The sequence below is a fragment of the Lepus europaeus genome, chromosome 6, assembly GCF_033115175.1.
Source record: "Lepus europaeus isolate LE1 chromosome 6, mLepTim1.pri, whole genome shotgun sequence".
In the NCBI taxonomy this organism is placed as follows: domain Eukaryota; kingdom Metazoa; phylum Chordata; class Mammalia; order Lagomorpha; family Leporidae; genus Lepus; species Lepus europaeus.
In genome coordinates, this window is record NC_084832.1 from 114,482,210 (window position 1) to 114,626,388 (window position 144,179).

General features: G+C 40.1%; 1 protein-coding gene across 8 annotated transcripts; it reads right to left on the reverse strand.

The window, feature by feature from the left end:
• Positions 1–15,425: 15,425 nt before the first annotated feature.
• Positions 15,426–107,304, reverse strand: C2CD5 (C2 calcium dependent domain containing 5). 8 transcript variants are annotated; one of them, XM_062194933.1, is made up of 28 exons: positions 107,115–107,304; positions 106,861–106,979; positions 98,809–98,895; positions 94,002–94,173; positions 89,995–90,090; positions 88,909–89,064; positions 86,908–87,106; positions 83,193–83,344; positions 79,587–79,778; positions 77,931–78,016; positions 72,036–72,144; positions 55,551–55,665; positions 52,532–52,627; positions 49,823–50,014; positions 46,683–46,869; positions 45,417–45,581; positions 42,696–42,836; positions 40,286–40,349; positions 39,509–39,570; positions 39,210–39,308; positions 38,639–38,728; positions 37,392–37,479; positions 36,303–36,389; positions 27,010–27,060; positions 26,026–26,127; positions 24,609–24,799; positions 21,896–22,042; positions 15,426–16,585 (listed from the first exon to the last, which is right to left on the reverse strand). In XM_062194933.1, exons 2-28 carry the CDS (start codon positions 106,948–106,950, stop codon positions 16,454–16,456), a joined length of 3,348 nt encoding a protein of 1,115 aa, XP_062050917.1. In that variant the 5' UTR covers positions 106,951–106,979; positions 107,115–107,304; the 3' UTR covers positions 15,426–16,453. The 8 variants fall into 8 exon arrangements, with proteins under 8 accessions (XP_062050917.1, XP_062050913.1, XP_062050912.1 ...); XM_062194929.1 differs by lacking the exon at positions 79,587–79,778 and having other exon boundaries at positions 26,026–26,097; positions 107,115–107,303; XM_062194928.1 differs by lacking the exon at positions 79,587–79,778 and having other exon boundaries at positions 107,115–107,303.
• Between the last annotated feature and the right edge of the window lie 36,875 nt (positions 107,305–144,179).

Sequence of the window (144,179 nt, forward strand, 5' to 3'; positions counted from 1 at the left end):
AGGACACAAAGACTTGACAGTGATTTATTCAAATTTTTAAAATTATTTACTCAGTTTCTATAACATCATTTTTGCACCTTTAGGATGTACAATTTTTTACATGTTGACACTGGTGAAGTTGGGGTGAGTCTTCCTTCCCAGCCGCTGTCTGCCAAGAATCCCCTCCCATAAGCAGCAGCATCCAAACTTAAAGGATGAACAGCACCACGCGGACAGACATTTCCAAGAAAGTAATGGAATAATTTTTTAAGAAATGCAGCTTTGCCAACATTCTTGACAACACAGACAATGAGACTGTGAAAAATAGTGTATGTTGGCAACTTTTCATTGAAAACTAATGATGAAGAGTTGTACTCTGAGTGAGAAGCTATTTCAGGAACAGTTTAACTGAATCTATTTTGTTTCTCTTTTCATTTTCAAAGTATATGATATATATATATATATATATATATATATATATATGGAAAACCTATAGTCTTTCTAAATAAACTTAAAACAGAACTGTTCAATAAATTAAACTTAAAAAATCCAAAGTGACAAAAAATCATCAACCCATAGATTAATTTGTGGTGATTTTCATTTCTTACATACCTAAAATAGTGGTGTATTATACAGCTGGTGTCATCTTGAATTCGATGAAATGAAAAATCACCAGTGGTTCTTTATATGCTGGGTATTCAGCAATGCAAAAGGATAGATAACATCTCTGAAGTTTAAACTCTAGGAGGCAAATCAAAAGAAATTGAGAAGAAAAATACAAGTAGTGAGTGGTAAGTACTATGTAGAGACTTAAAATTCGGTGATGTCAAAGATAGTGACAGGGTAGCTTCCTTGGATGCTCAAGGGTCTCACTGTGGAGATGATGGCTTTGAGCTAGAGAAGTGGTCACAATCAATGAGTGGAAGAGCCAGAAGCAGGAGTCTCCATAGCACTGGTTTTCCTGCCAACAAACAAAACCAACAAAAAATACAAGAGCAAAACCAAAAAACCTGAGGACTGTGCCAACACCTGTTTACTGTTTCCTGTTTCCCCTGTGCAAAGACTCTCATGTCAAAGCTGATGTGGACTCCAGAGGAGACTACTGCTTCATCTCTTCATCTTAAGTGGAAATCAAGCTCTCAGAGGTGGTGGTACCTCATGCAACAAAACACATTCATAAGTGACATAGGTGGAGGCTGGCACCATGGTGCAGTAGGTTAATCCTCTGCCTGCAGCGCCGGCATCCTATATGGGCGCTGGTAGTCCCGGCTGCTCTACTTCCAATCCAGCTCTCTGCTATGGCCTGGGAAAGCAGTAGAAGATAGCCCAGGTCCTTGGGCCCCCGCACCCACATGGGAGACCAGGAAGAAGCACCTGGCTCCTGGCTTTGGATAGGCGCAGATCTGGCCGTTGCAGCCATCTGGGGAGTGAACCAACGGAAGGAAGATCTTTCTCTCTGTCTCTCCCTCTCACTGTCTGTAACACTAAGTCTCAAATAAAATAAATTTTAAAAAAGTGACATAGGTGAATGAGTGCTGAAAATTCTCACAAAATGCCAAACAAACAAAAAGCACAAGCAAAAAACCAGCAAGTTTTCACATCAACTTTCTTACTCTCCAAAACTTTTGCCAAAGCTTTAAATAATTAGGCAAAACCAATGTGAGAATTGAAGAGATTATTAGTTTGGAGTTGAGGCCAAGGGATGATTGACTTCATGGGCATTTTATTTTTTCCAGGTTGGTCATAGTTTAAATAGCAGAGATTTAGGCCGGCGCCATGGCTTAACAGGCTAATCCTCCGCCTTGCGGCGCCAGCACACCGGGTTCTAGTACTGGTTGGGGCGCTGGACTCTATCCCGGTTGCCCCTCTTCCAGGCCAGCTCTCTGCTATGGCCCGGGAAGGCAGTGGAGGATGGCCCAAGTCCTTGGGCCCTGCACCCGCATGGGAGACCAGGAGAAGCACCTGGCTCCTGCCTTCGGATCAGCGAGATGAGCCGGCCGCAGCGGCCATTGGAGGGTGAACCAACAGCAAAGGAAGACCTTTCTCTCTGTCTCTCTCTCTCACTATCCACTCTGCCTGTCAAAAAAAAAAGCAGAGATTTAAAACCAGGTGGTTGGAGCAAGCGTTGAGCTTAGTGGCTGAGATGCTGGTTAAGATGCCTGTGCCCCCCATGCGAGTACCTGGATCCAACTCTCAGCTCCAGCTCCTGACTCCAGCTTCCTGCTAACGTGTATGCTGGGCGGCAGCAGTGCTGGCCACTGATCCCTTCCCTCCACCTAGGAGATCTGGACTGACTTCTCGACTCAGCCTTGCCCCCAGCCAGCCCAGCCCAGCTGCTGTGGGCAATTGGGGAGTGAATCAGAATATGGTAAAGCCTGTTCCTGTGCACTCCCTTTCTCTATGCCTCTCAAACAGATACATTTTAAGAAATTGCGGTGCCAGCGCACCGGGTTCTAGTGCCGGTTGGGGCGCCGGATTCTGTCCTGGTTGCCCCTCTTCCAGGCCAGCTCTCTGCTGTGGCCAGGGAGGGCAGTGGAGGATGGCCCAAGTGCTTGGGCCCTGCACCCCATGGGAGACCAGGAGAAGCACCTGGCTCCCGGCTTCGGACCAGCGTGGTGCGCCGGCTGCGGCATGCTGGCCACAGCGGCCATTGGAGGGTGAACCAACGGAAAAGGAAGACCTTTCTCTCTGTCTCTCTCTCACTGTCCACTCTGCCTATCAAAACAAAACAAAACAAAACAAAACAAACAAACAAAAAAAAGAAATTTGAACTAAGATGCTTACGAGGTGATGAATACAAAGGTTCTTGATCAGTGACTTTAGTTTTTAAATATCAGGTTAAGATTTTAAAACAAACCAACAAAAGAAATGATACATTCTAAAAGATTCTAAAACACTGGGAGCAAAGAATGTAAGATATTACAACATACACATACAGTAATGCCTACTATAGATTAGAACTCAAACAGCATAATCTTAAAATGCTGACACCTGAGCATGAAGAGAATTATCTGGTTTTTACATTAAAAGCTTTATGTTTAAAAGTCTATCTTAGACCTTAATAATATTTTAATTTGCTTTTTAAATTTATTAACTTTTATTTATTTCCAAGGCAGAGACAGAGAGCTTCCATCTACTCATTCCCTCCCCAAATGCCTCCAACACCCAGGGCTGGCTCAGATGAAGCTAGCAGCCAGGAACACCACCAAGGTATCCCATGCAGGTGGCAGGAACCACGTACCTGAGCCATCTTCTGCTGCCCCTGGCCTTCCCTCTCACCCTCCCACCCCCTGCACTGACGTGCATCAGCAAGATGCACACTTCCAGACACTCTGATGTGGAATGCAGACATCCCAAGTGATAATTTAACACGGCACTGCAGGGTCTGCCCCTTAATTATTTTTGTTTTTTTTTTTTTTAAAAGCTCTCATTCATTTTATTTGAAATAAATATTTACTGCCTATTTACTACAAGGCAATTTCTGTGCTGGTAATGGTTGAACTCTATTATATCACCATCAGCTGAAGCAATACATAAAAAATAACTGTAAACAGCTTATTAATAGTTTAATACATAACATCTAAGGGCTAAAATGGTGCCTATGCCCATTTTGTTGAGTATGAAAGCAAACTGTTCTCTAGCTGGGACCCATTAAGTGGAGGTCCCTTAGTTGCACAACTCTGGAACCTGACAAGAATAAGCGGGAAAGGCCCTCATGGAAAATACCCAAGGGGGCGAATAGCAATCAACTCACTGAGCCCCATTTGTCCTTCCGGCCATGAAAAGTGATGGTTCAGCTTTGATTTCCATCATTATAACCGCTTCAGAAAATGAAGTGTGTGTGCCAAGGTGTGGCAGAAAACCCACAGCCCAGTAAGTGTTTCTAATATCTGCGCTGGGAGTCCGTCATGGATGAGTGCTTTATTTCCAAGTGGAGGATTATGGCACTGACCAATTTAAATTCAGAAGAGATCCAGCAAACATAACTGAGTGTGGCCAGGCAAAAACAGAAACAATTTTCCCTCAATTTCAGAAAGTGAGAAAGGGATAGGAGTGGCATCTGTAAATAGGCCAGTTTCTCTAAATAAGCCCAGCAAATACCACGCAAGGCAGACAAGAATAATGAAAGTAGGTTACTCTGCTATTAAAAAGTGTGTGTGTGTGTGTGTGTCTGTCTGTCTGTCTGTCTTCTGGAGTGTGGGATAATTTCTTTCATCCTTACGCCAGAATGAATCTATTCTGTTCCCTCAACGTAATCTCTGGCAGTTTCTTTGAAAACATTATGTGTGAAGATAAAATATTATGTGTGACTGACTACAAAATAAGAAGAAGAGCAAAACTATTTTTTAGCCATTACAGATGCGAGGTCATTATTCATTCTAAGCTTTATCTGTCCTCTTCTTGAGGGAGCTAATCAATTCCCTTAAACAATCTAAAATAATTAATTTCCTGTCTAGAGCACGTTACTGCTAAGAGCATCAAGTTTTCCAATTAACCATTTATACTTGAACCTACTTCAAAAGCTATCCTAAAGAAAGCACTGTATTAATGCACCAGAGGAGAGTCTTCAAACACAGTGTGTCTACTTCTACTGTGGTGGTAAGCTTTTCATGAATTGCTATAATTAAATCGCATAGATAAGAGTTAAGTCTGTGAAACATAACAGAATGATTCTATTGCTTAACAAAGAAATATTCTGAATTATTTACCAGATATACTATAAAAACACAATAAATGAATGTAGAGTTAAATCAATACTTTGGAAATGTTTCTGGTTATTTATAATTATTAACTGTCTAGAAATTTTATAATTTTTTAATTATCAAATATTTTCAAATATATTATATATATTTATTTTGGAACTCATAAAGACATTGTGATATAGGATCCTGATTATTTTTCTCATTTGGCTAAAGCCAAATTGTCATATTATAGCATTTAAGCCTTTAAAACAAGTTCTTCTTTTATTTTTTTATTTTTTAAAAGATTGTATCCATTTATTAGAGAGGCAGAGCCACAGATATAGAAAGAGGTCTTCCATCCATTGGTTACCTTCCCAGATTGCCAAAACTGCTGGAGCTGAGCCGATTCAGAGCCAGGAGCTTCTTCTGGGTCTCCCATACAAGTGCAGGGACCCAAGCACTTGGGCCATCTTCCACTGCTTTCCCAGGCCATTAGCAGGGAGCTGGACTGGAAGAGGAGCATATGGATGCTGGTACTGCAGGCAGAAGCTTAGCCTACCATGCCACAGCACTGGCCCAACATTTTTATATACAAACAGAACCTAAGTAAAATTAGCTTATAGAAATAGGTTCTTAGATGCTCTTACATGTACACTCACCCCTCTAAGAAATTGATAGCTCTCTAAGTAATTGACAAAAATATTGTTAAGGATATAGAAAACTTAAGAATATAATCAATGAATGTGATTTTATAGATACACGATTTTTGGATGAGAGGAAGCGAGATGATAGCGAGACAGATGGTCTTGCATGCCACAAATAAACAGTGCATTTTATTTCCAAGCACATCTGAAACAGTTACACAAATTGAACAAGCAAGCAACTGGGGAATTTTCAGTAATTTTTAAAGAATTTGTCATTTACATCACAGTAATTTATCACCGTGCAACTTAATCTGAAAACAGCAAGGTGAATAAAATAAGTATACATTTGGGAAGTAGAAACATACTTCTAAATAGTTCATGGATAAATTTAAAAATCACAATGGCAGTTGTACATATTCAGAGTTCAAAGAAAATAAAAGCACTGCATAAAACTTGGGGGATTCCACAAGGGTAATTGCAAGGGGAGTTTATAACTTCAGATACATTTATTAAAAACTAAGGAAAACTGAAAATAAATAAACTGAACACTCACCCCAGGAAGTTAGAACCAAAAATACTGATATAGCCTAAGGGAAAAAAAGATGATGAAAAAATTAAAAATAATAATAAATTTTGATTGAAATCATTTAGGGAATATTCTCTAACCATAAAGTAGTTTATTTTAAGTATGAAGTACTGTAATATTATTTGAAGGTAGACTTTGATAAATTAAAAAGCCTAAAGAAGCCATTAAAATTTTCTTACGAAGAAGCATAACCTATTTTCCAATAGTGAAGATAAAATGAACTCAGAAAAAAATATGCAGTTGACCTAAAAGCAGATAGAAAACAAGGGCAAAAAGAAACTAATAATATATAGAATACATAGAAAACAATTAGCAAGATGGTAGCTCTTAATAATCCTATCAATAATTGCATTAAAATAAATGGCATAAATACCCACCTACAAAAGAAAGATTGATAGGTTAGAAAAACGTAACAAACCAGCTATATGCAGTCTCAAATTTATATATAAAGAAATAGATTAAAGAAGAAAGATGAGAAAAGATCAGTTACTCCAACACTAATTTAAAAAACAAAAAACTAAGTGGCAATACTAATTTCAGCCAAGGTAGCCTTCAGAAAAAGCATTATTACCAGGAATAAAAAGGGACACTGATACGGTAAGAGGTTCCACTCACCAAGAAGGTATCTTAATCCCAGATGCATGTGAATCTAACAAGTGGAGCAGGTAGCCTTTTGGCACAGCAGTGGACCTCCCACCTGTGACAGCCACACGCAGTATCAGAGCGCAGGGTTCCAGTCCAAACTCGGCTTCTGACTCCAGCTGCCCGCTCATGTGCAGCCTGGGCGGCAGTAGGTGATGGCTGAGTTGGATTCTCGCCACTCCAGCAGGAGACACAGACTGAGTTCTGGGCTCCTGGTCTCAGCCTGGTGCAGCCCCAACCTGCTGCAGGCATTTGGGAAGTAAACCAGCAGATGGGAGGTTTCAGTCTTTCTGTTTCTTTGCTTTTCAAACAACATTGAAAAAATAAAGTAAAATTATTTTTAAAAATGTCCTCCAAAGACAACTGTATTAACTCACTTCTTTTATGACTATAATGAAATACCAGAGGCAGCCTAACTTCATTTTAAAAAGAGCTTTATTTAGTTCACAGGTTTGGGGGCCTGAAAGTCCAAACAGCATCTTGCCGGCTCTGTCAAGGGCCCCTGGCAGAAAATGGGAGCACACGTGTGTGCAAGAAAGAGGTCATATCCTGAAAACAGAACCCAGAGAAACGAGTCCACAAATTCCTTCTAGGGCCACGCCTCCAGTGACCTAAGGACCTCCTACCGCTTAAGGGTTCCACACCATGTCCCAAATTCACCACCTATGGCTCAAGCTCCCAACACATAAACCTTGGAAGAAAAACCACATCCAAACCATCACAACAGCGTTAAAGAAAATGCAGACAAGCCACGGAATCAAAGGAAGAAAACATTTGCAAAATACACACACACACACACATTTATTCTTGTAGGGGCTGGCATTGTGGTACAGCAGGTTAAGTTGCCACCTGTGACACCAGCATCTCCTATGAACTTTGGTTTGAGTCCTGGCTGCTCCACTTCTGATCCAGCTCCCCACTAATGTGCCTGGGAAAGCAATGAAAAATGGCCCAAGTGGTTGCACCCCTGCCACCTATATGGGAGACCTGAATGGGGTTCAGAGTTCCTGGCTTCAGCCTCGCCCAGCCCTGGCCATTGCAGTCACTTGGGGAGTGAACCAGTGGATGGAAGATCTCTCTGGCTCTCTCTTTATCTCTCTCTCTCTCTCTCTGTAACTCTGCCTTCTGGATAAATTATCCTAAAAAACAAAACAAAACAAAAACAAACAAACAAAACAAACTTTACCCAGAATATATAAGGAACTCTCACAACTCAACTGAAACATAACTCAATATACAAAACAAAAATGGGCAAGAGAATTGAATGGCTACTTCACCAAACAAAAAATATGGATAGCAAATGAGCCCAAGAAAAATACTCATGACATTATTACTTCCTGGCAAAATGAAGCTAAAATCACAATGAGACGGATCGCTCTACCAGAAGAAATAAAACTGAGAATAGTGAAGGTAAGTGAGGATGCAAAACACGAGAACTTCCAGACACTGGTAATGCAGATACCAAATAGCCCAGCTACTTTGGACAACCGCTTGGAAGTTTCCCATCAAGCTACACATATACTTACCACATGACACAGCAAGCCCACCCTCGGGTGTTGATCCTGGAGAAACAGAACTCATGCTCACACAAAGCCTGTATGTGAGTATAGAGTATAGAATGTTATTCATATTCTCCAAACAATGGAAACAGCATAATGTAAAGCAACCGGTGAAAGGCTAACAGATATGGGTGTATCCATAAAATGTAACATCTGACAGGAAAAAAAAAATGAACTGCTAAAATATGCAAGAGTATGGATGATTCTCCAGTGTGTTTGTGCTAAATGAAACAAGCAGCACTCAAAAGGCTATACTCTGAACAATCCCATTTGTATAACAATCTTGAAAAAGTTAAACTATAGGAACAGAAAACAGACCAGTAGGAGATAAGGCCGAGGAGATGGTAGAGGTGATTATTACCAAGGGAATGAAGGAACTTTTTAGAGTGATAGAAATGTCCCATGGATTGATATAAATCTGTAGGTGTTTTTTCAAAATTCATAGAATTATACATACAACAGAGGTAATTTTTAATGGAAACTATACGGTATACCACAACAAATTTTGAATTTGTAGTGAGAAGGATTTGTAGAAACAGAAGTCAAAACACATACTTAAGAGATCAACAAGTTTTGCTCTATCATAACCTTTATAGAAATGGAATTATGCCTTAAAAGATTACATTTAATGAAGGGTAATAGCAAGCTCTTTGGCTGTTGAAAGTCATCTTGGCCTTGCTAAGCTCCCTTAGGCAGAAGGGTGAGTGGCACCCTCTGACACGGCTTCCTTTGGAGGGTAAAGGTAAGCGCCACCTCCCCAGAAGCACTTGAGGCTATGGCAGATTCCATAGTCACGACAGGGAGTCCCTGGTGCTTCCTGGCCCACCCTGAGGCAGCTGTGAATGAAAACTATGAGAAGACAGCCTGTGTAGGGAGGACATAAGGCTACAGCCCAAGAACCCTGGAAACCTGGGTAGGAGGCTTGGCGTCACCACTGCAGGGCAGCTGCATCTTCTCAGCGACACCAAGTGACAATGAGAAGCAAGTGCATCAGTGCGCCCAGGAGGTTCTCTCCCTGCACAGCATGGCTGTGGAAGCTGAGCTCTGGGGTTTACTTTGAATACCTGGACAATTCCAGAAACGGAGACAAGTTTAAAAGGGAAGATTCTGACTTCTGCTGTTTAGTCATTACGGGTGTGTGTGTGTGTGTGTGTGTGTGATATTCCTATAAGAATTTGCATTCGTTTTCTATTGCTGCTCCAAATTACAACATTGGTGCTTCAAACAACACACATTTACCTTTTGTCTCAGTAGCTCAGAACTACCATGGGTGTAAGCAAGCTGCGGTCAAGTCATTGGTGGGCCTGTCTTCCTTTCTGGAGGCTCCAAGGGACAATTCATTTCCTTGCTCATGTGAGTTGTGAGCAGATTTCAGTTCCTTGTGTAGAGCTGAGACCACTGTTTCCTTTCTGGCTGTCATCTAAAGGTTCTCCCTGGTCTAGAGGCCACCAACATTTTTTGGCTTGTAGCTCCCTTCTTCCTTCCTCAAAGACAGCAAGGTCAGGTTGAGTGTGGCTCACACAGAATCTGACTGCCTCTTCTGCCCTCCCTTCTACATTGAAGGTTTTGTGATGCCAGGACCCTTCAAGAAAAACCAGGATACTTGTCCCATCTCGAGGTCCTTAACCTTTAGCACATTGGCAAAGGTTCCTTGTTCCTGTCATGTAGCAACTTCACAAGGGAGGATACCTGGACAGCTTAGGGAGCATATTCTTCTGCCTATCGGATATTCTGAGGGTTTTTCACATTTGAAAGTCTCTTATTTTACCCAACGAATGAATTTATCTAAAATGATGTGTGCTGACACAGAATTCTTACTTCAAAGAACAGAAGTACCACTTCTCTATTTTTACATTTTTTAGTATTTAAAGCAGTCTTTATTGAAGAGGATGTGGAGAAAAGGAAGTGCTGGTACACTGTTGGTGGAAATGTAAATTAGCATAGGCATTATGGAAAACAGTATAGATGTCCCTCAAAAAATTATAAGTAGAACTACCATGTGATCCAGCAATCCAGCTTCTGGATATATACCCAAAGGATTTGAAGTCAGTACTGACATGTTCATTACAACATTATTCACAATAGTCAAGATACACAATCAACCTGGGTGTCTACCAACAAATGAATGAAGAAAGAAAACGTGGTATATATACATAATGGAATACCATTCATTCTTTAAAAAGGAAGCCTGTCACTTGCAACAACATGGATGAACCTGGAGGACATTATGTTAAGTGAAATAAACTGGGCACAGGAAGACAAATTGCACACCATCTCCCTTATACGTTGAAGCTGAGCAAAGCTTGGCTCATAGAAATAGTAGAATTAGTAGAAACAGAGTAATAGAGTTATGAGGGACGGGGTTGGGGGCTGGGGAATGAGTAGTTAGGGAGATGCTGGTCCAAGGATAAGAATTTCAATTACAGAAATTCAAGAAACCTATGGTTCAACATGGTGACTACAATTAGTAACAACATATTATATTTTTTATTTAATGCTTATTTATTTTTTAAAATTATTTGAAAAGCAGACTAGCAGAGAAAGAGCTGGAGAGACAGAGACAGAGACACGGAGAGAGATCTTCGATTTGCTGGTTTCCTTTCCAGATGGCCACACAGCCAGGCTGCACCAAGCTGAAGCCAGGAGCCAGGAGCTCCATCCGGGTCTCCAACATGCGTGGCAGGGTCCCAGTATTTGAGCCATCATCTACTGCCTCCAGTAAGAAACTGGATCAGAAGCAGCAAGAGTGGAAGTGGAATTCCATTCGAAGCTCTCCAATATGGGATATGCTATAACACCTGCCCCTGTATTGCATTCTTAAAAATTGCTAAAAGGGTTGATTTTAACAGGTATCACCAGAAAAAAAATGCTAGTTAATGCACACAATTTAGCCCATTCTACAATATATACATGCTTCAAAACAATGTCGTATACCTTAAATATGTATTTATCACTTAACATTCTCCCCAAAATTTATGATTTAAAATATACACATATATTTACAGTCTGTAGCATGCCTTGGCTTTCCTACCAGAGAAAAGCCATCTTTTTTTTTTTTTTGAATAGCATTTACCTAGTTATTCCTAACATTTTTTTCAGCCTAATCCCTTATTCGCTCCCAGGTCAATGAAGCAATTTCAATAAACTTCCTGAAGTACTATGCTTATTTTCTTGAGGAAAAGGTGAGCCCTGGGGCCAGTGCTGTGTAGACTATCCCTCTGCTTGCAGTGCTGGCATCCCATATGGGCACCACCAGTTCATGTCCTGGCTGCTCAACTCCCAATTCAGCTCTCTGCCATGGCCTGGGAAAACAGTAGAAGATGGCCCAAGTGCTTGGCCTCCTGCACCCACATTGGAGACCAGGGGAAGCTCCTGGCTCCTGGCTTCAGATTGGCTCAGCTCTGGCTGTTGCAGCCATTTGGAGAGTGAACCAGTGAGGATGAAGGATATGAGGTATGCAGTAAATGCCAGATGGAAGACCTCTGTTTGCCCCTCTCATCTGTAACTCTGCCTCTCAAATAAATAAATAAATTCTAGGAAAAAAAAAAAAAAAAGGAAGCACTTTTATCAGATTCTCAGAGTGACCTCTTGTGGCTCAGCAGGTTAAATCACTTCGTGGGATGCCTACACCCATATCAGAATGCCTGGTTCAAGTCCTGGCTCTTCCACTTCCAATCCAGCTTCCTGCGAATGCACCTGGGAGGCAGCAGGTGGGCAGCCTAGGTACTTGGGCCTGACATCCACATAAGAGACTTGGATGTGGTTCCTGGTTCCTGGCTTCGCACAGAGTGATTAACCTACACCATCTAGGTTTGTGTAAATATACTTCATGATGTTCACACAACAAAGAAACTGACTGACTACACAATTCTCAGAACATGCCGTCAATGAACTGCTTCCACACATACACTTCAAGCTTCCACAATTACGCACTGGGTTCTGTGTGACTAGGAAGCACAATGAGAAGGGTACGGTCTTTGAGTCTGCTAGGTTTCTGACTCAAGCAAAAATTCACTAAGTGATAATGTCATTTCTCACACTTGATCTTAGCCAGCTGAGAAGCAAAGTCATTTCTCAAACTAAAAAACAGTGAATGATAACAATCTCGCCAGGCATTCGCTGGGATGAGAGCAATTCAGGACGTGTTAAATTTGATGAACTTGCAACGTAACTAAGGTGATAAGATCATCTTGACCAAGGGAATCTAAAAAGGAAAGGATAGTCACATTATCCATATAAAATTAACGGTCTGGATATGACCAAAGCTGTGATAGACTGCATGGACAGATAACAAAAGTAAAATGTGTCTCACAGATGGCACATATATATCAACAAGAAAAAGTCAACCCCATGGAAAAGAAATGTCAACTTTCACAGAAAACTGCAAACTCCAGTGCAAAACTGCTGTATTCATACTAGCCAAAAATATTGTCCATGCATGGATGCATCTCAAGGCATGATGTTAAGTGAAAGTTGCCAAGTGCAGGATCCCATTTACATGGGAGGGGCAGCAGACTGATTACAAAGTGGCAATAGGGGATGTCTTGGTGATGGGAATGTTCTGTATCTTGGCTCCATGACTGCATCTGTCAAAATCATGTACTAAAACACATGCACTTTAACAAATGTAAATTAACTTCAGTGGTAGATTTTTAAAAAATACTTAAGGATACATGCTAGGTTATTATTAATACAGATTGTGTGGGATATGATGGGCAAGGAGATAAAGCCAGGAAAAGGTAAAAAATAGTCATATTTAAAAATTCTATCTGTTAATTGAAAATGAATCTTGATGAAGGATGGGATGGGAGAGGGAGTGGGAGATGGGATGGTGGCGGGTGAGATGGAGATTATGGGTGAAAGCTGCTATAATTCAAAAGTTGTATCTTGGAAATTTATAGTTATTAAATAAAAGTTGAAAAATAAATAAAAAATAAAAATTGTATCTGTAATCCCATTTACACATTTATGAAAGTCAATGTATATACATTAAAAAATCTTTTGCGCTACCCAACACTGCAATCTAATACTTGTAGCCATGGCACACTCTCATTCAGGGGCAGAGAAGAGCATGGGAGCCAGAACAGTGTATGAAAGCCAGACGTAAGGGGTTACGGGAGTGAGAGACAGAGGGAGAGAGACAGTGAGTTGAACAAATCGAGCCAATCAATGCTTAAATTGCACAGTTTACCTTTGGAGCAGTCATGGAGAATGAAGAACATGAAGTGTGCAGTAAATACCAGAACTCACCCGAGAATTTCCAAAACAGTAGGTCCCAGCACATCCATTTCAGATCATGTTGCAGTGGAAATCCACAGCGAACAGCAGCTCCTGGGGCACAGGGAGCATCATTAGCCTCTCTGGAACGAACCAGTCTTGCCATGCACTGACAGTGCTTTCCACGCTGTGCACGTGCAAATGCCCATGTGAGCTGCAAGGTAGAAGGCCTGAGTAGTCAAGGAAACAGAACTCAAACTGGGTATCTGTTGAGTATACACATTGTTCATGCTAAAGTGGAGGTATGTCCACTCAGCTTGTCTTACGAGTTAAGTATCTGCAATAACATATGTATAAGGACACAGCATAAAACGGGCACATAATCAGTGATAGCTATCTTACTGTTCCTTTGCCTAGACAGGACTCGAACACAGCAGATAGCCATAACAAAAAATAGCTGTTGAAGAGACAAATGGTCGAACAAAATCATGAATAGTCAATTCTACTGAACTGTTCCTCTGACTGAACTTAAGCATCATCTCCTTCAAGAAGCTACTTTCATTGCTAGCTGTATTTTCTCATTTAATATAGGTCTTGGAGCCAGACTGCCCGTGTCTGAATCTTAGTTCTACTTTTGTGTCTTTGGACAACTCACACACTCTATTCAGCTTTCTCAAATATAAAATGGTGCTCAACAGTAGGGTTTCTATAAAGATTATAAGGGCTAATACAAGAACATATTTATTAGATTGGCTGGGGCCGGCGCTGTGGCTCAGCAGGTTAACACCCTGGCCTGAAGTGCCGGCATCCCATATGGATGCCGGTTCTAGTCCCGGCTGCTCCTCTTCTGATCCAGCTCTCTGCTATGGATTGGGATAGCATAAGATGGCCCAAGTCCTTGGGCCCCTGCACCTGCATGGGAGACCAGGAAGAAGCTCCTGGCTCCTGGCTTCAGATGGGTGCTGTTTCGGCTGTTGTGGCCAATTGGGGAGTGAACCATCGGATGGAAGACCTCTCTCACTCTCTCTCTCTGCCTCTCTGCTCTCTGTGTAACTCTTTCAAATAAATAAATAAATCTTTAAAAAAAAAAAAAAAAAAAGACTGGCTGACACACAGCAACCACTCAATAAATATCAGCAACTGTTAAAATGCTGCATATGACATTTTGCAAATTATTTGCTTGTGCAGCCATTGAATGGTAAATTCTACAACAGCAAGAGCTTATGTTTGTTTTGTTCACTGCCTAAAACTGTGCCCTGCAAAGTGGTAGCATCTTACTACCTAAAAACAAGAAAGTGACCCAATGCCATACATACCCAAAATTAAGACCAACCTTCCGCTGGTTGCGGCACCACACGGTGAGGATCTCTTCTCCATACGTGCAGTCCTGACATCCAAGGGCCCGCTGTGGTCAGTGCAGACCTTGGGACTCTAGAAAGCAGCTAGCCATGGTGCACTGCCAACAATGGCCTTATCAAGGTCAACAGCAGGCCCTGGAGATGACTAAGCCACACATGATGCTTATGGGCAAGGAGCGGTTTGCAGGAGTAGACAGCCGTGTCTGTGTGAAGAGTGGTGACTGCGTGGCTCAGATTTTAGATACCCATCAGTCCATATCCACAGCCCTAGCGGCTAGCTAGTACCAGAAACATGTGGACGAGGCTTCCAAAAAGGAGGTCAAAGACATCCATGCCCAGTGTGACCAGACCCGTGCTAGTAGCTGACCCATGTCCCTGGAAATCCAAAGTTTGGAGTCCCTAGTGCCTCTGCTCCCTACCAGAAATTCTACCGCTAAGCCTATCACTAGGACCAGGATTCATCTTTAAAATAAACAATAGTTGTGCGATTTTAAGGCTTGTTCTGCCCAACCCCCAAGAAAACCCAAACAAAATTAAGACAAGCGCCTTACACACGGGTTCAGGTGGAAAATCTCTGAATAAACTAATAAATCAAGGAGGCAAAACAAAAACAAAAAACACTTTCAGTATATTTTTATAAAGTTTTTATTTAAAAAATAAAATTATAAACAAAATACAGAAAAATATTGACACCTGTGATAACAAGAAAATGACTCTTAATATTCAGGGCAATTTGTTGTCCCGGGGGAAAAAAATCATGAGTTTTATAAAGAAATTTTATTGTGCAAAGGAGGAATGTAATATTTAAAGTTCATTTACAACAGGCATTTGGCATTGACAGAGAAAGTATTTCTATGTGTACATTCAACACTTGCAGCATATTTACATTCAAGTTACGTTTCCAAATCCTATGCCAAATACAATCTAACCACTGAAAAACTCTAAGGTCTTAGTAAAATTCTGTTCAATTAGGGAGGAGTTTAATACAATTTTATTAGAAAATAATTTTATGGTCCTACTGTATTTTTACTACTTCAAGAAAACTCACTGATATTTTCTTCCCAGTTTAAGCCTAGCCTCTTCTAGACAGATTAAATATCAACTCAAGTGTCACCAGTACGACATTCTATTTCTTCCTCTTTCTTTACGGAGATTATTATAACTTTGAATGAAAAGACACCAACTCCGATAAATTACTGAGAACCTTAGGGATGTAAGCTGTAGAATTTTAGCTTCTTTTTAAAAAATGATTTAAGCACTTTCCTTTTTCAGTTGTTAGCAAATTCCTCATCAAAATAAAACACATAGGAAACTCACATGGTGGTTTTCCGAAAACTTTTTTCTGCTGTTCCCACACATTTCTGAACAGACCATTTCTTCATCAGCAACTTTTGAATTTCTTAGTTTTTCCAAAATATACTAGGATCACTCTTTTTTCCTGATAATCTTTCCATTTTAGCTTTTAAATTATGGTTTTATTAAAATCAGAATAAATTACCCATAACTTACAACATCTTTGCTACAGTTCTCTTGTAACTCTATCTTAACTTAAGGAAAGGTCAGGATTCCATGGGCCTGTCTGAACTAGGCAAAAAGGAAAAGTCAGGATTAGGAAATTCTCATGCCTCCAAGAGATTCCAGACAAATCACATCTATTCAATAAGTATCCCTTCTTTCTTATTTACCTCAAATTAAATTCAATTTAAAAAATTCTATAAAGCTAACGAACGACAAAGCAATGGAGACAGATGAATTTCATTCAGCTGAGCTCTCTTTCTAATTCTCTTCAGGTTGTAACTTCTCCTCCAGTACATAATGGCTGGCAGTTGGCAGTGGGTTGCTGAGATGGTACCACTTCTAAGTCAGATTCACGAACAAAAACCACTGCATCACCACTTACATTTATGAGACACTGTGCCTGCAGAACAACCAACAAGACAACAAGACGGGTTCAGTTATACTCCACGCTGTGTTCCTAGCTCTGCTACACAAGGGATAGTGCTGTACAGCTGAGAAAACATAGGCTTACAAATCATTAGGAAAAGAAAGACAACCCAATAAAAAAACAAACAGGATGCACTTATGGGAAAGGAAACTCAAAAAGCCCCAAAAGGTCATACAAAAAAATATTAAAGGGCACTAGTAATCAGAGATATGTACATTAAAATGACATTAAGAGACAGACCACATTTTATATATATATTGGCAAAAAAAAGCAAAGAAGTTGTAAAGCACTGACAAAGACACAGGACAAGAGCAACAGCTTAACTGCTGCGGAAAGTACAACCACACTGGAAAGCAATTTGGCAATATCACATGAAGCAAAGGAAGTACACATTCTGTGATCCATATACACAGGAATTTATCTATGGAGGGACTTCAAAAGATTCACAGGAAAACAGAATTAAAAGATAAAAAGATTTTTATTTCTCAACATCAGTGCCATCAAGGTCACGAGAGTTTTGTAAACATGACACCAGTTATTTTGTCCATCCCCAAAGAGCTTAGCATTCCGGGAATTTAACCCTATCAATGCAGTCTTTTTTATATTCTAAGCTGGAGAAAATTAAGCATCACTTATTTTTTAATGTTAGGAAACAAAATGTCAGAAGGAGCCAAATCAGATCTATAAGGTTTGGTACCCATAAGCAGAAAGCTTGTTCTATTTTAATTTTTCAATCAAAACTGTGTAAGCTGAACTGAGAGTCCTATGATCATGTAAATTCCAAAGTATGGATTAATTAGAATTCCTTAATTAGTTAACCACTGATGAACAGTTAGATTGCTTCCAATGAGTGTTATGCTAATACAAACAGTACCATAAGAACAATAAAAAACAGGCACTTAGCATAAATTTGTGTATCAACAGGGAAAACTCCTTATAATAGAATTGTTAGGTCAAATCATATATCTTAGAAAATTTTGCCAAAGTTCCCTTACATTGAAATTCTCTTGCAAATTATTTATATAATTAATATATAAATGGTTTCATATTGTTTGTATCCTCTTACAAATTGCTTTCATTAATTCATGACATGTTTGAGATTCGTCCATGCTGACAGAACTTTAGACCACTCATTTTCACTTCCGTATAGTATTTCAGACATGAATATTCCACAATCTAGTTCCACTTCTCTCTTCATGGGCATTTAGGTTGTTTCAACATTTTTCTATTATAAACAAGTTGCAGTGAAAAGTCATGGGTTAATACTTCTTTAATATGTGTCTCAGATTTCTCTAAGGGACACATACACACACACAAATGAAGGGTATTCAAAAGGTCCATGGAAAATGTGTATTATAAAAAACTACTCACAGATTTCAAAAATTTTTTGCACCAAAATAAGCTTATATTTTGATTCTACTCCTCCATGAGCTTTTTGAAGTCCCCTCCTACAGCTCACCACCTGAAATGATGCATGCACATAAGCAGTGATACGGAGCCGACGATTATTATGTGGCCATGGAGGTAGAGGGCCAATAGAATTCTGAACCGAAGAAATGGGGGTCCTGGTCTAGCTTTCCTATTTACAGCCTTGTAATGTACATGAAAACTCTGTAAGCCTGTTTTCTCACTTACAAAGACAGCGTTAATATCAACACCTTATAAAGTGCTAGAAAAGAGAAAAATCATAGGTCATTTGGAAAACTAACCAATTTAATGCACTTGCACTATAATGTATGTAGACTGGGAGAGGAAGGAGCGAGGGTTGAGCCTGAAGAAGAAGGAAAAGGCCAAGTTGTGAAGAATTAATATGACATATTAAGAAGCTTAAATTTTATCCTGTAAGAATCCATTAAGTACCAACTTTTAGAGCACTTACTGTCAATCAGGCATAAGCACATCACATTTACTAACTCATGCCCGATTGTATTGCCCAGGCTATAGATGAGCAAACTGAGGCAGAGAGGTAGGTTGATTTCAAGGCACTTGTCAAAACGCTAATTAACTTTATAAACAGAAACTATATAAACCTAATACCATGAAAACCCTAAAATACAAATCTTTTTTTAAAAAAGATTTTATTTATTTATTTGAGAGGTGGAGTTACAGACAGTGAGAGGGAAAGACAGAGAGAAAAGTCTTCCATCTGCTGGTTCACTCCCAAAATGGCCACAATGGCCAGATCTAAGCCTATCCGAAGCAGGAACCAGGAGCTTCTTCTGGGTCTCCCAAGAAAGGGCCATCTTCTGCTGCTTTCCCAGGCCACAGCAGAGAGCTGGATCAAAACTGGAGCAGCCAGGACTGTGGAACCAATATGGGACATCAGCACCATAGGCGGAGGATTAACCTACTGCACCACAGCGCTGGCCCCCTAAAATACAAATCTTAATCTCAAATACAAAATAATTAAGCAAAAAGGAACTGTTTAATAAGACTACAAAAATTCTATTATGCAAAATAAAATTAGTACAAATAAGAACAAGATGATTCCAAGATGATTTCTTTGTGATCAGATTATATCAAATTGTTTACAGCAAACAATGGTGATGGGGATGTGCTTTCGCTGGATTCCATCTACATCCACTTTCAAACACCTGTATCCAGGCACTACTTAGCCTCTCAATTTTCCTGCTTCCTCTTTGACTATTTCTTTCTGGCTCTTTCTTCTCCTCCAAGTACCCTTTATGCTAACTCTACACAATTTTCTTGGCTGCATACATATCAATAAGCTGGTCCTAAATCTACAACTTAAGCCTAGAAATCTCTCGGAACTCTACATATGCCCCAGTTGCCTACTTGCAATCCTCCCAGATGTTTCCCTAACTTGCCCTTGCCATCGCCAGTTTATCAGAGGGCTGTCTTCTAGTTTTGTGAACTCATTATTTTTCTTCAATATCTAATAAAGAAGTACAACAGGCCCCGAATAACAACAATGTCCAAACTATCAAGGAAGACTGAAAGGACTTTATAAATGAAGTACCATTATGATAAAAAGATTAAACCTATTAATTATAGGGACCAGCTGGTTCAGGTCCTGGCTGTACTGCTGCTGACCCAGGTTCCTGCCAAATTACATGGGAAGGCAGTGGATGATTTCCCAAGTACTTGGGTCCCAGCCACCCATGTGGGAGACCCAGATAGAGTTCCTGCAGACATTTGGGGAGTGAATTAGTGGAAAGAAGGTAACTCTCTCTCTGTCCCTCCCTCTGCCACTGTCTTTCAAACAAATAAATAAATAAATAATCTTTTAAAAAATGATAATAAAGCTAAAACCATTTTTAATTTCTATAATAATGAACTTTTTATGACAGCACCTGTCACTGTAAGATAATCTTATCAATGAAAAATCAAGGTACTAAGAATTCAAAAGATTTGTCTTTGTTTAGATTTATCTAGACTCCCTTTATATAAATAAAAAATTAAAAATTTAAGGGCTAGTGCTGTGGGTTAGTAGGTTAAGCATCCGCCTGCAGCACCAGCATCTCAGATGGGTGCCACTTCCAATCCAGCTCCCTGCTGATGGCCTGGGAAAGTAGTGTAAGATGGCCCAAATGCTTGGATCCCTGCACCCATGTTGAAGACTCTGAGGAAGCTCCTGGTTCCTGGCTTCAGATCGGCCCAGCTGCAGCCATTTCAACCATCTGGGGAGTGAACCAGCAGATCAAAAACCTCTCTCTGTCTGTAACTCTGCCTCTCAAGTAAATAAATAAAATCTTTAAAAAAGTTAATAATTTAAAATATTAAAAGTTATACAATTATCTAGAAATAAAACGGGAACAAATATATACACACATATGAGGGTAGTTAAAAAATTCATGGAGAAAAGGAATTAAAAAATAACATTTAGGCCAGCGCCGCAGCTCAATAGGTTAATCATACACCTGCGGTGCCAGCACACCGGGTTCTAGTCCCAGCTGGGGCGCTGGATTCTGTCCCAGTTGCCCCTCTTTCAGGCCAGCCCTCTGCTATGGCCCGGGAGTGCACTGGAAGATGGCCCAAGTGCTTGGGCCCTGCACCCGCATGGGAGACCAGGAGAAGCACCTGGCTCCTGCCTTCAGATCAGCGCGATGCTGATGGTGAACCAACGGAAAAGGAAGACCTTTCTCTCTGTCTTTCTCACTGTCCACTCTGCCTGTCAAAAAATTTAAAAATAATAATAATAACATTTATTCTGGTGCAAAAAATTCTTTGAAATCCATACATAATTTTCTATAATGTACATTTTCATGAACTTTCTGAAGATCCCCTCATACATACATATACATCCAAGTATTCCTTGTTATTCCAGCACAAATAGCAGTAATGAAGCTATACCATGGCTTCCTGAGCTTTCTGTCTGTCAAGAATACTGATCCCCTCTCCTCTTAGGGCAGCCCCCTGGCCCAGAAACCCAGGGCCACTTACTACCAGTCACAAACACCTTCATCTATTTCCCACAGAGGGCTACAGCATTAGTATGATTTTGCTGTGCAGCAAGAAGAGCAGGCTGGAAAGCACAGCTGTTCTGCTAGCAGATCTATAGTTCTTTAAAATCTTTAAAAAATATATATATAAACGCTATGATCTTAAAATGGACAAATGTATTCCACAATTTAAGCTAACAGGGTGCCTTTTATCCCCCATGAACAGAATTAAACTGCTTAGTATTAACGGGCTGCAGCACAGCTGCTAGAATCAGACTGTGTTGTTAACTTTTCAGCTCTTCACGTTTAGCTTTTATGTATACCAAACACCCACTGAGAAAATGGTGCAAACAGTGGCTCGGGAGCAGAAGTCCCAAAAGTGATTAAGGACAGTAACTAGGGGCAGGTATTTGGACCAGCAATCAAGACACCACGTAAGAGGCCCATATCCCACACTGGAGCACCTGGATTTGATTCGCAGCTCCAGCTCCTGATTCCAGCTACCTGCTTGCAGACCCCCCTGCCATTCACAAGGAAGAGCCTGGGTTGAGTTCTCAGATCCCAGTTTCAGTCATGGTCCTTGTGGGCATTTGGAGAGTGTACCAGCAGGTGGAAGCATTCTCTCCTCCCACCCCCAGCTTTGTTTCAAATAAATAAATAATTTTAAAAATAAAGAATACTAAAACAAGTCACCAGAGATGTGAAAACAACATCTGAGCTATATACGACCATGGGTATTCATAAATTCATTAAAATACATTTTAAGCATCTGGAATCAAAGATCTCTGAAAGGTAATTCCCTTTCGCAGAGGCAGGGGTGGTAGGCGGTCGTGGGTGCAATTCTCAGGTTCCTGTGATCAGACGTTCCACTGTATCTCACCTGGTTTTTATTTGGATTCTCCATGAAAACACACTGCTTCATTATGTAGGACACAACAGCATTGCCTCCTAAGGCTGCGACGTGAGCTCTCACCATTGCAAACACCTCCGCAATAAAGGCATGGAGAAATCCACTGACTCCTCCTTCCTAGGTAACAACGCAAAAGGAACTCATATTATATGTGGGTATACGGGAATGTACACAAACTATCAAAGCATATACATATATGTTAATATATTAAAACAGCACAAGGTGTTTTAGTATAATGAATAAAATAATTTAACTTCCCTGCATAGTGGAGATTTAACTCATGAATGAACAAACAAACCTTACTCAACAGCACAGGGATTTACTAACTTAACAAAAGATGAAACCAAAGTTGAGATAATTTGTCACGTGCCCAACACTAGAGACAATCACACAGCTAGTGGGTAAATGGCAGAGCAAGCATTCAAACTATGCCTCTATGTTCAACATCTCCTTCTGTCAAACTCAGTTTAAGAAGCTGAAAAAAAAGCAACTGTGACTGGAACATGGCTAAGACTGGGAGACAGGCGGAGCAGCTGTTCACGTCTTCATCAGTGTGCTGGAATGACGATGAGCATGATTTAACAGAAGGAGATGCAATTCTAATGGCAGAGTAGCTATACAAGGTTAATTTTTAAAAGATTAACTGTGAAGACAACAACTCATCAGGTAAGGAACACTTCTGGGACATCATGTCACACAGTTAATATTTAAAAATCTATGTTGAAGGGCTAGCGCTGGCATACAGTGGGTTAAGCCATGGTCTGTGAGGCAGGCATCCCATAGGGGCACTGGGTCAGGCCCCAGCTGCTCCACTTCTGGTCCAGCTCCCTGCTCATGGCCTGGGAATGTAGCAAAAGATGGCCCACATACTTGGGCCCCTGCACCTACATGGGAGACCCAGATGAAGTTCCTTACTCCAAGCTTCGGCCTGACCCAGCCTTGACCACTGAGGCCATTTGAGGAGTTAGCAGGTGGAGGATCTCTTGGACTGCCCATCTCTCTCTGTAGCTATGCCTTTCAAATAAATAAAAATTTTTTTGAAAAGTCTATGTTGAAGGGCAATCTTTGAAAGAATATGTTATGGTATGGGAGATTAAGAAGCAGAAAACAAATACAACTTCTGAATTCAAATAGCACAATGCCCATGTACTGTTAAGAACAACTAGAAAGGGCTAAGTCACAATCTATATCAGCTTCTAGCACCAAACCTTCATCAAATTTAAATGGACTTAGAAGTGTTATCTATTTTAATTCTTCACTAAAGGATTTTTTAAGAATATGTTAAGATATTCTTCAACTCAACATAATTACAATATGATTAGCAAATCTATTTCTCTTAAAAGAAACATTCATTTAATGTGTTAGATAACCTCAGAAGCCTCTGCTCATTTACATCCAAGTGCCCCATGTTTCTTGTGTGCCAGGCAATGTGCTGGGTGTAGGGTAAGAGCGGGATATAGACAGAGCACGCAGGCTGTTCCCAGAGAGGCAGGAACACTTCTGGTGAGATGACAGGGAAAAGTGCAACCAAGGAACTTTGACACACTTTTTAAAAATACACATGGCTGCTAACATGAAACATGGGTTTTGTGCCTCCATAATTTATTTATTTATTTTTTTTTTTTGTTTTGTTTTGTTTTGACAGGCAGAGTGGACAGTGAGAGAGAGAGAGACAGGGAGAAAGGTCTTCCTTTTCAGTTGGTTCACCCTCCAATGACCGCGGCGGCTAGCGTGCTGCGGCCTGCGTATCATGTTGATCCGAAGCCAGGAGCCAGGTGCCTCTTCTGGTCTCCCATGCGGGTGCAGAGCGCAAGTACCTGGGCCATCCTCCACCACACTCCCAGGCCACAACAGAGAGCTGGCCTGGGACAGAATCCGGCGCCCCGACCGGGACTAGAACCCGGTGTGATGGCGCCACAGGCGAAGGGTTAGCCTATTGAGCCACCGCGCCAGCCAACCTCCATAATTTAGAAATTTCCGTATTCACAATATTAATTTGCTCAGCAGCCCTAAACTAAAGCCAGTATAATTTCCATTTTTCTGGAGTCTAAATTCATGTTACAAAAGAATACAGGTAGACTAGTTCTAGACTTTAACCACATCAAGTAAAATTTCAAGCTACTCTTCTTTAAAAAACAAATGAAAATTTAATGATATTCATTGTGAAGTAATAATTTGAAGAAATGGATTCTCACATACTGCTGGAAAGTCTGAAAATGAGCAGTCTCATTCTTAGAGCAAAGAAACAATAGGTTTAAATGATATAAAATATCTATACAGATGTATATCTGAAATAGAGTTCTCTAATATTTCTAAATGTGATCCCTTAAAAACTGCTACTGAAATATATCTCAGGCAAATAACTACTGTGAAAATTAAGCTGCTCCTTTACAGCTATTTTAAACTTCTAATCAAATAGATTTATGTATTTATTTACTATGTAATAAAAATCTAAAATTTCCAATAATTAATGAGTTTAAACTTAACATGACTTGTGATAATACCAGCTGTGAAATGAAGCTTGGTAATTCTAGTCTAGAATCAATTGGGGCAGGTTATTGAAATAGAAGTAAATTAAGTAAAATGTAAACATATATGCTATTTTGGAAAGAAAAAAAGCACAATTTTAAACTAAACTTTTAATCAGAAAAAAATGGAAAAAAAATAATTTCTATAAAATTACCTCACGAAGAGAAGTGGTTTCCCGAATAAAAAACATGTTAATTATCCCAAGATACTTAGTTATTTTTGCTCCAGGAATGAAAGAAAGCGGTGTCATCTTAACAACCCCAACTGTGGAGTTAGCACAAGGTGGAGCAGAACGATTCCGGAAATTTCCTTCTCCCATTGGACTTGCTTTTTCAACCGTCACAGCTAAAATTGGAGAAAAAAAACGTTAAGATACTGGTAACGTGATTATTCCCTAAGGTTTCCAAGTAAGTGGTGACAACATTCAGCTGTCTGTGAAGCTAAGCCATGTCATGAAAGAAAAGAAATTATCATGCACTACATGCAATTAAAAAAGGAAAAGAAAGAAAAATACAAGAGGAAATGCTGGAATGGAATTCTTTTGGAAGAAAAATGGCATTCCTGCAAAAGAAAATGTTGATGCAGTAAAGCTATACACACAATGAAAGGTTATAAAGTGTAGAAAAAGCAGAAGAGCATTAAAATTATCTGCTGTAGAAACAAATTATTACAAGGAGAGTGTGAAAGTTGTTATTTCCCAGTACAGCTGGTTTTTTTTTTTTCCATCTTTTTCAGGTGACTTCATCATTGTCAACTTGTAGATAAACCTTGTTAACTAGGTGTAATGTATCTCTTTTTCAAACCTTTTTGACTAAACCCAATCAGAACTTAAAGAACTTAATAAATGACTGGCTGTCCAAAAGTTGATTATAAAGTTACAGGTAATAATAGCTAGCACTATTAATGCCTATAAGCCAGACATATGTATAACTAATCCTTAGAATATCCCCATTTCACATATGAGGAGACTGAGGCTCAGAGATATTAAACAGTTTGCCCAAGGTCACACAGCTATTAAAATGGCTTCTAAGATTCAAACCAGATCTGGCTGGTTCCATGCTCTGTGTTCTTTCCTGAAAGTGCGCAGTTCCCTCCTTTAAACGTATATAAACTCTTGCACTCAAATAGAGCTAACTCAAAATCTACCAAAACACCCAGGGTCCAGATAAAGAACACACAGGTCATGATCCTGATTCTAACAGTAAGAGTTACCTACTTTTTCTCCAGAAATACTCTTTTAGCCAACTCTGGGGATCACACTCAGTAAACTGAGAGATGCCATAAAGTAAGTAGAACCTTGGGTCCTGGAAAAGTAGCTCTTCAATAAGACATATATTTATATACTTCGGAAAAAGCAAAATTTTAAAAACACATTTCTATTGTTAAAAATAGCAAACCTAAAGACCCTTCAATAGTGTTTCCTAAGTGATCTTAGGAGTCGGCAGCTTTCACACTCCAAGACATGATTGATTGGCAATGTTATTACTGGGCAGTAAAGTCTAGCCTTCACCACTGGGAAATCAGGGACACGCTTCTCAGATCATCATAACGTGGTAGAAACATCCGCCTACTTGTCTTAATTGATCCGCGCCTTATGGTCTGAGCTTTCAGTTTAATGAGCTCTATCCAGCTGCTGCATCTGTCTGCAAAGGAACTGTAATCAACTGACGTTGCTGAAAACACAGACAGAAAACAAAAGAAAAAACAAAGAAAAAATATGGATGCCGTCTCTTATTCGTCATAACAGTCCTTCTGATGATGGCAACTTAACTGTAACTTAGAAAAAGAATGGTCCTTTCCAAGTCAGACAAGAGATAGGCAAGAGTCAAGCTTTAGACACCGATTTGTCCAAAACCAAGTTCTCAGTTAACTGGCTGAGCCTTTTTGGTAATGTCACGTTTGTGTGGTCTCTTGGGGACAGAGTCAGTGGGGTTTAACATAAATATCACGAAAAGACCACATATTGTATTTTAACTTTATTTCCCATTCTTTTAATTAACAATACTAGAGCTGTTTCTAGTTTAGCACTTGAATTTATAATCCAACCTTACAGAATAATTCCCTCCCCTACTTGACCCTACTATCAAAACTAAAAACAGGAATCAAATGTTGAAGAATACATGAAAAAAAAATCACTACTTGACTTATCTTTCATTAAAATATCTTCTTTCCACCATCATTAACAGGAAGCCAAAGGGTCATTTTTGTCAGCATTCTATCTCTATGCCTGATTTTTGGCAATAAAATATTTGGTAAAGTGGGATGGAAGGGGCAGGTGTGAACCCGGTTAGTTCCCCTATTAAACAGAGTAACTTATAACTCATACTACTAGAAAGCAAAAAAAAAAAAAAAAGTATTACAAAACTAAAATTTTTAGAAACTGGGCAACTAAATTAAAATGTTAAAAAAATTTTAAAAACACATCTTAACTATAATAAAGTCACATTGTGCTATCTAGTCCATTTCCAGTGGATTTCTTCCATATGTAATTTTATGCACCACTGAACTAGAATTTCACACCTTTGGTGACTATTTGCTTAATTCAACAAACTCACCTCTCTGTGCAGCTGGTATACCTGAGTTAGAACTTGCACTCTCCAGGTGTTCTAATAAAGCAATATGAACAACATTAGCTTGAATGCTAAGTACAAGCCAGCATCTCTTCTTTGTTGTCTGTTAATACCTTCTACAAACCAGAAGAATAGGAGGAAATCTTTATGGCTTCCTTATAAAAGCAAACCAAATAGAAGTATTTAGGTTTAAAACATGCTTTCTATTGACACATGAAAACTAGCTCACTTAATACCATGCTAAGGACTAATTATTGTAACACAGAAAGCCTTTCAGAAGTCTTATTGTTACAGAAAATACAAACACATTAACAAGTGTTAGTACAGTGAAAGCTGGATGTGCGAAGACTGCACTTTTAAAAAAGGGTGAAATGTGTTGGAAAGATTATCTAAGATGAAACATGGAAGGAGGGCGGTTGGTAAGATTAGAAATGAGACAGGGCGATGACCTATGCTCCATAGACCAAAGGATGCTTCTCAGACCTAACCGTTCTTACCACAACCACCTCCTGCAAGGACTTCACTATCAACAGCTCCCTCTGCTGGTCACTACAGAGACTGATCCCCAAAGAAACAGCTTACCTCAGGAAATTTCCCCTGATATTTTATGTATATTACAGATGTTTAAGGTATTATACAAATTTAAACAGCACTAAAGTCCAATCTATTATCAATGCTTATGCTCTACCCACACGAGCATATGTGAATTTTTTTTTAAGATTTATTTATTTGAAAGAGATAGAAAGCGACAGACAGAAAAACAGAACTCTTTCACCCACTGGTTCACTTCTCAGATGACCACAACAGCTAGTACTGGCTCAGCCAAAGCCAGGATCCACAAGCTTCATCTGGGTCTCTCACATGGAAGGCAGTGAACCAAAAACTTGAGCCATCTTTCGCTGTTTTTCCTAAGTTATTAACAGGGAGCTGGATCCAAAGTGGAGCAGCTGGGAAATCAATCACATGAACAGGTGCCTGTATGGGATGCTGGCATCACAGGCCAAGGTTTAACTCGCTACACCACAAAGCCAGCCCCAGCATATATGAATTTTTGTTTCAAACAATTTTGCAACTTGAAGTATAGCATTGCCATGAAAAACACTTTGAATAATTTGGGTTTTATTTTTTCCCTTATAAACTAAATAAGCATATTTTTTCAGCTTTAATATTTAATGAGTTGACACTCTGATAACAGTCAAATAAGATGACTTTCATTACCTGTGTCTGCCAAGCCATGTGGAGAGGGAAACTGACCTAGTTTAAAAGCAATTAAGGGGGAAAAAAGCATATTGATAACAAGAAAAAATGTGGCAAGGATTCTTCCTCCCTCAGTTACACATTTGCCAATGCTTCTACAGTGTGAAATTTCTCTAAGTGATCTGTCATAACCCATGACCCATGTGTCACTTACTTTGAATGTTTATCCCCTCCAAAATTTAACTTCGATTATAATAGGTCCAAACTTTTAAAAAAGATTTACTGATTTTAATTGAAAGGCAGAGAAACACACATACACAAGGAGAGAAGGGAAAGGAAGAGATATCTTCCACACAGGTTCACTCCCCTCAATGCCCACAACAGGTCAAGGCTAGGCCAAAGCCAGGAGCCAGAAACTTCATCTGCGGCCAGTTGGGGAGTGAATCAGCAGATGGAAGACTTTTCTCTCTCTCTCTCTGCCTCTGTGTAACTCTGACTTTCAAATAAATAAATAAATCTTTTTTAAAAAAGTCCTATCATCTTTTAAAAACTATTAAAGGGGTCAGCGGTATGACACTGAGGGTAAAGCTGCTACCTGTAGAGCTGGCATCCCATATGGAAGCCAGTTTGCATTCTAGCTGCTCCACTTCTGATCCAGTTCCCTACTAATACACCTGAGAAAGCAGCAGCAGACGGTCCAAGTGCTTGGGCCCCTGCACCCACGTGGGAGAACCAAAGAAGCCCCTGGCTCTTGGCTCAGCCAGGCCCAGCCCTGGTTGGTGTGGCCAACTGGGGAGTGAACTCTGTTTCTCTATCTCTGTGTGTAATTCTGCCTTTCAAATAAATAAATCTTAAAAAAATTAGTTTATTAAATTTTACTTTGCTAAAATGTTTCGTCTACAAGTTAAAGTGCCCACACTGGCTGCCGGGGCTCAATAGGCTAATCCTCAGCCTGCAGCACCGGCACCCTGGGTTCTAGTCCCAGTTGGGGCGCCGGATTCTGTCCTGGTTGCTCCTCTTCCAGTCCAGCTCTCTGCTGTGGCCCGGGAGTACAGTGGAGGATGGCCCAAGTGCTTGGGCCCTGCACCCGCATGGGAGACCAGGAGATGCACCTGGCTCCTGGCTTTGGATCAATGTGGTGCGCCGGCCACAGAGGCCATTGGGGGGTGAACCAATGGCAAAGGAAGACCTTTCTCCCTGTCTCTCTCTCTCACTGTCCACTCTGCCTGTCAAAATAAATAAATAAATAAAGTGCCCACATTTCACACTGGGTGCCTGGATTCAAGCTCTGTCTTCACTCTCAACGCCAGCTTCCTGCTAATACACATCCTAGGAAACAGCAGTAATGGCTCAAGCAGTTGGGTCCCTGCCATACACATGGGAGACCTACACTGAGTTCTTGGCTCCCAACTTCATGCTGGTTCAGTCCTAGTTACTGTGGACATTTTGGGAGCAAGCCAGCAGATGCAAGTTCTCTCCTTCCTGTCTTTCTCTAAGTCTCTCAAATTAAAAAAAAAAAAAAAAAAAAAAAAAAAAAACTAAAACTGGAAAAGTTCCTACAAATGCAGAAAAGATTCTGATTTTAAGATACATGCAATCTAGAATAAAATCTATGCTATACATTTCCCATTTAAATATCCTCGGTTTTAAGTTATTATGATTCAGATAGGAATTTATGGTCCTTTGAGTATTTCCATCATTCTATAACGCATTGATTAATGCCTTATCACTATAAAATCTGGTTCAACAACTAAATCAGGCAAATGGTATATCTAAACATTTAGCATAAACCTCACCCACAATGTGGTATTCAAATATGATAGACTGGTAGAGACTGTCATATTATAGTTACAAATTATTAAGGCACAGATAAAGATGCAAATAGCTTCACTTGGATAGTTTACACAGGAAAATTCAGCTGAAATACCTACCTAAGAATGTGCATATACTAGATGACAAAGACAGAAATCAGTTGATTTCTATTTTGGTCACTAACGTTTTCAACCACAGGTGCACAATGTCCTAAACCACGTGTCTTTCCTTCTTCAACCCTCTTCTTATATTTTCCTGCTCATCACTCATCTTTCATGGCTTCTCCTCCAGATAACCCACGCTTCCTATCAGTTATCCAATTACTCTGCTTTTCTCTCCTTTTCCTTTTGGCTCTGGACTTCACTGTCCTCATGCTGACTTGAAGAGCAAGAGGTAAAGATTCCTTATTCCGACTTCTCCATCAACTCTCCTTCCTCTCTTCCCATGTCTTGGAAGAATTCTCCCACATTTTTTTCTTTAGTTTCTATTTTCGTCATTTCTCCACCTTCAGCATCTCCCTCTTTTCAGGACCTGCTATTGATTGTTTTGGTCACCAAGTAACACAGAGAACTTGAGTGTTTTGTCTTTTTTTTTTTTTTTTAAATTGTGGTTATCACTTGTTCACAGTGCCAAAATAGTATTTTTAAAAACACAGAAACAGACATGCCACGAACTGTTAATATATAAGGACGTTTTTAGTTAGTAGAAAGAATTCCATATAGTTATAAGCATTCAGAATGTCATTAGTTTGCAAGAAAAATAAAAGCTGACTTTTGTAGGTTTTTAGTTGTACATTTCTAACTGCTAGTTTAAAATCATGTCAGACAAGTCACTAAACTGAACCAATTAGGTTATCTTTTAAAATCAAATCTGTTTTGGGGAGGGCCTTGTGGTACAGTGGGTTAAGCCTCCACTTGGCACAACTACATCCCATATCATAATAGTGTTTGGAATCCTGGTGTTCCACTTCCAACCCAACTTCCTACTTACGCATCCTGGCAAGCAGCAGGATGGCTCAAGTACCTGGGCCCTTGTTATCTACATGGGAGATGCACACAGAGTTCTAAGCTCTTTCCTTTGCCCTAGCCCAGATGGCTGTTCCAAGAACTGAGGGAGTGAACCAGCAGTTAGATCACTCTACCTTTCAAGTACATGAAAATAAATAACATTTTTTTTTTAAAAGAAAGAACTGTACATTAAAAAAAATCATATCTGAGGCTGGCAGTGTGGCATAATGAGTTAAGTCATCTCCTTTGATGCCAGCATCCCATACAGCCACTGGTTCAAGTCTTAACTGCTCCGTTTCTAACCTAGCTTCCTGCTAATGGCCTGGGAAAGCAAAGGAAGACGGCCCAAGTGCTTGGACCACTGCTTCTCACATGGGAGATGTGGATGCAGTTCCAGGATTCTGGCTTCAGCCTGGCCCAGTCGTAGTCATTGCGGTCCTTTGGGGAGTGAACCAGCAGGTGGATCCTATCTCTCTGTAATTATGCCTTTCAAATAAATCTGGTCTAACGAAAGTAACTCTTATTACAGCCTGAAATAAAAATAAAGGGAAAAAACTCTCTCATAGTGATACTTCCTTATGAAGTATAATGCCTTCTGGACGTAAACCACCTTGTTTTCCTTCCTATTGAAAGGCAGATTTTAACCTTTGCTTGCTACATTAGTTAGCAACTGGTGCAATAAAAACTCCTCCCCCCAGTACTGGTTTATGCCTGGGGATATGAGAAAATAACCCCTACTATAAAACTGAATCAAAGCAGGAAATAAGGTCAGTAAGTATCAAAAAACTTTCTTCTATACAATTTTAGTCCGCATTATATAAAAACTAAAATTGGCCTGATTAAACCCTTTTAGAACTATTATCCTATGATAGATTAAATTTATAATATACTTGGAAAAAATTTAAAGTAGTATATGATTCACACACACTTGTCTAAGTTCTTGAGCTCTAAAATATGATTTAGGTTTTCAGAAATTTATCTGAAGTAGTATATGAACTATTTACAAAAATTACGTGCATGAAATTTTTGAGACAATTGCAGCCCATGTGAAACTCATACTGTTTTTTACCCCGAACACCTTTAGCCAGAGTCCTGCCTTTCCTGTATTGGCTTTTGCTCCTTTTTTTGACTTAGGTCATTTTAGTCTCTTGAAAACCATTTCAGAGAACAAATGTAGATATTAGATGAGAAAAAAAAAACATTATGAAAGTCGTGTAAAAATTGTTAAAGCCATCTTTTTTTCTTCATAACAGCCTCAAATGAACACAAATCATTTATGCTGATACAAAATCTCTTTGTTCCTCATAGTATGCGTGGGGGAATTCTGATGCCCTTCACATGACAATATCCTTTAGGACATTATCTAAGCTCAGCACTCTTGAGTATTTCAAATCAGAAAAATCAAGATAACTATCAAGGTAACACTAAATCAACCATGAACTTAAGACATACTTTGAATGATTGTGTTACCTTGAAAAATAAAACCAAATACAATAAATGAAGGAAGGAAAAAAAGTCGAACGAGGATGGACAATTCAGGCCCAGGCTTACTCTATGCAGTGGATAAGGATATATTTAATTAGAGCACCATTTGTTTACAAGACATTAACTCATTTTCAGTAATACTAAATTATAATGAAAGGTTTATCTACAAGTGAAAAGATGGAAGTGTTAATAAACATACTGTGTGTAATTTTTTCAAACTACTCTCCCTGTCAACATAAAAAGAACTGAAAAATTTTAATAAATCCCTCCACTGGTGATAAGAACATGAAATACAAAACAGAATTCAAGGTTACTGGAATTATAAAAATGAAAAAACTCTTAGAAATTTAGCTGAACAAATTAGTAAAACTATAAAACCTACGCATTTATTGATCAGTATTTGCAGCCAACTCCTATGGCTGCACTTGAGAAGGCAGACAAATCGGAGCATTTATTCCTAACTCTCTTTCCTTCTCTCTCTCACTTACTTCCCATAAATTGCCACAATTCACTTTTTTCCAGACATTTCTAGTCTCTATTCAAAGCTTTCGGTCATTTTATTTCACCCAATTACTCTATTCATGTTGTAAGACCCTATAATTACATTTTTTAGACTTTTTAAAAAATAATCTTACCCTCATATATTTCAAAATGCTTTGAAATAACTTTTAAAGATATAGTTAGCCCAAGTCCTCCTGAAAAGACTCAAGGAAGCAAAGACAATAAATAAGCATGCGACATAAACCACAATTTACAAATTAACCAACTATTCATAAGAAGATATAGTTACGCTTTTAGTGTTTAGTGATGATTTCAAAATGTAATATTTTAAGGAAAGCAGATACGTTCTGCAATTAAGCTCTTGGTACAAAAAATTTTACATGTATTAGTAACAGATGTAATGATACTGAGAATTATGATAATGAAAATGATGATGGTAAAGGTGGCACGATCTGACTCAGTGGTTTTCAACCCTTTTGAAATCCTTTCTTCAAATAAAATCTACAAGACCACTACATAGAAGCCACTTGAATGAAAACGGCTCTGTGTCAGAGGCAGGGGACTCGGATACATGTCCTCACACTCCCTCCCCTCACACTCTCTCCCTCTCCCCCACCTCTAAAATACTCCCACATCTTTGAGGAATGGAGTTCAGAATGTACTGGCTGTCTTAAATAATAATATTTAAACTAATGCACATGTATATTTCTTAAATAATGACACATGTATGAAAATATGCATATTATTGTATTCACATCTTTCCATATCATGTATGGTTCTTAGTTATTCATGGATAATAGGACTGATCTGTATCATATATGTGAGTGGTTGTGTTGAAAGCACTGAGACCAATTTGAATTTCATTAAGTCCAAAAATTTCTAAGTAAGCATTTGCATGAAAAGATTGTGCGGGAGGATGTAGCAAAGGGGAGCTGTTTCGGGGCCAGCATTGTGGCACAGAGGGTAAAACCGATTCCTGAGGAGCTGGCATCCCATATGGGCGCCAGTTCATATCCCAGCTGCTCCACTTCTGTTACAGGTCCCTGCTAATGGCCCGGGAAAAGCAGTGGTGGATGGCTCTGCCAACCATGTGGAAAACCCAGATGAAACTCCTGGCTCCTGACTTCAGCTTGCCTAGTTGTGGCCATCTGGGGAGTGAACATGTAAATGGAAGACCTCTCTCTCTCTCTGTTTCACTGTAACTCCGGCTTTCAAAAAACAAAATAAATAAATATTAAAAAAAAAAAAATAGAATGTAGTGGCTGAACTGATTAGAATATATACCTGAAAACAATTTAATTACAGAAGCTCAGTGTGAACTTGGCACTAGTTTAGCTTTTACTTTTTTAATAATATGAACATGTTAATAATTGAAGGATCATTAACTATGAAAACACCAAGGAATCACAGAGGATCTGAGGCTTAAAGAGTGTGAAGCAGTTAGTACAAGTTCTCACACATTCAGAGCAAACTTGAGAAGAAAACCCAGGTCTGGTGCTTTTTTAGGCCACATCATATCGCTTCTCGGCCTTCTGGCTAAGATCAAGTGTAGGCCACATCATGCCCATTTCTGTGCTCCCTAAAAGTACATAATACTTTAGGTGCTGTTCAAATATTATTTATTCTACTCAATTTTTTTTTTTTTGTTATTCAGCTCACCAAGTATTAGCACACACAAAATATATTGAGGACAACATAAGTACCAGTTACAATTAACTTTGAAAACACATTGCAAGTGCTACTGCAGAAGCTGTTATCAAAATAGGTAAGGCAAACTTATCAGAGTGTAAATCTAATCTTCTCCACAATTTAGTAAGTATTAATAAATAACATGATTTAATCTAAAAGAAATCCCTAGTCCTAGGGATTAGCAATTTTTGTTGATTGGGTTTCTGGCGGTTTTGTTTTGTTTTCAGCCCTCTCTGCAGAGCAAGGATAAAAGAAGGAAGTCATCTGGAAGTGACACGAACAAATCTAAGTTTCTGTATAAAGCAGGTGTTTATTAAAAAAAAAAAAATCACTTGCTATCTAGTGAGTTCAAGGAAGATTCTTGACAATTCTGTTTTCTGTTCTGGAAACCATATTTAATTAATGAATCTGAACCCAGATTATATTATAAATATGATCTTTTCTCTCTCTTCTACCAAGGAGGTTGAGGTATATTGAAATTCCAGAGTTCTAAATTAGAATTTTAGATAATGACAAAAAGTAAAGAGCACCAGAGTCACAAAGTTAAGAAAATCAGAATATGAAAGCAGTGTATCTTTTCATCTTCAAAATATGAGACAAGATCTATTTATCTTCCCAGTTAGGCCTTGCACTGACTTAACTAAGATTTGACTGGGATATATGCAAAATGATTAAGAAACCATTCTGTATTATATGCAATCTGCTATCAGATAAAATTTACAATAGAAATCACGAATTCATTTCATTTATAAAATACAAAAATAGAGTGGCTGATTTAAGTAAAAAACATATCATTTCCCAGAATAAAATATTTAGGAAAAATTAAACTACATTTATCAAGTATGTTCTTTTAATGTTATAAAATAATGTACAATAATTTGAAACTTTTCATAGTAAGAAATTACACTGAAATTAGAAGGGAAATGGAAAAAAGCCTATCATTTTTCTATAAAAATTATACAGATCAAAATAGGTATTTCGATAAAAGATATATCAGATATATTTAGATAATAGGTATATTTTGATAATACATTTGCGGATATAAAAGGACCAATAATTTTGCATGTGAAAATATGATAGTGTCTTTCAAATACGTGACAATATTCTTTAATGAGAGCCAAGACACACAAAAGGTAACTCATCCCTTTCTCACCTACACTCTCCCTACCTAAAATCTCTCCACATGTTTTCTGAAAAAAAACAAGCATTCTGTTGTCTATGAAAATTCACAAGTTTTTGTAAAGGTTTGAGTGTTGTAGAGAAAAATTTTATCAAATATAATGTACATGCCAAACATATGAATACTATGTGTGAATAGTTATTTTGGGAAATTCAAATCTTTGAAAATGAAACTTCAGTACATTTGAAGTATGAGAATGGAATAGCCTCAAATCTTAATAACTTACAATGAAATTAACTGAGAAGTTAAGAGGGGCATTACTATCTCCCCTTTATGAACATGGAGAAAGATATGCTGGGGAATGAAGGATAAATCTTCACCTCAAGACTAAGTGAGACTGCCTATAAATGAGAAGGCAAAGGGCCGGAGACTCGCATTTGTGTCTGCATCTGCTTTACTTAACCAACCTTTAGATGGTGGAAAAGGATGAGAAGGAAGTGAATCTGAACAGAGTTCCAATGGAAACTGTAGAAGTTCTTCATTATCTGTGGAGGCTTGAGAGGCAAAAAAAAAAAAAAACACTGGTTAATCACTGAAGACTTAGTATTAATTTTTCAAAAATTAAGAATCTATGACAACGTATTTACTATGTACATGAATATGCATTTTGCTTTCACAACCCTTGACCTAATTTGTCCTGGTTAATTTCTCCTTAGCTTCTTCCAAGGAGACACTACCCGAATGATTTTAAGAGTGGTGCTATCTTCTCTGCTAGGAACTACTGTGAGATTTTAAAAGACTGATATCTGCAAATCATTTAACTCAGTACCTTGCAAATAATAAGTCTTCAAAAATAATTTTCCTACACTTTATATTTTACTAGTTTCTACAATACTTAAAATCAATTCTTATCTATCGTCTTTGATAAATATGTGAACACATAATCATTTAATATGTCTACATAATATTAACTCAACATTCAAATCTCATCAATGTCATATAGAATATAATCAACTTTTAAAAAGTTTAGAATAATTACAAATATTTAGTAAATCATTCAAAAGATTTAAAAGAGTATGATATTCCCTCCCCCCTTTTACTTTCAAAACAGTTTCTAATAATTTGGGTTTCCCTAGAATGTATTAAAAATTATTCTTCATAAATTGTACTGGCTTAAGGACAACTCTCAGAATCTGTTGAACATAACATTTCCCAAGAAAAACATGGAGGGACCCAATTTTGCTTACTACATCAGTTCATTCCCAGATGTCTTAGTATAGGTACCCCTAAACTACCACACAATTAATATGCTATAATCGTAGTGGAAAAACAGCAGCAGTCCCTATGTAAATATCATTCTATCACCTGGTTGTGTGTGCAAAATATCAAGTCATCCATATACTTACCCACACAGTTATCACAATAAAGATTAACAGAAAATGCTGTAAATATCTCTACAAGAAACAAGCCATTTGTTAAATCTACCTCTTCTCTACATTTTATCCCTAAAGTGAAACATAGACAAACACAACTGAACTTGCCATTCAAAGGCTCACCTCTTTGCAAAGACTTTTCAACATGTGTTTTCGTGGTCTGTAAAGCCTGATTTTTGTCAAAAGTTATGGCAACTGCTGTGACTGTAACCTAAAGTTACAGAAAAATATGATTAGCAAAATATCGTAGCCAAAATGAAGTTTCTTACAAATCTTTCTCAGTACCTAGGAACAAGCTACATTATTTTACTAATCTGTCTCTGCTGGTTAAGGTCTTCAATCACAATTACATACAAAGTCAGATATTCAAAATACAACTAAGTCCAAGGCACATAGCTAAAGTTAGATAATCCAGAAAAATCTCAAGAACATTCTTGAAGAGATGAGGACATGGGGCTAGCACTGTGGTGTAGCAGGTAAAGCTGTCACCTGTAGCACTGGCATCCCATATGAGCACCAGTTTTCAGACCTGGCTACTCCACTTCTGATCTAGCTCCATGGGAAAGCAGTGGAAAATGGCCCAAGTCCCTGGGCCCCTGTATCCACATGGAAGACTTGGATGAAGCTCCTGGCTCCTAGGTTCAGCCTGGCCTAGCCCTGGTCAACGCAGCCATTTGGGGACTAAACCAGTGGATTGAAGATCTCTCTTTCTGTAACTCTGACTTATAAATGAATGAATGAATGAATGAATGAATGAATAAATAAATAAATAAATGATGAGCACTGGCAAAATTCCTTATAAAACATAAACCTTCAGGGCTGGAGTTGTGGCATAGCGGGTTAAGGTGCTGCCTGTGATGCCAGCATCCCATATGGAAGCTGGTTTGTGTCTCAACTGCTCCAGTTATGATCCAGCTCCCTGTTAATACACCTGGGAAAGAACATAACCCAAGCAGTTGGGCTCCTGCATCTACTTGGGAGACTGGCATGAAGCTCCTGGCTTTGGCCTGGTCCAGCCTTGGCCATCTGGGGAGTGAACAAGTGGGTGGAAGTACTCTGCATCTCCCTCTCTTTCTATAACTCTGCTGCCTTTCAAATAAATAAATCTTAAGAGAGAGAGAGAGAGAGAGAGAGAGAGAGAGAGAGGAAAAACAATACACATTCTATTGTATACATGTGGGAATACTCTGTGATTCCACCTTCAGTTAACCAGAGCTCAAAAAAAAGGGAACATGGCCTGATTTCTTTTTTTTTTTTTTCCTGATTTCTACTAGCACACGTTTTCACATATTTTGAGGCAAAACACTGTGTGCTCAAATTGTCTAACTGTGGAAACCTTCTTTAATAATTAGACCAAATTAGTTAATTACCTGAATTAATTCATCTTCAGGCAGAGATACTGTAAAATTTACATGGCAAAGACAGCAGGGGATCATAGACCGAAGTTTAAAATACAGGCTCTACACAACAGAAAAAATTAGTAACGTTACTTTTTCCAACTTCCAAATTTACAACAGCATATTTTCTTGATGCACATATTATAGCAACTGAAAAGCTAAAAATATTAAAACAAAACTGGCCCATTTCTGATTCATTTGTTCTTATATAAAGAATACAATTCTAATATTTAAAGAGACAGTAAGATTTAATCATGTTTGTCAACAAGTTGTAAAAAATAATAGGCTTTTAAAAAATTTACACATGCTAGATTGTTATGATACTTAAGGCTATTAACTAACCTAAGCTATATTTTTCCTCATAGCACAATATTAAGAGGGAGAGGACATTAGCATCTCACCAGATGACAGATTAAAAAGTCTGACACATAAAAATAATTCAGCCCACAACTACATAAGGTGTTAGAGACAGTAGTATACTTTTCTTCTTTAATTTCACAGTTCTTAGCGTCTTTTACACAAAATTTATTCAGAAGGTTCCTACCTTGAGCAAATTTTCGCAGAGATCATTAAAGTTCTTATTGAGAGCTTGATTAGTCAGGTTAAGGCTGCTTAATCTGATTACTCTTACTGATGTGAACATCTGAAGGTAGGGAGATATAACAATATGTCAGTTTATTATTCTTTACTGAATCCTGAACCAGTTGGTAAAACTGCCAAACAATGAACAATTATAACTAACGTGGTATAAAAAAAGATCATAATAAGGAGGTAAAAAAGAAAACAGGTATTGAGATGGAACATACACATTAACTTTCTTAAAATTAAGAATAAAAGATTTACCTGTATTTCAGATGTCCAATTATTTATACCAGGCATGATTTCTGTATTGCAACTATAAAAGCCTGTCAAAATAAAAAGTAATTAGAACATGACACATCATTGACTGTTTATAGTTAAAATGTCACTGACTTTTATGTTAAAGAATGATATTTTTCAAGTGCTACATGAAATATTAACTATAAAACATTCAGGTTTTTTTCTAAACTTCCATAGCTTCATAGCTTCAGGAGTCTTTAAACCACCCTGATAAATTTATTTCTTTCCATGTATAAGCATAAAAAGATTAAAAATCTGTTCCTGAGACTGATGTTATAGTGTAGTGGTTAAAGCCTCTGCCTGTGACAACAGCATATCATAAGGTTTCCAATCCCAGCTGTTCCACTTCCAATCCAGCTCCCTGCTAATGTGCCTGGGAAAACGTCAGAACATGGCCCAAGTCCCTGGGGCCCTGCATCTATGTGGGAGACCTGGATGAAGCTCCTGGCTCTGGCCATTGCAGCATCTAGGAATGAACCAGCATATGGAAGAGCTCGCTCTCTATGTAACTCTCTTTCAAACAAATAAATAAATCTTTTTTTAAAAAAAGATTACAAATTGTTTCCATCTAAGTTTTAACCCCAATTTTTTCAAAATGTTTTCAGTCCTGGGGCAGCAGGCACACGAAAGAACGTGACACCAAGAGAAAGCCTTTAAAATTAAGCTAGTGCTCTAACAATGAGGAACTGAAATATTGACATGGAAAATTAGTTTCATCTGCAAGGCGGTTTTCCTTGTCACCTGAAGGAGGGGGAACATCCGTCAGCAGAGAGTGCACATCCTCCATGGCATCTGTGTCATCAATCTGAAATAAAACACCCACCCGATTACGGAAGCAGGAAACATGTAATTTTCCAAATTAAAAAATAAACTGCTATTTATAAAATATAAATATAAAATATAAAAATTTATAAAATAAAAAACTTTAAGGGTTTAAAAAAAGTATAGCCATTTTCCCCTAAGTTAAAATATAAGTGGAAAAATATTCAGATACCAGCAAATTTCTAAGTGAAGTATTTTTAATATTAAATATTGAGTTTAAAAAAAACCTACTTGTTCTCAGGTCGTTATGAGATTATGTTTCAAAAGATTTACAAAAACATCATAACTAAACATCTCAATTTGAGTAGTGTAATTAAAAAAAAAACTGCAATAAATACTTAACTGTTTTCTAATGGAATTCGGTGGGGATGAATTTAAGGCACATGTAAAATAAATAAGTCTAAATCCTAGTTTTCTCACATCACGATTTTATACTGGGAATGATTGTGAACATACCTAGCCAGACATATACTGACAACCATTAGTATGTCAAGTGTCTTGGTCCTGACACACAGCCCCTCTATGCTGCCCTCACACAGCTGTTGGGACTTCAGGAACCACTCTCACTTCCACTTCACCTTAGCTACCCTGAGCTGCAGCTGTACCTCTACCCCACTATTCCCTAAAACACTCCATACCCAGGATCCCAACCTCAGTCCCATCTCTTTGACCCTATTCCTGTTGAAGCTGCACCCAGGTTCAGTCTTGTTCCATCTGAAGCACTTTGGTTTTCAAGTTCTCTCTACATTTCCAGGATCCCAGGACGAGACATACCAGGAATGCCCCAGATCAAACCTCAGACAACGCTTAGCATCACCTCGAGAGTTTGACAGACTCCTTGAAACCCTCTCGTCCTTGTTCTGAAGCCGGGGCCCACAAGTTTAAAACCTCATACAAGGTCCCATTCAGTGCTGACGCCACAGGTAGTGACACCACACTTAGAGTAGCACTGCTCTAAGCAGCACCCTGGAACCATTCACCTCCTTGACCTCATCTACTTCTTTTACCAGTCTCTATTTTTTTCCCATTTTGAGACCGTACAGAAGAGTGAGAAGGAGGATTAACTGTAACTAAAAAGTTTGGGTTTTCTATGGAATACTCACCTAGGTGACCAGGTCTTGGACATCGCTCACGGTCGACACCCTGATCTAGCACTGACACTGATCTAGCCTCTCCAATCTTGTCCAACACAACGCTACCACCAGCTTCCTGCCTCACTGAGGCCAATGCTCTGATTTTCTTCCTCTCTCCACTTGCATCCCACCACATTCCTTACTACCATCATCTATGTCCCTTTCCTTTGCCAACAAAAGGAAGACTCATCTCTTTCAAAGCCAACCACTCTTCAGGGAAGGGTGGGGTGGATTTCTGATGGGAGAGCCTCCACCTCCACAAACCTTCAGGCCACGCTTACTCTCCAGGACAGTTGTCGAGTGTCCTGAGTGTCTTTCTGCAAAGACAGACCAACTATATCTCCTCGATTCAGCAAAGAAAACACTGAGCTCCAAATTTTCACTGTTTACATTATTTTATATAATACATGCAAAACTTGTTATAATCATAGTAGCATATCACATAAAGCTGGCAATAATTACAGTGAATTAAGGAATAATGGGGCTGGTGCTGTGGCCTAATTTAAGGTTAAATCTTAGACTGAGGTGCTGGCATCCCATACAGGTGCCAGTTCATATCTTGGCTGCTCCATTTCTAATCCAGCTCCCTGCGGATGGTCCAAGGAAAACAGTGAGAGGTGGCCCAAGTGCTTGGGTCCCTGTATCCACTTGGGAGAGCTGTAAGAATATCCTGGCTCTTAGCTTCGGCTAAGCCCAGTCCTAGCAGTTCCAGCCATTTGGGGAGTGAACCAGCAGGTCAAAGACCTCTCTTTTTTCTCCCTCTCTCTATCTGTAACTCTGCCTATCAAATAAATAAATACATCTTTTTTTTAAAAAAAAGGAATAACATATTACTTTCTTATTTAAATTCACTCAAGTTTACAAAAATAACTCCAAGGGCTTAATAATATAGATTAGGTATCCCTCATCTGAAACAGAACTGTCATAGATTTCAGAATTTTTTGAATTTTGAATTTTCAGCTACAACGTGCTCAATGTGTATTTAAATATTATTCTGACATACACATTGATCATTTCAGAACTACTGAATTCTTTTATCAGTCAAGTTGTGACATTTTTAGGTGTGTTATAATTTCTGTAACTTTTAAAATCTGTAACAGTTGTAATGACAGAAAATTATCAAATCAATTTAGTATCTGATTATAAAAATATATATTTCCCAAAGACTTTGAGAAATCAGTCTAATTCAACATTACCTCCAAAACAAAAGCATCTTTTTTCCCATGTGAAAGATCTAATTCTGTAACTTCATCAGAGCTCTCTGACTGAGATCGTAAAAGTCTTGAGCGTTGTCTAGGTTCGGGGATGGGTGATCCTATAATCTCTTCAGATAGCTCCTAAAAGAAAAAAAAATTGCTTCATATTATGAGATTGCTTTTTTTTTCCAGTCTGGATTTAAACTTCCACATTAACAGAAAACTACTTGTGGAGCAAAGACTTTGAGACACAGTCATATAAAGCCTATATTTAAGCCTATATAACTTTATGACTTTCCACAGAAGACACGCATAGTTCCTTTTATCTGTAATAGAACTCTTATTAACACAATCAATAATGTGTATATGAATGTAATTATATATGTATATAACCATCATACACACAACAAAGCAAAATTGATAGGTAGTGTATAGAGCGAACACTATAAGAAGTCTAAAAATTCCTGGCTTTGAAAAGCTTTTTTCTTTTTAAATAAAATTATCTTTCAATTCCATTTACTACAAATACATTGTTTTAAGGTTTTATTTAGTGGGGCCAGCATTGTGGCTCAGTGGGTTAATGTGCCCCTAGTGATACCAGCATTCCGTATGAGCACCAGTAGATACATAAAGTTTCCTATGGGAGCAGGCACTAAGTTGTAGTGGGTAAAGCTGCACTTGCAGTGCTGGCATGCCATATGGGTGCCAATTCAAGTCCTGGCTGCTCTGCTTCTGATCCAACTTCCTGCTGATGCACCTAGGAAAACAGCAGAAGATGGCCCATATCCTTGTATCCCTGAACCTAGATGGAAGACCCAGATGAAGTTCCTGGCTCCTGGCTTCAACTTGGCCCAGGTAGGGCTGTAGTGGCCACTTGGGGAGTGAACCAGCAGATGGAAGATAATCTCTCTATCAACTTACCTCTATCCCCCTGTCTCTTTCTCTCTCCCTCTCCCCCACTCTCTATCTTCATTTGTCTTCCCTCCTTCTCTGTAACTCTGATTTTCAAATAAATAAAACTTAAAAAAGTCACAAGTATTTCAACAGATTTAAATGTTCATTATGTACATCCATTTATCTTAGTTGCATTTCAAATTAACCTATCCTATGTAAGTCTGACTGGATGCACACTACAGTGACAACCAAGTGAGAAAGAGCTGCAATTCAAACATGAAGACATTTGCCTGGGTTTGAACACAGCTAAGTGAGGAGCCTGTCTAGGATTAGGATAGGTCTTTTCACTCTTATGTAATGTCTGCTTGCTAGGTACCACACTTCTTTTTATGGCTTTATAGCAGTTTAGAATTCTGTTATGCCTCTGCTAACTACCATCACGAACCTAACAACTGAAATTGTTTGGTATTTAAGGTATCTTTGTGTAATCATGAGGTTCCATCACTAGGAATGTTATTCTAAAAAGTTTTTTGCTTTTGTTATCCTCAACTATCCATATAAAGTTTAATTAAGTGGTACTACACCTCTACATTAAAAACCTTTTTCAGGGTAGTGAGAGAAAAACGTTGAACAATAGCATTCACTTTCTAAGAGAAGAATATACTGACCCACAATTCCAGGATGAGCATACATTGCTCTACAATTAACAAGACAAAACTGTAATGTATACAGTGGTCTGGTAATTAATTTTGGGCACTAACTTTGTTAATTTCTGACATGATGGGCCCAGCGTCGTGGCGTAACAGGTTAAGCCACTGCCAGAAGCACCAGCATCCTATACAGGTGCCGGTTCGAGTCCCAGCTGCTCCATTTCTGATCCAGCTGCCTGCTAATACACCTGGGAAAGCAGTAGAAGGTGGCTCAAGTACTTGGGCCCCTGCACCACCCATGTGGGAGACCCAGATAAAGCTCTTGGTTCCTGGCTGTGGCCTCGCCCAGCCCCAGACCCTGTGGCCATTTGGTGCGTGAACCAGTGGATAAAAGATCTTTCTTTATTCTTCTCTTTTTCTCTGTAATCCTACCTTTTAAATAAATATTTTAAAATTGTGAGATGTCATATTAAAGGGCTATAATGTGGTCATTATCTAAAATGAGGAAAATTACATGAGAGGATTCATAAACTGATGAACCTTTTTGTGGAAATACAGTCATCGATACATGAAATCCATATACACTGACAATTTTTTAAACTGTAATAGATTTACTCCCTCCTCCAAAATGTAAACTGTACGACACATGGCAGCAGCTCATTAGCTTTTCATTGAATGGATGAATTTAATTGATATTCTCATTTCAATAGGCTCATAAAAACCTAAGTTTCGTTCTAACTCCAACACTTCTTGCTCTCAATTCGGACTATGGCTATAAGTCATCCATAAAGCAGGAAGCACTGTGATACGTACTAGAAGAAAGATCATGGAAGTGACTTATAGGAAAATTGTAAGAAAGGAGCTATAACAGAATAAATATGTTCTTTCACATTTTTACCATAAGTAATCTTTCTTTTCATTACCAAAGAGCATTCTAAACCATTGATTTAATCATCCAACAAATATTGATTCACCACTTACTACCATCAGAAACTGTTCCAGACATAAAGAATTTAGCCATAGCAGAACATCATTCTACTGGCAGTACCGGGCAGCAGACAAAAATCAAAAGCATACTAATTCATGTGTATGTCTTTTATGGCCTAAAGGAAACCCTAAAAATATACTAACACCTAAACAATAATGATGTGCACAACTGAAGATTTATTTTACTCACAGGAGGATTGATTTCATATAACTCTTTGTTCTTGGCAATCGTGTCATTGATCTTCTTCTGCATGTGAGAGATGTGCTGTTCGTAGGTGCCATCATTTGGAGTCTTCCCAGCAATCTGAATACCACCAGGTGGGGGCAGAGCTGCCAAGTACACCCCTGTAGCAGACTGGTAAAAGCAACGGGGAAGTAATCCTAAGAACACTGCAAGAAACACTGGTCCTTAAATGTTCCTGGTGAGGCATGTAGCTAACCAGGGTGTGCACAGGCCACCTCTAGAAGGCAAGACTGGTCAAAACTTTAATTGGTAACAGTGGTTGGCTGCCTCTGGGGAGGGCACTGGGTAGGTTGGGGACAGCTGTAAAAGGGGAATTTACTTTGCTCTGCATACCCAGTGATACTCCTAATATTTTATAATTACAAAAATATAGTAATTAATATGCTGCTTAGCAAAGAAGTAAACAACAGGCTGCTAAAAATAAGTAGATAATTAAACTAAAAATGGCAAAAGTAGAAAGGAAACTTCTACAACAAGGCAAGTGGAATAAATGAAGTTCAGCACAAAGAGGAAACTTACTGAAGACCCCAGCCAAAAAATATGGAGAAGGGATTTGAATGTAAGTGGTTCTTACTCCAAAATCCAGTAAGTTTCATTGTCTTGCCCCATTTCCATCATTACCAACAACAAAATGCTTTATATTTATTTTAAATATTTAATTAAATGACTATCAGCTTCTGAATCAGGAATAGTTACATATCATTTGTACAAGAAAATTACTAGAAATATAAAACAAGTTGAAATTTATAGATTTCTATGTGCATTTCTTTTTAAATACATCAACCAACAAGTAGACTTAAAAAGCAGAATAAGCATCAAATGAACCTCAAAGGGGCAGAATAGATAAAAGACAGTAATTTTGAAATATCTGAAATTTTACTATCATTTTATATATTTTTAAATTTAATCAGTTGCCAGTTTTGTAGAAGTCACTAAAAGCGTAGGCAACTCTACGCTTAAGTCCACACAGTAGAAGAAAACTGAGCCCCAGGAGCACGCTCTGACTTTCAAATAAATAAATTAATCTTTAAAGAAAAAAGAAAGTCGTGAAAGCCAAAGACAAGATCTTTCTCTGGTTACATAGTTCCCAAATCTTAAAAGATCTAGCCACTGCTTTCTTTAGAGGACATCTTTTTGGCAGATTCTTGAATCAAACATACAACAGAATATACTACAATTACAGAGAACAAAACCTGAAACCTCTAAACTTACCGCTAAGCCCATCAACATATTTTCTCCCACTGTGATCTGAATTCTTAGCCCAAACAAGGCGTTCATTCCTTTGAGTTTTAGTTTATTCATTAGCTGAGTGTGCACTTCGTACTCCATAAATGGCAAGAGATTACTGATAGCTGTAGCATTTGCTTCTGCTTGAGCCTTCTTTTTTAAGCGACATAACCTGTCAAGGAAAATAATACAGTCAGTGAAGAGTATTCTTGGTACCATCTGAAGAAATGCTGAATTCTTAAAACTCTGAAAGTATGCTTTGTAAAACATTTACTTGTTTCAAAAGGGCTTATTAAGTTATATCATTAATCTTTATTTCACTTTTATTTCTGTATGTTTTTTCTAAGTCATATTTCAATAAGCAAAAATGAAAGCCCTCAAAATCTCTAGAAATGAAATAAATATTGACTAGAATCAGAGAATATAATTTAAAATCTTAAGTTCCATAACTGAGTATGATCATAAGGTAGAGAAAAAAAAGGATAAGCAGAGAAAAAAAATTTACTCAAAGAATACAAGAGTTATTGAGTATCTACAATGTGCCAAATAGGCTACCCTCAAAGGGACAACAGAGATTGATTATTTTTCAGCAACAACAATGGAAGCCAGAAGGCACTGTGAAAGAATATCTTCAAAATGCTAGGAAAAAAAAAAAAATACCAGCCCAAAATACCTTTTTTTTTTCTCCCTGTTGTATTTTTGTTTATTTATTTATTGGAGGGAGGGAGGGAGAAAAAGAAAGAAAGATAAGGAGATGGGGAGGGAGAGGAAGAGAGAGATGGAGATAGAGAGGGATATCCCTCTCACTTGTTCATTTCCCACATGTCTGCAATGGTCTCCCTGAGCCAGGTCTTCCCAGCTCAGGAACTCAATCCTGTTTTTCCACGTGGGTACCAGGGACCAAACTGCTTCCTCTCAACAGCCACATTAGCAGTTAGTTGGAATCAGGAGGTGGGAATCAAACCCAAGTACTTGATATGGAATGTGAGCATAAAAATATAACATATACCCATTTTTCAGATAAACAAAATACACAGTTTACTATCAGCAGAGTCCTTAGAAGAGAAAGTACAGCATACGCCTCAGCCAAAGGAAAACAATCTCAAGCGGAAGGTTTGAGATGGAAGAGGGAAAAAAGGAAGGGATTAGCAACCTATTTCAAAGGAAAACAACATAGCTTTGTAAGGGACAGGGGAACGGTAACAAAGAAAGAGTGTCAAAGAGTATCAAATTTGATATGAAGAACTGGATAGAGAAAGGTACCATTTATTTAAAGTAGAGGAGGCTTGGGGCCGGCGCTGTGGTACAGCGGGTTAAAGCCCTGGCCTGAAGTGCCGGCAATCCCATATGGGCTCCGGTTCTAGTCCCAGCTGCTCCTCTTCCAATCCGGCTCTCTGCTATGACCTGGGAGAACAGTGCAAGATGGCCCAAGTGCTTGGGTCCCTGCACCTATGTGGGAGACCCAGAGGAGGCTCCTGGCTCCCAGCTTCAGATCAGCACAGCTCTGGCCATTGCGGCCATCTGGGGAGTGAAACAGTGGATGGAAGACCTCTCTCTCTGTCTCTACCTCTCTCTGTAACTCTTTGAAATAAACAAAATAAAAACATAAAAATAAATAGAGCAGACTAATAAGAAAGAAGTGGAGAGGATGTGCAACTCAGCGTGGACTAAGCATATGATGCCTAGGATAAAACAACATGGGCTGTGAAGCAGACAGTGAGAGGGGTCGAAAGCTCAAAACAATGTTCTGGACGAATCAAAAATGTGGGAGTCAAGATAGAGAGACAACCTATAGATCCCTATGAGTTGATGAGTTTAACAAGAGAGCGCTGAGAGGGAGTCCAAACCTGCAGCTTTCAAGGATCAAGACACAAAGAACAACAAAGGAGACTGAAGGCTACACACAGGCAGGGAAAACACAAGGTGTGGCATTGTGAAATCAACGGAGTTTCAAGGAGAAAATGACCAATTGTGTCACTACTGCTAAGATGTCCAGTAAAATGAAGACAGAAATGCCCAAGAGATTCTCAAACTGGCAACTGTTCATGATCTAGACAGCTACAGCTGTTTCTGGTATGCCTGCACAATTTAAGATGTACTACTCCAGAGTTTTTTAAAAGGAACTCCTTTTTCCTTCGACTTAAAAGAAAAAAAAAAATTCCCCCTTTCCTCCTTCCCTCCCTCCCTTCCTTCCTTCGCTTCGCTTCCTTGAAAGGCAGAGAGAGACAGAGAGATCTTCCATGTCCTGGTTAATTCTCCAGATACCTGCACAGCATGGGCTAAGCCAGGTTGAAGCTAGGAGTTGGGACCTCAATCCGAGTCTACCATGTGGTGGCAGGGACCCGTGAACTTGAGCCATCATGTGCTGCTGCAGAGTGTACATTAGAAGGAAGTCCAAATAACATGTAAATAAATTCTTTAAAAAGACAAAGAAACTCAATAGCTGAGCAGTAAAAGTAACACTACATGGCACTGGTTTATAAAAGGGAAAAATACAGAGATTTCACTAATGATAATGTCATTAAATAAGTCAACACCAAGTCACATTCCAAGCCTCTAAGGTGGCTGGCGACGTGGCACAGCAGGTTAAGGGACCGCCCACAATGCTAGCATTTCATATGGGCAATGGTTTGAGTCTAGCTTCCCGCTACTGAGTCTGGGAGAGTACTGGAAGATGGTCTATGTACTTGGCTTAAGCCACCCATGTGGAAGACCCGTAGGAGCTCTAGGATCCCGGCTTCGGTGTGGCACAGCCATGGACATTGTGGCCATTTGGGGAATGAATCAGTGGATGGAAGATCTTTCTCTTTTCTTCTGTCTCTGTAACTCTGCTTTTCAAATAAATAAATAAATAAATCTTTAAGAAAAAAAAAAATCCCTAGCCCATAGCAGGCTAATTAATAATCCCTGTAATAATAAATATTTAATAAAATTTAAATACTTAAAATCTGCTTTTGCACATAAACTTATTGGAATTGTATACAAAAGGTATTTTAATTCCCAATTTTACGTGCAATAAAATACAAGTTTGGGACAGAACTGCCCAGGTTGTCTATAATCAAACAGGTTTATGATTCTACACATTCTTTTTTGGGGGGTATTAAATACTGTTTTCACACACATACCTTGCTTGAATAAGACAACCTTTTCCAATAACGACTGCATCTGTTGGGAGATCTATAGTTGTAAAGAGAACATCAGGAACTTTTTGTTTCCTGCAGTTACAGCAATATGTGAGATGAGCTGGAAATGGCATATTCAGTTCATCATAAGGTATATGGCAAAATCCACAGCCAGCAGGCAAATTTTCTTCAAGCCTATATAAACACATTAAGAAAAAAATAAAACATTCTTGAAAAATCTTCTTGTTTTAAAAAAACATGTACATGCGCTACTTGTGTAGAAACTACATAGTTTTACCACAGTAGGCTCTAAGAGCATTACTCTGATAAGAATGACAAATAACCATGATATCAGAACTTTACATTTTTCCTACAAGAGAAAAACCTAATACAAGTTGACAATCATTAGCACCAATTCTATGTTTCATGACTTAACTGACAAAGACTACTACTGTCTCAAAGGTTTTAACACTTTTTACACTTTTAACAAAACACTTCAAGGGGGCCGGTGTTGTGGCACAGGTTAATCTTCTGCCTGCATCCCATACGGGCGCCAGTTCTAGTCCCAGCTGCTCCTCTTCCAGTCCAGCTCTCTACTATGGCCTGGGAAAGCAGTGGAAGATGGTCCAATTCCTTAAACCCCTGGAAGAAGTTCTTGGCTCCTAGCTTCAGATCAGCCCAGATCCAGCCGTTCCGGCCATTTGGGGAGTAAACCAGTGGATGGAAGACTTTTTTGCTTCTCCCACTCACTGTCTGTAACTATACATACCAAATAAATTAAAAAAAAAAAAAAAAAAAAAACTTCACACAAAGGTGAGCATAGGAGGTACTACATCAGAGGCATAAAAGAGTATGACAATTTTCAAAAGAAGGGATTGCCCCTGAATACTGGGATCACAGGGAATTTTTTCTTCCTTCTACTCTCCTAGAGAGCACTAATAATTTCATAGAAGAAAAAAATGGTTTTTATTTACTGAAGAAGACAATTGACAGTATCCATCCAACTCACAATACAGAAATAACCAAACAGCACAGAAAAAGGTCACTTGTTCAATCAGTCTTCTTATCTACTCAAGAATAAAATCTACTGATGTGTAAGAACTATGGTGTAGCACTGGGACAACTGAATGACAAAGAGTTTTCCTAATGGAATATTCCAACTGGGAGCCGGCTAAGTAGTGCCACAGGTTACGCTGCCACCTTTAACACTTCAGCAGAGCGCGGGCTCCAGTCTCAGCTGCTCTGTTTCAGATTCAGCTCCCTGCTAACATGCCTGGGAAGGCCAGTGGAAAAAGGCCCAGCTACTTGGACCAATGCCACTCACTTGACAGACCGACATGTAATTCCTGGTTTTGACTTTGCCCAGCCCAACAACCATGATGGTCACAAGGGGAGTGAACTAGTAGATGGAAGATTTCTGTCTCTGTCACTCTGCCTTTCAAATAAGTAACACAAAGCTTTAAAAATATATTATTTCAGTCATTTACTGTATTTCAAAATGTTCCACTTTCATTTTCTATGTATAATGACCTCTGAGGCTCTGGAACATGTAATTGTTCTATTTTAATACTGACAAAAGAAGAAACCACCAAACAGAGCTTTCTTTGTTATACAGAGACTTGCAAACTTATACTCAAAGTGCATAGCTCAAAAATTATTTTTTACTTTCTTTACTGGTATATGAGGGTACTTCAAAAAGTTAGTGGAAAAAAATGGAAGTAAAATGTAAGTTTATTTTGGTGTAAAAAGTATTTGATATCCATGCACAGCTTTTCATAATACAAATTTACCATGATTTTTTTGAAGATTGCTCACATGAATAGATTTCAAAATTCAAAATCTGTTTCTGGAAAAGCAATTTTTAACATTTATGGAAGGTAATATTTTAAGAGTTTACTGGGGGCCAATAATTAAATATGCAAAAAACCTCATTTTATTTATTCACTTTCTCTTTCACAGTATTAAAGTTACACTTCACTTTGCATATTGTTTTTTAAAAAAAGATTTATTTATTTACTTATTTGAAAGGCAGAATTACACAGAGAGGTAGTGACACAGAGAGAGATTGCTCATCTGCAGGTTCACTCCCCAAATGGCTGCAACAACCAGGACTGTGCCAGGCTGAAGCCAGGAGCCAGGACTATCTTATGGGCTTCCCACCTGCGTACAGGGGGCCAAGCACTTGGGTCATCCTCCACTGTTCTCCCAGGTGCCTTAACAGGGAGTTGGATAGGAAGTGGAGCAGCCAGGATGTGAACTGGTGCCTATATGGAATGCCAGCACTGTACATGGCAGCTTAATCCACTATGCCACAGTGCCAACCCCTCCACAAAGATTTTATACTTAATTTTATATAATACAGTGCTTTACTTTTATAAATTAAGCTTTTAATAAAAAAAACTTTGTTTTTGGAGGCAAAAACAAAGGATAAAAAAGATAAAAATCAAAAACTCATTTCTGTATTGTGATACCAAAAAAATGCACAACTCAAATTCTTTAATTGGTAGTCACTACACATCACATATCAAGATATTAGAAATTATTTGTAGAATCCCATACTTCTACAAGTCACTGCAAAACCTGGTCCCGATTTCTGCACTGTACCATCATTAACAACCCACACAGAAAACTATCCCAGCTCTGAGAAAGCAAAAAAAGTCAACCTCTCCCTTCTCTGCCTTTATGGAAAATAAGCCAGGCTGCCATGACAACCTTTGTTCCAAACAGCCCTCCACGGTGCCCTCCTGCAGAAATCGAGGGTTCAGTACAGCTGCCGTCCCAGATGCAGATAAAATACAGACCTCTTCACTGTGGGGGAAAAAAAAAAACACACAAACAACTTACTATCACTAGTCAACAAGACTGTGGAAAATGCTACATATCAAAATGATAACAAGAACAGCAATTTAAATTCAAGTTAATAAATACTAAACAATATCACAGAATTACTTCCTAAACCTAGAACAGAAAACAGAAGTATTTAATAGAATGGATAAGGCAAGAATTCTCTATAAATTAGACTGAAAAAAAAATAAAGTGTAATATTAATGACAATAGCTTGCCTTTTAATATGTTAAGGCTGAAAGATTAGAATGTTTGAAAATATATGCAATAAACAACATTGTTGAATCCAACAATAACTCATTAGGTTGTGTTAAAATATTCTTTAAATGTATATAAAGTTATATGGAAACTACTTCAGGGCTGGGCATTTAGCCAGGCAGTTAAGATACCCACATCCCACATCAGAGTACCTGGGTTTGATGGGATTCCTGGCTCTGGATCCTGACAATGCAGACCCTGAGAGGCAATAGTGACGGTTCAAGTTACTGGTTCCCCCCACCCAACATAGGAGACCTGAAATGAGTTCTTGGTTCCTGGCTCCTGGCTTCAGCCTGGCCCAGCCCTAGTTACTATGTGCATTTGAGGAGTGAAAACACAGATGGGTGTTCTCTCTCTTTCTAGCTATCTCTCTGCCTCTCAAACAAACGAATAAATGAATAAGTACATAAATAAAATTTCGATTAGTGTAAAGGTATGACTAAAAAAAACTATACTCAATAGCTCAATTAAAATTTAAATAACTAAAAAGGCATTCAAAATAGTATTCAAAATATAAATGGAACTTATACTACATCATTATGCTTTGATAGAAAACTGAATCTTCGAAATTCTTTGTTACATAACACCCCCACTGGAAATCTAAAAAAAAAAAATACAAAATCTAACAACATAACTATTCAATGAGTTCACCTAAGGCAAATGAGATACAGCAGCTTTGGGGTGAAATGATAAAAACAAGATGTAAATTGAACAGAGAAGCTTAAGAGGACATAAAGAGATAGTCATTTGAACTTCAAGTGAGTAGAGGGAGGTCAGGCTTTTTACAAGGTAATCTGGCACTGAGCATGTCAGAAGGAATAATATGGTGCCACTGAAGGCTTCATGACCAAGGAGTTTTAAGAGCAGAAGTGAATTTCAAAATGATGAATCCCATAACCTAAGTAGGATGGGCAGAAACAGTATAATGGACATAAATACAAAAATGTTTTTATAGGAAATATAGTTTTCCTAGAAGGAAACAAAGAAGCAACTTCTAGCAGATTAATTCAAATTTCTAAGTAACTTAGTTGAACTTGTAAACTTTGCATCTCATACTGTCTCCAGCCTTGCTGAATGTATACTGTCTGCTACTCTTTGAACCCCATTCCCATGCCTCTTCTCCTCATTTACAGAATTTATGATCATCCTCCAAGATTCAATTTAAGCACTGGTTACTTCAGCAATGCTTTCTACCAATCCTACTTCTCACTTCTGGCCCTCTGAAGTCTGAAAGCACCCTGGAATACCTCAATCATAAGTGTAGTGTATTTATCATGATTTTTCCAGTAGAATATAAATCTAGTGGCAAGAACTATTTCCTTTAAACTCATATCCCTAAAACCTGAAAGTATGTGAGACTAAATCCATGAAGGAGACTATCCACTGGGGAGGAACAGGTAGGATAAACAAGCATGACAGTCAACAGTTAACACAAGTGGGACAGCTACCATGAGACAAGAACAGTTCCAGGGTGTAATACATGGTAGGCAAAAGAAAAGAAAGGACTCATGAAGATTAAACAGCATGGCTCTGTAACACCCACATTTATGCTACTTTAAATATTTCTCTCTAACAAGAATGATCACTGCTAGAGCAGAAAATCTGGCAATGAGAACTATCCAGTAATAAAAGGCAGGAAATTAAGATAGCACAAGGTCAGTTTCAAGTAGATATTAATCTATCAAGCCAATATTAATTCTACCTTAAGGAAGAATTTAAGGTCGACAAAACAGTCAGCAAAGCTAGAACTAACATAAGAACTGGGAAAACACTTGGTTAACCTAAGGGTCCAGATCAGGCATTTGGTGCAACCGTTAGGGTGCCACCCAATCTTAGTCCCAGCTACTATGCCTTGGATCTGCCTTCCTGGTGCTGCTGATCCTAGGAAGGCAGCAAATAATTGGGTTCCTGAAACCTACTCAGGAGACCTGGAAAAAGTTCCAGGCCCCTGGCTTCAGCTTGGTCCAGCCCTGGTTGTTGCAGCCATTCAGGAGTGAACCAGTAAATGGATGACTGAGAAACCACAATGCCAGGTACAACTGGAGGTGACAGCAGAGAAGCTACTGAAAGCTAGAGAAAGGCAGGAAAATGTTTTGGAGGTGGGTAAGTCTGAACAGTAGAATGGCATGGACTTTAAAGCAGGAGAGGCTGTCCAAATTAGAGAAGGAACTGAGAGCCAAGAGTAAGGAAGCCCCTTTCGAACTTGGCAGTGCGGAAGGATGATGTGCTGGCAAGACAATGAACATACATTCAAACTTTATACCTTGCAGTGCATTTATCAAACAGACCAAGGTCCCAAAGGTCCCAGGAGAGGGAGTTAGCAGATTCACAGACTCCAGAAAAACAGGCCCAGAGTTAACACTTGCTAGGTGCTAGAACTATATTCTCTTCTAATCACTCAAAAACCTTAACAGGTAGGAGATATTACCACCTTTTTAATGTATAAATTGTGAGTCAAAGTAGTTGAGTAACCTTCCCAAAGTTTCACAGTGATTAAGTGGCAAACATGGCATATGAAACTTGAGCCTGACCACTTTGCGTCTTTTTTCTTTATATCTGCATAAAGCTCTTCCTCTTTTCAATGACAATCTAAATGATGCACCTAGAAAATCAAGCTGTTATCATTTACCAGATGCTAGTTGATTCACTGTAGCCCACTACTGCATGACAGCCTAATGCTTTAGCATGTGATTTTATTTCTTGTCTTATCTCTGCCCACCACGCATCTCGAGTTTCTGGTTCATCTGAAAAATAAATTTTAAATCAATTCACTACTCAATAGCACATTGTGATATAAACACAAAATGTTTAAAATAAACATACTATGGAGGGTTAAAAAAAAGGATTATCCTACAACAGCTTTTCAAATCTCACATCTTTTAAATGCTACTTTTCAAAAAGTCTAAGACTTAATATTTTAAACTTAATCACTAAAAAAGAAACTGCCAAGCTCTATTTACTTTTATTTAAGTAACACCTATAAGAATGTATCTTATTATATACAATTTAAAATGTGGACCCAGAGTTTAGGATTCTCATCTTAGTTTCGAGGAAATGCTATGTCTCAGCTCAGGGAGGGAACACCCTATGAGTCACACCCATAAATTTAATTTAAACCTGATTTCAACACTTCCTGGTGTCTACTTTTTAAATCATCCACTATTCTGGGGGTTCTTTCCAAGGCAAAGATTTCCATGTTAAGAGAGAAAGCAATCCGTAGCCAAAATCTACAGAGATGGTGGTCTTACACAAAAGTTACAGGAAATAAAGGGACTAACCATTCAAAAAAAAGGGGAGAGGGGGAAGCAAACATATTGAAAAGATTAATATAAATAATGTGGTTAATGTATATAAGGATAACTTTAGATACAACATTATAAACTCCATATATGGCTCTATAATTTTAAAAAATGGCTTAGAACCACAGAATTAGGAAAGTCCAGTGTTTCCTATAATGGAGCATTGTTTAAGGGCAACAATGGCCAGGCCACCTCCTAATCACTTGCATTTAGCTGCAAACTATAGTAACTGTCTCATCAAAGATGTTAAAAAGAGAAACAGTCTATAATTAGTATATCCTGATTTTTCTTTTTGTGGCCAGTTGCTACTGAGAACAACTTGAGACACAGAAATACTTAAACAACTTTTAATAGAAAGCTAAACTCTAACTACAAATTTTCCACATAAAGCATACTATTAAAACTGAAAAAACAATCTAAACACTCTCTATTTTTAGATTGCAGCATATACCTGATTTTCAAAAAAAATGTTTTTCAAAATAAAGTAGAATAAGTAGAATTATACTCACTAGTAAAATAGCGAAGACAGCAAAGTAAAGAAAGATTAAGAGCCTTGTTATAGTTCACATTTCTAGCATATGATTTTGTTTCCTCCACAGGGAGGTTATCAGCAAAAGGGAGAATGAGGAGATAAGAGCCAGGACTACCAATGAAGCCACTCAGTTCTTGAATTAAAGTTTTGGATCCAAGACAGAACTACCCGAAAACTTTCTTTCAGAAAAAAAGAAATGGAGACTTCAGGAAACTGAAGAAAAGTTCCAAGTACAAAAAAAAGAAATAGAGAAGACTCCAATATTGTGTTAGCAATCAATATTATGGTAAGAAACATGTGAACCAATTAAGTGTACTTATTTTGTATATATACTACTGAGTTAAGGAATTTATTCATATTCCTGATTGAAATGTATACATTAACAGCACAGAAATGCTTTCAAATTTTTTTCCTTCTAAAACGGAGACCCTTGTAAACCAATTTCTATATATGTATATATGCATTAACATCCTATTCTAAAAGAAAATCTTTGAATCATAAGTCAAACTATTTTTCAAGTATACACTCTAATCAATCAAACTATGCTTATCAGGACACAAAATATGAATAACAATAAAAATACATCTACGTTTAGGAAATAATTATTTTCCTGTAACACCGCATGAAATAAAAGTTTAACTTTTCTTGAGCTAACTAGTAGAACCTCCTACTGATTTTTTAAACCATTCTTAAAGTTTAAAATATTATTTTCTTAAGAAACTGCATTCTGTTTTTATAGGAACAGATTTTCTCACATTAGTTTTGCCTATTAGCTGAACCACCAGAAATATGTTTGAAAAATGAATTTTAAAAGAAGCAGTCTGTAACACTGTTGAATAGCTAATGAAAAATGGAAGGAGCTATTGATTTTAGGTTTGAAACACATTTACTAGAAATGGCCAGCTTGTCTAAATGGAAAAGTATAATAATTCCTGTGAGATACATGTAACCACATAGAATACAAAGTTTATTTACATCAAACTTACCTTGGAATGACACACAAAATAATCGTAATTAAATCAAACACTATGAAAGAATAAGTGGCTGATTTAAAAAAATAAAGAAAACAGAAAACCAAAAAGCTGAATGTAGCGCAAGTGGAGCATTCATACTCTTCTGACAAATTCACAAGCAGCCTTTATTTCGACACATGAGCCACACAACTGCACATGGGGATGCCATTACTGTACTTAATAAACTATTTACAAGTGTAATAAAAAGCTAAAAAGAGTTACATAACATGGGAGCTCAGGAAGCAAATGGCATATGTCCACACTCCAGAGTAGTTCTTCAATTTGGTTTTTGGCTACAGCAAAAGCTCAAGGAACAGAGGGTTTGCAAAGCAGATTCAGCATACAGGAGCCAGAAACAGTGGATATTTGGGCGCATGCTTGGATCAGGTGACAGTACGGACTGAAAACTATGGCAGCTCACTGAAATGGTCACAGAAAGGAATGGCCCTAGAGTTTAGGTGAAAGCAAGGCAAGCATACAGTAGGGAGCACTTAATCACACACTAGTGCTTGAGTTAGCAGTAATCATCTACAACTGTGAAAATAAGCCTAAGGAGGAGATCTCTCTCTCTCTCTCCCTCTCTCTCTATGTATATAGATAGGCTATTAAGTTTAGGAGCTATTTAGAATAAAATTAAGACTAATCAGTTTACTCAATATTAAAGAAAAGTTAAATTTACCTTCAAAGCCTTTATTACACTCATGCTAAAGATGAACCACAGAATTTTCAGCCTAATTTATTACCAAAAAACAATGAGAAATATAGAAATCAATCTCTACAACAGAATTTTTAAGGTTTAAAATTGCTACTACATTCTTATAGGAAACACAACAGTGAATCCAAATTGTTCTATTCACTCTATAAGACTACAAAATTGAGGATTTACCATACTTTTATAAAAGGCAAAAGAGAGTGGCTTAAAAATTGATGACAACTACATTGCCACCCATAAAATTTAGCTCTTTAAAATATATACAACTGGGGCCGGCGCCGCGGCTCACTAGGCTAATCCTCCACCTTGTGGCGCCGGCACACCGGGTTCTAGTCCCGGTCAGGGCACCGGTCCTGCCCCGGATGCCCCTCTTCCAGGCCAACTCTCTGCTGTGGCCCGGAGTGCAGTGGAGGATGGCCCAAGTGCTTGGGCCCTGCACCCCATGGGAGACCAGGAGAAGCACCTGGCTCCTGCCATCGGATCAGCGCGGTGCGCCAGCCGCAGCGCGCCAACCGCGGCGGCCATTGGAGGGTGAACCAATGGCAAAAGGAAGACATTTCTCTCTGTCTCTCTCTCTCACTGTCCACTCTGTCAAAAAAAAAAAAATAATATATATATATATATATATATACAACTGAGATGTGAGATCACATTTGATAAGAATTTCAAAGGTTCTTATAAAGGGAAAAAAAACCTCTTCACTTTAAATACTATGTTCCTCCCAGTAATTCATAGAATTATTTTAAATTACAAAATGGTATCATTTAAAGAGAATTTAAAAGTTAATAGTTACAAAAATTATATTTCATATTATTTTATGTTTTTGTTCTATAGGTCAAAACTCTTCATAGCCAATCACAAATCTTTTAACATATCCTTTTAGTTGTAACTTGAACTGAACTTTAAATCAGTACTTCACTGATGCCTCCTTTAGGACTAATGCTGACACATGTGGGTTGACATCAGAATTCATTCATTTGTAGTACTGTTACTTTTCTGGAGCATGGCCACAGCCTGCTATCTTGCCATCTGTTTATTGTTTTATCATGCTTCTGAAGGGCAGGTGATACCGGTAAAAACTCCTAAATAACAGTCTATACCTCAGAAAGTAAAGTAGTGAACAACTCAACAAAATATGCCTTTATTAAACTCAATCCCCACGACATGTTAAGCAATTGCACACATCTATTTTTCCATAGTCCTGGAAGACAACAGCTCCAATCTGGAAAATCTTTTATTCTGATCAAAAGAAAAAAAGAAAATCACTTGATATTCAACCTAATTTTTAACTGAGCAAGAGGAAATAAAGGGTCAGGTTGGATGATTTTCAATATAATTATGTCACTACGGACAGCATGAAAAGCTATATCCTCAAAGACCTGAAAGTAATATTCCAACTGATAACTCTTGGAGAAGCTAATTCCTCTAATGAAACAAATTTAAAAGTTTAGGTTTGAAGAAGTAAACACCCTCAGACTGGGCAGGATTAATAACAGGCTGAGTTAAGAGTCTCATTACAGAGGAAGTGGTGTTAAAACACAAAGCAAACAGCAAGATCTAGTGACTTGGGATGTTAGGCTGGCAACTGGGATATAACCCATGTTGGACCAAACTGGAGCCTTTTTTTATATCTAATATAAAAAAAAAATCTGTTACTCTAAAATTACTAGTAGTATAAAAAAGCTCATGTATCATAATTGCTGTATTTATGCCTTCTCAAATTCTATTTACCTATTCCCTGAATATATCATTAAAATACTGAGAACCAAAAGCTGCTTAACTACTTTAGGCTTATGTTTTGCACACCTGCTTATGCGTACTTCTCAGATAAAGCAAAAAGATTAACTGCTGAGAACACCAGAATACAAGTTCGAAGAGGGCCTACTACCTAACTCCATTTAACTAAAACCCACATACACATAGTATATCCTCAAATAGTCTAATAATTAGTCCAGGCTGTACGGGTCAACAGATGTCTGATTTGTTTAACAATGGTATTCCTTCCACTATCCCACATGTTGCTCAACACATGGTAGGCATTCCACAAATATCTAATGAATAATTAATTTCTACTTAAAAAAGTTAGATGAGGGACTGGCGTTGTGGCACAGATTAAGCCTTTGCCTGACCCAAATGGTCACTTGTTCGAGTCCCAGCTGTCCCACTTCTGATCCAGCTCACTGTTAATGTGCCTGGGAAAGCACCAAAAGATGGCCTAAGTGCTTGGGACCCTGCTCCCATGTAGAAGATTGGATGAGGTTTCCTTTGGCCTGGCCCAACCCTGACAACTGGGGCCATTTGGGGAATGAATCAGCAGAAAGACCATTCCAACTCTCTCTCTCTCTCTGTCTCTCCCACATTCTAATAAATAAATCTTTAAAATTATATGAGCTAACAGACTGACATGTGTATTGTAAAAATATTTGCTTATATTATTAGCTGCTTAACTTTTATAAAAATTAAATATTCTAGAAAGTAAGAACTACACTTATTTTAACTATTAATAAGACTAATTTCTAAACAACTATAAATCTGAAGGCTAACAACAACAAGTTTTCTAATTTGAAACCACTATTTTTTTTTTTTTTTTTTTTTGACAGGCAGAGTGGACAGTGAGAGACAGAGACAGAGAGAAAGGTCTTCCTTTGCTGTTGGTTCACCTTCCAATGGCCGCCGCGGCCGGCGCACTGCAGCCGGCGCACCACACTGATCCGAAGGCAAGAGCCAGGTGCTTATCCTGGTCTCCCATGGGGTGCAGGGCCCAAGCACTTGGGCCAGCCTCCACTGCACTCCCTGGCCACAGCAGAGAGCTGGCCTGGAAGGGGGGCAGCCGGGACAGAATCCGGTGCCCCGACCAGGACTAGAACCTGGTGTGCCGGAGCCGCTAGGCGGAGGATTAGCCTGTTGAGCCACGGCGCCAGCCGAAACCACTAATTTCAATCTTGCCTCATCACTAGTAAAAGTGTATTACGGGGGGGCCGGCGCTGTGGCACAGAGGGTTAAAGCTCTGGCCTGAAGTGCCGGCATCCCATATGGATGCGAGTTCAAATCTTGGCTGCCCAACTTCCGATCCAGCTCTCTGCTGTGGATTGGGAAAGCAGTGGAAGATGGCCCAAGTGGGAGACCCAGAAGAAGCTCTTGGCTCCTGAATTTGGGTTGGCTCAGCTCCGGCCACTGCAGCCATTTGGGGAGTGAACCAGCGGATGGAAGACCTCTCTGTCTCTCCCTCTCTAACTCTGTCTTTCAAATAAATAAAACTAAAACTAAAAAAAAAAAAAAGTTTATTAAAAGATCCAGAATATTTTAGATACAATACATGCTAAAATCTTAGACCTGTCTAAAAACATATTTTTAAAAACTTTTTAAAATATTCTCTAAAATTTGGGACTGGCATTATGGCAAAGCAGGTAAAACCTGAGACTTTGGCAACCCATATTAGCACTGGTTCAAGTCCTGGCTTGGCTCCTTCTTCTGGAAGATCTTCTGGAAAGATCAAGATCTTTTGGAAAGATCTTGGATCTGGGCTTCGGAGTGGCCCAACTCCAGTCATTGTGGCCATCTGGAAAGTGAACCAGTGGATGGACAATCTCTCTGTAACCCTGCTTTTCAAATAAATAAATAAAAAAAAACTATTAAAAACTATTTTTTAATAAAAGATATCTAATTTTTAACAATTTGTTTTACTTAAGAATTTTTTTTTAAAAAAAGATTTTATTTGAGTCACACAGAGAGTAGAGATAGGGCGGGGAAGCGGGGGGAGGCCTTCTATCCACTGGTTCACTCGCCAAATTGCCATGACAGCCGGAGCTGATCTGACTTGAAGCCAGGAGCCAGGAGCTGCTTCCAGATCTCCCATGGCAGGACAAGGGCTAAAGGACTGGAGCTATCCTCCACTGCTCTCCCAGGCACATTAGCAGGGAGTCAGATTGGAAGTGGAGCAGCCAGGACTCGATCCAGCACCCATATGGGATGCCAGCACTATAGCCAGGCTTTAACCCACTGTGCCACAGCGCTGGCGCCTACTTGACTTTTAAGAATTTAAAACATCGGCTGGCGCCGCAGATCACTAGGCCAATCCTCCGCCTTGCAGCGCCGGCACTCCGGGTTCTAGTCCCGGTTGGGGCGCCGGATTCTGTCCCGGTGGCCCTCTTCCAGGCCAACTCTCTGCTGTGGCCAGGGAGTGCAGTGGAGGATGGCCCAGGTGCCTGGGCCCTGCACCCCATGGGAGACCAGGAGAAGCACCTGGCTCCTGCCTTCAGATCAGCGCTGTGCACCGGCTACAGCGCCCCGGCCACAGCGGCCACTGGAGGGTGAACCAACGGCAAAGGAAGACCTTTCTCTCTGTCTCTGTCTCTCACTGTCCACTATGCCTGTCAAAAAATAAAAACAAACAAACAAAAAAAGAATTTAAAACATCATGTTAAAAATATCTAAGTTTGGAAGCTATTTCAAACTTATATACAATTGTATTTTCTTTTTTTCATATTATTATTTTTTTTGACAGGCAGAATGGACAGTGAGAGAGAGAGGGAGAGAAAGAGAGAGAGAGACAGAGAGACAGAGAGAAAGGTCTTCCTTTTGCCATTGGTTCACCCTCCAAAGGCCGCCACAGCCAGCACACTGCGGCCAGCGCATTGCGCTGATCTGAAGCTAGGAGCAGGTGCTTCTCCTGGTCTCCCAGGTGGGTGCAGGGCCCAAGCACTTGGGTCATCCTCCACTGCACTCCCGGGTCACAGCAGAGAGCTGGCCTTGAAGAGGGGCAACCGGGACAGAATCCGGCAGCCTGACCGAGGCTAGAACCCGGTGTGCCGGCGCCGCAGGCGGAGGATTAGCCTATTGAGCCACGGTGCCGGCCTACAATTGTATTTTCAACGCACGTTATATAACCACTTTATATTCCCTCTTGCAAGTTTCTAAAAAAAAAATACTTAAGCTGACATGTATCCTATACAAAGAAAGAAAAACAAACTTTTCTCAACTATACCAAGACTACTGCTGATTAAAAACTTGAGAAACAGCCGGCACCGCGGCTCACTAGGCTAATCCTCCGCCTTGTGGCGCCGGCACACCGGGTTCTAGTCCCGGTTGGGGCACCGATCCTGTCCCGGTTGCCCCTCTTCCAGGCCAGCTCTCTGCTGTGGCCAGGGAAGGCAGTGGAGGATGGCCCAGGTGCTTGGGCCCTGCACTCAAATGGGAGACCAGGATAAGCACCTGGCTCCTGCCATCGGATCAGCGCGGTGCGCCGGCCGCAGCGCGCCTACCGCAGCGGCCATTGGAGGGTGAACCAACGGCAAAAAGGAAGACCTTTCTCTCTGTCTCTCTCTACTGTCCACTCTGCCTGTCAAAAAAAAAAAAAAAAAAAACAAAAACAAAAAAACTTGAGAAACAGTGAGTATTAAAATGCATTCATCAAATATTTTTCAGAAATAAACTTTCAAAAACACAGTGAGTTTCCAAATGATAGGACTCAATACCTCACTGAAATTTTAGATTTGTAAGTATATGGGATTCTCTGTCTCTCATCCCTCTCAGATAAACACTGCTAATTTGACATTCCAAATATTTTATGAATTTATGATGTCTTTTGCCTGTATCCCACACACGATTGCCCAGTTCGAGCCTTAACTGTTCCACATTTCTTATCCAGCTTCCTGCTAATGTGCCTATGAGGTAGCAGATAATGACCCAAGGACTTGGATTCCTGCCACTCATGTGGTTCCTGGCTCCTGGCTCCTGGCATCAGCCTTGGCCCGCCCACTGCTGCTGCAGGCCTGGGAGAAATAAACCAGCAGACAGAAAGAAGATCTCTTAGAATTTCTATCTCTGTCTCTCCACTTTCTTATCACTCTACCACCACCTACAATGCTGGTATGCTGGTAATCCCATGTGGCTGCCATTTTGATTCCTGCCTCCTCCACTTCTGATCCAGCTCCCTGCTAATGCACCTAGGAAAGCAGTGGAGGATGGCCCAATTGCTTGGGCCCTTGCACCCATGTGGGAGATCAGGAGGAAACTCCTGGCTCCTAGCTCTTGGCTCCTGGCTCTGGTCTGGCCTAGTTCCCCCTGCTGAGGCCATTTGGGGAGTGAACCTCTCTCTCTCCTTCTCTCTCTCTGTAACTGACTTTGAAATAAATTAAACAAATGTTTAAAAATAAATAAATATCAGGGGCAGTGCTGTGGCATGGCGGGTAAAGCTGCTGCCTGCAGTGCCGGCATCCCATATGGGTGCCAGTTTGAGTCCCGGCTGTTCCACTTCCGATCCAACTCTCTGCTTTGGCCTGGAAAAGCAGTAGAAGATGGGCCAAGTCTTTGGGCCCCTAAACCCACATGGGAGATCAGGAACAAGCTCCTGGCTCCTGGCTTCGGATCAGCTCAGCTCCAGCCGCTGCAGGCAATTGGGAGTTAATCAGCGGATGGAAGACCTCTCTCTCTCTTTCTTTCTGGCTCTCCTTCTCTGTGTAACTCTGACTTTCAAATAAATAGATAAACCTTTAAAAATAAATAAATAAATCCATTCTGCATCCATCCTATAATCAATAGCAGAATGTAGATATGACCACAGGCTACCCTATGCTATTCCCACGCACTCCTATTCCTGGCATGCCACAAACAAGATCTGCAAGTGCTGTGGCAAGATTCATCTTGTCTTTCTCAAAATCTATTATCAAACCAGAAACTTAAGAAGATAAGAAAAAGTATTATTTTTAAAATAAGTTCTTGGATAGGGGTTCCTCCCTCCTGCTCTAAAAAGTATTTTCTATCAGCTTAGTTAACACAAACTAAGACAGTAAAAGAGGAGAAAATGAGATGGGAGAAAAAAGCTAACTAAAAAACTAGCCACATCATTTTGTTGTTCTCTGTGGCAAACAATTTAGCAAGTATGAAGCAACCATGTAAACGTCATCAAAGGATATGGTACAAATGCTTGAAGTTTCAGAACCACACTCCCATATTAACATGGGCCTTAACATAACTGTCTGAAACATATAAATCTGTGATTCTCCAGCATTCCTTCAAATCCGACTTCCCTGACACTGTCAATTGTGCCTTCCTCTTTAACTCTAAGTCACACCACACCACACCACACCACCCAGAAAACCATTTAATGATTCTCTATCCTCTAACTTAAGAGTTTCATGAATGTAGGGGACTGGTAACTTTTGTACTCTACCACCTAGCAAACTGCACAGAACTAAATAAATTCCAATAAGGCCATGCATCCTTTAAACAGTGCATCATTAGGCAACTCTGTCACTGTGTGAATATCTTAGAGTGTGCTTACACAGACTAAGATGCCTACGATATCACTAGGCAACATAATTCTAAGGGACCACTGCTGTACATACAGTGTGTTGCTGACCACAATATTATTATGTGGCCTGTGGTTGTGTATGGTGTACATGTTACATACCAGATTTTATGAAACACTGTGTGATATATTTTCCTGTATCTTTCCACCTTTTGTTTCTGAGATAAAAATATCTAAAAACTATTAAGTATATTCAATATGGTATTGTTTCTTTTTCTTTTCTCTTTGAAGGCTTATCAAGAAACTGATAATGCAGTATATAAAATGGTGCCAGGCAATCTAGAAAACATAGTTTAATACTAAAATCAGCTTTATTTCTGAAGATGTACTGTTACTAGAAAGATTATAATGCCTCATCAAGAGCTATGACAACACAACACTGAAAGTGTCATCTTTTAAGGCCTTTTAATATTCTACAGTTTATATCCATTTTATTTAATACATTTCCTATCTGACACTATTTGAAATGATGGCAAGATATGCTGTTTCATCAACCACGTTTTCTTTGCCAAACTCTGTAATTCTGCTTGCATGAGACAATGTCCTTTTTATTCCTCTAAGAATTAATTTTTTCCTATATCTACTTTCAAACTATTCTATCATCTGACAAACACATACATCACCCTAAACACCTTTGTCCCAATAAGACTATAGTTCCTTAAATTATTAATCATCAATGTGCTCTCAACTTCCTTTTTCTACATCCTTCTCTCTTCCCAATATTCTAATTTGTCCATTTTTTTTTTTTTTTAATTTATTTGAAAGACAGAGTCACAGAGAGAGGTAGACACAGAGAAAGGTCTTCCATCTACTGGTTCACTCCCCAGATGGCTACAACGGCCAGAGCTGAGCCAATCCGAAGTCAGGAGCCAGGAGCTTCTTTGGGGTCTCCCACATGGGTGCAGGGGCCCAAGGACCTAGGCCATCCTCTACTGCTTTCCCAGGACATAACAGAGAGCTGTAACAGAGAGCTGTATCAGTAGAGGAGCAGCCGGGACTAGAACCAGAGTCTATATGGGATGCTGGCGCCTCAGGCCAGGGCTTTAACTGGCAGTGCCATAGGGCCAGCCCCTGCCCATGGTTTTAAAAATATATTCTTACTTTGTGAAAGAAACCAGCAAGGTATGTTTTAATTTCTCACCATAAAGCAACAACGAGGGGTCAGCACTGTAGCATAGTGCTTGGATCCCACCACCCATGTGGGAGACCCAGATGGAGTTCCAGGCTTCCTGGATTCCGCCTGGTCCAGCCCTGGCTGTCGTGGTCATTTGAGGAATGAACCAGTGGATAGAAGATCTTTTTCTGTCTCTCCATCTCTCTCTCTCTAACTCAGACTTTCAAATAAATAGATCTTAAAGAAAAAAGCAATAATGAAATGTTGAAATGTTATACTAAAAATGATCAAATTTAATTCTAATCAACAACAGCATGTTTGCAAACTTATGGTAAACAGGGATAATGGCCTGAAGATATCCCAACTGATCCCAGGCTCCACGTGCAAAGGCTGTACCTGATCAGATTAAACTGAGATAAATCTGCATGGTGACCATGAGTTACTGCATAGTCAACTACTCATGACTTACTTCAGAACTTACATCTTGGGATTTTAACAAATAATGTTTATAGTATTAAGCAGATGATGGGGCTGGCACTGTGACACAGTGGGTAAGGCTGCTGCCTAAGATGTTGTCAGCACCCCATGTGGGCACTGATTCAAGTCTTGGCTGCTCTACTTCCAATGCAGCTCTCTGCTGTGGCCTGGGAAAGCAGTGGAAAATGGCCCAAGTCCTTGGTCCCCTGCACCCACGTATGGGACCTGGAGGAGGCTCTTGGCTCCTGGCTTTGGATCGGCCCAGCTCTGGCTGTTGCAGCCATCTGGGGAGTGAAACAGCAGATGGAAGACCTCTCTCTCTCTTCCTCTGCTTCTGTGTAACTCTGCCTTTCAAGTAAATAAATAAATCTTAAAAGAAAAAAAAAGATGATGAGATATTATCTAAAATGCTGAGTCACTTGATGTCTTTGTTTTTGTGTAATACACACTTTCTGACACAAAGAACTTGAGGCAAAATATGAGCTTCAAATAAGCAAGCTGGTCTATAATTTAAAAAGGCAATTAAAAATTACGTATTTACATTACTGAGAATATGCTTTTAGCAAAATGAAAAAATTGACCTTGCTTCTAAACCATTTCATCAGATGTAAAAGCTACAAACTATATCCATATGTAAAATTACTTAAAAAAATTACATTCTCATGTGGTAGGGGTAGATGGAAAGCTTATGAAAGTTATTTAATCCCCCCAAAAATATACTCTTAGTTACTATATTTTAGAACACTTCCTGAATTTTAAAGAAAAATGCTAACAATTATACTTTTATAGTGTCTTAATAGAACACTAAATATATTCTATTCAAATCTAAATATACAGCTTAAATATACTTTAAGTTTTATCAGACTAGTTATTTATTACTCATAGTTAAATGTTTGCTCAATCATAAAGCTAATGTCCATGTTATTTACATCTGAAAAAAACTGCCCAAAATGTAATAAATATAATTTAAAATTATCATCTTGAAATTTATCACCTAAAAAAAGTCATTCATAACTTATGGTATTTCTATAGTTTTGATTAATTTTGTTTTAATTAATACATTTTATAATTGCATTTCCATGGAAGTTGCGTTATATATACATATTGCAGAACGTATCTGTATAACTAAATTGACATTAAGCCTATTTAATCTAGAACATTTCTAAAAACTTCACTGAGCTGCCATAATTTTTGTCAGCATATGTAGTACTGAATGACCATTAAAATACCTGAATTGAAACTATTCCAGTCTAGTAGTTTGTAAGATCTTGTGTTACCCATAATTCCGACAAAGGCTGAGTTCAAAACAGCAAATTAGTAGATCAGTTTTAGGTGCAGAATAGTAGGAATAAAACAAAACAAAAAAACACTAGAAACAAGAACACAATTGACAACATCACTAGACAGGAACTGGAAAGACACAGATAGCAGAGTTAATAAGAAGTAGAAATAGAAAGGGAAAGAAGAAGCATGCTACAGTAATCTACCATTAACTAGTCTAATTATCAGTTAATTTTTAAAACTACCCCATTCTTCCCCTTGTTGTTTGTTCCTGTTTGGTAAATATTTAACAAAGGACTAAGTTCTAAAGACAAAAATCTAGAAATTATAATCTATAGAGTTAGCAGGTAGTCATGGTTTTACACTAAGACTTTTTACCCTTCTATACTGAGAGTGAAAAAAACATTTCCCATATTCAGTAGTCAAAAAATAGCTGCAGACTCATCTGAGAATGCAAACACAGTACTTTAATACCAGCATGTGCATCTCAATGCACCCTAAGTTTCTCTCAACAGAGTAGCAGTGTCACAAAAGTACTGCTTCAGCATTATGGGAATTTCACTGTTTTAACATTCAGCTTCAACAAATTTAAGTTTTTTTTTTTAACAGATAATTACTTAAGGGGCCTTGAGGTTAATAAATGTTCTTAAGAAAATATTTCTTTTTAGTTAACAATACATACATAAAAACAATCCAAAGAATTAGAATCTTTTAAACCAAATTAATTTTGGAACTATTAGAATATATAATTGATACGTATTTAACTAAAAAGGAAAGAAAATAAAAATACATTTATTTTTATAAACATTAACAGCATTTATATCGATATGCCCATAACCATTTTGGAAGCAGTTCATTCGTAACAGCTTTTCTACCTGTGAATAGAAAAAATATTCTGAAAGGGAAGGAAAAAGAGAGAATGGGTAGTTCTGGTAATTAAAAAACACAGAACATATTCTATAATAAGGATTTTCTTTGGTTTTTCCCTGGACCTGGATTCTTACATTTGTTTTACACAACTAGAATGAACTTGGAGGTATGGCAAACCCCAAATAGCAGTTTTTTAAATAAAAACTGGTGACAATTTAAATAGAGCTCAACACTTAAAAGCTATTTAAGTGACCTTCATTTGTTCTCCCAGACTCTGCTGCTTACTCAGAGTATATGGAAGTAACAAAATAAAAATAAAATCAAAGAATTTTCAGTAAACAGAAGACATCACCATTTTGTAGCTACTGTATCAGGTGATGCCATTTCTCAAAATATTTAATCAAAGGTCCATAGTAACTGGTCTCAGGTAACACAGATAACGTGAAGTACTGTAACTCAGTATTTGCTTGCATGTTTTAAATAATTTAAGTTCCCACACAGAAAGATGTAGAACTTGGCATAGCCTATAAGATTTCAGTACATGAAACTAGCATCAGTCTCAATTTTTCATTACTTGCTGCAGAATATACAAATACTATAATAAAGAAAAATTCTTCAATTGGCTAGAATAATAAGAAACAAGGACGGCCGGCGCTGTGGCTTAACAGGCTAATCCTCCGCCTTGCGGCACCGGCACACCGGGTTCTAGTCCCGGTTGAGGAGCCGGATTCTATCCCGGTTGCCCCTCTTCCAGGCCAGCTCTCTGCTATGGCCCGGGAAGGCAGTGGAGGATGGCCCAAGTCCTTGGGCCCTGCACCCGCATGGGAGACCAGGAGAAGCACCTGGCTCCTTGCTTCAGATCAGCACGATGCGCCGGCGGCGGCGGCCATTGGAGGGTGAACCAATGGCAAAAAGGAAGACCTTTCTCTCTGTCTCTTTCTCTCTCACTATCCACTCTGCCTGTCAAAAAGAAAAAAAAAAAAAAAAGAAACAAGGAACAAAATTAAACCAGAGACAAAAAAAAAAAAGAATGCTGATGCTTAAAAGGTATTTGTTTAGCCTTAGAATTACATAATCCTGGCTAGCACTGCTTTTCTGATTCCCATTCATGTCCATCATGTCCAGAAGAACTCCACTTTGCTTCTCTGTAATTAATTCAAGTGACATCAAATCGCAGGGCACAAGTTTTTTGTTTTTTGTTTTTTTAATTTTAAAGGATGGAAATACTCTCTATCCACAAACTCACTATGCAATCAATGTCTTTGATCCAATGACTTCAAAGCATTTCACATTCCTTTTTATAGTTGTCAATACAAGCCTCATGAAGAGGTTACTGAGAATTACAATGTAAGATATTAACATAATTTCTGACTTCAGGGATGTCATCAAAATAATAACTCATTTGAGCAAATGACTGAGCATCCAGTCAATGATATTCAAGAACACATTTCATTCAAAAAGTTCCTACCATTTATCATGATCATTTTAGATTAAGAACAATCACCAGAGTATTTCCAATTCAAAGGTCTAAAATTACTAGGACATTGATTGCTACTTCTTTTAAAATTATGGCCCAGGTTTTAAACAAAGGAGCTACTATTCTTACTTATGTGAATCAAACAAATAGCCACATAAGAGAAACTAAGGAGTCAGATGCTAGGAGGCTGATGATTTTTAATCTTTAATTAATTAAATTAAATTAACTGAATTTAATTGATTGGAATTAAATTAAATTAATTAGATTTTAGATCCTCTACACAATGTTTACAATTACATTTTAAAGGAATGCCTTTTTGGGAGCCAGTGCAGCCACCTGCAGTGCCAGCATCCCATATGGCGCTGGTTTGAGTCCCAGTTGCTCTATTTCGAGTCCAGTTCTCTGCTATGGCCTGGGAAAGCAGTAGGAGATGATCCAACTGCTTGGGCCCCTTCACCCATGTGGGAGACCCAGAGGAAGCTCCTGGCTCATGGTTTTGGATTGGCTCCAGTTCCGATCACTGCGGCCATTTGGGGAGTGAATCAGGGATGGAAGAACCACCCTATCCTTCCTTCTCTCTCTGTCTGCCTCTGTCTTTCTGTAACTCTGCCTTTTGAATAAATAAATAAATCTTTTAAAAATGTCTTTTTTTGAGGAATGAAATTAAATAACCTATAAATAGTTATTTTTAATAAGAATTAACATCTTAAATTAATGTCCTAAACGGTCAAATTATAAATTTTTTTATGCCTATGGGTCAAAGTAAACTGCTAACTCAAAAGCTATTTAAGGATTCTCTCAGAGTGACACCTGGCCAAAAATAAACCAAGGCCTGTTCATTTGCTTTTTTTAGGAAAGTAACTAGAATATACTTCTACTTGGTTAATTTTCAATTAAGATATTGTAAATTTTACTTTCTTTTTGCTTCTCTTTTCAGATAGATCTGGCTTAAGAAACATTATAAAAACCAACTTTAGTAATAACAATTTAAATAAAGGAAACACCGAAATCAAATTTTTTAAGAACCTACCTGGATTGTGGATACGATCCAAAAGCTTCACCGAACGTGCACTAACAACACCTCCAACGTGCACAAGAAATCCGGCAGGAAATGCCGTTAAGGTAAAAAATGGAAACTCCTAACAGAGAAAATGAAGGAAAACATTACTGATCACATGGAAAGCATAGCAAACATGCTTGCTAAAAAGCTTGTCATAAGAAAATGTACTGTCTGCTTTGGAACTGAAAGCTCTCTCTTCAGCACAGATTACACATGCATCGGAATTCAGTTCCCTTAGATGGTCAGAGTTCCAAACTCATTTCCCCATATGTGCAATGTTACACCAAATCCAAATGCCCCTCCTATTAAGTCTCAATGAGAAAAAATGTTCTGAATCCAATCTGAGATACTCAGAACCTGTTCTTTTCTCTCCATCGGGGCCCAGCTCTGGTGCAAATTCACAGTGAGATGAGTGGACTGTCCACCCTTTCTCTAGATCTCAGTGGTGTAGCCACCCTCTCGCATACACACCAAGTGTGTGCTATTGGTGAAGACTCCCAAGGCCTGGGCTAAGAGATGTAAAAGAAAACGGGACCTGGGAAGGGTGGAGGGGCAGCATGGGTTAGCAGAAAAGAGGGACCATAAGGCCACACACACACCAAGGTGAGGCAGGCCAAGAACATCACTGCCTAGGATTCTGTGCTCTTACTCCATCAACACCAGGGCAGCAGGACAGCGCTAAGTACAGAAATGAATGCTAAGGAAAGCAGTGAGGCATGTAAGAGCTAGGGGAGGCATACAAGGGGTGAGGCATACAAGAGCAATAAAATGGCACAAGCTCTTCTCACCTCTGCTCTTAGGCACAGAAAATTCATTAACTGAGAGGTAAGAAGCATGCTAGAAAGAAATGATCAGGTAGAGAAAGGAATCCACTGAAACAGCCAGCACCCAGGAGAAAAGGGAGGTCCTGCAGCTGTCCAGACAGAGGTCCCTCCGTGATACGAAGTGGATGCGGATCAGAGAAAGCTGCTATCTTCCCTGCAAAATTCACAGAGCTCGCCGAACCAGTAGCCTCAGTTACTCTGAACTTAACTGAGAGCTGGAAAATAAGCCAAACAGAGCTCTCAATAGTCAAAAGAACTGTACAGTTCCAACTACAAAAGCTCACGCTCTTTGTTCACAGGAGATCCCCACTGCCTCTATTATTCAACTGTGGTATGCCCACCGAGTAAAGTTATAAATACATATGTTAGGAATATAGAATTCAAAAATTTAGGATTATCTTATTTTCTACAGCATGGCAGACTCAATGCAACAAAGAAAAGCTGGGAGAGAAATAGATACAGAACACTACTAGAACCAGGTACATTAAAAGCAGCAAGATTACTGACTGGTTGCTTAAAGCACGGAGAATACAAACTCACAAAAGCATAATCCACAAGGCATAGCAATTTGGGATCAATTGGCACAAAGCTAAAAGAGCTGCATGCCTCAGTAACTCACGAAAGTAGAGTACAAAGTGTGTGTGCGCACACAAATCTTTAAATTAACAAGGCAAGAAAAATCCAGGCTTCGTTAGAAAAAATAAAACACAGTCTAGAACATGTTTAGGCTTTGCCCAACTGACAGAGGGAGAGGAGGAAAAAAAGAGAATACAAAACGAATTTGTCAGTTAAATGCATTCTAAAACCTTCAGTCAAAAATGTGTATGTATTTCTCTCTGAGAGATGCATAGGTCAGTTTATGTTACAAGAAACGTGCTTTCTCTAATAAGTCAGACATTTAAGACAGTTTTTCCAATGTCAGAAATATCTAAATTTTTTAAATTTCCTCATGGGATGATTCCAAAGGAATAAAAAAAAGTACTTTACATTAGCCTAAATCTTTTAAATATCTAGATAAGAGATACTGAAAATAAAAATTCTGGAAGCAAAACAGAAAACAGCACTTTCTTGTAAAGCTAGGAAATTTAGTAAACTCCCTCACTGTGAAATATCTGCATATAAGATTTTAGGTAAGTATGAACCTGAATGATTTCTCTATTCAGGATTATTTACTCTTCTTCCCAGATCTCAGGAGAGTGGAAGAAGGAACAAGGGAAAAGGCATAGCAGAGCTCATCAGAGAACAGAAGGCAACAGCTTTCCAAAGGCATGAAGGTACACTCTGCTGACTTAGCAAATTCTGTCTTCTAAGTCTCCAGGTTGCCTGATCGGCCACCAACTCACTTTAAAACAAATAATTTCATAACCTATCATAACTAAAAAGCCTCTTATTTAACCAAAATTTCATTTCTAGAAAAGTAACTAATTAGAAAAGCCATAGCTGCCATCAACAGCAGATTCTAAAGGATGTATCAATTACCCCACCTCTTAAAAGATCCTAATTCACCAAATTTGGCTTGTAGCGATGGTTTCCAAAGTGTGTTCCTCACTAAAATGTATTTTAACTGGAAAGTTCTATAGTAAAACATTTTTCAGAGACATCTAATAAACTATGCTAAGTCTCTTAAGAAAAACATACAACTCAGGACCTAAAAAGGTAATTTCTATCTTCTTAAAGAACAAAGAGTCTTACTGAAATATAAAATATATCTGGCTTTATACCAAGCAATTCACAGGTAGAACCTCAATCTAAATAAAACTTTGTTCTCCCTTTCTCATCTCCTAACACTCTGGCATCTATTGTGAAGATACTGTCAATTTATGCTTTAATGCTTTTATGAGAGACAAGAACAACAGTCATTTTTGAGAACTGCTACTTGAATAACCATTAAAAGAGGCTGGACAAATAAAGCTTTCCACTCTTCAAGACGAAAAAATCCATACCACTTACTCGGGTGAGTTAAAAACAGTTGGAAATGAATATTTAACAAATAAACACAGGGATCATTGTTGTGGCCCAGTAGGTTAAGCCACTGCCTGCAACATCAGCATGCCATATCAATGCTAGTTCGAGTCCTGGCGGCTCCACTTCTGATCCAGCTCCCTGCTGATTTGCCTGGAAAGCAGTGGAAGATGGCCTAATTACTTGGGCCCCCATCGGCCATGTGGGAGGCTCAGATGAAGTTCCAAGGCTGCTGGTTACAGCCTGGCCCCACCCCAGCCATTGAAGCCATTTGAGGATTGAACCAGCAGAAGGAATCTCTCTCTCTTTCCCCCTCTCTAACTTTGCCTTTCAAAGAAATAAATCTTTAAAAAATATTTTGAAAAGTACATCAAGTCAATAACATGATTTACTGTTCAAGCTGGACAAAACTAAGTCATATATGAACATATGAGGTAATCTTCATGCTTCTAAATAAATTTGCCCAAAAGAAGAGCCATATTACTAGCAGCAGCATGAGAATGGGAAAATTAAACCTGGCAATGCTTTCACTGTATTATGTAGATGGGTAAAAGAGCAGCCCATACCCTCGGGTAACTGCTCAGTGAGGACAGGTAATAGAGCTCTCCTGGCATAGCAAACTAAGAGTTTACAAAGTCATATAGGAAAACCACAGATCCCCTCACCCTTGCTGTGAATTCCGTGAAGAATATCTAGCAACGTGTATCTAATGTGTCCCAAATTTTAAGAATGTTTAAAAGTGTATTTGAAAATGCAAATGTGACCTACAGTAAATTCAAAATGATTTTCACTAATTATTATTTTTTTTCTCGTTAAAGTGAGATGGTTCTTAGTACAGATAGTGAAGTCATAGCAAAATGCCAAGCCAAGCAAAATGCCATTATGTCAAATTTCAAGGCAATTTAAATTTTTCTAATTTAAATTTCTAATTCTGGAATAATAACTGGATTACAAAAATCATATTTGCAGCAATAAGAGACTCTAGAGAATGTGAAAACAGGAGGGGGCAGGAGATAAGACCATTCTGACCTAAAACACAGTAAATGGACACAAACACCTTCACTCTGACCCTCTTCCATGTTTTTAATTTTCTGCTATATTTGTGTTTTAAGATTTATTTACTTATTTGAAAGTCAGAGAGAGATCTGTCATCTGCTAGTTGACTCCCCAGAGAGCTATAATAGACAGGGCTAGGCCAGGCTGAACCCAGGAGCTTCTTCCGGGTCTCCCACACAGGTGCATGGGGCTGCGCACTCCTTCTGCTCCTTTTCCCAGGCCATTAGCAGGGAGCTGGATCAGAGTGGAGCAGCTAGGACAAGAACCAGCACCCACATGGGATGTCAGCAACACAGGTGGAAGCTTTACCTGCTACACACAATGCCAGCCCCTACATTTGGTTTTAAGAGATGACTGGAACATGTTAATGGGTCTTTTGGTGCAGTAGCTTAGGTATGAATGCAAGAGGTAAGAGTAGCTGAAAGACAAATGCTACCTCGTAGGATACAGAGCAAAGAAAACAGTTACAGCTACCCCCATCACTCTTAGTTCACTTCTGCTCTCTCCAGCCTTGGCTAAAAGGCAAACAGGGCCTACACATAGACTTTCAACAGAAGGAGAAAATGTCTAGGAAACTAAAGTGCAGTATTTCTAATAAGAGGATCTGCAAACCACTAGTTTCAAGAGCCTAACCTGTAGGAAGGGAGTACCTCTGTTTTATAAAAACCCACCCTTTTGGCCGGTGCCGCAGCTCACTAGGCTAATCCTCTGCCTGCGGCGCCGGTACTCCGGGTTCTAGTCCCGGTTGGGGTGCCGGTTCTGTCCCGGTTGCTCCTCTTCCAGTCCAGCTCTCTGCTGTGGCCCGGGAAGACAGTGGAGGATGGCCCAAGTCCTTGGGCCCTGCACCCGCATGGGAGACCAGGAGGAAGCACCTGGCTCCTGGCTTCGGATCAGTGCAGCGTGCCGGCTGTAGCGGCCATTTTGGGGGTGAACCAACTGAAGGAAGACCTTTCTCTCTGTCTGTCTAACTCTGCCTATCCAAAAAATAACAAAAACAAAAACAAAAAACCACCCTTTCACATCTATTTAGTATATATTTCACCTGCCCCTCCCCCACCCCCAGTGCTGGTGAAAACAACACACACCAAATAAAATTCTATAAATGCTTACAGCTTCTAAATAAGACGTAATAAAAGCTATGGGTCTGTATCTTAAAATAATGGACACTACATATAAAATCATGCACTGTATTAGTAGAAAAAAGAACATGAGCCTCACGGTGTTACTAAGTTAACAAGCAAACAAACAAATGAGCATTATGAAAAGAAAAAAGCTGACAACACTTATTAAAAGCTTAAATAAAACTTAAATAACCAGGACTAAAACTAGAAAAGCTTCCAATACAAGAAATAGGCTCTCACACATGTTCAGGAACATACCCGCCTTCTACAGAACCTATGAGGCGATCCTCCCTTAGCAATGAAGTTTATAAAGCAAAAACAAAAACAAAAAAAGAAGAAAAATCATCCAAAAACTGTAACTACTTATTTTCCTACTAAATAAATGCAATGAAATACTAAATTTGTAATGATTAAAATTAAAGTATTAGATCAACAGAAACACATTATTTATATTAATCTGTGAAAACATAAAATATGTGCATTTCTTAAACCTAAAGAAACTGGCCAGTCATAAAAAACAATTTCAACAAAATAAATACACTATAGAATTATTTTTAGGCTACTTAAATGCTTTTTCTACAAAAATGACTGTCATTTCCTTTTCTATATTATAAACATAATAGAAAACCAAAAATGATTTCATCGTGCAATCAGTAGTTCCAAAAAGAATACTCCTAATAGACTGGAGGACAAAACAAAAAGAGATATAGAATCATTCCAAATCACGTAATTATTCATTAAAAAGAAAACTTTAAAACCTTAAATATGCTCCAGAGTTCAAATCTGCGATATTACAAATATATGATCAGAAACAGTTCATGAAAGTACAGACGTCCATGGAAGCACAAGATAATAAGGTCGTATCGACAGGACAATAATAAGGAATGTCAAGTGGATCTTACCCTCTGCTCCAGTGCCGACTGAGTCTGCTGTCTCAAAAGGGCTTTAAATGGCCCCCCTTCTTTTCCAGCACTACCACTTCCCATTCCTACAGAACATCAGTACATAAACAACAACCAAAACGACAACTATAGAAACAGAAAGTTTAATTGCATTTATATTTATAAACATGAGTCAGAATATTATAAAATGATCCAAATATCTAAAGTATTCTGGGATTGCAACTATTTTACTGTATTTCATTCACAAAGTTTTCTTTAGAGGCAAGATTTGGACTTAATTTGTCCAAAAAATTATGTTAAGGTGATGAATCTTTGTATAATATTCTATTTTTAAATGTTGAGTCTTCCAAATTAAAAAAAAAAACAAACAAGATAACAACAGTTGCTTACTTTACTAACAGTTTTAAGAATATTAAAGGAAATAAGAGAAATAGTAAACATGTGATTAAAAATAAACACAGAAGAAAAGCACTAATTGTGCACACTTAAAATACAAAATTCTCCAAAAAACACTAACTTTAGGCAATTCTGAAATATAATCAAACATTTCTTGATAACTTCCCATTTATAAATATGACTAAAGAGCATTGTTTTGATACCTGTCAATACTCATTCACAAAAGTCAACATAAATTTTAAAAAATGAAATAAAAATTATAGACATGTAATAGACACATCACAGATGTACACAGTTATGGATGAAAGAATTCTATTTCCCAAGCTCTTAGATGTATTTTTAAAGCTTAATTTTAAATTTCTTTTCCTATCTTATTTTACGGTTTTGAAAGTACAATAGACAACTATGGATCTAAGAAATATAGAAAGCAGGGGCCAGGTGAGAAGTCAGTGCTTTACATACTAGATTTAATCCCACCCTTTCAAAACTGAAAATACATACTAGTCAAATTTACTACAATGATTTAAAAAGGAACTAATTTACTTTCACAATTTTAGCTGTTCTTGGATAAGGAAACAGGTTAGCATGTGTATAGTCCCATCTGTTCTTTTAAAAAAAAAAGGAATTTATTTTTCTTACAGTAACCTAAACATTATTCTTAGAGACTATACAATACTAAACATAGAAATAAAACTTAGATCTTTATATGAAGCATATTAAAAGCCACAAAATAAAATATAAATTTGTAGTGATAAGTGAAATATCAGAAAATATAGCAGGAAAACTTGATAATTAATGCAATGGACAGAAAAAAAATGGGTAATGAAACAATATCATCAAAATGAGACTTGAACTGATTCAAACAGAATAATTTACTAATGTAACCATATGGCTTAGCCACAGGATGGAACAGATCCAGTGTGAATGGGTTGGTATGAAGGGAAAGAAAGTACAGCTCCTAAACCAGAAGTGCCAGTAATAAGATCCTAAATAATTACTGGGAATATCCACATGTATCTATGGCCTTAGACAAATGAGTTTTTACATATAAAATAATTTGGTGGAATGTTCATAATTATCCATCCAATAACCCCCAATGATTTCCATATGACAAATTCTGATCATTTAGCTCTACCATTAAGAAAATAAATAAATACATCCTATATAACATATTCAATAGTTCTTTACAGTACAAAGTAATTAATTTTTTAAGGAGACTTAAAATATACGGATTAAAAAGCTGACATAATTTGATCCTACCAGAAGCAGCCAGGAACAGCTCTTCACTGAAAGAAACACTTTTCCTCAGAACTGGGCTGACAAGGCTAGACTGATGAGGGGCAAGGTTAGATTCCGAGAGGAGGAGACAGGACTTTTTAAGATGAAGGGAACCACAAGACAGAGAGGGGGAGCTGGGACACAGGTAAATCCTAGGTCCCTGTGGGGAAGATGCTGTAGAGGAAAGTAGCAGAAAGAGATGCAGATTCAGATGATCAGAAAATGTAGGATAAGGAAACCAATGATGAAGCAAAAACATAACAATAAAAATGAATTTCAAAATGTACAGACAAATTACACTCAGTGTTATGACGTCACCAGCAAGACCATCTGTCCAGCTGAGTCTGAAAGTTAACAAAACTTTTACAAACTTTGCCTGCATTAAAATTATTTAAATCATTATCTTAAGACTTTATGCCATTCTAATGATTTTCAACTGATTTCAAATTATTTAAAATACCCGCTCTTTTTTTGTGCTAAAGAGTTTTTAAGGTTAAATGTCCCCATTGTCAACTTTTTTTTTTTTTTTTTTTTTACAGGCAGAGTGGACAGTGAGAGAGAGACAGAGAGAAAGGTCTTCCTTTGCCGTTGATTCACCCTCCAATGGCCGCCGCGGTAGGTGCGCTGCGGCCGGCGCACCGCGCTGATCCGATGGCAGGAGCCAGGTGCTTATCCTGGTCTCCCATGGGGTGCAGGGCCCAAGCACTTGGGCCAGCCTCCACTGCACTCCCTGGCCACAGCAGAAAGCTGGCCTGGAAGAGGGGCAACCGGGACAGGATCGGTGCCCCGACCGGGACTAGAACCCGGTGTGCCGGCGCCGCAAGGCAGAGGATTAGCCTAATGAGCTGCGGCGCCGGCCCCCATTGTCAACTTTTAAAGCCTGAAACTTGTTGCCTTAAAGAGTAACATTTATTTAAAGTATTACTAACTAAAAGAGCTTTTATGGGTATAAGAATTGAATACCTACACAAAAAGATGAAATACTTGGCACCACATTAGGTACAGTTGTCAATATGAATTTTAAATATATATTTACTTCTTTCTGTTCAGCCTTGAGATAGATGTTAATATTTTCTGCCCTCTAAAACTTTCAATGCTTTCACCTGATCCTGGTACCATTTACATTTACGGAGATTTGAGTACCCTAAAGGGTCACAATACCCTCCAGATCACAAAAACTATACCTGGTTAACAGCCTAAAAATGTTAACACTTAGATTAAGACAGCTGTCAAATCACTATTCCAACACTAACATTCTAAAGCTCCATTCTTATTAGCTGAGTACTTGGGAAAAATATAATAAAGCCTGGTAAAATGACAAAAATTAGAATCTACACAAATAAAAATGGAAATTTTTAAATGAAAATTTTAAACTATCAGAAAAACAAATGAGAGCTGTAACTATAAACAGAAAAACATCTTTCTCAGTCTAATTTTTATTATTTTTACCCTATTTTTGAGTCTTTATATGTAATACATAAATTATAACCAGCTTAACTCTTCTCACTACTTCAAGACACTGGTTTTTACATACAAGTAAATTAAATGAATGAAAACCAGGAAATACATGCTAAACTACAGCCTTAGAAATTTTCAGACAACTATTACAATGCCACCATTTTAAATATCTATGAGAAACAGCCAAGTTCCTCAGGACTATTTGAGGTTGGCTAAGGATTCACGATAAGGTCAATGCATTAAAAACATGTTAACTGTTGAGGTAGGGAAAAAGTACAGGCAAAATAAATATTTAGAGGTAGCTTACAAATGTAGAAATACATTTGAATGATATACTTATAAATGAATGTGTAAAACCTAAAAATTTAGAGCTAGAAGATAAAGTTTTCACTGGTAATACAACTGACTGCCTACTGGAAAGCTTAGGGAAAAGAAGTCTGGTATGTGAGGGGCGCTGGCTCTAGGACGTTTGCAGATTCAGAATCCACAGGTGCTTAAGACTCCTACACAAAGTATCGCAGTATTTGCCTAGAACTTATCTATAACTCCTATATACTTTATGCAATCTCTAGATCAGTTGTAATACCTAACACAATGTAAATACTATATAAATAGCTGCTACACTATATTGTTTAGGGAATGACAACAAAAAATTCTGTAAATTCAGTACAGACACAATTTTCAAAAAAATAATTTCAGGCCGGTACCGCAGCTCAATAGGCTAATCCTCCACCTGCGGCGCCAGCACTCCAGGTTCTAGTCCCAGTTGGGGTGCCGGTTCTGTCCCGGTTGCTCCTCTTCCAGTCCAGCTCTCCGCTGTGGCCTGGGAAGGCAGTGGAGGATGGCCCAAGTGCTTGGGCCCTGCACCCATATGGGAGACCAGGAAGAAGCACCTGGCTCCTGGCTTCAGATTGGCACAGCGTGCCGGCCACAGAGGCCATTTAGGGGGGTGACCCAACAGAGGGAAGACCTTTCTCTCTGTCTCTCTCTCTCTCTCTCACTGTCTAACTCTGCCTGTCAAAAAAAACTAAAAACAAATAAAAATTTAAAAAAAATTTCAATCTGTGTTTAGATGAATCCACAATGTGGAACCTGCAGACAAAGAGGACTGATGGTATTTGTAAAAAGAAAAAGATAAGATAGTGACCATAGTTTCATTTTTCATGATTACATTTATAAACAATGAAATTAAGCCCACAGTTTTTTTTGAAAAGCTGCTTTCTTTAGAAGTAGAAGTGATTTAGACTTATTTTTATTGTTTTTACAACATCTGGTATTATTTTATAAATTTTTTCTAACACAAAAATAAAGTTATCAAGGACGTAAATTAGAAATAATAAAAACTGTGCTTTAGTAAACTGGATGGAAGACTATAAGATAAAATTTATAGAAAATGCAAATCAAAAGCTTTCTATTTTTTCTTTTTATTCTAAAGAGTAATAATTTAATACTTTAAATGAATTAATACTGTTTTAAGGAGTAAAGAACTAATTTAATTTTAATCAGCTTTTTCTTACAAAATATATTTATGAAAATCCCTAGAGATTATTCATCAAAATAAAAATAGGATAAAAATTATAAATTTAATGAATAAGTTAAAATGCTATGTTTTAACCTAGAGAGCAAGATTAGCAAAACCAAATATTTAAAATAACAAGGTAATAGATATATGCACACCAATATAACCATGTTAGTTGTTATGAAGTTTTTCATAATAAAGTCTTAGAATGAAATTCAGAACTAGGTAAAAACAATGAATCCAAAAAAGCTCATGCTGCATGAGGAATTTGATGGCAAGCTTCTAATGCTTCTTCCTATTGGAATGCTTAAAGATGTTGTTCCTTTAAATTTGAACATGAAATGAAAAATGTCTACATGGATAAATTAACTTTGGCATTATGCCTTAGTGTGATTAAATCAACAAAATGTAGCTCTCCAAACAAGGTAATTTTTTGAGCTACCCAAGAATTTCATATTTTATTGGTAGTGACTAAAAATAACTAGTATTCACATTATCTTTTAATTTAACTGCCAAAAACAGAAGGAAAGATTTAGATGGAAACCTAGTTAAGAAACAGAAACAAATTCTAAAAAAAAAAAAAGAACAAAAGGTGGGTGGAAGTGCCTTACCAGTTTTGGGTGTCAAACTCAAATCTGTGTCAGAAGAAGAGGACTGTCGACTGTAGGACTTGGAAGGTGAAAAGGAATAAGTTTGGTTTTTCAGAGGGGTTGAGGGTCCTGATGAGTGAGTATTGGGATTGGGATCTTCATTGAAGGGAATCCTGCCAGAAGAAGGTGGAGAAATATTAAGCAGTCATGTGCCAGAGGGCTTGGCGGTTGGCAGCATGATCCAAACACCAGGAAAGTATTGGGGCAGGGCCAGCAGTCATTTCTTAAGTGTGGAGCTGGGAATGAGGCCAAAGACAACCGATTGCTGTTTAACCACTCATCATCTCCAGATAAATATTATCTGCATTGAAACAGTTAATAAGCCAAGGGAAAAAGCAAAAAAGCATGAAATGATGGACTAAGGGGGTAAAAATTATTAAAAAGAGAAATAAACCAAAGAAAAATATGACAAAATATTTTCAAATCAACAATGCTTTTTTAAATTACGAAAGGAAAAATGATGGCTTCAACTGGTGTGTGCAAATATTTATAATTGTTCTTATATTTGCACACACAGGTATCTTCAAAAGAAAAAAAAACATGTTTCCTTATCCCACAGCATCAAGAGTGCCACAGCTGAAAACACAGCAGAGAGGAAAACGAACCCCTGCGTTAACGCAGACTTGTTGCTTACCTGTTGTCCAAAAGCTCTCTTCCACAGAATCAAACAGACCCTATTGTATCCGGTTTTGTACATAAAGAAAATCAGCAAATAGAAGCTTTGGAAGCGATTTCATTCAGAATCTCTTCAATTTGATTTCTGAACAAATATAAAAATACACATTGGAAGATTCCCCTCAACATTCACAGTATACATACACAGCATAGGAGTCTCACAAGATCTGTGGAAGAGACTTCTGGAAGCGGGAAGAACACTTGCACTTCCATCTAGTGACAGCCTGTATGGTGGCTAAAAATGGAAGTTCTTCATTGTTGCTGGACTTGGAGTAAGAAAAGGAGGAAGCAAAGATTCATGGTACCTGCCTACACTACCTGCCTGCCTGCCTCTGCAGCCACTCTGCCCGTGGCCTGCCTCTCCCCAGCTCTGGAGTCTGAGCAGTCTCGTACCAGTATAGATGAGAGTGGGAACAGACACAGAGAAGTTCTGAGTAAGTCGTGAGCCAGTAGCAGTGTGAATTGGGCTGTTGTGAGTCGAGCGGCATCCATGGCTTGGAGGATGAACCAGCGGAGACCTGGGGGAATTTGTGGTCAAAGTGGAAGAAAAGAAAACAATACATACAACAGATTGCAAAGTTATGTTAAAATAATTTTGAAGGAGCTTTAGTTGGGGGAGAGAACTTATTTTTTAAGCCACAGCATGCAAAATACTAGTTGAAGTTAAAAAAGAATATCTAAATACTAATTTGTTAGGATATAGTTATAGTTTGAAATGACTGAGTTAATAAATTAGGACTATGAATTAGAAAAGTAGCAAGCAGAAGAGTTAAATTAGATAAAAAAAACTAAGATTTGGATTTTAAAATGTTTTAACGTATTTGCTACTATTTTCATGACAGCAGAATTTACTTATATACAGTTTATTGGGGGAGGAACACCTAAATAAGTGAAAAGTCAAATATAATCTCATATTACCTTTAAAACTGAGATGAATCGCTAATATAATTAATTACAGTTCTCTATAAATGAAGTTTAATAACTGTGTCTGGTATCTTAAGATAGGGATACTTAAGAATATGAAAAAGGACAGCATCAAGAAAAATGAGGGAACTGAATGATATAAACAAATATATACATTTCAGTATCTCAAAACATGAAACACACAGCTTAAAACCAGGGTGCAGTGGAAACAAAACAAAGCAGAAGCATGCTGGTTCTAAACACATTATTAAAGCCATGTAAATTTGTCTAGTTCCCATATACAGTGTATTATATGAACTGCATTCTCAACTGAAATTTGGTTAAGAAACCTACTTATATCTTTCAATGGACCCCATCTATGTGAGTATATAAATATAATGAGATCAAATACACAAATACACATTCACATATAACACTTAAAAATTTTCCAGAAGGAATTTGGCTGAACGGGTTCACTGAACAGGGTAAAGAAGGTAATATTATGTAAAAGTGCTGGACTTCGTATTAGCAATTATTTCACCACAGAAAGCCTCTGTTTGTGTATACTGGGGGGAAGCAACCATATAAAACACATCATCATATCTTCATTTTTTTAGAAGTGAAATTGAAGGCAGGCCAACTTTTCCTGACCTTCTCTCTCTCACTGCTAGACTACTGATGGCCTAGGGAACAGTTCTACCAATCACAATTTATCATGGTGCAAATGTGAGCTATCATGAATTAGCCAGATGGCTTTCCCTAGGGTCCAAAGACGACTTCCCAAAAATAGTACTGATTTTATAATATGACAAATGGTTCTGATTTTGTTGCTAATATACATTTAAAATTTGGTAACAATCAAACTGGTGATCTACTGTTATCCAACCAGAAGTTTTTCATTTTGTATGTCTCTGCTGAAATGAGAAAAAGGCTAAGAATCCTCAGACTTATAAAGTCTAACAATGAGTGCTGTGCACACGAGTAATTTGATTAAAGTGTATTGAAAAGGACTTTTTCTTAAGTAGGGAAGCAATAAATCATATTGAAAACACTTTATACTACGAAGAGAATTCATCTGGAAGCACCAAAAAGATTTATATCTTGTTACATTAAACATCTAAAAGAAAAAGTTACAAACTAGAACACACCTTAATAGTGGTAAAATAAAATGAACACTGTGAAATGTTCAAATCACAACATAAGATGAAAATTCAGATGAGAGCATCACTCAAACATACTCTTAGAGTTCTAACTCTATTAGTCTCCTTGCATAAAAGTGCCTCATACAAACACCTTTATGGTGTCCATGGCTGAGATCACACTATAATGGCAGAATTATATCACAGCATCAGGAAAAATTCAATTATTTAGGCCATGTAGCAACTTACAGAAAAAGTCTGTCAACTCGATCTAGAAAAATCTGCAGATCAGTGGTTCTCAATGAAGTACTATCGGCAGTCAGGACAGAGTAAGACTTTACTGTACAGGGCTGTCCTTTGCTCTGTAGGACTGTCAGCATTTCTAGTTCCTAATAGAATCTATTGCTGCCCCCAGTCATTAAGACAGAAACATCATTCCATGTTGAAAAAAATCACTCCATGTTGAAAAAAAAATCTTATTTCAAACACTCCATGTTGAAAAGCACTTATCCAAAATGTTTAGGACCAGAAATGTTTCAAATCTAACTTGCATAAACTGCAGGGCCTCTGTAGACATATGAGTTTCAGACTCTTATACAAGTCAGTCTTTCTTGCTTTCGTGTCAATAGTAAGTATAATTGGATTAACATGGTGGGGGGGCGGTATGCATTCCTTAGAAAACAAGTAAAATTTCACCCAATGCAGGAAAATCATTTTATGCCTTAAAAATACAGTATCTAAAAATCTGTAATAATTTTATATTGAGTTTCACATGAAGGAAGCACAAATAAAATGTCAGGAATAACAAACATTTTAAAATTCTGGAAATTATCTAAGAAAAATCATGATAGGAAAAAATGTATTTTGAGCAATGCTAATAAAATGTTTCAAATCAAATGAAAATGTATAAGTGAAAGATAAAAATCTCCATAAGAACAATCTCACTGATTCATACTTACTCCTTCATTTCTTTGGATGGGGAATTACATGCAGGAAGGAATGCTGCTGGGCTACTTAATTTATCCAGAGTGCACGCTGTTCCTATGGCTCGCACCACTAACCCAGACTCGCCCTCCAGATCAAAACACTGTAAGTACCCAACCACCGCATTTCCTCTCATTTCAAGGACTTTCAAACCAATCTTCCTTTGTAATTCACCTGAAAAAAGGGAAAAAAACTCATTCTTGCTTCCTATCTCTACATTGCACACAATTAACTGCTATGACAGTAACAGAAAACAGGTTGAAAAAAAAAAAAAAAACAGATTGGGGTCTGCGCTGTGGTGTAGTGAGTAAAGCTGCCTAAGGTGCTGGCATCCCAGGCAGGAGCTGGTTTGAGTCCAGGTTGCTCCACTTCTGATCTAGCTCCCTGCTAATGTGCCTGGGAAACTAACAGAACATGGCCCAAGTCCTTGGACCCCTGCACCTATGTCAGAGACCCAGAAGAAGCTCCAGGCTCCTGGCTTCAGATCGGATCATCTCTGGCCATTTAGGCCATTTGGGGGAGCGAACCAGTGGATGTAAGACCTCTCTCTCTCTCTCTGCCTCTGCCTTTGCCTCTCTGTAACTCTGCCTTGTGAATAAACAAATAAATCTTTAAAAAAAAAAATCAGATTTTGGGCCAGCGCCATGGCTCACTAGGCTAATCCTCCGCCTGTGGCGCCAGCAACCCAGGTTCTAGTCCCAGTCGGGGTGCCGGATTCTGTCCCGGTTGCTCCTTTTCCAGTCCAGTTCTCTGCTGTGGCCCGGGAGGGCAGTGGAGGATGGCCCAAGTGCTTGGGCCCTGCACCCGCATGGGAGACCAGGAGGAAGCACCTGGCTCCTGGCTTCGGATCAGTGCAGCGTGCAGGTCGTGGCAGCCACTTGGGGGGTGAACCAACAGGAAAAGAAAGACCTTTTTCTCTGTCTCTCTCTAACTCTGCCTGTCAAAAAATTTTTTAAAAAAATCAAATTTTTAGCATTTGTAGGAAACAAATAATTACTTGGTCCAGCCACTGACTTTCAGAGAGGTAAGATATCATTAGCTGCATTTTATTGATGTGCAAGTAAGGGTCATTCATTCATGCATTCATTTACAAAACTGTTCTGGATTCTGTACCATGTGCTGACATTCCTCCTTTCTATTAAGTAGTAGAGACACAGGGGTGAACAGGGAAGATAAAGCTCCCAATCTAGTGGAGTTCACATATTTGTGGGATAAACCAAAAGTTACATATGTAAGCAAATTAAATATTATACAGTATATTAAATAATAAAAATATGAATATAGAAACAATTCTAATAGACACTACAATTAAATTTATAAGTACATAAGCAGAAATACGCAGAACACAAATACTATATTAAATATAAATGTAACATTTATACTTCTGTATATGTATCCCTGAGTGTATACATATAAATCATACAATTACTCACATACAAATAATTATAAAGTTTAGGTGGTTTAGGAGTTCTTAGAAGAAAAACAAAGAAAGGTAATAGGGTAAGATTGGCAAGGAAACTGACAGGAGGAGTAGAGGGAGCTACAGTAAGTTCTCAGGAAAGGACTGGGAGAAGGCAGCATTTGAACACAATCAGGAGGAGAGGCAGATGATCTGTCTAAGCTCAGACTATAAACACATATTATGGGGAGGAAAACTAGACTCCAGTTTCCTGCTCAGGGCTCATTCCTGAACCTTCTCACTCAAGACTCTTCCCACTGTCCCACTTAATGGACATAACACAATTTCTCTCTGCTACCTGGTTAGGAAGGAACTACAGGCTGCTGATTCGGATTTCCACTTCTTACAAGAGGGCAATGCACCTGTGTTCTGGAAGATGGGGTCAGGGGCAAGGAAACATTCACAATCAAAGCCCTTGCTGTAAAACTTCTGTAGCATGTCAGAGGAAAGTGAAAATTTTAGTAGCATTACATCAGTCAGTACTAAAGTTTATTTTGTTTTTGTTGTTTTTAAATACCTGACATTAAAGAAATGAGTCTCTGTCTGGCCTCATTTGATGCCCTTGGTGTGCGAATTCGATCAATCCATTGATACTCTGGGTCTTCATTGACAACAAGTTCTTCTACAAATCCATGAATTATCACAGCTCTATAGCACTTTGGAATAGATGTTGCTGTTAAAACAAATTATCTGTTATGCCTTATTTACTGCAACGTAAAATTCAATTTTTAAAAAAATGTGTATGTACATTCTCAACTTTTGGATAGATAACACAAGACTACTTCTACTATGACAATCTCAATATAATTATAATACTAACACTTTCATTACATAGTCATGTGAGGTCTATTTTATTCTTACAAAAAAATCATTTTCTTTCAATAAGGTCTCTCATCTTTCTCACATTAGCACAGTAAATATAAATTGGACTTAAATAATTTGAAAAATAACTACAGACTACCTTAAATAATATTCAATACAGTTTAAAAAATCAGAAGATCAGCTGATTATTTTATAAACAGGTGCAAAGCAGATAACAAATCTTAAAGCTCTTTAATTATACAAAGCTCTCAAGAAAATTTCTCCTGTATGCTGCATGCTGCAGCCTCAAACATCACAGCTTTATCTTCCTAACATAATCTGAGGAGTCACACAGAGCTACAGTCCCTAATAATCCATGCCCAAACGGCCAACTGATTCAGTAGTGAACACACTATGCAGCAGAGTCATTTAATTAAAACAGATGCTTGTATACTAACACTAACTCAGCTACTTTGTATGAACCCTACCTGTACTGGCTGGTTATGTGTCGCCCAGAACTGCCTAATTCAGACCCTGTACTTCAGAGTTCTAATGATTCCATGCCTATAGGAGCATGTGTAATGTGGGACAGCACCAGTGCTTGGCTATTGAGCTCTATAAACTCAATAATATTAGATACCATTTACTCTCAAACACAATAACTGTTTCTGGAAAATCAACAATTTTATCTGGCATTAAAACCAACAAAAACCACCCTTTTTATTAACCCTCTGAAATATTAATTTGTTTCCCATATTTAAGAATATTAACGTTAAGTGAATACAACAACATATTTACTTACTGCAAAAGAATTTCACTCCACACGATGACTGTCTAAACCGATTTAAATCATTGAAGAGATCTACTTTGACAACTACATTGATTTCCCCACGGATACCTATAATTGCAAAAAGAAAATCAAGTTTCTGCCTCAGAAAATAACATGGAAGTAAGCAAGCAAATAAGTGTCAATTAATGATTTTTAAATAATTTATATAACTTATCAATCAGTAAAGCTAGCTTTGTTTCTTAATCATTTTCATACTCACTAGATTCTTCTATTTTCTGAAGTAGAACATGTATGCATTAGAGAATGAATAACCTGCATTTTTGCCACAAGTCTCCAGTTATCTGAACCAAGACTAACCAGAATGGAGTTCCATTTCAATCAAAGATGAGGATGATGATAAATCTAATAGTGGTAGCAACAGCATTGACAGAAGATGCCCTAAATGCTTTACATACAGTATTTCACAGTCCTCACATTAACACAAAAACGTACTACTATCAACCTCATTTTACAGTGGAAACAATTAATAATAGCTTTAAGTAGCAAAGGCAGGATTGAAGGTTAGATTTTCATGATCCCAACACATACACTTTTGTCTTTAAGACTTATTTATTTATTTGAAAGTCAGAGTTACAGAGGGAAAAAGAGAGAGAGATAAATTTTCCATCCATTGGTTCACTCTCCAAATAGCTGCAATGGCCGGGGCTGGGCCAGGCTAAAGCAAGAGCTTCCTCCAGGTCTCCCATGTGGGTGGCAGGGGCCGAGGGACTTGGGCTGTCTTCCACTACTTTCCCAGGCACATAAGCTGGACTGGTAGTGGAGCAGCGGGGAATCCAACCAGTGCCCATATGGGATGCTGGCATCCCTGGCAGCAGCTTAACCTGCTGCACCACAGTGCTGACCCCTATCCCAGCACATATACTCTTAACTATGCAAGAATCTGATTTAACACAAAATAAGTTTTATTCTTTTCAATGAATATAAATTAAAATAAGCTAACTAAAAATATCCCAAGAGTAAGGGTTTTCAGAACATGCCCAAATATATAAAAATGATAAGTACTTACCTCTAAACAATCACTAGGTATTTTTACTAGACTATCCTGATTCCACATCAATTTGATACTTATAGTGAAACTGTCCAAGAAAAGCACCTACTAATTTCACTACTGAAATAGTAAGATTATGTTACTAACAAAAGGTCCATAAACATTGAATCAACTAAAAACAATATTTAATACAAAATGTTCAGAAAATTCACTCATTTATTATAGGTATTGCCTTAATTCAAGCCCAGACTACTTCTTCAGAATGTTTTTTTTCTTAATATATCTAGTTTATTTTCATTTTTATTTGAAAGGTAGACACCTCCCACCTACTGCTTCACTGTCCAAATGACAACAACAGTCAGGGCCAGCCAAGGCTGAAACAGGAGCCAGAATTCAATCCAGGTCTCCCATGTGGATGGCAGGAACCAAATACTCAAACCATCACCTGCTGCTCTCAGGGTACATTAGCAGGAAGCTAGAACACAAGCAGAATAGCAGGACTTGATCCAGGCATTCCAATATGGATTACAGATATCCCAAGGGACAACTTAATGCGCTGTGCTACAGTACTGTCTGCTCCCTCAGCATCTATTTTTTTAACTGGTAACATAACATTTGGCTGATTTTTATTTCCTGATTACAAAGGTAAAACACATACACTGTAGAAAAAAGGGAAAAAACAAAAAAGAACAAAAAAATTTATCATATGCTTTTTTAATTTCTCTAGTGATACTGCATATATGCAACGTTTTAGTTTTTAGACAAATTTGGGATAACGTATAATGTTCTATAATCTGATCTTTGTACTTCATAACAAATCATACACATTTCCCAATGATACTGTTTTCTGAAAACATTTTTCTCTTCTGCATAACTAAGGTCTACATATGTCTAATTTAAGTAAATCCTGATTTTCACCCTATTTTGCCATTTTAATCATTAGTAAGTAATGGAACATAAATGACATTAAACATATGTGATTGTCAGCAAATTTTTTTTTTTTTTTTTTTGCCAGGCAGAGTTAGAGACAGAGACAGAGACAGAGGCAGAGAGTTATAGACAGTGAGAGAGAGATAGAGAGAAAGGTCTTCCTTCCATTGGTTCACTCCCCTAATGGCTGCTACAGCCGGTGCTGCGCCGGTCCAAAGCTAGGAGCCGGGTGCTTCCTCCTGGTCTCCCATGCGGGTGCAGGGCCCAAGGACTTGGGCCATCCTCCACTGCCTTCCTGGGCCACAGCAGAGAGCTGGACTGGAAGAGGAGCAACTGGGACTAGTACCCGGCACCCCAACTAGGACTAGAACCTGGGGTGCTGGCGCCGCAGGTGGAGGATTAGCCAAGTGAGTCACGGCACCAGCCAGCAAATTATTTTCTTATAATAAACTACTATCAATGGAGTTGCCAGCCCAAAAACGTAAAAAATGACATAAAGATACAAGGTTGGAAAGAGAAGCACCAGTTCTGAATAGGTCCCTTCACCAATTTAAAGACATATTATATGTTTAGTCTAGCAATTCTCAGATTTTTTGTTTGCAGGATCCCTTTACAATCCTAAAAATGGCTGAGGAGGGGCCAGTGTTATAACGCAACAGGTTAACCTGCTGCTTGAGATGCCTGCATCCCATATCAGAGAGCCAGTTTGAGTCTTAGCTGCTCTGCTTCCAATGCAGCTCCCTGCTAACACCTCTGGCAAGGCAGGGGATGATGGTACAAGTACTTACTGGACTACTGCTACCCGTGTGGGAGACCAGAGTTGAGCTCCTGGCTCTGGCTTTGGCCTGGCCCAGACCAGCTGCTGTAGACATTTGAGTCAGCCAGTAGAGGAAGATCTGTCTCTCCTTTTCTCTCTTTAGCTCTTTCTTTTAAATAAACAAATAAATATTAAAAAGAAAATGACTAAGGACCTCCAAGAGATTTTGTTTATGTAGGTCATATCAATACTTGCCATGTTAAAAATTAAAACTGGGAACTGTAAAAAATTACTTCCCATGTCTTCTAAAGTCATAATAATTAAGTTAACATATGCAATTTCTTAAAATAATTTCATTTTCAAAACAAAAAAATTAGTGACAAGAGTGCACTGTTATATGTTTTCAAATCTGAGTGTTGTTAATGAAAGATTCCTACTTCTGTTCCATATTCAATGTGCAGCAATATCACATGCGTGTATCAGAAAACTTCCAGAGAACTCCACCGTATACTTAGAACAAAAATAGGGAATGACACATGAATATTGTGCTAAAAACAGTTCTCAACTCACAAACCCTGGGAAAGCTGCCCAGGGAGCTTGACTGTTACCACATATGCAGAACTCATGCTTCAGACAACAGAAAGTCTCTGAAGAATTTTTGAACAGAAAAAAACCAGGAACATCAGATTGAATGTGTTTTAGAAATTACAGAGAACAAATACTAGATGATTTTTAAATTACTGCATTGTACACATTTAGCAGGTATTATTTCAAATGATGTACAGACAAATAACAATCACACCAACAATACTTCACTACTACTTGTATATTTTTAAAGAGGCATCTTGGGGCCAGGGGTACGACGTAGTAGCTTAAGACACCACCCATGAAACCAGCATCCCATACTGGAGCACCAGTTCGAGTCCCAGCTCCTCTGCTTCCAGTTCCTTGCTAATTCGCCCATGAAGGAAGTGGAACATGGTCCAAGTACTTGGGCCCTGCAACCCACGAGGGAGACCCACATGAAGTTCCTAACTCCTGGTTTTGGCCTATCCCAGCCCCGACTATCTTACAATCTGAGTTAGCCTACAGATGGAAGATTTCTCTCTGTGTCTCCCTCTCTCCATCACTCTGCCTTTCAAACAAAATAAATCTTTAAAAGAAAAAATTTTTAGCCAACTTTTAAAGATACATATTTCAAAACTACCAACTATAGCACAAACGTCTTCAAAGAGAAATAATAAAGATTGACACTGTGACTTACTCTCCTAAAACACTTCTTACCATGTATAGTGTCGTAAATGGGAAACCATCCCGAGATGACTGTGGCGGCTTCACTGTACAGTAAAGGGTCGATGTCGATGTACACTTTGCCAATGGCGTCATTGGCACTGTATGTGTCGTGGTCCAGCACTGTGATCTGCAGAGGCTCATCTTGTAGGTCTTCATCATCCACCTAAAAGTACACCTAAAAATTAAATCTGATAGTTTTTAATTCTTAATTATCACAAACGTATACTTAAACCCAATGAAAATGATGATGTTTCTGAAAACAAATCTTAGATCTATCTCTAAGCACAAAGGTAGAGGAATTAATACACATTAAAAAAAAAAAAAAAGTTGTAACTCCTTTTTCTATATAAGAAGATGACATCTTTCCGAGGGAAAAAAATACAGTTTTTCTCCAAGCACCAAAGTAGAATGATTAACACAAAAAACGTTCTCAACTCCATTTCTGACGTATTATCCTGTGTCTTACGACTGTGATATATAGCAACAATGCTTAAGAAACAGCACAACAGAGTCCCTATCTTCTTTACAGAGAAAAAAATATGCTAATTAATATAATGAAACCATAATTTCTAAGGACAATTTCAGAATAAAATTGTAAGCAAAATTAACTATGTGTAAAATGAAAAAAGCAATGTAAACACATGAATTAAGTTTATGCGATAAAAGTCTATCTTCTCTTCCTTGATTCACTAATTATCAAGTCCTCATCATGTGCCAAGCACTGTGCCAAACAGAACAGAGAACAAGACAAGGTCGTCTGGGGCCAGCACTGTGGTGCAGTGGGTTAAAGCCCTGGCCTGAAGCCCCAGCATTCCATATGGGTGCCGGTTCTAGTCCTGGCTGCTCCTCTTCCCATCCAGCTCTCTGCTTTGGCCTGGGAAAGCAGCAGAAGATGGCTCAAGTCTTTGAGTGCCTGCACCCACATGGGAGACCCCGAAGAAGCTCCGGGCTCCTGGCTTCGGATCAGCACAGCTCCGGCCGTTGCAGCCAATTGGGGAATGAACCAGGGGATGGAAGACCTCTCTCTCTCTCTCTCTCTTTCTCTGCCTCTCCTCTCTCTGTGTAACTCTTTCAAATAAATAAAATAAAACTTAAAAAAAAAAAAAAAAACTAAAAAAAAAAAAAAGACAAGGTCCTCACCAGTGAATTGACTACTTTGAAGAGCCAGGGTGGTAGAAGGGAACTCACTCCTGCAAGGCATAGTGTGCAAGATGGAGGTGCGGCGGTCTGCTCACAGCACTGGGATGGACAGGCTTGGGTGTGAACGCTCATGAGCCAGCTCTGAGGTGGACCTCAGCCACCTGCACAGAGCTGTGCAAACTGAATGAGTTAATGCACATAAGGCATTTCACCAAGGTCCAAGGCTGGTAAACGCCACATACATGAGACTGGTTCCCTTTTTTCAGAATTTCATCTTCTTGCCCCAAAGCCTGGAAGAGTACCTGGAATCTCCTGAAGGACTTGCACCCATCAACAGACTGAATCGATGCAGGAAAAAATGGAGTGATGCCCATGAAAGCAGAAAAAGCAGCTTAGGGGCAACACCAAGCAGAATCCACAAGGGAGAGCACGTGGACAGGACCAGTCCCATGTGTACCCAACATCCCTGCTGCTGCACAGCAGGGTGTGGGTGCGAGGCTGTGGAGAAGCCAGGAGCCCTCCAGGGTACAGAAAACACTCCCGCCAGCCTGAGCAGGAAGTGCTGGGTGAGGAAAGGGACCTACATGAGGAGACAGGAATCCCACTCTTGGAGAAGTTCTCTCAGATTCCCAAGCATGGGACACTCTGGACATAACCACTTCCTATGTAGGTGCCCTCCATCCAGCCGGGGTTCACCCTGCACAGACTGCAACTTGCCCGACTTGCAGTAGGCCTTGACCCTGCACTGAACTGCCATTCCTGTAGACTCAGCCTGGTCTGTATCTCACACAAGGTTCTTCCACTGACTTTGGACAAGGGTGCCAAGCCATCCTTGGGCTAAGAATAATCTCAAATGGGACTGAAACAACTGGATTTCTACATGCAAAAGAATGAAGTTAGCCTCTTAAATCACACCATTACAACAATTAATCCAAAATGGATCCACCATCTACACAGAAGAAATCAAACCATGCAATTCTTAGAATACAGGGAATTAATTCTTTGATTTGACAATGATAGCATTAGCAACAAAAGAGAAGCAACTATATGGGATATTACCAAATCAAAAACTTCTCTGCATCAAAGGAAATTATCAAGAAAAAATAAAAGGCAAGCTATTAAATAGGAGACAAGACTTGCAAACTATACATCAGTATAAGAGGCCAGCGCTGTGGCGTGGCGGGTAAAGCCGCCAACTGCAGCACCAGTATCCCATATGGGCACTGGTCTGAGTCCTGGCTGCTCCACTTCTGATCCAGCTCTCTGCTATGGCCTGGGAAAGCAGTAGAAAATGGCCCCCTGCACCTGTGTGGGAAACCCAGAAGAAGCTCCAGGCACCTAGATTTGGATTGCTTTTAGCTCTGGACATTGTGGCCATCTGGGGAGTGAACCAGAGGATGGAACTCTCTCTCTTTCTCTCCCTGCCTCTGCCTCTAACTCTGCTTTCACGTAAATAAATAAAGCTTTTAAAAAATATTCAGAATACAGAAGAACTACAAATTGGGGTTGGCACTGTGGCACAGTGGGGTAAGCCAGTGCTTGAGATGGCTCCATCCCATATCAGAGTGCCAATCTGAGTCCCAGTTACTCCACGCTTCCAGCTGAACTCCCTGCTAATGGACGTGGGAAGCAGCAGATGATGGTTCAAGTACTTGAGTCTCTGCCACACACAAAGGACACCTGGAGTTGCTGGCTCTTGGCTTTCACTTTGGCTACCCCAGCTGTTGTGGGTATTTGCAGAATGAACTAGCAAATGAAGATATGTCTGTCAGCCTGTCTGTCTCTCTCTCTGCCTTTCAAATAAATAAATAAATATATATATTTTTTTAAAACCTCAACAACAAAAGATAAATAAAGCAATTGAAAAATAAAAATGTGAAGACTGGTTTTTTGGCACAGCAGGTTGAGCCTGTGAGTAGTCTCACAATGCTGACATCCTAAAATGGAGCACCAATTCTAATCCAGCTTATGGCTAGTGCACCTGGGAAGGCAGCAGAAGACTCCCAAGTACTTGGAACCTGCCACCCCTGTGGAAACAGGGAGAGAGTTCCTGGCTCCTGACCTCAGCCTAGCCCCTGCTGCAATTCTGATTCTATTCATATGAAATATCTAGCATGAACAAATTCAAAGAGACAGATAGTAGACTGAAGGTTACCACAGCCCAGAGGAAAGACGGAAGGAAAGTGGAGTTACTGATCAGTGGATACAGAGCTCCCACACAGGTTAATGAAAATGTTCTGGAAATAGTGGTAATGGTCACACCACACTGTCACTGTAACTAATGATACACAACTGAGTACTTGAAAATGCTTATTTAAATCTTTAAAAAAAAATGCTTATTTAAAAATTTAGCAATATTTAAGAGATACATAGTTTTGCCACGATCTAAAGTTTTTTCTAAATCTGTGCATTGTTCTTTAGTGATTCCGGTATACGCTAAATTCTAGACAAAACTACAATAACAGTAACATAATATACATTAAGGACCTCTTTTTAAAAATCTGTTATCATATGCTGTATTTCCTTAACTGTAATATAGTTTTTTATAAGCTCAATATTCCAGGGTTGGTGTTTGGCACAGCTGTTAAGATGTCTCTTGGGGGGCAGGTGCTGTGGTATAGTAGGCTAAGCTTCCAACTATAGCACCACCTTCCCACATGGGCACTGGTTTATCTCAGCTGCTCTTCTTCTTCTTCTTTTTTTAAAGATTTATTTATTTATTTGAAAGTCAGAGAGAGGAGAGGCAGAGAGAGAGGTCTTCCATCCGATGGCTCATTCCCCCATTGGCCACAATGGCCCGAGCTGTGATGATCCGAAGCCAGGAGCCTCTTCCGGGTCTCACATATGGGTGCAGGGGCCCAAGGACTTGGGTCATCCTCCACTGCTATCCCAGGTCACCACAGAGAGCTGGATCAGAAGAGGAGCAGCCAGGACTGGAACCAGCACCCATATGGGATGCCAGTGCTTCAGGCCAGCGTGTTAACTCGCTGCACCACAGCGCCAGCCCCCAACTGTTCTTCTTCTGATCCAGCTCTCTGCTTATGGCCTAGGAAAACAGTGGAACATGGCTCACATGCTTGGGTCTAGGCACCCACATGGGAGAACCAGAAGAAGCTCCTGTCTCCTGGCTTCAGATTGGCCCAGCTCAGGCCACTGCGGCCATCTGGGGAATGAACTAGTGGATGGAAGACCTTTCTCTCTGTCTCTCTCCCTGTCTGTAACCTAACCTCTCAAAAAAAAAAAAAAAAAAAAAAGCCACTTGAGATGCCCGCCTCCCATATGAGAGCTCCTAGGTTCAAGCCCCTGCTCCACTTCCAATTCCAGCTTCCTGCTAGTTCATACTGGGAGGCAGCAGAGAACGCCTCAAGCGGTTGGGCACCTGCCACCCACACGGGAGACCAGACTGAGTATTAAGCTCCTGGCTTTGGCCTGGCCAACCTGGGCTGTTCTGGGGGATGAACAAGCAAATGTCTATGTCTTTATCTACCTTTCAAATAAATTATTTAAAATGAAATGAAAAGAGGATTTCTAATTAAACAGAAATATTTTTATGTTACAGAAAAATCAGCATACCTGAAATAAAAAGTATTGCTACCATTCTGGAAAAAGAATCACTTCTAAAAAATATACTCAAAAATACTGATTTTTATAAACTTACCTCAAATTTAAACCATTCTGAATTCCACTGGGGGTTGAGTGACTTGAGGTACACATCTGTCTTAAAGGTGGTATTACCAAACTTTACCTAAAAACAAACAAATATTTAAAATGTAAATAAAAGTAAATTTTAATGTCAGCCAAGTTAACCATAACAAAAAAGAAAGACAACTGTCCTCTGTGACAAAAAGAAAAAGGTACAGACCAGTCCACGTATGCTTGGGGAACACACCTGGTACAAAAATTACCCCTGTTCTGCTTGACTAGTTCCCTGGGAAAAAGAAAATCATAGATCATGATGCCAACTTAGATGGGAAAAGTCAGTATAGCCACTAAACATGAGCTCGGACAAAAGAGGGAAATCTTTTCTTGTTTTTTTTGTTTTTTTTTTTTTTTTTTAAGATTTATTGGGGCCGGCACCATGGCTCACTTGGTTAATCCTCCGCCGGCGGTGCCGGCATCCCATATGGGCATTGGGTACTAGTCCCAGTTGCTCCTACCAGGTTCTAGTCCCAGTTGCTCCTCTTCCAGTCCAGCTCTCTGCTGTGGCCTGAGAAGGCAGTGGAGGATGGTCCAAGTGCTTGGGCCCCTTCATCTGTGTGGGAGACCGGGAAGAAGCACCTGGTTCCTAGTTTCGGGTCGGCGTAGTTCTGGCCGTAGCGGCCACTTGGGGGTGAGCCAATGGAAGGAAGACCTTTCTCTCTGTCTCTCTCTCTCACTGTCTAACTATATCTGTCAAATAAATAAAAAAATAAAATAAAATTTAAAAAAAAGATTTATTTATTCAAAGGCAGAGTTAGAGAGAGAGAAAGAGATCTTTCATCCGCTGGTAAAACCAAAGCTGGGTCAGTCTGAAGCTAGAAGCTTCATCCAGGTTTCCCATGTGGGTGGAAGGGGCCCAAGCACTTGGCTCATCTGCTGCTGCTTTTCCCAGACCATTAGCAGGGAGGTGAATCAGTACCCTATATGGATGCCGGCATGGCAGGCGGCAGCTTTATCTGCCGCGCCACAATGCTGGCCCCAAGAACCTTTTGCCGTGCCACTGAGGGAAATCTAAAGAAGGAAGGAGCAGCAAAAATAAAAATCACAAGGTAAAGATCAGCTGACTTTCCCCTTAACTATCTAAACAAGAAAATCTAGAACTACACCCATTATTACAAGAACTTAACAATATTTCCTGGTAATTTCCCGATTACCTGTTGTTTTTTCATTCCCTTGTCTGTGTACAGCAACAAGCAATAAACGATTGCGTTTTATGTTCCCAGCTTCAGGGACAATAAAAGGGGTTAGGTGAAAAGACTATCTTAATTTACAGCCTATCTTGGCAAGCACGAAATCAGGAAGATCCAAAAACATGTAATCAAAAAAAGAAATGAAGGAAAAAAAGCAAGCTAATCCATGGGATTCGCTTCCAACAAAGAATGGAGATTGTGAAACTTAAGACCTGATCTAAGAAGTGGTCAGGAAGCAAACTTATGAAAAAAATAGGGAGGCGACTGTTTCATAACTTACCTCAGTCTCTAAATTTGACCTCTTCAAAGTCTTAACCTTGTTCTATTACCATCATCAAGCATCCTTCCTAACTTCAAAATGCTGCCAAGCTTATCGTCTTTTTCACTGCAACAGCATAGTTCTGCACGCTATGGATACTTAGTAAATGCTGGTCCACCCAGGCAGGTATTACAATACTCACTGATGTCAGTTCAGTCAGTCTAAGACACTTTTTAAAAGTAAAAGTATTTTCCTCTTCTGTATATTTTTCTAAGTATTTTACCATTTAGCTAATTCACTTTGCATTATCAGGCACAGCACCAACCATCTGGAACATAAGCAGTTTAAGGGTAGAAAATATTTTTTAAGAAAAAGTACATAGGAGTCAGTATTATGGCATACAGGATTAAGCCACCACCTGAGACACCTCCGACTCCCTTGCCACTCAGGTGGGAGAACGAGAAGAAGCTCCTGGCTTGCCTGGCACAGCCTTAGCTGTTGCAGCCATTTAGGGAGTGAACCAGCAGATAGAAGACATCTCTCTCTCTCTCTCTCTCTCTCTCTCTTTTTCTCTCTCCCTCTCTCCCTCACTGTTAAGTGTTTGGGCCCCTGCTACCCACGTGGGAGACTTAGAAGAAGTTCCTGGTTCCTGGCTTTGGCCTGGCCCAGCACTGGCCATTGTGGCTATTTGGAGAGTGAACCAGCAAGATAGAAGATTCTCTGTGTCTCTCCCTCTCTCTAACTCCGCCTTTCAAATAAATCTTTTTAAAAAAAAAATCATAAATTCGTAAATAATACTAAAACTTCTTTATTTGAAATAAAATGTTAGGATTTTCAAAACTTTTCAAAAATCAAATATACTTAAGGGTTTTGACTCAATGGCACAAAAGCATATCAGATTTTAAGTTATGAGCTCAGAGCCTTCTTCAGTTTTGTCCCAATGCAGCAGTTGTACCATGGTGTGGTTTTGTGTTGTTTTTTTGGCAACTGCTGCCATTCTAGATATATAAAAGATCAGGCAGTTCCCAAAATGATTTAAACAATCAGTAAGATTTCAGAAAAAAGAAGGCTCGTGTGTGATGCTTTCCCTTCAAGTAGAGTCGCAGTTTATTTGGTCTTTATTTAACTTAAAGGAAACTTTATTACTCATCAGTTAAATGAACACCTTACAACTTTGTTAAGAAACATCAGGGACTTTAATGGAAGATTTCCCAGTAATGTAAGCATTCTCTTTCCCCACTCATTAACTAAATTACCTTGAGAAAGTTATTTAACCTGTTATTTAAATTTGCTTCCTCCTCTGTGAAGCAGGATTGCTGTGAGCATTACATAAATTAATACATGTAGAGGCCCCACAAAATGTCTGGTTCATAAAAATACTCATTAAGCGCTAATTTCGCTTCCTCTCCCTGTTCCCTCAAAGGCTCCTAGATAAACACAAAATGACAATGTAGTTTGCAGAACATATTTTAACATGCACATTCAGAGCTAGTAACAGTTTTCTTGTCCAGAATCCCATCTTATTCATCCCAGGACTCCTGCAAGAACAGCCATCTTTAAGGACCACTTGATTTCCCTGGTTCCGTAAACTCACCTTACACAGTAGAAACCCTCTCAACCAATGCCACCAGGACCAGTATTTGATCAGTTAATCAAATAACTTGGTTAGAAAATCCCTAAAATAATATAATCTGCAAGCATCTCAAGATCTAATATATCAACAAATATTCATTCTTCTATCTTTCAATGCAAATTTAAGGGCTCTTCTTGGAGTACAGGTATGTCGTTCAGAGTTCCACATCATCCTTTGTTCATTAAACCACACACATAATGTATTACCTATGACTTCCAGCTTGGATTTATATGATGGCAGAATTTAAAACTGCTTGTTAAAAAAAAAAGGAAATGCTAGGGGCTGGCATTATGGCTCAGCGCCTGCGATGTCAACATCCTATATAGGTACCAATTCAAGACCTGGCTATACCATTTCCCATCCAGCTTCCTGCTAATGCACCTGGGAAGGCAGCAGAAGATGGCCCTAGTGCTTGGGCTCCTGTACCCACATGGGAGACAAAGAAGAACCTCTGTGCCCCTGGCTTCAGCCTGGCCCAGCCTTTGCCATTGTGACTATTTAGGGAGTAAGCCAGTGGATGGAAGCTCTCGGAAGCTCTCTCTGCTCCTCTATCTGTAACAGTGCCTTTCAAATAAATAAAATAAATCTTTAAAACAAATTCTATTTTTTTGTTACTATCTTTCCTCCATCTAACACAAGTATAATTCTTAGTGACTGCTTCCAAAAGTCTTTACTTAGCATTAATTTTCACACTCACCTCACCTATTTAAACAGTATATGGTTTAAACAAACTACAATAACAATTATAAAAACCATCAACAGATCTGGTTATAAATATAACCGCATCTTGGTAAAGTGTGTCAGCCAACTGAAGAAAGACTCCAGGTGCATGGGTGTAACATGGGCGTGAAAAGACACTGCCCCTAAAGTCTGTAGAGCATTCAAGAGAAACACCTACTCACCTCTGAGGAGTGTCCTCACTGAGCTATTGATCTTTCTTCTTTCTAATATTTATTTATTTATGCGAAGGGCAGAGTTCCAGAGAAGGAGAGAGAGAGATGGATTGGAAGTGCAGCAGCCAGGACTCAAATGGGTGCCCTTATGGGATGCTGGCATCACAGGTGGCAGCCCACCCGCGACAGCACAACACCAGCCCCTGAGCTATTAATCTTTTCCACTAAGTCAGCTGACTTGGGTGATGTGCACACAGGATTTCTTTCATCTTGGTCATCTGGAGTAACCTTGTACAATCCTCATCTATACATTCCTTATCTAATCCCAGAAATGTTTTTAAAATTAATCAGTAGCCACTTTGTCAGTAGTAGCTTCCTCAGAGATGATGGTTGTAAGCAATCATGTTCTAATATACAATTTACCCTCTACCCCAAGCCAGTCTTTTCGGGCCAAGCTATATGTTCAATGTGTAAGAGTAAACCAAAATTTCCTGTCATGGAATACATAAATCCTAGATAGAATTCGGTAACTTTGGAACACTTTCTAAGACGGTCACTGGGCTTGTGTCTCTCAGACCTAGGTCACTCAAATGCCGCCCTAAACCTTGCATTATTGACAAGTCTTTCTGTTGACAAGGGCTTTTAAGAATATGCTTTAGGGATGGAATGCAGAGCACCAAAGACTAAAATAAATCAGCCAATGGAAGTTGGCAAAGAAAGCTTCTATTGTACAGACTTCTTCCTCTAATTCTCAAACTACTCAGGAATCTCTGATCCTTTTTCCTACCCAGATTTCCAACTTCTAGTCAACAGGAATCCTTTCAACTCTATCATTCCTTCTGCTTTTACGAAATTTGTCCTACTCAACTGAAAACGCTCCTTTTCCTCTATGCCTTGGAAATGTCACCACTTTTCTAGACACGACATAAAGATTTTTTGTAACTAGCCTAGGCTTCATAGCCTCCAGCTCCTGTGAGCTTGTATTACTTACAGTTCACATTGCACAATTTATCCCTTTATCAAACTGTAAATCCTTCATTATCCCTTTATGTGCATTTTTCTCTTCCTGCTGGATTATTCCTATTAGCACACAATTGGGTTTTGTAGCTTATTTTGCGAAAAGTACTGAGAGCTGTATGCTCCTCAAATACCACAGCATTTTCCTTCTCCCTTACAGAGTCATACTTATTTGTCTTTTTTAAGATTTACATATTTATTTGAAAGGCAGAGAGAGAGGAGATACTATCTTCCATCCATTGGTTCACTTGACAAAGTCTGCAACAGCCAGGGTTAGGCCAAGCCAACGTGAGGGGACAGGATTCCCTCCCATCTCTCAGGTGGATGGCAAGGACCCAAGGACTTGAACCAGAACCTGCTATCTCCCAGGATGTGCATTAACAGAAAGCTGGATCCCAAGTGGAGCTGAGTGGCTGGAGCAAGGGCTGCGGGGGCTGGCATTGTGGTCCAACAGGTTTAAGCAGGCAATTGACACACCAGCATCCCAAATCAGATTGCTGGTTTGAGTCCCAGATGCTCCCCTTCTGCTCTAACCTCCTGCTGATACACCTGGGAAGGCAGGTGATGGCCCCAAGCACTTAGGCCCCTGCCACCCACATGGGAGACCTGGATGGAGTGCCAGGCTCCTGGCTTCAGGATGGCCCAGATCTGGCTGTGGTAGTCATGTAGCAAGTGAACCAGCACACGGAATACTTCCAACTCTCCCTCTGTCACTCTGCTTTACAAATAAATAATTTTAACCAGCTGTGCCACAACATCCACACCCCTCAGCTGTTTTTCCTGAAATGGCTGCCTACATTCAACTTCATTACAGTACTGGCTTCCCCATGACTATGTCTCTTCCAGAAGCAGTAACTGCCTCCATATTGTCTAACAGTGATTTCTCTGTCTTACTTGACCTTTCAGAGTCATTTCACAGCCATCTAGAAACTTCCTCTCTAGCCTTCTAAGACATTACTATCCCAATTTTGCACTCCCACTGGCTAACAATGTGTTTCCATCAGCTAGTCTTCCTCTTATAAAAGGCCTCTTCAGGTTTTTCCCAGGATCCACCCTACCTCTCTCTCTCCCAAAGTGAGAGGTTTGCAAAAGTGACAGAACCAAATCCTAAAGGAGCTTTAGAAATGTCTATGTTACTGGGACACAGCAGCTGCTAGTGAGGAAGGGTCAGATACGCTGGGCGTCCTGCAGTGCAAAAGGGTCTCCCTAATTGTGCAGACTTATCCCATGTCCTGACTCCCCAATGTCCCACCAGATAGTCACACGGGCAAGAACCTCACCTAGAATCTAACTGTTCTACAGATAAAACGATTGTGATGGGGTCCAGTGTTGTGACACATTAAGTTAAGCCACCTCCTACAACTCTAGCATCCCATATGAATGCCCGTTAAGTTCCAGCTGTTCCACTTCTGATCCAACTCCCTTCTAATACACGTGAGAAAGCAGCAGTAGATGTCCCAAGTACTTGGGCCCTTGCCACCCACATGAGACCAGGATGAAGCTCCACGCTCCTGGCTTCCTTCTGGCCCAGTCCCAGCCACTGTGGCCACTTGGGGAGTGAACCAGCAAAGGGAAGATCTCTCTCTAACTATGCCTTTCAAATAAACACACCTTTTTTAAAAAAATAAAAGCACTGTGGCGGAGTTTCCTTAAACATAATTGTCAAAAGCACACCCATTGGGACAGGTATTTGACTCAGTGATTAATACACTGCTTGGGACTCCCACACCCCATATCAGGAAGCCCAGGATTGAGTGTGGATTCTGGTTCCAATCCAGCTTCCTGCTAATGTACCGGGGAGTCAGCAAATGACGGCTCAAGTACTTCTACTTGAGTTTCTGCCACCTACGTGGGACACTTGGACAGTGACGGATGGAAGATCTTTCTCTGTGTCACTCTGCCTTTCAAATAAATAAAAATAAAAATGAACAGACATTAAAAAAAAAAAAAAAAAAAACTCCTTCCCAAAGCAAGTCTGCTGTGGGGACTAAGAATTAAAAACTACTAAGCACTAATCTGGCAATAATGAGACTCAATACATGCTAGCTGTAAGTTGTATGGATCAGTCTCTGAGCTACCTGAAAGCAAATATCATGGTCTGGTCATCTCTTAGCCCCATTCCTTACCATCTGGCCCAACAACACACTCAAAAGAAAAGGAAGCTGGCATTAGGAATTACCATGACAACGGAGGGGCAGGGAACTGCAGTCATTAGGTTAGAAAACCTTTAGGGAACAGGAAGACAGTTCTGAGATGCAATCGGGCTGCAGACTGTCATGCTTCTACCAACTCTAAGCAATAACACCCCAATGATTACTGCTCTAATGCTCGGGCTCATCACGTTGATTTTTATTGCAATTTTTACTAGGTTTCTTTCACACGCTGGGTTATTACTTTCTGGGCCCTGGGCCCGCGCTAATTTGCATGACTTTTAAACTAATCATTAGATTTAAAAAGCAATTTTGCAATTTAAATCCGCGGCACTTAATTGACTTCCTACCTCAAGGCACTAAATTATCCTCAAACAGCTCATCAGACCTGCTAGTCCCTACAAGAGCAGGAAGTGTTAACAGTTGTGTTTGGAACTCACCCTGATGATTCACAAAAGGTTGGCTCCAGACTGGATCCCCTCGCACCGCGGGGCTCCTCCGTCAACACGGTGCCCAACGCTCGGGCGCCAAGGGCCAGCCCTCCCCAAGGACCGCCTGGCATGTGTGCGCCTGGGGGGCCGCGCCGCCACGCCCGGGCCCCTCCAGACCGGCAGGTGGCCTGCAGCGAGTCCTGACACCAGGGTCACCGCGCAGCCCGGGCAGGGGCGGCCTCCAGCGCCGCTGTGCGCCAGGACCCATCGCAGGGGCTGAGGTCTCGGCGGTCACCCCACGAGGGGGAGCTGGACACGCGCGGCAGACGGGTGGACCGCGGAAAGGGGAATGGGCTAAGGGGCTGGGAGCCAGCTGGGGCAGATCCTTCACAAGGCTTAGCGCGCCCTGGGCTCTAAGGGGCAGGACCTTGCACCAACCTCCACGAAGGCATCAGTCAGGTCACTGGCGCGGTCCATCACTGGCAAATGGCGCCCGGCCACGATTTTCACCTTCAGCTTCCCGGGCATCGTCTCGGCTTCGGCCTCTCCTTGGGCTCCTGCAGAAACAAACAAGCGAGTCTGCGCCGAGCGCCGGGGCCGGGCTGGGGGGCGCGCGCCGGCGGGGGCGCGCGGGGCAACTGACAGCAGAGGACGCGCGGGGGCGCGCACGGTCGCCGCGGGCCGTCACTCACTCTCGGGGGAGAACGGGGGCCGTCCCGCGCTGGCGCTGAGGCCTCATTCCGAAGAGGCAAGAGGGAGAAGGGTCCTAGCGGATTCTTCTGCCCTGGCCCCACAACGCCGGAAAGAGAGGCAAAGCCCAGTCACCATGCCGTTGAGCCTCTGCCGCCTCTACTGCTATTTCTCCTCCCCCTCAAAATGGCGGCTGTCGGGGCGTGGAAGAGGCATCGATCACTCGGCGCTCGGCGCGGGAGAAAGTGAATTCGCCGAGAAAGGATGAAGGGGCGGGGCCGACGTGGAGGAAGCTGGAAGGCAGTGGAATGGGTCGAGTGTCGCATCATCCACCGGGCCGCGGCCGTGCCTTGGCCGCGCTGAGGAAAACGCGGGATTCCCCGGACCCGCAGCGCTGACGCGGCTCAGTGGCCTAGCCCGCGGGCTTCCGAGCGGCAACCATCGCTGGTCGGACAGGCTGTGCCCGAAGTAGCAGCTGCGGAGGCTGCTGGAGAGGCGTTTCCAGCCTGTCGCTGACGACCCGTCGGTAGTTGGTGTAACCAATTTGCCAGGGTTCTGCCTGGAAGAGGTATAGGTGCGTGGAGTCGTTTTCTGTGAAGGAAACCACCGGAACGTCTCGTAATGAACGGAGCGCGGCTTCGTGAGGTGTCTCAGTCACGTGCGCTTGTCCCTGGGGGCCAGGGGACACTTTGAAAGCCGAAGTCGCTGCTTACAAAGTTGCACCCGGGTCGCCCCTGGGTGTTTATTCAGCATCCGCAAGCTTAAAAGGTAAGACTGACGGTGCTGGGGGCGTTCAGGCCTCCTGCACGGGAGAGTGCTGTCATCCGCAAAGCTTCGAGCCCGAGAAGTGGCCCAACGATAAACACAGATCGCTCCATGCCCAGTGCCAAAGCCGGCATTAGCAATATACTGTGTCCCAGCTAGCAAAAGCAGCCATAACAAACAAGGCCAGGGGAAAGGTCATCGGATCCCTGGATTCACCTGGCATGGAAACTTCCAGAATTGAGATATCAGCCTGCTCGGCTTACCTTCAGAAATCCTCAGCAGAGTGGATTAAGGACTCCGAGCAGCGGTGATGCAGAATTAGCTTTTCAAGACAAAATTTCCTTTTTGCAGAAAGGAATATTGTTCCCATAAATGAGAACTTCCGCCCTCCCCTCAAGAGAAAAGGAAACAAAGTAAAAATCAAGGATAAATCGCTTTTTTGGACTAGCGACAGAATAGAGGCCACAGTCCTTAGAGCCACCTGCAGCTCTTTCAGGTTTTCCATCCACTGGTTCACTCCCACAATGCCAGGCCAGGCTAAGAGGGCAGCCCTTGGGGTGCAATCTGGGTTTCCCACGGCAGGAACCCAACTTGAGCCATCACTATTGCCTTCCAAGGTGCACATTAGCAGGAAGCCAGTTAGAAGTGGATCTGAGACTCAAAGCTAGGTACTTCCACATGGGATATCAGGGTCCCAGGTGGCCCCTCTGGACTAAATGCCTACCCATGCAGCTTCTGGAGTCTGACTACCCTTGCCAGATTCTGAAGGCAGACTGCACTATGCAATCAGTGGCTTTTGGTGGTAAGGTTGAAGTAGCTGTTTCTAATGAAACCAAAGTATTACTACATGAGTTTTTTTTTTTTTTTTTAAATACAGAAGCATTAAAAATATATTAGAAAACTTTAGCAATAATCTTAATGGAAAATAAGACATATTACAAGATGTTGCAGTGTAAAAAGTATTTGCAAATTGCATAATTAGAAGTTAGCAATCTCAGCCTCCTAATTAGTAGACTATAAGGTACTTGTACGTTCCTGTTGCCCTAGGCTTCGTTAACAGGAGATTATAATTAAGATGCTTCCTGAAGACCTTTTTTTAAGTAAAATTAAGCCTATCTTCAGTTTAACTGTTCCCTAATAATTGCACTAGTTTGTTTTAATTAACGCTAGGAACAGTGCTGACTTGCCGGACAAATATATTGTCAGGAAAGACGAGCGTGTGAAGCCACAGCCGGATGGTGTTTATTCAGAGCAAAGCCTGGGCGGAGCTCACTCCCAAGTGAATGCAAGTTGCCAGTGAACACAGCAGAGAGAGCCCCCTGCCTTACAGCCTAGTGATTTATGCAGTACAAAGTGGCAGGAAGGGACTTGGGGTCTGAGATAAATCTGGGCTGCTGAGATGGAGGAGGCGCCTGGGCTAGACCTAAATGTTCTTCCGGATAGCAGTCTGAGCTGGGAGGGGTTTGGGCTGAGGCTGGTCCCTGAGGGTGAGCTGCTGAGTTGGGGGAGGAGAGCTTGGGAGGAGTGGGGAGGGCTCAGGCTGACAGATGGACTCTTCAGGTAGTGGTATGTCCAACAGGCCAGGCAGGGCAGGGCTGGTCGAGGCAGGCTGGGGCTGTATAAGCAGAGAAGAGCAAAGGGGGTCTGCTTGTTATGTAGGTGAGAGGTCACCGTGGACCTAAGGGTTTTTGTCCTTGCTCCATCACATAGCCTGATGTGACTCCTGATCAACTTCTGTAGCTTCATACCCTTGACTTTTAGCATTTTAGGCCCTACAATAAGAGTTAACATGTATTGAATGTTTTCTGTGTGCCAACTACTGAACTCAGTGCCTCACAGCTTCTAAGACTCCTTAAAATACTGAGATGTAAATGATCAGCCTTCATGTTTTTTTTAAGATTTATTATTTATTTCAAAGGCAGAGTGACAGAGAGAGGGAGAGATCTTGCATTCACTGATTCACTCCCCAAATTGTTGCCATGGCCAGGTTGGCCAGGCTGAAGCCAGGGGCCTGGAAATCATCCTGATCTTTTCATGTGCTTCCCCAGGCGCATGAGCAGGCAGCTGGATCCAAATCAGAGCAGTGCTCCAAAATGGGATGCTGGGGTCACAGGTGTCATCTTAACCCACTATGCTATGCCACTCGCCCTTCCCTTCATTTTATAGGTAAGCCAGATGGGACTTTGCAAAGCGACTGTGATTACCAAGGTCACACAGCCGGTAATGATGTAAGAAACTTCAATCCAAGAAATGTGATTCCAAGAACCCATGCTCTTTAAAGACTTTAGGTGGTTTTCCAGCAAGTTATTCTTTTCCCTCTGCCTGGAATATCTCTCTCTTAGTCATCCTAGCAATTACTTATGAATTCATAACTCAGTTCAAAAGTCACTTCTACATCTTCTCTGATCTCCTTCCTAAAAACCATACTCTTCACTCCTACCTTTGCTACTCCTTAATCTCATACGCCTATTACTGCACGTATTTATTCATAATTACTTTCCCGTCTCTGCCTCCCCACTACTAAACTTTGAGCACCTTGAAGAAAGGAGTTGGTTCTTGCTTATCTCTGAATTCTCAGTTCTTCTGTGGCACTCTTGCAATCAGCAAATACTTGTGTAATTAAATTGAGTAACAGTTAATATACGTGCTATTATTGCTTTGCTCTCTTTTCTTTCCTGGCTTCCTAGAATGTTCCTTTTGATCACTCTCCATCCTTTAAGATTAAAGTTGCCTGTCCTTGGTGCCCTCTCCTTGCCTACCACACGTGTTTAAAATTAATTGTATCTCTGTTTAGCCACCAGTATGCTACCAAGACAGCTTTACTTAATGCCACCAGTTGCTAAATCAAATGTTTTCATTTTGCATGACTCTCAGTGTAAACCACACTCTCCTTAAATACTTTCCTTCTTGATATTCAGATACCATATTTCTGTTACCTATTCTGGTATATACATATGTCTTTCAGCCTACTCACTGTGCTTAACTATTAAATATGTGTTTTTACAGCCTCAATTCTCTACTCTCTCTTTCGGTGATCTCATCCATAACCATAATTTCAGTTCCCATCTGTTTAGCCAATGACTGTCCAAAAGTTTTTAGTACAAATGCAATTTTTCCTATTGTCTTTAATTTTAAATAATACACAAAAATCATTCCTATTTGTGGCATACCATGTGATATCCTGATACATGTGTACATTGTATAATGTTGAATCTGAGCAAACGTATCTGTCTCTTCACACATTTACCAACTCTTTATGATGAAAGCGTTCAAACACTTCCAGCTTTATATATGTGTGTACATGTACAATACATTATCATCATTGATACTGACCCCATTGTGCTATAGGACAAAACATTTTACTCCAATCTAAGTACTAAGCTATGCTTGTTATATATTATCAACTTTTTCCTATTCCCCCAAGCTTTCCCAACCTCTGTTAACTCTCAACTGCTGTGAGATCAACTTTGTTTTAACTTTTTTTAAAGATTTATTTACTGGCCGGCACCGTGGCTTAACAGGCTAATCCTCTGCCTTGTGGCGCCGGCACACGGGGTTCTAGTCCTGGTCAGGACGCTGGATTCTATCTCGGTTGCCCCTCTTCCAGGCCAGCTCTCTGCTATGGCCTGGGAAGGCAGTGGAGGATGGCCCAAGTGCTTGGGCCCTGCACCCGCATGGGAGACCAGGAGAAGCACCTGGCTTCGGATCGACGTGGTGCGCCGGCCGCAGCAGCCATTGGAGGGTGAACCAACGGCAAAAAGGAAGACCTTTCTCTCTGTCTCTCTCTCTCACTATCCACTCTGCCTGTCAAAAAAAAAAAAAAAGATTTATTTACTTACTTGAATGCCAGAGTTAGTGATACAGGGAAGGACAGATATATCTTCCATCAGCTGCTTTGCTCCCCAAATGGCTTCAAAGAGCAGGACCGGGCCAGGCCCAGACCATCTTCTGCTGTTTTCCCGGGTCCATTAGAAGGGAGTTGGATCAGAAGTAGAATGGCCAGGACTCAAACTAGCGCTCATATGGAATGCCCATGTTGCAGATGACAATTTAACCCACAGCCCATTTGTTTTAATTTTTAAAATTTGTTTATTTTTATTTATTTGAAAGGTAGAGAAACAGATACAAAACAGAGTTCTTCCATCCACTGGGTAACCCTCCAGTGCCCATGACATACAGAGTTGGGTGAGGATGAAGCGAGGAGCTGGGAACTCATTCCAGTTCTCCCATGTGAGTGAGAGGGACCCAAATGCTTGAGGCCATCCCCTGCTGCCTCTGAGGGTGTACAATAACAGGAAGCTGGAACTGGGAGTGGAGCCAGGATTGGAACTCAGTGTGGGTATGAGATACGGGTATCTTAAGTGGCATCTTAACCACTGCATCAAATGTCTAACCTGAGATCAACGTTTTTAGATTCCACATATGAGTGAGCTCATGCAATATTGATATTTCTGTGCTTGGCTTATTTCAATGACATAGTGACCTCCAGTTTCATCCATGTTATTGTAAATGACGGGATTTCATTCTTTGTTGTGACTGAGTGGTAGGTATATATGCCATATTTCTTTATCCATTCATCCACTGATAGACACTGAGGTTGTTTCCATTTCCTGGCTATTGAGAATAGCACCATGATACATATGGGAGCGTAGATGTCTTTTCAACAGACTAATTTCTTCTCATTTGGATATATACCCTGTATTGAGAGTGCAACCCATATCATAGTGCCTGGGATCAAATGCCTCCTCTACCTCCACTTATTATCCTGCTTCCTGTTAATGCTCCTGGGAGGCAGTAGATGATGGCTCAAGTACTGAGTCTCTGAAACCCACATTGAATACCAGATGGAGTATCTATCTCCAGGCTTCTGCCTGGCCCAACCCTGGCTGTTGGAGACATTTGGGAAATGAACCAGTGAATGTCACTTTGCCTTTCAAATAAATAAAAATAAATAAGCATGAAAAAAGATAAATCTGGGTACAGAAAAGATTCAGATCCATGCATAGGTTTTTCATAATACTCATTTTCCATAAACTTTTTGACCCCCTTCATATATTTGGCAAATATTTTCCCCCATTCTGCAAGTTGTCACCTTACTCTGGTGTTTCCTTTGTGATGCAGAAGCTTTTAAGTTTAAAAAAATCCTACTTGTCTACTTTTGCTCTTGTCTCCTGTGCTTTTGGAGTCTCATCCAAAAAACCCTTGCCTACTCCAACATCTTTTTGTTCCCTATGTTTTCTTATATATTGTTTCAGCTCTTAACATTTAGTTCTTTAACCCATTTTGAATTAATTTTTCTATAAGGGCAGATAGAGGTCTAGTTTCATTCTTCTGCCTGTGTATATCCAATTTTTCTAGCCCTCTTTATTGAAAAGTACGTCATTTCTCTAATGCATACTCTTAGCACTTTTGTCTAGGGTCAGTTATCTGAAAATGTATGGGTTTACTTCTAGCATCTCTTCTGTTCCATTGGTCTGTGTGTCTGTTTTTAAGCAGTACTATGCCATGTAATTACTATAGCTTTACAGCAGGTTAAACCACCACTTGGGACACCTATGTCCCGTATCAGAGTGCTTACTTGAGTCCCAGCTACTCCTCTTCTAATCCAACTTCATGTTTACATGTCCTGGGAGGCAGAATGTGATAGATGGCACAAGTGCTTTGCTCTCTGCCATGCCAGTAGAGTTTCTATCTCCAAGCTTCATCCTGACCTAGCCCTAGCTGTCGCACACATTTGGGGAGTGAACCAGCAGATGGAAGATTATCTCTTGCTCTCTCGCTCTCTCTTTCTCTTTTCCTGTGGCTCTGCCTTTAAAGTAAACAACAAATATTTTTAAAATAAAGATTAAAAAGTCACTGTAGGTTTGTAGCATATTTTGAAGTCAGGTGTTATATTGCTTCCTGCTATGTTCTTTTGCTCAAGTTTGCTTTGGCCAGTTGGGTTTTTTTCTGTGTGTGTGGTTCCCTATGAACCTTATGATTGTTTTGTCTAGTTCTAAGATGAATATCATTGGTATTTTGAACTTTGTTTCTTGATGTTTTGGTTTTTATTTTGTTTATTTCACTTATTTCTTCTTTAATCTTTATTATTTCATCCGTTGTATTAATTTGGGTTTGCTATTTCTTGTTTTTTTTTTAATTCCTTGAGGTACAGTAATAGGATATTTATTTAAGATCTGGTTTTTGGTTTTTTGATTTAAGTATTGATTGCTATAGATGTCTACCTTACTACTGTTTTTTCTATGTCCCACAGATTTTAATGTTTCCATTTTTATTTGTTTCAAGAATTTTTAAAATTTGCTTCCTTTTTTTTAAAGATTTATTTATTTATTTGAAAGAGTTACACAGAGAGAGAAGGAGAGGCAGAGAGAGAGAGAGAGAGAGAGAGGTCTTCCATCCACTGGTTCATTCCCCATTTGGCCACAACAGCCGGAGAGAGAGAGAGAGAGAGAGAGAGAGAGGTCTTCCATCCACTGGTTCATTCCCCATTTGGCCACAACAGCCGGAGCTGTGCTGATCCAAAGCCAGGAGCCAGGAGCTTCTTCTGGGTCTGCCACACTGGTGCAGAGGCCCAAGGACTTGAGCCATCTTCTACTGCTTTCCCAGGCCATAGTAAAGAACTAGATCGGAAGTGGAGCAGCTGGGACTTGAACTGGCGCCCATATGGGATGCTGGCACTGCAGGCGGCAGCTTTACCCACTACGCCAAGCACCAGCCCCTAAAATTTGCTTCTTAATTCTTCCTTGATCCATTGGTTATTCAGGAGAAAGTTGCTTAATTTCTATGAAAGTTTTTCTTATTGATTTCCAGTTTTATTGCGTTGGGATTAGAAAATTTGCTTGATATAATTGCATTTTTAAAAAATGTATTGAGGGGCTGGCATGTGATATAACAGGAAAGACCACCACCTGTGATGCTGCATCCCATATGAATACTGGTTCAAGTGTCAGCTATTCTACTTTCAGTCGAGCTTCCTGCTAATGACCTGTGGAGAGCAGCAGAAGATGACCCAAGTTCTTGGGCCCTTGCTGTCATGTGGGAGACTCATATGAAGCTTCTGGATCCTGGCTTTGTCCTGGCCTATCGCTGGCCATTGTGGCCATTTGGGGAGTGAACGAGCAGATGGAACATCTCTCTCTCTGTCTCTCCCTGTCTCTGTGTAACTCTGCTTTCAAATAAACAAACCTTTAAAAAAAAAGCGAATAAAATAACTGAGACTTTTATGCCCTACCATATGATTTGTCCTAGAGAATATTCCATGTACTGTGAAGAAGAATGTGCATTCCACAGCTGTTGAAACAGATGTTCTGTAGGTATCTATGAGGTACAATTGATCTAGGATGCAATTCTGCTGTTTTCTCTCTGGATGATTTGTCCATTGCTGAAAATGGAGTTTAGTATCCTATAATGGAGGCCAGCGCTGTAGCTTAGTAGGTTAATCCTCTGCCTAGGGTGCCAGCATCCCATATGGACGCTGGTTACAGTCCCCACTGCTCCTCTTCCAATTCAGCTCTCTGCTATAGCCTGGGAAAGCAGTACATGATGACCTAACTGCTTGGACCCCTGCACCCACATGAGAGACCTGGAAGAATCTCCTGGCTCCTGGCTTGAGATCAGCACAGCTCTGTCCATTGTGTCCAATTGGGGAGTGAACCAGCAGAAGGAAGACCTTTCTGTCTGTCTCTCCCTCTCACTGTCTGTAATTCTTCCTCTCAAATAAATAAATAAAATATTTTTTAAAAAGTATCCTATAATATTATTTTTTTGAGTCTCTCCCTTTAGTAAAGTCTATTAATATTTATGTACCACAATATAGGGTGTGTGTGTGTTTGCGTGTGTATGTATTTGTAATTTTTACTTCTTCTTGATGAATTGATCACTTTGTCATTATATAATGATTTTCTTTTTCTCATTTTACCATTTTTGAATAATCTATTTTATCTGATAGAAGTATGACTACTCCTGCTTTCTTTTGGATTCCAGTGTATAGAAAGTTTAATTCCATATGTTCACTTTCAGTGTTAGAGGTGGAGCACGGTTTTTTTTTCTTCTTCTTCTTTTAAATCTATTTTTTATCTAGTCGGTCACTCTCTCCTTTCAATTTATTTTTCATTTTGTCCAAAAGGCAGACATATGCACGCACAGAATCTTCTATTATCTGATTCTGGTTCACTTCTCAAATGCCTGCAACAGCTGGGACTGGGCCAGGCCAGTCAGGAGACTGAAACTCCATCCAGGTCTCCTGTATGATTATCAGGTACCCAAGTGCTGGTGCCATCACCTGCTGACTCACAGGGTACACATTAGCAGGAAGCTGGATAATATGCAAAGCCAAGACTCAAACTCAGGCATTGTATTACAGGATGTAGGCATCCCAAGTCGTGTCTTTAAAAAAGATTTATTTTATTTTATTTGAAAGGCAGAGTTAGAGAGGGAGAGACCAAGAGATCTTCCATTCTCTGATTCATTCCCTAAATGGCTACAATGGCCAAGGCTAGACCAGGCCAAAGCCAGGAGTTTCATCTGAGTTTCCTATGTGGGTGCTGGGGCCGAAGCACTTGGACCATCCTCCACTGCTTTTCCCAGGCATATTAGCAGCTACCTGGTTCAGAAATGGAGCAGCCAAGACTTGAACCAGCACCCATATGGGATACCAGCATTGCAGTGATGGCTTAACCTGTTACACCACAATGCTGCCCACCTCCCACGTGGTGCCTTAAACTTCTGAACCCAACTCTGCCTCTTTTGGTTGGAGAATTTAATCCATTTATATTTAAGGCAAGTATTGCTAAGTAAAGTCTTACTACAACCATTTTGATACTTATTTTCTTTTTTTAGATAGCTTTTATTTAATGAATACAAATTTCATGGGTACAGCTTTAGGAATATAGCGGTGATACTTACTTTCTAGTTCTATTGTAATTCCTTTCTTTCTCCCTCTGTTAAAATCCTCCTTTGTGTTTTAATGATTTTTCTTTAGTAATGTGTTTTGATTTCCTGCTCATTAGTTTTGGTATTTCTGTTATAGATTTTTGCTTTGTGATTATCATAAGGCATAAAATTTTTTCTATATAATAGCATGTCTTGAAATGTTAACAACTTAACATTGATTATAAACTTAGGAAAACAAAACAGATAAAAATACTAATGAAAAACTTTACATTCACACTACATTTCTGCCATATTTTGAATTTCTGATGTCCACTTTTACATCTTTACATATAGCTTATCTCAACATATTAATGTAAATATTTTTAATTTTTTATTCAAATTAAAGATAAAATGGCTTAAGCAGTACATTTACAATATTAGAACATTCTGAACTAGTCTGTATAGTTATTCTTAGCAATGTGTTTTATTTCTTTTACTTACTTGAAAGATGGGGGGAGAGAGAGAGAAAGAGAGAGAAGAGAAGAGAGAAATCTCCTAGCCTCTGGTTAATTCCCCAAGTGCCCACAACAGCTGGAGATTGACCAGGCTGAAGCCAGGAGTGCAGCCCAAGTCTCCCTCATGGGTGGCAGGGATCCAAGTATTTTAGCCATTACCTGCTATCCCCAAGAAGAAGGTTATTAGCGGGAAGGTAGGTCAGAACTGACACTGATGTGGGATGCAGGCATCCCAAGTGGCATCTTAATCGCAGAGCCAGATGACCACCCTTACGAGTGATTTTTAGTACCTTCTGGAATTTTCGTATTAGCATCTTTTTATTTCAGATTGAAGAACTCCCTTTAAGCATTTCTTGTAGGACAAGTCTGACAGTAATAAATTCTTTCACCTTTTGTTTGTTAATATTGTTTTCTCTCCTTTATTTCTAAAGGATAGCTTTGCTGGCTATGGTATTCTTGGTTGGCAGGTTTTTCTTTTAATATTGTGAAAATCCCATTTCACTCTTTACTGGTCTAAAAGGTTTTTTCCAAGAAGTCTGCAGTTAGGCAAATTGGGATAACCTTTTATGGCACTTGTTTCTTTTCTCTCCCAACTTTGAGATTGTTTCTTCATCTTTAACCCTGGCAAGTTCATCATAATATATCTTGGGGAAGACTTGGTTGAATTGAATCTGACTGGTGACCCTTGATCTTCCTTTTCCTTTCTTTGTGTGTGAGGAACTCTCTGTTATTAAATTTTATATATTTATTTAAGAAGCAGAGAGAGAGGGGGGTGCCTTATTTTGTTCATTTGACAAGGTCATAGTTCTCTGAAAATTCCTGATGCTTTTTGGCACATAACATTGTATGTGCATTAAACCGTTAGATATTTACACTAGCTTCGTAATTTGGATTTGTTTTTGTCTCTCCTTCCAGGAATTCTAAGCAATTTACTTCTTTTCTTTTCTTTTTAAGTACTCAAAGATTTAAGTTCTAGCTCCCATTTTTAAAATTTTTTTTGACAAGTAGAGTTATAGACAGAGAGAGACAGAGAGAAAGGTCTTCCTTCCGTGGGTTCAAACCCCAAATGGCCACTACGGCCAGCGTTGCGCCGATCCAAAGCCAGGAGCCAGGTTCGTCTTCCTGGTCTCCCATGTGGGTGCAGTGGCCCAAGCACTTGGGCTATCCTCCACTGCCCTCTCGGACCACAGCAGAGAGCTGGACTGGAAGAGGAGCAACCGGGACTAGAACCAGTGTCCAGGCCAGCGCTGTGGCTTAACAGGCTAATCCTCCCCCTTGCGGCGCCGGCACACCAGGTTCTAGTCCCGTTCGGGGCACCGGATTCTATCCCGGTTGCCCCTCTTCCAGGCCAGCTCTCTGCTATGGCCCAGGAAGGCAGTGGAGGATGGCCCAAGTGCTTGGGCCCTGCACCCGCATGGGAGACCAGGAAAAGCACCTGGCTCCTGGCTTCGGATCAGGGAGATGCGCCGGCCGCAGCGGCCATTGGAGGGTGAACCAGCGGCAAAAAGGAAGACCTTTCTCTCTGTCTCTCTCTCACTATCCACTCTGCCTGTCAAAAAAAAAAAAAATTAAAAAAAAAAAAAAAGAAAAAGAACCAGTGTCCATGGGATGCCCGCACCGCAAGCGGAGGATTAACCAAGTGAGCCACGCGCTGACCCCAAGCAGTTTACTTATTTTCTCTGAGCCTGTGGAAACTTCTGCTACTTTATCACTAGATGGCATCCTAAATCCAGGGTTGCCACACGTTGCTGTCGGTGTAGTCTCACTATTTTAACACTAGAAGGCACCCCAAAGTCAGATTTTCCCTAATCTGTTCACAATGAACTGAGTGTTTAAAAAAGGTAAACTGTCCCTGCACACCTCTAACTAGGGCTCGGGTAAGCCCAAATGCCTTGTCCACAGTCACTGCCCTATGGTCAGGCACTGTGGAATTCTGCCAGGCTCTGGCCTTCACCAAGGAGGGATCAGTCTCAAGGTCCTTTGCAGTGACTTGGTGTCTGCCTCCCTTTCTTCCAAGTAGACAGTTACTCTGTATTAGGCTCCTTGGCACTTGGGGAAGAGTGGAGTTGGCAGTCATATTTACCATTGCTCTAATACTAAAAAAATACCCATAGCCCACTGAGGCCTGTGCAGCATGCAGTGTGACTAAGGCCCATCCTGCTCCAAGCTGCCTGCTGCTGAGGTGGACTTACAGCTGCAATTAGCCACAGATGATGCTGGCCAGTGTGTTAAATCTGATTAACTGGTGCCATGAGTCTTTACATGGAACCAGAATAAGTTCAGAGATTTCATCATCAGCCACTGGCCTGGATACAGGGACCATTGGCATCTGCCCAGTTTCAGGGTTTTTGATCAGCCCCGCTCTGAGTTCCAAGACATAATCCTATGTTCACTTGCCTGCCCTACTCTCAAGTGACTGGAGTCTTGCTCCTTGCTGTCTGTATAAGATGGGGAGAGGGATGATGGAGGTATTCCCTTGGCTGCCCAAGCTAACACCAAGCTGATTCTCACCACCTCAGGGACTTGTGCAATCTTGAGGGTGCATACCAGGTCTTTGTGTGGCTGACAGTAATGCAGGCCAAAACATTAAGTCCATCCCACTGGTACATAATTTTCTGCCTCATATCAAGGAAGATCTAGAGGTGGCCTGAAAATAGAGACTTTGGGCTTTATCTGGTGCTGACTCTCTGAGTCCCCAAGCAAGGACCTTTGCTCACTTCCCTGTCCTACTTCCCAGGAGCTAGAACCTTGCTGTTCTGTGTGCTCAAAATTAGAGGAGGAGTGTTGAAGGAAGTCCTTTGGCAACCTGGGGAGGAGGTTTCAGAGGCTCAGCCTGCATGTACTGGCCTGGATCATGGAGCCTTCTCTGGCACTGAATTTCACCGTGGCAGAACTGGTTATGAGTTGCAAGTCTAAGGTCTGGACTTGATTATCATCACTTCGCTCAAGCAGGGAAAGGTCTATTCACACTATACTGCTTGGATTAGAGGGATGATATAGTTAACTCTTTTCCTTCTTGCCTTTTCTGATGCATCTTTTGATGTTACGCTAACAAGCACTGTGATCTCTCATCTGTGAAGGTAGTTTGGTATGTGAATAGCTGTCCAAATCGGCATCTCTGTCAGGATATTATCACTAATGCTTCTTTCTTAGCCTCCATCTTGCTCTGCCTCTTCTCAAGTTTCTATTTGTAGCCCATAACTCTCTTCTGGACTCTTGACCCATATTTGCAACTGCGTAGTTCTCATTTCCATTTGGAGTACAAAAATGCCCAAAACTGAACTTACTTCCTTTATCTTTCCCACAACTACAGCAATAACACTTACAACAGCATTAACAACAGCGGGGCGGACATTGTAGTACAGCAGGAGGATGCTAGCATCCCATACTGGAGTTCCTGGGGTCAAGTCCTACCTCCTTCCCATTTGGCTTCTTGCTGAAACTCATTGTGGAAGGCAGCAGGTGATGGCTCAAGTACTTGGGTCCCTGCCCTTTCCTGGCTGTTGCAAGCATTTAGTTAGTAAACCAGCAAATGAAAAACTTTCTCTCTCTGTCTCTCTCTCTCTTCCTTTCAAATAAATAAACTTCAACAACAAATCCTGCTCTTCCTATACTACATTCCCCATCTCAACAATAGCAGCACAAACTACCTAGTCATGTGCTCAAGCCTAATGGATGATCATCATAAGGGCAGCACTGCACTGGAAGACTTGAAGTGGAACCCATTGCTTTGTATCAAAACTCATCCTCAGTGCACTCTGTGAGCCCTGGCTCCCAGAGGTAAGGGCAGGCACTTCGTTACTGTACCAGCACCAGGACAAGTTCCCCTAATTAGTGCCTGTACTGCAAAGCCTAGAGGTTTTCTGTTCATGTCTATTTAAGGGCTTTGTGGAAAACTGTAGCCATGATTGATAATTATCTTTTATTCTTCCTCTTCTTTACCCTTAACAGCTAATTAATCACCAAGCCCTATTGCTTAAAGATCTTCTCAAATTCATCTGTTTCCCAATCATTTCTATAACCTGGAAGATTGGTATCCCCATTTGTTCACTACAAAGCAGTTCAATTAATCTTTTTATTTAAAAAAAGATTTATTTACTTATTTGAAAGGCAGAGTTATGGGAGTGTGGGGGGCAGACAGAGACAGAGATCTTCCATCCATTGATTCACTCCCCAAATGGCTACAACCACCAGGGCTGGGCAAGGCTGAAGCCAGGAGCCAGGAGATTCTTCTGGGTCTCCTAGGTAGGTGCAGGGGCCCTAGCACATGGGTCATCTTCCACTGCTTCCCCAGGCTTAAGCAGGGAGCTGGATTGGAAGCTAGGATTTAAACTAGTGTCCATATGGGATGCCAGCACTGCAGACAGTGGTTTAACCCACTGTGCCATGGCACCACCCTCTCAATTGATTTTTTTTTTTTTGACAGAGTTAGTGAGAGAGACAGAGAGAAAGGTCTTCCTTCAGTTGGTTCACCCCCAAATGGCTGCCTCAGCCGGCGTGCTGCGCCGATCCGAAGCCAAGAGCCAGGTGCCTCCTCCTGGTCTCCCATGCGGGTGCAGGGCGCAAGCACTTGGGCCATCCTCCACTGCCTTCCCGGGCCACAGCAGAGAGCTGGACTGGAATAGGAACAACTGGGACAGAACCAGTGCCCTAACTGGTACTAGAACCCGGAGTGCCAGCGCCATAGGCGGAGGATTAGCCTAGTGAGCCGTGGCGCCAGCCTCAACTGATCTTTTTAAAAGGTTATTAGCATCACTTCTTCCAGGAGAATTTTTTTTTAATTTAATTTTATTTTTTGACAGGCAGAGTGGACAGTGAGAGAGAGACAGAGAGAGAAAGGTCTTCCTTTGCCGTTGGTTCACCCTCCAATGGCCCCCACAGTAGGCGCGCTGCGGCCAGCACACCGCACTGATCCGATGGCAGGAGCCAGGTGCTTCTCCTGGTCTCCCATGGGGTGCAGGGCCCAAGCACTTGGGCCATCCTCCACTGCACTCCCTGGCCACAGCAGAGAGCTGGGCTGGAAGAGGGGCAACCGGGACAGGATCGGTGCCCCAACCGGGACTAGAACCCAGTGTGCCGGCGCCACAAGGCGGAGGATTAGCCTAGTGAGCCACGGCGCCGGCCCCAGGAGTATTTTTTGCCAAAGATCAGAGGATTCTCCTCATGATAGCTATGGTATGTGTATCTTTTAGTTTTCATCTGTGGCTCCTGGCTTACAGCATATTCATTCATTCTCTCTCTCTCTCTCTCTCTCTTTCCGGACCCTTCCAGACCTTGCCTTATGTCTATCTGACTCCTTATTTATATCCTTTAAAATATGCTCTGTAGTACATCGGTAAATCTAGTATTTCTCTGAGTTCTGAGCTCTGCCAAATTGGTAGAACCTGAAGATCATGGGAACCCCAGTTTGTAGCCATTTGGTCAGAAGTTGCTGAGACCTAGACTTGTGACAGGGAAGTAGAGGCAGTCCTGGTCACTGAGACCTCAACCTGCTTGCTGGTAGGGAGAAATCCCCATTACTTTTAGAGTCACAGAAGTCTGCTGTGTTGATTGTGGTGTGAGAACAGAGAAGAAATGGTTAGTTTTTCCTATACACTTCCTTATTTCATGTCAGACCTCTGCTTTATAATACAGTATGAAAAATGTTCAAAACTTCAAGGGACAGATATCAATCAGAAATAGACTTTATGTTTTCTTTTATTTTTGCCCAGTCAGATGTGCTTAAAATGAAACTCTGGGAGACAGTTGTGATGCACCATGTTAAGCCACAGTTTGGGATGCCAGCATCCCATACCAGAGTGCCAGTTTGAATCCTGACTCCTCTGCTGCTTACCCAGCTTCCTGCCAGTGCATTCTGGGAGGCAGCAGATGTTGGCTCAAGTGCTTGGGCTCCTACCACCCCCATGGGAGACCTGGATGAAGTGTCTGTCTCCTGGCCTCATCCTGCCTTAGCCCTCGCTGGTGCAGGGATTTAGCGAGTAAACCAGGGGATGGAAGCATTGTATGTCTTTCTCAGTTTTTTCTCTGTGTGTGTGTGTGTCACTATGCCCTTCAAGTAGATGAAAATAAACAAACATTTAGTATAAAGTCAAACATTGGCTTTTCTGCCTTCTATCAACTTGTTACCTAATATTGGATTATTCCATTTTATTTCAACATTATCTACAAACTAAAGTAAGTCTCATTTGACCTCTCCTGATGGGATCCAGATTACACTCCTGACCCTTAAAAATTTTAACCCAGGCCGGTGCCGTGGCTTAACAGGCTAATCCTCCGCCTTGCGGCGCCGGCACACCGGGTTCTAGTCCTGGTCGGGGCGCCGGATTCTATCCCGGTTGCCCCTCTTCCAGGCCAGCTCTCTGCTATGGCCCAGGAAGGCAGTGGAGGATGGCCCAAGTGCTTGGGCCCTGCACCCGCATGGGAGACCAGGAGAAGCACCTGGCTCCTGGCTTCAGAACAGCGCGATGCGCCAGCCGCATCGGCCATTGGAGGGTGAACCAACGGCAAAAAGGAAGACCTTTCTCTCTGTCTCTCTCTCTCTCACTATCCACTCTGCCTGTCAAAAAAAAAAAAAAAAAATTTAACCCAACACTATACTCTTATGCATACAATTTTTCCTTTGCCAATTAGGTGGCTCTAATAAAGTTTTTATAGTCCTGTAAGCCATTATTTTAATAATCCTTTGTGATAGGAGTTCCAAGTATTTTGATGCAAAGAAGGCATTCAAATTTTCCTTTAACTATTTGGCTATCCAGTTATCCCAGTATCAATTATTATGAAATGGAGCATGGTGTTTTTTGCAGTTTACAAAAGAGCAGTGTAGTTGGAACATGGCAGTCAGGAAGTAATTAGAAATAAAGCTAGTTTAGAAGGTAGTAGTCACTACTAAAATGTTAATTATATTAATTAAAAATCAAATTGATGCATATTTTCCCAATCCATTTGTTAACTTCTAATCTTTTCCTATTGTTTGAGGAATAGTCTACTTATCCAATGTACCTTGGAAAGCAAACCTAGATAAATTTGCTAAATTTGTAATGAGCAGGATACCACCGTTCCCAAGATGTAATCACTGTAGCTACTTAAAGCCGGAGAGCTGGCATAGTAGGCAGTTACAAAAACTGAAAATGATGCGAAGAACAAAAATGAGCCATGTCCATGGCTGTTATCGCTGCACAATCCACAGACAGCTGCAAGAAAGGTTCCTAAACTTGCTATAGGTTGTGTTGTTTGCCACAAGAAGGAGTAACTTCACATATTACAGATATCCTACATGCAAGGCAGTTACTGTAATTCAGAGAAGGTGAAGTTGAAAATGTAACTTTACATTGTTCTTGTTTTTGTTAGAACAAGGAAAGTCAGTGATATGTCATCTAATATTAAGCATGTTGGGTCTTTATTAAATATCCCAAATATAAATTCAGCTACATAATCTGGGATTGAACTCAGTATTCCTGTTGAGGCTTGGCTACAAAATAGCTAATGTATCTTGCTTCCCATTAAGCAAAAAATCCCCAGCTATGGAAATTTTGCTCAAATATCCCTTGATTCACACTACCCAGTTTAAAACACTTCAGGGTCTGTCAACTGCTTATATTAAAATAGCAGACAAAATTTCTAATGTATATCATAAGACTGCATTATCTGGCTCCTACCTATAGTTTATGAGAGAAAGTTTCTCTGTGTATAAGTATTTGAGTTAATAAATGAATAAGACATCATAAAATTAGATTATCACTAATCTGCAATCCCTAATGAGGTCCTGTATTCAGTCAGTGGTTATCTAGTTGCTGACAACACACACAGAAAAAAGACAGTCAAGCTTATGTGTCTCCTGATTTAACGCAATAGGATATACACAATACCTGCTGTGAAGTATCTCTGACAAAAAATTCAGCTTGAATCTGATCAAACCTTTATACCTAATTACCAGTTTTATAGGAAATACAGTAGACAGAAGAGCATGTTAAATAACACCTTGTAAATACAGTCAGGAAAATCTAAAATAAGGGCAGTTCTATAGAACAAGTGACTGTTTAATCAACAAATATAAGTAAAATAAAGAAGTGGAGAAATGGTTATTTATTCTAAGAGAAGTAAGACAGTATTCAACTAAATGCAACAGATGAATCCTGATTGTGATGTGGGAGAACTAGACAGGGAGTCAGGTAGGAATAAATAAAGCTACAAAATATATAGTCCTGCATTAAAACTCCACCTTGTGGTCAATCCACCATACCCACTTTCCCATTGTGCACCTATGTCTCATCTAGATCCAGGAAGTTAAAGTCCAAGTGAAGGTGCTATGAAACTCCCAGAAAACCTCAGGCACACCAAACTCCACCTGGTTGTGTATTCATTTGGGGCACCACTCTCTATCTCATAAAATCAGACTGATGCATGTAGAAATGTGTTTCTTTTGCTCTTGGCTTCTGGACCATCCATATGGATCCCTTCTTCAGCTACCTCCCACTCTGTCTCCTCATAGGCAACTCTCTGGCCCACTCATGATGGGTATCTCTCTGTTTGGGGTGGCCTACACTCACACATGATTATATATTCACTCTCTCTTTTTTTAAAAAAAAAAGATTATTTGTTTACTTACTTATTTGAAAGGCAGAGTTACAGAGAGGCAGAGGTAGAGAAAGAGAGGTCTTCCATCCACTGGTTCAATCCCCAAATGACTGCAACAGCTGGAGCTGCACCCATCTAAGGCCAGGAGCCAGGAGCTTCTTCCGTGTCTCCCATACGGCTGTGGGGGCCCAAGCACTTGGGCCATCTTCCACTGTTTTCCCAGGCCATAACAGAGAGCTGGATCAGAAATGGAGCAGCCGGGACTCAAACCGGTACCCATATGGGATGCCGGTGCCACAGGCAGAGGCTTAGTCCACTGCGCCATAGCACCGGCCCCTATTCACTCCCTTTTGAATAAATCTTTCACAGTTGTGCACTGTTTTTATGCTTTGAATTCTGTCTCTGTGGGGGCAAGAACTTAGAATAAAAAATTGAGATACTTAGCCCATAACAACAAATCATAAAAACACTTCTGAGACAATTATGGACATTTTAATCTTGCCTGGATATTTGACAACATTTATTATCATGTTTCTTAGGCATAAAAACTGTATTATAGATACTTTAACTGCTAATCTATTAGGGGGTCTTCAAAGTCTATGGAAAATGCATATTATATAAAAATTATGCATGGGTTTCAGAAATTTTTTTGAAAAAGATTTTATTTATTTGAAAGAGTTACAGAGAGGGAGAGAGAGAGAGACAGAGATCTTCCATCTGCAGGTTCACTCTCCAGATGGCTATAATGACCAGGTCTGGGCCTGACAGAAGTCAAGAGCCAGGAAATTCATCCAGGTCTCCCACATTGGTAGAAGTGGCTCAAGCACTTGGGCCATCTTACAGTGCTTTTCCCAGGCCAGTAGCAGGGAGCTGGATTGTTACTGCTTTGCCAGGCCATAGCAGAGAGCTGGATCGGAAGTGGAGCAGCCAGGACTCGAACCTATTCCCATATAGGATGTCAGCACTGCAGGCAGGGGCTTTGCCTGCTAAGCCACAGCGCCAGCCCCTCTTCTTTCTTCTTTCTTCTTCTCCTTTTTTTTTTTTTTTTTTTTTTTTTGACAGGCAGAGTTAGACAGTGAGAGAAAGAGAGACAGAAAGGTCTTCCTTTTCCGTTGGTTCACCCCTAAATGGCAGCTACAGCCGGCGCGCTGTGCTGATCCGAAGCCAGGAGCCAGGTGCTTCTTCCTGGTCTCCCATGCGGGTGCAGGGCCCAAGCACTTGGGCCATCCTCCACAGCCTTCCCAGGCCACAGCAGAGAGCTGGACTGGAATAGGAGCAACCAGGACAGAACCGGCCCCCTAACCGGGACCAGAACCCAGGGTGCTGGCGCCGCAGTTGGAGGATTAGCCTAGTGAGCCACGGCGCTGGCCCCCCTCTTCTTTTCTTTAAAAGCTTATTCACTGAGTGTCCGGAATGCTCATGTCCCCTTCTCTTTCTTCCCATCTTCACCAAACTGATTTCTACTCATCTGTCAAATTTTAACTCAACCTGCCCTGACTAGATCCACTTTTGTTGTGTAATGCTATAAATACCCAAAAAGACCTCTTCTAATACTAAAATAATTGTGATTAAATAACTATATATTTGTTTGGTATTGGTCTGCTCTAATTTGTATGTGTAAGCCTTCTAAAGTTAGGCACTGTCCATTTCTGAATGAGTAATGAAAAGTTGTAGTGAGAAGAGAGATGGTAAAGTGATTAATTTCTGTATATTAACGTGTATTTATTTATTCCTTCATTATAGTTTTTTTTTTTTTGGTTTACATACACGAGGCTGTTACACAGAGCATAGAAAAATAAAATTATGATGTCTTACTGATCTACTAGTAATATTTTTTACCATAAAGAATATTTGATTTATATTAGTATAGTTAGGCCAGTTTTCTTTTGGTCAGTATTCCTACGGTATATATTTTTTTAAACTTTAAAATGTTCATTGTTTATAATTTTTATTTATTATGCATTATAAGCAATGTTATTGAATAAATCACTTTGTTGATTGAAGACAGCACTGTAAGGCAGTTGGAAAAGAAAGCAAAGATCTCCTCTAAATGGTAGTTCCTCTTTACTTAATCAACTTTTGAGCCTTTCAAGTAAATGCACCCTTTTTAAAAGAGCTTTTTGAAACTTTTGACCACAGGGTTCTGCCCTCATTCCACTTGCTGGATGTCAGAAGGTATTTCCTCCCCTGCTAGCCACAAGGCAACTTTGGGTAGAAGAGGGGTATCTTTGGAATAAAATAGATCCTGTAATTTTATAGGTTAAGGGACTGGAGTATGGTGGTAGTTTGCAGTTTGTGAACACCCCTCCCCCACCACCAACCACCACTTCCTTCTTGTAACATGGTTCTTGTCAACAATCATAGACTAATTTTAAAATTATATTTCAGTGATCAGATTTTCCACAAGTCTAAGAGTCCTGAGTCAAAAATGTGTTCTATTGTATTTTGGAGAAAAGTAAACAAGAGCAAGAGAGTGATAGCTAAGTACTGCTTTTGTTGTTCTTGTTGTTAAGGAATTCAGTTGACCCATAATTTAATATCATATTTTCCACTTCTTGGAAAAAACTTTCCCATTCCTTGGAGCAAACGTGTGTTTTCTCATTGTTTCTCTTGTTCCACTTGTTTAGAGTGCACCTTCTCTCACCACCTACTCAAATTCTACCCAAACCTTTCTGCTCCCTTTAACATCCATTACTGTTTACTGACATTTCACACACTAAGATGCATGGAGAAAACGTTTACATGTGAAAAATATGAGTGCAACTATAAATGTACAGTGAATGTTCTCAATACTAAAGGAGTTCAAAACATCATCTGGGAATAAATAATGAGAGAAGCAGTTTGACATGGAAGGTAAAATTTGAGTTGAACATTTTTGGATAAGCAATATCTAGACAGTAGAAATTCATTTTCAGAAAAACCAAGGACAAAAGTATTAAAAAGAAATGTTTATGGCATAGTCTAGAAACAAGCAGTATCTAATTGGACTGGAGTTGGGGTTTGTGGAGAAAAGTGGTAACTTGGAAAAAATATAGGTCATGCCTGGAAATATAGTTATCAGCCAGAATTGGGAGAGTGGTGATCCAGAAGATAAGGATAAAGAATAAGACTATTGTTGTGTAGGCAAAGGAAGCCACAGGAATTTAACAGCGGAAAGAAGCACAAGTACAGCAATATTTTACCACAATGACAGTTACAGAGGGATTCAGGATGAATTGAACTGCTGAAGACCAAAGCCAAGAATGATTACTGTACTTCAGAAGGGAGAGTTGAGAAAGAAATCATTAAGGACGACTTGATGAGACTAAGATACTATATAGAGGGGAGAGAAATAGAGGATGAAGGAAAAAAACATGCTTCTATTTCAAAAGAGAGTAAGGCAGAAATGGAATTATTATTTGAAAAAAAGTGAAGTCTGAAAGTCAAGAAAAAAGAATCCAGTTTTGCATATTTTGTGCTCTATGAAGTCATCTCCAACTATTCCATCCAGTTTCAACTACCCCAAAACTTAGTGACCTAAGAAAAGTATTTATTATATTCATAGTTCTGTGGGTTGCTTGGGTAATTCTTCTAGTTCCTCCTGGCCATTTGAAGAGTGAACCAGCAGATGGAAGATATCTCTTTCTCTGTAACTCTGGCTTTCAAATAAATAGACTTCTTTTTTTCTTTAAGAGGAAAGCTAGAAAAGAGGTTGAAATACTAATCAAGGACCACAAAAAGACTGATCTTGTTGAAGTCTTGAATTAGCTTGAGAGGAGATATGTTGATGAATTTTGAGCAGCACTGTGGCATGATTACATAAGTCATTGCTAACTAACTGCCCATGATGAGTGGAAACAGATGGAGGAAACCAAGACTGGAGGTGGGGAGTTGTGCTGGGACAAGGCAAGTGAATGTAGCACTAGCTTTGTGTTAAAGAGGCAGCAAAAGAAACTTTAATCTTCTGACTTGAGGAGACACCAGAAGACTCAGGAATCTGATTAATTACATTTTAACGAAATACTTTAGAAAATTAAACTAAAGCAAGAATAAATCCATAATAAACAACTTATGGAAATTTTACATGAAGACAGAGTTATTGAAAGGATGTTATGCTAATCTAGGAGAGAGATGATGAGAGCCTGAAGCAGAGGAATAGCATCAAATGTGAAGGTGGTTGGACATATTGAGGAAAACTATGAAAGGAGTTTCTGAGGGTTGTTTAAGTCTTGTACTGAGACACTACCCAAAAGTAGGCAGAAATTTATAGAGGGGGAAATGGCAGAGTGTGTGAAAGCAAAAAACATACTGAGCTTATTAAGAACCTTCGGATACACTCAACTGGAGCTTCTAGTGGGCAGTTGAAATATACGAATATAATGAAGTAAAACTTGTTACCTTATGAACAGCCCCACTGTTTCTGCTCCTTATCTGCTAGCTTCTAAATATTTTCACTGTTACTTCCTTGCCAAACCGGTTCTTTGTGAGGAAGGAAAAGAATTTTAAAGGGTCGAAGTCCTTGGGGTATAGGAGCTGAAGCTGGTAGCTAATTTGTTATCAGCCATGTGTTAGAAGAGCAACTAATGGACTTTCCCTTTGTCCCTGGACCATTTCCAGGTCAGCACACCTTCATCCTCATTGTTCCTGTAAGGTTCCTGTCATTAGCTGTATCAACCTCTAATCTTCATCAGTGCTGTCACTTCTTGTCAACTTGGTCATTTTCTCTTTCTCATCAAAGACTTTGCTGCCATATGTTGTTGTTACCTGGAAACCTTTCGCTCTGAGCTCTTCCAACATACCACTCTAGGACTTTGATCTTCCAGCTTTTCACACTATCACCCCTGTCATCGTACCTACAATCATCAGTTCCTTGAATTTATCAATACTTCCTGGCCCCTGACCCCCTCCTCTGGGTTTCTGTCATCCCCCTCCTCCTTCCTTTCACCCTATCCAGATTACACAGTAGTGACACGACACTTCAACAATGTCTGCTCCAACAACCCCACTTTCCATGCTTTGTTTCCTGTTGTCATCTCATCTGATAGACCCCCAACTAAACAAGATCATCTTGAACATAGGGACAGGTTTTGCATGCACAAGAGCCACTGCAAAGGGGACAAATGGAGATAAACCCAAGCTTTAGAGTCTTGGGATTGTTTTGCCCCAAAGGCACACCTTTATCTAACCTGCCACATAATCTAGGGCAAAGGTTCACAAACTATGGTTCCACAAAGCGTATATACCTGTGACTCGTTTTTGTATGGCCCACAAGCTAAGAATTGTCTTTACATTTTTAAACGGTTGGATGACATCAAAGGAGTGTAATATTTTTGCAGTATGTGAAAATTATATAAAATTCAAATTCAGGGTGCAGAAATACAGTTTTATTGGACTATAGCCATGTTTATTATGCATTTACATTTTAGTTATGGCTGATTTTACATTACAAAGTCAGAGTTGAGGGGTGGGCATTGTGATGCAACATACGATAACAGATAACAGAGTGCCTGTTTTGAGTTGTGGCTACTCTGCTTCTGATCCAGCTTCCTGTTAATGTGCCTAGGAAGGCAGCAGATGATAACTCAAGTACTGGAGTCGCTGCCACCCACCTGGGAGAACTGGATGGAGTTCCTGGTTGATGGCTTTTGCCTGGCGCAGTCCTACGTGTTGCAGGCATTTGGGAAGTGAAACAATAGATGGAAGTTCTTTGTCCTTCTCTCTCTATCACTCTGCCTTTTAAATAAACAAATCTTTTTTTCAAAGGCAAAAAATGTCAGAATAGAATAGCTAAAGTAGAGACTATATGCTCTGTAATCCTAAATATGTACTTGTTACAGAAGTGGTTTACCTACTGCTGGTCTAATAGGTCTGTAATCTTCCTTCTGTGTGCAAACACCTGGGCTGGTAAATATTTGCTAGAGAAAATCCATTAATTATACAGATTGGTGCCAGAGGGCATTCACGATCTCTAACCTCACCTAGAAAGTCAACATTACCCAGAAACTTCTAATCATCCTAGCTCTCTTTCTTTTCTTGGGTCTTTCACTTTTCCCACTCTTCCAAGCCTCCAAACACTTCACCCCCTCAGCTGAACAGATGCCTCACTCCTACTTCCAAGTGAAAATAGAAGGCATCTGATTGGCACAACCTCTGTTTCCTGCTACTGGACCTACACATTTGCCTACCCTGGCTCTCGCCCTTTGTTTACTACCTTGTGTGTCAGTGGAAGTGGGAATTTCTCACTCACTGAAAGCAAATTCTTCAGCCAGTGCTGTGATGGTTAACTTCACATGTCAGTTTGAGTTAAGGGAAACTCAACTCGTCTGTAAAACATTAATTCTGGGCATGCCTGTGAGGGCATTTCTGGAAGTGATTAACATCAGAGTCAGGAGACTGAATAAAGAAGATCAACCCTCACCAATGCGGGTGACCATCATGCAGTCTGTTGCAGGCCAGGAGAGAATTGGCAGAGGAGAGGTAATTTTGCTCTCTCTGCTGAGGCTGGGACATCCATCTTTTCCTAACCTCCAAGTACCAAGGTTCCAGCTTCTCAGGTCTTCAGATTTATATGGAATACCATGTCCCTCTCAGTTGTCAGGACTTTGAACCAAGAGCTGTTGGCTCCTCTAGTTCTCAAGTCTGACTCAGACTGGATTATACCACCCACTTTCTTGGCTCTCTACGTTGCAAAGAGCATATTATAGTAATTCTCAACCTCCATAATTGCATAAAGCAATCTCCATAATAAAATCCCTTATAGAGGCCGGCGCCGCGGCTCACTAGGCTAATCCTCCGCCTTGCGGCGCCGGCACACCGGGTTCTAGTCCCGGTCGGGGCACCGATCCTGTCCCGGTTGCCCCTCTTCCAGGCCAGCTCTCTGCTGTGGCCAGGGAGTGCAGTGGAGGATGGCCCAAGTCCTTGGGCCCTGCACCCCATGGGAGACCAGGAGAAGCACCTGGCTCCTGCCATCGGATCAGCGCGGTGCGCCGGCCGCAGCGCGCCTACCGCGGCGGCCATTGGAGGGTGAACCAACGGCAAAAGGAAGACCTTTCTCTCTGTCTCTCTCTCTCACTGTCCACTCTGCCTGTCTTAAAAAAAAAAAAAAAATCCCTTATAGAGTGGAGTGGGCATTTGGCCTTGCCATTAAGACGCCACTTGGGATATCCATATCCCATTTTTGAGTGCTTGAGTTTGAGTCCCACTTCTCCCAATCCCAGCTTCCTGCTAATGTGCACATTGCAAGAAAGCAGGTGATAGGTCAGGTATTTGGGTCCTCATCACCCAGGTGGAAACCTGGCTTGCATTCCTGGTTCCCAGCTTTGGCTTGGCCTAGCCACAGCTGTTGAAGGCATTTGGGGTGTGAACCAGCAAATGGGAGCTCTTTCTGTCTCTTGGCCTCTTAAATAAATTTTTTTAAAAAATAAAATCCTGAAGCCAACATTATAGTGCAGCAGGTGCAGGGGCCTGAGCATTTAGGCTTTCCTCTGCTACTTTCCCAGGCACACTTGGAAGAAACTGGGTTTAAAGTGGAGCACCCGGGACTTGGACTGGCACTCTTATGGGATGCCAGCATTGCAGGTGGAGGTTTAACCAACTGTGCCATAATGCCTGCCTGAGAGTGTTTTTAAAGGAATAACAAAAAAAATGTTTTTAAAAGATTTATTTATTTATTTGAAAGGCAGAGTTACAGAGAGGCAGAGGCGGGGGGTGGGAGGAGAGAGAGAGGTCATCCAACTGCTGGTTCACTCCCCATATGGCAGCAATGGCTGGAGCTAGGCTGATCCAAAGCCAGGATCCATGAGCTTCCTTTGGGTCTTCCCATGCAGATGCAGGAGCCCAGGGACTTGGGTCATCTTCTACTGCTTTCCCAGACCAAAGCAGAGAACTGGATAGGAAGTGGAGCAGCCGGGACTTGAAGTGGAGTCCATATAGGATGCCTGCACTGTAGCCGGTGGCTTTACCCCCTATGCCACGGTGCCAGCCTCAGGAACAAAATTTTAATGATAAGTTTTCTGAATCGGTTTGGGGTTCCTATAGTTGACTGTGTAATTTGATGAAATTTAAAATTTCTGAGGGGGTCCAGCGTTGTGACACGGAGATTTAGACCACTGCTTGTGACGCTCACATCCCGTATTGGTTCAAGTCTTGGCTGCTCTGCTTCCTATCCACCTCCCAGCTCATGTATCCGAAAAAGCAGCATAAGCTGGGAGATGGAATGGAGTTTCAGGCTCCTGGCTTTAGCCTGGCCCAGCCCTAGTGGCTGTGACCATCTGCGGAGCGAACCAGCAGATGTGGAAGATCTCTTTCTCTCTCTGTCTCTCCCTTTCTATCTCTCCTCCCTCCTTTTTCTCTCCCTTCTCTTTCTATTACTCTGTTTTTCAAATAAATAAAACACATGTTAAAAAAAACAAAAACAAAGGCAGTTGCTAGGGATCTCCTTTCTATTAGTAAAGGAAACACTGACAGTCCGTGGAGTGAACTGTTTATAGAGATAAGCAAAATATCTGCTTTGGGTAGTCCTAGTAAACCACTTACAAGAAATGTCAGAGGATAAAATTATAACAATTTAGCAATCTTAATTGGCTTTACTTTAGGTTTTTCAGGCAACACTTCACTCCGTAAAATAGAATAAGTATTCTGATGAACATGAGTTGGTTTAATAGGCAGAAAAGGACTGAAGAAAGCAGAAACAAAGACCAAAATGAGTTGATCATTTAAAGGTTACTTTTTTTGTAAGGTCAGGATGATGAGACAGAATAATAGGGAAAGAACTGGAGTGTTAACCTCAGGTTATTTCAGGTGACTTCTCTTGTGTAAGGATTAAAGCATATTATGCCGAGTGAAATCGGTGGCCTATTTGGGAAACTTGGCTGTTGTGTTTCTAATCCTTGCTTCTCTGAAGGTCAGGTAAACAGCTTAGTTTCAGCTTGGTAATGTGTAAGTTTACTGTGACTCCCTTTTGATCCTTATCCTGGTGTGTTGGGGACCAGCAGTACAGGAGCTTAGTCCAAAACAATGGCCTCCTGTACTTTTTATTTAACAGGGGCAAAGAGCTAAGTAGCTCTCTATATACCTTTGGGCATTTTTGGAATACTAAGGAATGCAGTGATGTTGGTCGCTCCCAAAGCTGGCGAACAAAGTAGTGAAAGAAAAGGACGAACTTAATGGTTTAAGTTTCCAGCAGTGCAAGCACTGTAGATGATCTAAGAACTTGTGGGTTTGCCCTGAAGGAGAGCCTCATCTCCCATAGCTCTGGAGCTGACACTGCCGAAGATCAGACACAACACTTTCTCCTGCAATCAGCTGCATTCCAAGGCTTTGTGGGTTATCTACTGTTAAAGTACAGGCATTCACTGGAGAAAGAAAGGGATCCTTTAGGTGAGGACAGGTGCATGTCAGAAGAGCCCATGGAGCGGGGGATGTTGAGCCCTTAAATTCTGGTATCTTTTTCCCCAGTAGATAAAGTCCCTCTAGTCCGAGCACAAGCAGCCTCCTCAATCCAAATAGACTAAGGCCAAGTGCTGTGGATGCCATCACCTTCTTCAGTGTCCTATAGGCAGTAATTAGCTTACCACTTCCCAGTCTGTTGGCTCCTCACCATTGGCACATTTGTGATGATATTATCGGTTGACAGTCTCCTACCCTCCTCCTTGAAAGAATGTTTATACTTGGCTTCCAGGACATCCCATTTCCAGTTTTTCTCCTTTAGTGGACTAGTATTCCACTCTCATTTGCTGGTTCCTTTTCATAATCTTGGCCTCTAAACCAACAGTTCTCAAAACTTGTACCCCCAGGACCTATTTTATGTTTTAAAAAATTATTGAGGCCCTCAAAGAGGTGTTGGTTGTGTGGCATATCTGTCAATATTTATTCCATTTAAAATTAAGATGCAAAGGCTGGTACTGTGGTGTAGCAGGTGAAGCTGCCTACTGTAGCACATACATGCCCTATGGACACCAGTTCAAGTCCTGGCTACTCCACTTCCAGTCCAGCTCCCAGCTAATGCAACTGGGAAAGTAGCAGATGACCCAGTACTTGGTTCCCTGAACCCACATGGGAGACCCAGAAGAAAGTCCTGCTTCCTGGCTTTGGGTCGATCCAACCCTGTCCATTACAGCCATTTGGGGAATGAACCAGCAGACAGAAGATCTCTATTTCTCCCTCTTTCTCTGTAAAATTGCCTTTCAAATAAATAAATATATCTTTTATAAAAATAAAGTCAACAAGGGCCAAGCACTGTGGCACAGTAGGTTAAAGCCCCAGCCTGCAGCACCGGCATCCCATATGGGCGCCGGTTCGAGTCCTGGCTGCTTCTCTTATGATCCAGCTCTCTGCTATGGCCTGGGAAAGCAGTAGAAGATAGCCCAACTCCTTGGGACCCTCTACCCATGTGGGGGACCTGGAAGAAGCTCCTGGCTCCTGGCTTCGATCAGCTCAGATCTGGCCAGCTCTGGCCGTTGCGGTCATTTGGGGAGTGAACCAGCGGAATGGAAGACCTCTCTCTCTGCCTCTACTTCTCTCTGTAACTCCTCTGACTTTCAAATAAATAAAATAATTCATAAAAAAAATAAAGTCAGCATTCATGGTGTCCCCTCTTCTTTTTTGTTTGTTTATTTGAATGGCATAATGACAGGTAGGTGGGGACAGAGAGCGAGCTAGTGACCTCTCCCATTTGCTGGTTCACTCGCCCCCAAATTATAAGTTCATTTAATTTAATAATCAAAAACCCATGACATGTTAACATAAATACCATTTTCTTGGGGAAAAAAAAACCTGTTTTTCAGTGGGAATGTTGTAGGATGCCCCAAACCTGAATCCACTTGCTTGATAAACAGCAAGCAAATCACTGACGTTGGGGTGGTGTGAGAAAGCAGGTACTTATTACAAAGCACAAGAGGTTAGAGTAAAGGTTCCTACAGATTGAGTAGTTCTAACGATGCACTGAGAGGCATTGTTTTATGTATTTTTTAAAAAAGATTTATTTATTCATTTGAAAGAGTTACAGAAAGAGAGGGAGAGACAAAGAGAGAGCTCTTTGATCCACTGGTTCACTCCCCAAATGGCTGCAACAGCCAGTGCTGGCACCAGGCTGAAGCTGGGAGCCAGGAGCTTCTTTCAGGTCTCTCACATGGGTGGCAGGGGCACAAGTATTTGGTCCGTCTTCCATTGTTTTTCCCAGGACATTGGCAGGGAGCTGGATCAGAAGTAGAGCAGCCAGGACGTGAACTAGCACTCCCATGGGATGCTGGTGTTGCAGGTGGCAGATTAATCCGATATGCCACAACATCAGATCCTTAATGACGGTGTTAACTGTCTATGCTTCATAGGAAAACTTTGCCCATTACTATTCTAATTTAGTAGATGACAGCTACATTCTCACTTATGCTTCTAATTAGGTCTATTGTTAATTTGTTGTTTGGATTGAAGCACATGAAGAAAATCTGACTTCACATAGCCAGTGTATTTGGAAAAAGGAAGGAAAAAAAAGAGAGGAGTATTTTAGTAGCCTTTTGAGATAATAGTGGATATTCTCCTCTGATTGTGCAATGGAATTCCAAGGGATGATTTCTTAAAAGTTAATTGCAAAGTGCAAACTATACCTTATCAGTGACCTTTTTGCCTTCAGTTAAGTTAAAATCTATTGTCCATCTTGCACTTGTGGCTCTGGACAATGAGAGTTGCCCATTACCTAGGTTCTTGTCAAGAGTGAGTGAGAAAATATCAAATAGCAAGTAGCAAGCGTTTTATGGAGAAAGCAAAAAGTGCACATTCCACAGTCAGAGTCCTGGCTCTGCGGAGGAGAGTGGCTCTTTGAACTGGTGTTTAACAATGAATGGGTTGGTTAATGAAATATATTCATGGTTTTTCTGGGAAATGGATGGAGATTTCCCAACATCTAGCTACCACCCCTTTTCAATCTTTATGTGGTTCAGTGTTTCCTGTCACTGCGGCTGAGTAGGTATGTCATTTAACATGCTAATGTATTACAAGAAGCATATAACCCGCTGTAGCTCAATCTCGGTCATCCTTGACTCTCTAAACTGGTCTGAGCCTCCTCCAGGCAGGGGATGTGTTGTCTTCAGAGCAAGAGGAACCAAATTGATATCCTGGAGGCCTTGTGATAACAGGAACTCCCAGGTGGCTCAACCAATCCCTCCACTTGTCTGTCTCACTTGAAAGGGCTCTCTCTCTCTCTATTAAAGATTTATTTATTTAAAAGGCAGAGCTAAATAGAAGCAGAAGTATGGGGGGTGGGGAGAGAGGTCTTCCATCCACTGGTTCACTCCCCAGATGGCTGCAACAACCAGACCTGTGCCAATCTGAAGCCAGGAGGCAGGACCTTCCTCCAGGTCTCCCATGTAGGTGCAGGGGCCCAAGGACTTGAGCCACCTTCTGCTGCTTTCCCAGGCCATAACAGAGAGCTGGATCTGAAATGGAGCAGCCTATATGGGATGCCGGCACTGCAGACGGCAGCTTTACCTGCTACGCCACAGCACTGGCCCCATTGGAAGGGCTCTTTTAGGCATGCATAATTTTGTAACGTAATGCATTGATCATTCTGAAAATATTGGTTCCTTGAATGAGATAGGCTGTAGGGAACGACTTGTGACATTCCAAATGCTGATGTATTTCATTGTACAATATATATATTTAAAAAATCACAGTAGCCAATATCATCGCTGATCTCATCAGACAAATAGAGGTACACTATCAAGCCTGCAGAGGCAGATACAAATTTTTCAGAATTCTAATTTGTTTGAAAGCTCAAATTTTATCATAGGCAACAAACGCTGCCAGCTGTTTCCTTTGAAATGACAAGGTCACTTGCTCTGTTTCAAGAAATGTGTCTGCCAAAAATTCAACTTAAACAAGCTTAATTTTTCCATTACTCATTTTCTTTTAATTTAAAAATTGTGTCCCTAGGAGAAAAAAAGCAGGTTGGTCAGCCTACAGTTCTTTTTAAAAAAAGGTTTATTGATTATGTATTTGAAATGTAGAGTTACAAAGAGACATGGAGAGGCAGAGAGAGAGAGAGAGGGAGAGAGAGCAATCTTCCAACTGCTGGTTTATTCTCCACATGACTGCAACAGCTGGGACTGGACCAGGTTGAAGGCAGGAGCCAGGAGCTTCACCCAAGTCTCTGATGTGGGTGCAGGGGCCCAAGTACTTCAGCCATCCTTTGCTGCTTCCCCGGGCACATTAGGAGGGAGCTGGATTGGAAGTGGAGCAGTCGGAATTCAAACATGCACCCATATGGAATGCTGGGCCTGCAGATGATGGCTTAACCCTCTGCACCATAGCACTGGTCCCCAGTCTACAAATTAAACAATGATACAAGTTTCTTTCCTCTAGATAATAAAAATATTTGGGTTTGTACCAGAAATGTTTTATTAGAACTTTCTATGTTGTTTCACTGATTGTTAAATAGATGCTGTATTACTCAGTTTTGCATTACTGTAACAAAATACCCAAGGTCTCTAATATTTTAAAAAGAAACGGTTTATTTAGCTCACAGTTTTGGAGGTTCAAGTGCATGGTGCCTGGATTGGCTCAGTTCTGACAAGGGTCTTCCCAGTTGCATTCACCTCATGGCAGTGTGTGTGTGTGTGTGTGTATGTATAAGAGTTTACGTCACCAAAAAGGAAGGCAGAGAGAATGGGGTCTCATTGTCTCTTTGGAGGTCATGCTCCCAACTCCCAAAGGATTCACCACCTCCCAGTACTGCCACCTGGGGACCAAGTCATCAGTCACAATGCAACCTTGGGAGACACAATTAAACCATTAAACTACATCCAAGCCATAGCAGATATGTACTGAAGCTTCAAAATTTAATAAAAGCAGTGTTTACTCTCTCCTAAGGACACTCTTGAGAGAAGCTTAGCATTTTTAAAAAACTGTAAGAGCAGTGGTGGTGAAGAATGGGGTTTGAATCTAGTGTCTTGTTCAGTGCTGAAGTGACAGCAGTTTTATCCACTATTGTTTTTTATATTTTCAGTGCAATTATCAACATGGCAGAAGAGGCACATAATGTCTTTGTACTACTATGAAAACAGTTCTGACCTCCAGGGCCTTGTGAAAGAGTCTCAGAGAACCCCATGGGACCACAGACCATGCTTTGAGAACAGCTGCTCTGAACACTCAAGTGTCCCAAAACTTAGTCATTGAATCTTCTCTTCTCTCTTGATCCCTAGAAGATTACAGCTAGTTTAATGACTTTGATACGGGTTAGAATGGGAGTTAGTGAAGGAAAAGGAATTATGAGGCTTACAGCAGTCTCTGTGCCATAGCCCTGTACTGCTAAAAACTCTACCCACTTCCATGCAAATTCAGCTCATGCACTTTCCCACTCAGCACCTGAGTCCTACCCCCCACCCTGCAGATTTCACCAAAACGAACTGAGCTGCATGTGCGGATACCATGAAACCTTCCCAGAGATCATCACGCACACTGCACTCGCCCAAACTCCACTCCACTTGTATATTCAATTAGGACACATTCCCTACACTATAAAGTGAACTGATGTGGGGCATGGTTCTCCCCACACGTTTGACTGCATTCAATCTGAATGTGTACTATCTCTTTAATCTCTTTAAATAAATCTTGTTCCCACTCTTGCACTTTATCTATGTCTCTACTTTGAATTCATCTATTATGCTGAGAAAAGAACCTTGGAATAAATCTAGCTGGGAACCTCCTACTGAATCCCAGCAACAGCTTTAACTATTATTTATATGCTCCCTGATCCTGAAGTTTTATCTGCAGTCTATATCATTTTCCTATAGTCTAGCTATCTGTTAAGTATTTCAGAGTTAACATACTCAAATAGAATTCCTTATGTTCCTGTCTTCCATCAAGTTAATACTTTTGCATTCCTTCCCAACTCATTTAATGATCTCATCATCTGACCACTTGCTCGGGCAAAAAGCCTTGAACCATTCTTGATACTGACTTTCATACATTACAGTCAATCTGCCAACAAAACTCTTTTATAGACTCAGAACCCAGATTCTCACCATTTCTCATCACATACACTTCTACTACTTAGTGATCCAAACCACCATCACCCTCCTAAATGTTATAGCAAACTATTTTTTTCAACTTTACAATCAGAGTAATCCTTTTGAAAGTTCAGATCATATCACTCCTTTATTCACAATCAAATATCGTTCCATATCACTCAGAATAAAAGCCAAAAAGCATACAATGCTATGTTAATTATCTATTGCTACACAAAAATCAAACTCAAAACTTCATGCCTTAAAACAACATCTAGGGGCTAGTGCTGTGGCAAAGTGGGTAAAGCTGTCGCCTGCAGTGCCAGCATCCCATGTTGGTGCCATTTCGAGTCCTGGCTGCTCCACTTCCAATCCAGCTTCTTGACAATGTGCTTAGGAAGGCAACAGATGATGGCTCAAGTGCTTGGGTCCCTGCCACCCACATGGGAGACCCAGATAGAGTTCCTGGTGCCTGGCTTTGACCTGGTCCTCCCTCAGCAACTGAGCCATTTGAGGAGTGAACCAGTGAATGAAAGATCTCTCTCTCTCTCTCTTTATCTCTCTCTTTTGCTCCCTCTCTCTGTATCACACTACCTTTCAAATAAAAAAGATAAGTAACTTTTTAAAAAATCTTTTGCTATTTTCCTACCTCTTACCATTTACAAAACTGAACTCAAGATGGATCAAGGATTTAAATGTAAGACTTGAAACAGTAAAATTGCTAAAAGAGAACATAGGGAAATACAAAACACCCAAAAACACAGGCAACAAAAACAAAACTACACAAATAAGTTTACATCAAATTCAGAAGCTTCTACTCAGCAAAAGAAACAGTCTTAAGAATGAAGAGACAGGGACTGGTGCTGTGGCGCAGTGGGTTAAAGTCCTGGCCTGAAGTGCCAGCATCCCATATGACCACCGGTTCGAGTCCCGGCTGCTCCTCTTCCGATCCAGATCTCTGCTATGGCCTGGGAAAGCAGTAGAGGATGGCCCAAGTGCTTGGGCCCCTGCACCCACGTGGGAGACCCAGAGGAAGCTCCTGGCTCCTGGCTTCGGATTGACGCAACTCTGGCCGTGGCGACCATCTGGGGAGTGAACCAGCGGATGGGAGACCTCTCTCTGTCTCTCTCTGCCTCTCCTTCTCTCTCTGTGTAACTCTGATTTTCAAGGAAAATAAATTAAAAATCTTAAAAAAAAAAATGAAGAGACAGCTGACAGAATGGAAGATAATATTTGTAAGCTCCTTATCTGACAAAGGATTAATATCCAGAATATATTAGGAACAATAACAACAACAACAACAACAACAAAAACTCGGCAACAGTAAAAATTCCAGCTAAGAATTTGGGAAAGGATCTGAATAAACAGTTCTCAAAAGAAGAAATATAGGGGCTGGTGCTGTGGCGGAGTGGGTAAAGCCACCGCCTGCAGTGCTGGCATCCCATATGGGCATCACTTCGAGTCCTGGCTGCTCCACTTCTGATCTAGCTCTGTGCTATGATCTGGGAAAGCAAAAGAAGATGACCCAAGCCCTTGGGCCCCTGCGCCCACGTGGGAGACCCAGAAGAAATTCCTGGCTCGTGGCTTTGGAAAGGCACAGCTCAAGACATTGCAGCCATTTGGGTAGTAAACCAGAGGATGGAAGACGTCTCTCTCTCTCTCTCTGCCTCACCTCTCTCTGTGTAACTCTTTGAATGAAATAAATCTTTTTAAAAAAAAGAATGTAAATGGTCAACAATTTTATGAAAAAAATGCTCAATATCATTAGCTATCAGAGAAATGCAAATCATCTCACCTCTGTTAGAATGGCTGTTATCCAAAAGACAGAAAATAACACATGCTGGCAAGGACATAGAGAAACTCTTGTACACTGTTGTGGGAATGTAAACCAGTGCAGCCACTATAGAAAACAGTATGAAGAGTTCTTTAAAAGCTACTTCATGATCTACCAATCCTACTACTTTTGTATATATCCAAAGCAACATGAAATCATTGTGTGGAAGAGATACCTGCTCCATGATGCTTATTGCAGCACTATTCACAATAGTGAAGACAGGGAATCATCAAAGGTGGCCATCACCAGAATGGATAAAGAAAATATGGTATATAAATCCAATGGAAGAAAGAATGAAATCCTGTCATTTGCAGTAAAATGGATGGAACTGGATGACATCATGTTAAGTGAAGTAAGTAACACAGTGAAGACAAATAACACATGTTCTCCCTCGTAAGTGGAAACTGAGAAACAACACTAACAACAACAAAAACCCTCAGTCTGAACAAAGAATGGTGGTTACGATAGGTTGGGAGTGGTAAGGTAGGAAGGATAGAGAGAGTTTGGGTAATGAATGTCAAATCAGAATTAGAGCGAAGGAATAAATGCCTAGACAGAGTCACATAGCCTAGTGGGGAGAGTATTGTCCACAGTAACCTGGTATATATTTTATATATTTTATGAACATCTAGAAGGCAGAAGTTCCAAGCCTTTGATCAAAAAGTAATGGCAGGGAGGGAGATGTGTTGTTACCTTGTTTTGAGCTGTACCATTTGTACATGTATTGCCACACTGTGACCCCATAAATTAATATAATTACTGCCAGCATAAAATCTTTTTTAATTTAAAAAAATACAAAAGTACAAGGATAATTAAAATTTTAATTTAAAAATTCAAAATGCTTCAATTAATATAAAAAATAAGGAACTGTTAGGATGTGTCTTTTGGCACAGCAGGCAAAGTTGCTGCGAGTACCTGTGATCAAGTTCTGCCTCTGTACTTCCCATTCAGCTTCCTGCTAACTTGCCTGGGTGGCTTCAGTTGATGGCCTAAGTACTTAGCTTTTTGCCACCACATGATATGCCATGATGGAGTTCCTGACTCCTAGTTTTGGCCTGGTCTATCCCTGGCATTGCAAGCATTTGGGGAGTGAACCAGCGGATGGAAAATATGTCTCTCTTGTTCTCCCTCCCTCTCTCTCTGCCACCCTCCCGCACCTTCCTATCTCTTTGTCATTCTGCCTTTCAAATAAATAAGCCATTTTTTTAAAAATTTAAAAATGAGGAACTTTTACAACTCAGTGATAAAAATTAATCAACTAGATTCAAAATGGGCAAAGGAACTGAATAAACATCTCTACAAAAAAGTTGTACAAATGACCAAGAAGTCATTGACAAAGTGGTCAACATCACTAACTGTTAAGGAAATACAAATTTAAGCCTCAGTGAACTATAACTTCATATCTCTCAAAATGACTATTATTGAAAAGATGAAAGGTGACAAGTGTTTGTGAGGATATGGAGAAGTGGGAACTTTAGTACACAGTTAGTGTGAATATAAGTTAGTACAGTCATTAGGGAAAACAATATGGAA

What these genes read in the sequence shown, in the direction of transcription:
- C2CD5 (XM_062194933.1), bottom strand. Translation starts at nt 106,950, where the DNA reads ATGCCCGGGAAGCTGAAGGTGAAAATCGTGGCCGGGCGCCATTTGCCA. An exon ending in TGGAGTGAAATTCTTTTGCA is followed by an intron (nt 89,065 to 89,994) that starts GTAAGTAAATAT and finishes TTGTTTTAACAG; the next exon opens with CAACATCTATTCCAAAGTGC. An exon ending in GCGCGGATCAATTAAGACAA is followed by an intron (nt 24,800 to 26,025) that starts GTAGGCGGATGT and finishes CTCCAATTTTAG; the next exon opens with CTGTGACGGTTGAAAAAGCA.